This window comes from Sorghum bicolor, chromosome 6 (genome assembly GCF_000003195.3).
Source record: "Sorghum bicolor cultivar BTx623 chromosome 6, Sorghum_bicolor_NCBIv3, whole genome shotgun sequence".
NCBI lineage: Eukaryota > Viridiplantae > Streptophyta > Magnoliopsida > Poales > Poaceae > Sorghum > Sorghum bicolor.
In genome coordinates, this window is record NC_012875.2 from 60,006,381 (window position 1) to 60,144,276 (window position 137,896).

Consider the following 137,896-nt stretch of genomic DNA (forward strand, 5'->3'; position numbering starts at 1 on the left):
GCATTCGTCATAGATTCAGTTGTCGCCGTAGCTCAGTAGCTGAGAAGCCTCCTTCCTTCATCGTCGTGACCACTTCCAAGCAGTCTGCCTGAATCTCCACGCGAGAGCAGCCAATTTGTTGGGACATGGGCTTGGTTTACTCAATTTTCATTGGTTGCACGCTTGGTTTATTGTTCATAATCACTACGGTATGGTTGTGGCGATGATCTCATAACGGTTGGGACATATGGTTCGTTTTTTTTCAAACATATAAGAGCATCTCCAACAGTTTGGGATTTTTCCTTTGGTAAATCATGGCATTTGCCAACTCCCAAAATAATATGTGAAAGCAAAAAAGAGATCATCTCCAATAGTTTTACAATTTTGACTTCCCAAATACCTGAACCGTGGACCCCTATATTTGCTACATGGTATTTTTCATTTAATTGTTAGGATTAATTTATGCTTCCACTCAGTTGTAATAAACACTTTTTTGAAAAAATGGCAAGGAGTAGAAAAATATTCATGTTTCCCACCATTCACACGAGCATACACTGGTAGTCGTCACATTATGGAGTAGTCGTCACATCAGCAAGCAGACAGGCAGCAAGAGCAAGTTGCCATGATGCTTCTCTAAACCACAGACACAACGACTACGAGTAGGACATCTTGATGCGCGCCGGGGAATCGCACGCATATATGCGCACAGTTGAGAGATTTTTGCCAACTTAGCAAAGATGCCAAAGTCGAATAACAAACTATTAGGCCCACTTTGGCAGCAGGGGATCCCGGAGGGTTCCCGGTCATTTCCCCGTGGAGGGAGCCCACGAGGATGGTTTCCACGCGCCGCTACTCGGACTCGTTTGGAAGCACGCGACACAGGGCTCTCCGCCGCGAAGGAGCAGGGTTTTGACGGGGAAACCTGTCCGACCTCGTCACGCCGGGCGGCATTCCCCGCCGACTCGACTCACCTCGACTCCTCCTCCGTCGCCGCCCCTCCGCACTCGCCTCGACTCTCCGCCGTGGCCCCTCCGCCTTCGCCTTGACTCTCATCTTGCCATCCCCGTCACCTCCCAGCCACCATCCCCCTTCTGAACCATCGTCGTCCTCGCCTCCACATCGGCTTCGTCCCCACACACTGGAGAGATGTGACCACTGCAGCTACTGAGAGGACGGCTCCAAGATCCACTTCAGTTCTTCTCAGATTTGTCTTCCCTCTGAACAAAGTAAGATGGTCTCGATTTGGTATGCACCCGCTTGATTCGTCCCCCTTCTCTATGTTTTGTTGTATAGTGTCGAATTCAAGTGAGCATCTGCCTAGATTGTTTTCATCATCTGTGACATGCTTGTTTCATGGTTGATCCACTTTGCTTGCCCCAACCCGATTGACTAGGGTTTACTAAATTGTTGATTCACAGGTGCCCAAATATAGCCGATCTAGGGTTTCAGTAGATTATTGGTTCTTAGGTTTACTGGTTCTAGTAGTGTGTTCTTGAATTTTTTGTTTCTAGCACTAGCTGGTTTTGGTAGATCCAGTTTACTGGTTCGTGAATGCACTTGTTGATACAAATTGGGAGCATGAACTGGTTTTGGTAGATCCAGTTTGACTCCCACAGTTGATATGAATTGGTGAGATTCTTACTGATACACTAGATTTTGATAAAAGGATACATTTTAATTGCTATATGCTTTGCTTCGGCCGTTTGGAGCAACTTCATCTCCCATGTTCTATAATCCATCCTAGCATGCTAGAAGTTTTTCTGCACAATTGCACACGGAAGCATTAGCCATAGGTTGATAGTTTTCTGACAGGTCAAGTCTGCTGTGTCAGGTTCCATTTTTTTTTTGCAGCAACTAGTAGGACTAGAACCATGGTATTCCTTTATTTTTGAAGCAACTACTGCTATCTTAGCTAATATTACGATCATACGGATTTGTGTTTTCATTTCAAGGTGATCAACCTTTTGTTTCGAATAAAGAGTTGTAGTTCAGTGTTCGACCTTTAGAAAATTCAGTTCACTGAGCTGTTGTTTTTTCTTCAGAAATGATTAAGCTTCTTTCCTCTAAACTGTACTGCTTGCTGCCATCTTGCAATTAGCTGCATGGGTTGTAGGTCCTTTTCTTCTTCATGTTTGCAAACAGAACCGATCTTGCTATTAAGCTTGTCACATTTGCAGTTTAGTTACAATTCTTGCTGAGAATATAGATTCTGAAATGACCTACATGACCTGGGCACTTTAGATTCTGAAATGGCTGCATCCAAGGCATAAGTATGGTTAAGACAGTTTGTTTTTTTTTCCACATTATATGGGGCTGTTTGTAATCTGCCTTAACCATTGTTACTCTTGAAACTTGTAAGTAGGTCAATCTGCTATTTAGAGTTCACGCCAGATCTTTTATCCTGTTCTTTCAGTCTCTTAGTAATGGTAACTCTGGTAGTCCTTGTTATGTTGCTATGTTTCTTTCTTGTGCTATCATACAGCTGATCTCAGTGTAGAATAGTGATTAGTCTCATACGGTTGTCCTTTGCTCAGTATTCAGGTAGTAGTAATTTTTTCCCTTTTTCTTTTTAAGTTTTCATTCAGTTTTTCACAATAGTGTTTCAGGTTTTTATAACTTGGTGGCCATCAGGGTTGCTAGTAAAGCACCATCTAACTTATGTTTGTGCGGTGCTAGTTGTGTATTTCATTTATCTTAGTCTGAATTGATAGATAGTCTTGGACATCATGAGAACAGTCTTCTCCTACCTATGTTATATGAATTTGATTTCTTGAGTTTAGGGGGGGGGGGGGGGTTGATTGTGCACTACTCGTATCGGAGTGATTCATCTAGCTAGCTTTACCAATGGACAACCATGTTCTAAGTGCAAGGAACCGTAGATGGAAACATGTTTATTTCATTTATACAATACAAGTATCTAACGTGTTTCCCTGGTGTTACTTGTAGAGCTCTTGGTGGAAGCAATACATGATTTGAGGAGCCCTTGAGCTATATAATCTCTCTACTTGGGTACTGAACATGCGGTGGCAATGCCTATGTCATATGTGACAAGCTTCTGGAAAGGGTTTTAAGTCATAGATTTATTTTTATTTTTTTTTGCAAAACTTAAAGTCATAGTTTTTTAGTGTTCAAGTTTTTAGTGAAGAGACTCATTCCATTTTTTTATATATATCTGTCAACAATTTGTGGATGGAGATGAATTCGTGATGCATGTGTTAGCTTGTTTTGATTTGGATATTATTAGGTTCCTGAATCAAACTTTGCACATGAATGTGCATCTTGGGGATTTTTTTCGAAACAACTGTAGGCACAGGGCAAAGATTCGCAGGCACAGGGCAAAGGCCGAGCTGGTTGAACTGACTAGCCTGGTCGACGTACGTGTATGTCCTTACCTGCCAGAAACTTTGTTCGTGCTAGAGCTCCACTGCACGCATCTTATCATCCATGGGAAAAATGTTTCCAAACAGCAGCAGAGAAATAACTCCGTCCGTGAAATCTCCCCCTCGGGTGGGCAGGGGATTAGCATGTCTAAAAAAATCCCTCCCCCTCTGTTTTCTTCCCTGGGTTTGTTACCCTGAGTTGCCAAAGTAGGCCTTAGAGAATGTTTTTTCACAGTTTGCTAAAAAATTAAGGATGTCAAAGTCAAATAACAAAATGTTGGAGATGCTCTAACTAATGATTTTATCTATAGATTTGTACTCAACTAGTCATTGGTTCTTCTATTTGTTGATTGGTCATATACTCATATGCTTGCAGTTAACCAAAGTTCTTTTCAAGATTTCATACCATTTTGATGTAATATGTTTGGAATTAAATAAAAATTATGTTCAAAAAAACTTTAACCACTATTTTTTCTAGAACATTTTTAAACTCTTCACATTCACGTGTGTTATGCAAAAGTTTTTTAAAAAAATCGACTAACTTGTTCGGTCATCTTTATTTTCAGAATTATTCAAATTTATGAGATTTAAGTGCTTTTTCAATATAATCCTACACATATAGCTTGTTTGTTTTTAACAAAATAATTTAAAACTTACTCCCTTTGTCCCAAATTACAAGACATTCCAAAAATTTTAGAGAATCAATTCATCTCAAGTTTAACCAAATTCATATAACAAAATAATAACATTTATGATGTCAACTAAGTTGTAATTTATAAGCCGTACTTTTTCTACCGGCAAATAGTACTTTGAGCCATGACTTTTCGGACCGGCGAACAGGCCCATGTCTTTATTTTTGCTGATGTGTTCATTTAAATAGAAATAAAACTTCCACTTAAGTCTCATGTCACATCACTATTCTTGCTGATATATCACCTCATTTAAATAGAAATCAAACTCACAATGTCCCTGACCTTACCCACCGTCCACCAAAGCAAGGCTACCGACGTCGGAAATCAAGGCACTGAACCCGACTAATGTGATAGTGGCACTGTACCTATCCAGTGGTTGTGGAAAATACTGAACCCGAGTATATAAATAATTATACATTTATTATATAACTAACAATACTTAACTAGTCCCACAGTTCGGTAAAATGGATATCAGAAACAGGCGGTGTATCTTACTCTTGTTGCAGCTGGTATACAGCTACAAATCATAGATGAAGCACAAGCTCCATCTAGCCTGAAACACTGCCACACCGAGAAACTTGGCAGCACCAGTCCTGAAACACTTGGTTTTGGAGCAGGTGTACATGAAAAAGTTTGCATGCAACACAAAGTACATAATCTGCAATGTCCTCAATGCAACATGTAATAACAGTTTGTAATGTACAAGGGTTTATTGGTATTGCTTTATTGAGACATGGCAGCACACCCGCTAAACGCTGACACAGGAGATTATGGGTGTCGTTTCTTTAGACGCCACACAGCATTTGAAATGTGTCCCTCACCCATGAGATGATGGGGGTGGCATTGGATAGGGCATCGGAGCAATGTTTACTGGAGCACCAGGTACTACGGCTCCTGGAACCGGGGCATGCATGCCATAGGCCAGATGAGGTGGAGCAGAAACAGGTAGTGTAACAGGAGTTCCAACAGCTGAGACAAGAGGGCCACCAACTGGCTGTCCAATTGTTGTGCCATAAGCATCGACGCCTGGAGGTGTATTCGCTGGCTGTGGGGATTGCTTAGATGGTTTCCCAGGATTTGCAGCCTGACCATTTGTTTGACCTGTGATTGGACCCTGTGCCGTTGATGCATCTCCATTGTTCACACTGGTGATGTCATGTATACTTGATCGCCGCCTCTCTCTGTTCATTGAGTTCAGACGGATAAAGTACTTCTGTGCATGACTAGCTACTTGAGTTGGAGTCCTTGAGATCACAAAGTTACGTGAGATGCTCCGCCAGTCACCTTTGCCATACTTTTCAAGTCCAAGGAGGAACAATCTGCAAAATCAAAATCAAGTTAAAGAGTATTTCAATAGCAATACAAACTCTGGGTGGATGAAGCATTTGAGAATAAGTTATACTGTATGTCCAGTCCCCAGAAGAAAGAAGCAATGGTTAAAATAAATTATTCAACTCTTGTATACAAGTTACTTATGTTAAATATAGTCGCCTAGAACATTGAGATTTCAGGAGGAAAAAGAAAGTTGAATGTGTCATCTATGATATGTCGCCACTTGAATTGTTCTAAAAACATAATACTTGAGGGTGTGCCCATGTCAGTGATAAAAACATCTCTTTAACTTTACGCATGATATCAGATACTTGGGAAATAGCTGCATTCTCAAGCCATTTCTAACTACTACCCCGTATTTACTACTACTACTTCCAACCAACGCTTCTGCTTAAAAATTAGCAGTATGTATTTTCACCTTATGCCATTGGCTCAACAAGCTAATTACATTCACATACAATTTCAGTCATTTAACCACCAAAATCACAAGTGCAGAACCGATCTTTTTAGTTTGAGAAAAAAAAGGAACCCATCTTTTTTGTTTGAGAAAAAAGGAACCCAACTTTTACTCTTTTTTTCTGTCACCCTTGCTCACACAAATTTCATCTTTATCACTCACACAACACGGTGTATATTGAATTGAATTTATCACCTACCTAAACAGAAATACTATCAACAAGCCGACAACATTTGGGTTGTACATAAAAACAGGACTACTTGTAAAAGGTGCCTATAGCACCTACACCACTACACGCACGTATGAATGCACGATAACTTCAAACTTAGCAAGTTAATACTGAATAGAGCATTCTCTAAACGGTGCCACATAACAAATATCAGAAGGTGGTAAGAATAGCAAACAAAAACAGAGTGAAGAAAAGAGGAGTATATACCAATAAGCATGAAATCATGCATATAACAGAAACACCTAATTACAGGGAGCTGGAGATTCAATTTTTTTTAAAAGCAAGTTATGCAGAAGGAAAATAAGAGCTATATTGTACTTGACTTTTCCTTCCATTGGCCATCTAGTACAATAATTTATATCATGGGCGACTAGTTTATTAAGGTTCATTTAGCAAATGTAGAAGGACAGTTTGCTCCCCAAAAGAAAATAGTACGCTGGAACAAGACAGATGTATCTAATATGCTTTTGTTACCGAAAAGTTTGATGCTTATGTAAATCACAACCATTGTTTGAAAACACTATTCGTGGAGAAGTAAAAAAAAACATTAAAACATCCAAGTGCCGCTAGTATCATCCATCACCTATACAATTAAAACCAGACACACAGAGGATGTAATTCCAATATAATACAGTACACTTATTCAGAAAACTATCAATGTATAGATTACAATAATTGCAAGCACTGAGTCAGGCAAACAGAGCTCACAGTATATTATCTGATCCACCCATAGGCGAATGCCAGCTGAAAAGAATCATGCAACATACCAAAACTGCCAAAATGCCCAAAACGACACTAGTCCCTGAAACGAGCTTACATGTTGAACTTAACAGATTTCAAAATCTCCAGGCTACGTAAATCTAAGAAAGCATGCAGCAGTCTAACTAATCCACCAATACATGATGGCACCCAACAGAGCATAACAGCTGAAAGAATCATGACACACATACCAGAACCGCCAAATCGCACAAACCGACAGACACTCCTTGGGGCACCCAGCCATTTTGCAGCAACGGCTATCTATCTAAGTAACATATACCCAAACCTCCAACGGAATACGACAAGGGCACAAATAAATGAACATAAACCCCAAATAAGGTTGTAGGATCCTAGCTCCTAAGGCATGGAATCCACCTGCTGAAATGTAATTGGACCCTACCCATGCGCGTCACCAGCCCAACCAATAAACATTCATGCAGGAGGAAACAGCCTAAGCCTAGTTGCCGACATACAAGGTGCGGAGTCCGTGTACCCAGCGCCCCACACAGTAGGCAGTACACACACCCAGTTTTCCTGGCAAGAGCATCAGGTAAACTACCTAAACAAATAATTTAAAAACTATGACAGCTACGCAGAATAATAAATTAGCATATGCCCGATAAAACAGTTCAACATAGAAACAGCTGCTTTCCCCTAAGCGGCACGGGCAATTCAGCAACCAATTATCAAGCATCACTGCAATTCTGGGCGCAAGAATCAAAAGCTGGAACTTGAAGTCAACCTGTGCTCGTCCTCTGTCCAGGCGATGCCCTTCCTGCGCTCCTGCTCGGCCGACTTCGCCGACCCCTTGTCCCCGTGGGTCCCTCCTCCCCCACCTCCCTTCTTCCCGCCGCCGCCGCCGCCACCCCCTTCCTCGGCGGCGCCGTCAGCCGCGTACGTCGGAAGCGGCACGCGGCCCGACTCGATGCCGTCGACGTCCTCCACCAGCAGCTCGTAGTGCCGCCTGACCTCCTCCGGCGTCTTCCCCTCGACGGCCTCCGCTAGCTTCTCCCACCTCGCGTCCCCGTCCTCCTCGCCGCCCATCGTCGTCGCCACCGCGTTCTCGAACGCCTTCTCCTGCTCGCGGGTCCACGCCCCGCACCCCTCCTCGCCGCCACCGCCGCTGCTGCTCGCCTCCTCCACGGCCATGGATGCGGACCCGGAGCTGACGCCGCGGGGTGGATGAACCCTAAGCAAGCGGCGGCCCCGCGGAATCCCGCGAGTAGGGTTTCGAGGTTTTGGGGGAGAGCGGAAATGGAGCGGTGGCGGCGCGGCGAGATAAGAGGAGTGCCAATTTGGCTTCGGCAAGGATGCGTGCGGGATTACGGGGAAGGGAATAAATTGGGGGCTTCGAGAAAGGAAGGCGTCGCAGGAGCAGGAGGAGGAGGGGGAGATCTACCGGCGAGGTGAGCTGTTAACCGCGGGGGATATTTTTGGTTTCACCGCGCGGCCGCGTCTGCGAGAGAGAGACGGGGGGCTGTCGGCCTCGGCCTCGGCCTCCCTCCCCTCCTTGTGTTGTGTGTGGAAGAAGGGAGGAGGCATGGCAGCGTGCTGGCCGTGGGCGCCGCGGCCGCCCGTGTCCTGGCTCCGGACACGGACCGCTGGCGTCCGGTGGATGGTAGGAGCCGGTTAACTGGTCTCCATCGACTAATCATTGAGCTTTCCCAACAAATTCCTCTACGTTTTCTTACCTTTTTTTATGACATGATTTGATTTTCCATCGTATCTACAGCCGTGATCCGTTGTCCTCAGCTAATCTGATTGCGGCAAGGCTAGCTTAGCGAGGCATGTTGGCAAACTCTCTAAATTCTTACTTATAATTTGAGATAGAGAAAGTATAAAACATGTAATAATTTAAAAGAAAAATAAGCAATCGATATTGCTCTAATAGTCATTGTTTAACATATCTACTCTCCGTATAGTATTTAGAAATCATTTAGGACAGCGACATAGTCAAGCTCCAGGCAGTCAAAAAGGATTCCCAATCTGGCGACCATGAACCCACTCCGCCCGCCATCGTCAAGCTCCAGGCAAGTTAGGGCAGGCAATGGACGGGTAGGGAAGGGTACAGCAGGGCAAGGCAGGGGTGCTCCCGCAGCCGCCGTGGCTGGCCGATTTGGTGCGGTTGCAGGTGCTGCCGCAACTCCTACTGTTGATGGATCCAGCGAGGCAGCAGCTGCATCTCCAACTCTTCCAAGTTTTGAAGCTGGTTATTTACCTGCATGGTGGACAAGTTCCTCTCCGATGGGCTCAAGTGAAGGGTATGGCCTGATTTATTCTAGGCATCCTTGATGGATTTGTGTTGTCTAATTGTACCCACATTTCGATTTCTAGTTGCTGAAATTAAAACTGATATATTCAGACTAGGAGTACATGTTTCCTTTCATTTATTCAGACTAGGAGTATGCTAGCAGTGCTTCTCTAATATGATCTTTAGCGCCTCCACTTGCAGCAACAAAAACAAGAGAAGAACTGTCAGAAACATGTTCTGCTATAGGAGTAGGAGTACTGTACTTTGGTACAGGTACCCAGTGATTTTCTAATGAAAATTTCATTAGCTCCTTTTATATGTCTCAGTCTTATATATGTTTCTCATTTGACATGTTAACAAATATGATTTTGTAAGCTACAGAGCAAGTATGTTTCTCAGATATATATATATAATATAATATAATATAATATAATATAATATAATATAATATAATATAATATAATATAATATAATATAATATAATATAATATAATATAATATAATATAATATAATATAATATAATATAATATAATATAATATAATATAATATATCGTTTGGAATGTGATGAGTGATCACATCATACAGGCTATATGGATGCTTGGCACAATTGATCTATTGCTTTTTTGTGTTGCATTTAAAGTTATCTCTAGTATAGAAATTATTGCAGAAACCATGGATTGGGAAGGGTAGTTTCTAAAGCACATTTATTTCTCTGTTTATCTCTTGGATAATGCATCAAGAAACTACCCATTGGGACTGCCCTTATTTTTATAAACATATTTAGAAAAAAAATATATGTATACTCTTATAAACATATGTATATTTTTCATATTTACAAACTCCACAATTTAAAAGTTAATGATGATTTATATTGTTTAATGTTTGACTTAAACTTTGTCCAAAACGACTTCTAAATTCTATATAGAGGGAGTATATCTAATAATATAAATGCAAAATTTTTCAATCTCTGATTTTGGTCCGGTCCATTCTTTTGGCCTAACTAACTGTCTCACATTTGCTCATTTCACACTTTGCTCTCCCCAGTCCACTACTCTTTGTCATTTTTTCGGCCCATCGGCCCAAATCATAAACAGTCTAATCTAGTTTGATGACAAGAAATCGAGAAAAAAAATCAGCCACAACTGGATTCAAACTGTGACCTTCAGGGGACTAACAACACTTGGTAACCATCACACCATGTTAATTCATGTGATATGATACATTTTTTTTCTTTATTTATCCTAGCTCTGCGGCACAACTATTAAATTACGGTTTCTTTGAAAACCTCGATTGTAAAGTCTAACTTCTGAGTGATGGACTAATAAAGAAAAAACTATATGACTAACTCAAGCCAAGAATAGAAATAATAATATAATTAGAAAATGATACAGATCATGATATTTAGGCTTTTCCAAACAAATAAAGCCAAAACACAGATTGGACTGTGACTTCCCTAACCTGGTGATGTCCATGATTGCCACTTCCATGATTTATTTTTGGGAGCGTATGGTATGCAAACTGGCTACCTATACAAACTATACAAACTATAATCAGGATCATAAGACTCTAATCCAATGGTTAGAGAGAAAGGTGGGTTAATTTAGCACTTAAACCCCCCACTCATCCTATCTAATCCATCTAATCCCAGGTCGCGGCCGTACGTCGTTACTTCCTCGTGGTGCCGTTTTGTTCCTGTCCGTCGTTTTTTGTTGCTGCGTGAGGTCGGCGCCGTGACCCGCGATCCAGCGCCGCCGACCGCTCGCCGGGTACCACGGCCAAGGACGTACGTGCGTACGAACGGACCGAGGCAGGTCACCGCACGGCACGACACCCTACTATAGCACGGCACGATCACTCATCAGCTACACACGATTGGCCGCCCGCCCAGCACACGATCCCTCGCTGCCATGGATCATGGAGATGCAGGAGAAGGAGCGTCTGGCAGCCATGAACAGGACCATGCAATGTACAGGATGCAACGTACTGCAGGATGCAGTGTACAGGATGCCTCTGCACCTCCGCGCATGGAGACGCTGGAGAAGGAGCAGTGCAACGCTGGAGACCGATTAGGGCTCCCTGTCCCCCATGCACCCTTGGAGACAGCTGCCGCCATGGAGACCGACGCTAAAGTCATGGTGATCGGCACTGCCACCATGGAGACCCCCGCTGTTCCTGTCCTCGCCGATGATCACACTGTCATCACGATCGACGCGGTCGATGCCGGAGTTGGAGCCCACCTTGAACAACCAAGCACACCTAAACCGACACCTTCTCCGAGTTTAGTAGTAAGTTGCACAAATAATTTTTTTTTTGCACAGAACTAGTTATGTCTGGTTCGTTGCTCATATAATTTTACACTTGTATAGGACACAAATTGCAAAGAACTTTTGAAACCTATGGTTGGAATGATCTTTGATAGTCTCACAGATGTGGAAAAATTTTACAAATCATATGCACATGAAGTTGGTTTCTCTGTTCGTGTGAATCAGCAAAAGAAGGACAATGCTGAAATATTATTCAAGCGGTATTGTTGTTCAAGAGAAGGGTATAGACAGGAGAGCATAAAAAAAGTTAGTGACAAATCCGGGAAAAAAAGGAAGTCACCAAATGTGATGGAAACCAGATGTGGCTGTGAGGCACATATTGTTGTCAGGCTTGGCAGTGATAAGAAGTATCGAATATATTCAGTGGTTGAGGAGCACAGCCATGGTTTTGTGTCGCCAGATAAGAGGCATTTGCTAAGATCCAACCGTAATGTCAGTGAGAGAGCAAAGAGTACTTTGTTCAACTGTCATAAGGCTAGCATTGGCACCTCACAGGCGTATCGACTTCTCCATGTCAGTGAGGGTGGTTTTGAGAATGTTGGGTGCACAAAGAGGGATTTGCAAAACTATTTCAGTAACCTCAGAACAAAAATTAAGGATGCAGATGCACAAATGTTTGTGGCACAACTTGAGCGAAAGAAGGAAGTAAATCCTGCCTTTTTTATGAATTTATGGTGGATGAACAAGGACGACTTGTTCGTGTATTTTGGGCAGATGCTATATGCAGAAAAAACTATAGTATTTTTGGTGATGTCATTTCAGTAGATGCAACATATACCACCAACCAGTATAACATGAAATTTGTGCCGTTTACTGGAGTCAATCATCACTTGCAAAGTGTTTTCCTTGGGGCAGCATTCTTGGCAAATGAAAAGATCGATTCATATGTATGGTTGTTTCAAACCTTTCTTAAGGCCATGGGTGGAGTAGCACCTCAGCTAATCACAACAGATGAAGATGCGAGCATGACGGCTGCTATTGCACATATTCTACCAGATACAGCTCATAGATTTTGTATGTGGCATATCATGGAAAAGGTACCTGAGAAGGTCGGGCCATCTATAAGAAATGATGAAAATTTTTGGGAAAGACTAAATAAATGTGTTTGGGGGACTGAGAATTCAGAGGACTTTGTGTCACAGTGGAGATCTATCATGACTGATTATGAACTCGTGGAAAATGAGTGGTTTTCCACTAGGTATGCCATTCGCGAATCTTGGATTCCGGTATACTTTCTGGACATACCTCTAGCAGGAATGCTTAGGACTACATCGCGATCAGAGAGTGCAAATTCTTTTTTTAACCGTTTCATTCATAGAAAATTGACCTTTGTTGAGTTCTGGTTAAGGTTTGACACAGCTTTGGAGTGCCAGCGCCAAGAGGAGTTGAAAGCCGATAATGCAAGTCTTCATAGCACTCCTAAATTGATGACACCATGGGCCATGGAGAAGCAATGTAGAGGGATATATACACATGAAGTTTTTAGTAAATTTCAGGAACAACTCATAGCTGCAAGAGACCATTGCATTTTTCAAGGTACTTCAGAGTGTGAAGATATAAGATCTTTCACCATCAGCAGCCTAACTGGAAAAGATCGAGTTGTTCATATGAACAAGTCAAATATGTTTGGTATGTGCTCGTGTAAATTTTATGAGTCATATGGTATCCCGTGTCGTCATATCATACAAGTGCTTCGAGTCGAGAAGCAAAATGAGATACCATCACTTTATATTATGAAGAGATGGAAGACAAGATGCAAAAGGTACATACTGTCCTTTTTTTCTATGGCTATTTTGTTTGGGAGCGTATAGGCTAACAATCCTTTTGTTTCGTTTTATAGGGAACTATTCTTTGATGAGGAAGGGAACCTACTAGATGAAAAGCCTAAGGATCCTATGGAGGTGGCAATGCGAAAAAAGATTTCAGAATCACGCAACAAGTTTGAAGATCTTATTCAAATGGCCAAGACCTCAGAACAAGGGATGGATTTTTTATATTCTAGTTTATCCAACCTCGTAGAACCTCTCCAACAAATCACGCCTGCAATGAGAATTGATAAAAAGGAGGAGTATGAAACTTTTCTGGGTAATAAAATTCCAAATGAGGTCGATATACATCCACCAACTGATATCACATCAAAAGGGAGAAGCAAAAGAATTAAAAAGGGAAAGGAGAAGAACGCTGGAAGTGGAGGTCAGGGTAAAAATAACCGAAAATGTCGAAAATGTAACCAAGTTGCGAATCATGATGCGCGCAATTGTCCAAACAATGTTGTTGGCTGATATGTTGTTGGCTGTCCGACAACACAGAGTTTGTTACGTTTGGTTTGTTTTTTTATTCAGAATAACATATACTGACTTTATTGTCATGATCTGTGTATTCCTGGAAGTAGAAGATTAAAAAAATAGACTCTTGCTTAATGTTTTTGTTCGATTTGTTTTTGTTCGATTTGTGATAAGTCTTCGCAAGAAGAGGTCAAGATAGATACTGCACTGCTTTAGGTTCTGCTAATTTGTTGTGCCAAACCCATACCATGCAGTTTTTTTATTCAGAATAATCTCTTGTGTTGGGCGTACATTGCATCCTGTATATTGCATGGTCTAGTTCATGGCTGCCAGATGGTCCTAGTATTGAGCTGCCTACCTGACGTTCGTTCGCCTCCATAATCCATGGCAGTGGGGAATCGTGTGCTGGGCGAGCAGCCAATTTTGTGCAGGCAAGATCTGGACAGAGCTCTGATGAGTGATCGTGCCGTGCTAGTAGGGTGTCGTGCCGTGCGGCGACCGGCCTCGGGCCGTTCGTACGCGCGTACATCCTCGGCCGTGGTACCCGGCGAGCGGTCGGCGGCGCTGGATCGCGGGTCACGGCGCCGACCTCACGCAGGAACAAAAACGACGGACGGGAACAAAACGGCACCGCAAGGAAGTAACGACGTACAGCCACGACCTGGGATTAGATGGATTAGATAGGATGAGTGGGGGGCTTAAGTGCTAAATTAACCCACCTTTCTCTCTAACCATTGGATTAGAGTCTTATGGTCCTGATTATAGTTTGTATAGTTTGTATAGGTAGCCAGTTTGCATACCATACGCTCCCTTTATTTTTTTATTTATAATAAAGTATTATGCTTTTCTCATATAAAGATAAAGGTAAAAATAAATATAGTATTACGTTTGAAATTCCAACCCCTAATAAATACTCTCTCTGTCCCTGCTTCAAATCCTAAAATTCGTACCAGTCAAACTTTTTTAAGTTTGACCAACTTTATAAAAAATAACATCAATATCTATCAGACTATGACATAAAATAAGTATCTTATGGAAATATATTCTATGATAAATCTTACAATATTAATTTAGTATTATAAATCTTAGCATTTTTTTTCTAAAAAATCGGTTAAAGTTTTAAAAGTTTGACTTAGAACAATTCTATAAGTTGAAGCTTTCAGAGACACAAGGAGCAAATACTTCTATTATTAAATTACTAATTTTAATTAAATATATAAATTATTACTATAATATGAATCAGTCAATGGTCTAACCAATTCAATCTAGTCAAAATAATTTTTCCCCAAGTCATCTACATATATCAATGCAAATCTTTCAAATATCCGATATACCAGCACAACTCTCGATAAGTGCTATCTGCTAACACATGAAAAATTAAACATGTTGATGATTAACCCATGCCAAATTTAATAAAATATTAAAGTTATATATTTTTATGGATTATTAAAATAAATCATTGAACTTTGATATCTAACTTAACCAACAAATGATAGTATGAAAATTAAAGTTAGGATATTTGTCATAACATATTTTAGTGTGCCATGACCGGAAAATTTCTATCTAGGTTGTAATTTAGTTTAATGTATAATTAATACAACATTGACACATTGATATCTTATTTCTATTCGTTCGTTTGTAATTGATGCAACAATTATTTACAATATCAAGTCATCTATTAAGATTAAGCTATGGAGGGCACTGCTGCTGCGTAACAAGCTAAAGTAAAACAAGTTGAATTTTTATTTGGCTTTGGCTTTGTTTAGTTCTCAAAAAATTTTGCAATTTTTTTTTCAGATTCTCCGTCATATCGAATCTTTAGACACATGCATGTAGTATTAAATATAGACGAAAATAAAAACTAATTGCATTGTTTGGTCAGAATTTTCAAAATAAATCTTTTGAAACTAGTTAGTTCATGACTGAATAATATTTGTCAAATACAAACGAAAGTGCTACAGTATCGATTTCCTAATTTTTTTTAGAAACAAGGTGTAACCCACGAGCAGTTTAGTAGTAAAAAATAATTGGGTGCCTGGGGGACGTGGATTTCGATTTCTCAGCCAAAAAGCTGCTTACCTGTTTAGTTGCCGAAGGAAAAAATTTGTGATACTGTAGCATTTTTGTTTGTTTGTGATAATTATTGTCTAACTACAGACTAACTAGACTCAAAAGATTCGTCTCGTCAATTCCGATCAAACTGTGCAATTATTTTTTATTTTCGTCTATATTTAATACTCCATGCAAGTGTCTAAAGATTCGATGTGACGGGAATCTTAAAAAATTTTGCAAAATTTTTTTGGAACTAAACAAGGCTGGAAGTAAACAAGGCCCTACATGACCTTGTTTAGTTCAAAAAAATTTTGTAAAATTTTTTAGATTCTTCGTCACATCAAATTTTTAGACGCATGCATAGAGTATTAAATATAGACAAAAATAAAAAACTAATTACACAGTTTGATCGGAATTGATGAGACGAATCTTTTAAACCTAGTTAATCCTTAATTGAACAATATTTGTCAAATACAAACGAAAGTGCCGTCTCGATTTTAAAAAAAAATTTGCAACTAAACAAGACAACAACGAATCAAGTTCGGACTTCGGCGCAGGGAGCCGAACGCCCGGAGCCTCGGACCGTTGAGGAGAGCAGAGCCGATAGCACGTTCCGATTCCGCTCAGAAGTCAGAAATCTCCAACTCCAATCTCCCTCGCCTCTCCGGCCTCACCATTTCGCTATGCTGCCGTCGCACCTCAACGGGCACTCCGCCCTCGGTCGCGGCCGCCCGCGCCTCTCCGCCGCCGCCGCCTCCGGGGATTTCGCGGCAGCGGGGATAGGGGCGGCGGCTCCGCTGGAGGAGCACGACCGCATCTACTTCCAGTCTTACTCCCACCTCGGCATCCACGAGGCTATGATCAAGGTAAGTCGCTGCGCCTGTGCTCACATCCGCAGGCCGCAGCTGCGTACCCTAAACCCCTCCTAAACCCTAACTACCGCAGCCTGTTTTATTCAAAAAAAACTACCGCAGCCTGTCGACTTCGTGGGCGCCGCGTTTTGAATCCGAGCTGTGATTCGGTGAAATGGCGTCTGTTGACGTTTTCCTTTTGGCAGGATCGCGTCAGGACTGATGCTTACCACACAGCTATCATGCGCCACCAGAAATTTGTCGAGGGGAAGGTAAAAAACTGCTAGCCAAATCGAGGATGTACCAAGTGGTTCACATTTATTTTTTGAGAGAGATCTGTATTTACTGTTGGGTTCTGACACCTTGCAGGTTGTGCTGGATGTGGGGTGTGGGACTGGAATACTCTCTGTGTTCTGTGCTCGTGCTGGTGCAAAGCGAGTAAGCTATGAGAATGTTTTGTGGCAACGGCTGCTCATTTTGGAAGCATAGTGTTTTTCTTGGAGCACTTTGGTAGTTCTGGACTTTGGTCCCTTAGATAATGTAAAATGAATTTGACATTGCACTCTGTATCAGTTGAAGGAACATAGCAGTCAACATTCCAAATTCCATTGTACAGCCTACAATGTGCTAGGATCCAAATGTAGTTTACACTTAGTTTTGCTTGCAAATTAGCAGCTTAATAATTCAATTGTATGTTCTAACTGAAAACACTAAGAGTTGTAAAATGCGGCTTATATTTTGTTTGTGCTATTGGAATGGTAGAAACAGTTTTAAGTGTATGTGTTCTGTTCCTTTTTAGCGCACTAGTTCTGTGTTTTCTGTTTGTCCTGATTATAGTGCCAGGAATCTGGGGTAACTGAAAATATTATTAAGAGTTACGGGAGTTGTATCTAGCAATGATTTGTTTTCACTAACCTATTAATTCTGCACATTAGCATTAATTTTGCCCCCTCCCTCTTTGTATACTCTTTCAGGTGTATGCTATTGAAGCTAGTGAAATTGCTGTCCAGGTAATATGTCACCTCTGAATATATGCTCTAATGTCAACTTGTATGCTTTATTTCTTTTTCTCTATTGTGGATTGTGGATGTCTATAATTTATGTTTATACTGTTCCAATATCCAATTTGGTTAGTTGTCCAATCTGTTAACATAGTTTCAGTTGACAAATATATGTTTGCAAAGTTACATCAAGAGGTCCTTGAATGATCATACCAGTTCATACAATCTGGCATGTATATGGGAGTTGAGAGCATGAGTATGAATAACATATTGATCAATACATATAGTATGACACCTTTTGGAGGTAGTTTTCTGCATCTGATATTGTATCTGCTTGGTGTTAAGTTGTTTGTTGTTAATATGTCTTAAAATGGCCCAATTGTAAGGTGGTTGTTCTAGATATGTAATTTTATTTCCATATTAAAAATTGATTAAATTGTTATGCAGGCTCGTGAAATCGTAAAAGCAAACAACCTAACTGATCAGGTTGTAGTCATCCATGGACGTGTCGAGGTGAGGTTACCATTTTATGTTTATTCTCAACTAATGCTGATTGCATTCTTCAATATGTGATGTCGTGTTAGTAACTTGGCATTGTTGTTTTTTCATGTTTAGAACAAGTTTTTCTATTATGTTTAATTGTTGTTGTCTGCATTTGGAGTGAGCATATTGCTTTTTCATGCTTCGAACAAGTTTTTCTATTATGTATATTGGTATGGCATAATCTTCTTCATTAATACCACTATTGCATAAATGCATTTAGTTTTTTTTATTCCAAACACTTTTGCTCTTCTTCATTAATACCACTATTGTATAAGCATTTATTCTTTATTTCATACACTTTTGCTTTTGATCTGCATTATATTTTCGTTGCTGTTGAACTGGCAGTGTAGGATGTTGACCTTGAGGAGAAGGTTGATGTGATAATATCAGAATGGATGGGCTATATGCTTCTCTATGAGGTTTATATTTCAATGGTGTTTCTTTTCATTGCATTTCAATGTTCTCTTACTTTTATCAGTTCTAAATTCTTCTGTTTTTTTCCTGTAGAGTATGCTGCCAAGCGTCCTATTTGCAAGAGATAAATGGCTTAAGCCTGGGGGTCTTATTCTTCCTTCTCATGCTACGGTATAATTAGCACACAAAAATATTACACTGCTTTTACAGGGTGTACCTCATCTATTTGCTTGTACAAGTCATTTACTAATTTTTAGTTTGCATAGGCAGAAGTAATATCTCTGATAACTCTAAATACTAAATGTTTTAAATATTATTAAGTATCATGTGATGCGACCCATTAATGGTTTTCTGGCTCAAAATCTTGATTTACCATTTTATGGAATGAGACACCAATGATTTATGATATATCATTGTCCAAAGCTGAATACTTGTCCATGATCCTTTCCCGTAGCTCTTCATGGCTCCCATAACAAATCCCGAGAGATATGAAAGCAGTGTTGATTTCTGGCGTGATGTCTATGGCATAAACAGTAAGCTACTGCCCGGTCTACATTAGAGTTTCAGTATGCATTGTCGGTGCTGTCAGATACTCGGATCTTGTATGGTAGTTTCTGATGCTATATTTTTATCATAAACCCTTTTCTGATGCAGTGTCTGCTCTTGTGCCACTTGCCAAAAAGTTTACATCTGAGGAACCTTCCATTGAAACAATTGGTGGAGAGAATGTTATAAGTTGGCCAGCTGTGGTGAGTCTTGGGAAAGCTTTTCTGAATAAAAAATGTCGAGCGATAATCATATTTACCTATTACAGCCTTTTGTGATTGAACTCTAATTGCATTTGCTCCATTCTTTATGTCCTGGGGTCACTGTGTACAGTTCAAGCACATCGATTGCTATAATTTTACAGCTGAGGAATTCAAATCTATTACCACAAAATACAAAGTTTCATCAATGATGTTAGGTGAATTCTGTGACTTCAATCATAATCTCTATCCTGTGTTCTGAATTTGCTATGTTAATTTCTCTGTATTATAGTATGATACTATCTGTTTTTCTGTCGTTGCTATGTAAGGACTGTGATACGTTACCTGATGCTGAATGTGAATGACATGAATCCTTGTAATACACGGCATCTTTTCTATTTTTGAAACTGATATATCGACATTCATGTGTGCTCCTTTCTATCATGGGATTTTAGGAGCAATATTGGCCAATTTGGCAAAATCATTAAAGAGAATTAAGATGGTTCACTTAGTGGCCAGTGCAGGATTATTTCACTAATGTAGTTTTTCAACTATTATATATAGGGAACTAAGCTGGCTTGTCAACTACTCAGCTGTATGATGCTTTTAGATTAAACTGCTCTTCTGTAAATATCAAGTTCAACCATAGGTAAAACTCATACAATATCAACTGTTTGGTAATGGTAATGATAATGATATTTGTTATCACTTTTCACTTTAGCTGCAAATAAAAAGACGTGGGTTGATCTTTAACCATACTACGATAGGTGATAGTTTTCCGATGCCCCACTCTTAGTTTGTTCTGTGTTGGCAATGGTATTTTGCCATTACTTGAGTTAACACCTATTACAAACACTGTTTGCTCATTAATTATACTAAATTATTTAGTCTCTATGCATTATATATTATATGTTGTCAACTCATTTAAGCCTAATTTCTCACCAGTATTCTGTCCTACAATGACAGCAGTTGTTAAAGACTTAAAGTTGAATAGATTGATTTCCATACCATTTTGTAGACCGTTTATTTGCATCCTCCTCCATCTAAGACTTAAACTATAGGAGACATCAGCAACCTTCTGTTATGCCTTTATTTACATAGCATTCTTAAAAGCCTGTGCCAAGTAGATGCAGAATTTCTTAATCTATCTTTGAAGTAAAATAATACTTAAATTTGTACCAACTGATGTCTGATTGTTGACCATAGACAAAAGAATTTGTGATGGCACCATTTCTCCTTTTTGGTTATGATTATTAATTATTTCTTTCAGTTCAATCTAAAGTTTGCAGTTGTACTTGTTTACTCTACTTGCAAAAATATGCTGAGTCTAGGATTATTATTTTCTACTAATTCACATGATAAATGTCTTGTATAAGTTCCTTAATAAGAAGTCTGAAATTTCTGTTTTGCCTGTGTGAAGCTCCTATTCATGGCTTTGGTTTCTGGTTTGAGGTGGAGTTCAATGGGCCTGCAGAGTCCTCTCATAATTTTCCTTCCAATTTGGATCCACTTGAGATTATTCAGAAGAAAAGGAGACGATCATCAGAAGATGCAGTTTTGTCCACAGCCCCCGAGGATGAGCCAACTCATTGGCAACAGGTTTGATCTGTAATAATGGCCTTTTCCATGACAAAAGAACTTATTTCAGTTTTCTTGCTCTTTTAGAGTAATAATAATGATCTTGGGTCATCTTCTGCAGACTATTTTGTATTTCCCAGATCCTATAGAGGTGAAGCAGGACCAAATTATAGAAGGTTCTGTAACAGTGTCCCAGAGCGAGGAGAACCCACGTTTTCTGAATATTCATCTAGAGTGCACGTAAGTTCCTCTGTCATACTTTGGTAGTTCCATCCAATCTATGCCGCTGCTTGAATGCTGTTTATTATAGCAATAGTTGCTCAGTAAAACTGTTGCTATCTGATTTTTTTTCATGGATACAGTTTGGGTGTGGATTATCACAATGATTAGCATGTAATCCTGTTCTGAAGTTGTCTAGTGCCAGTCTAGCATTCCATATAGCCATAGAGTTGCAAGAATGAAAACTGACATAGCTGCCTAATTTTTATCATAAATAGTCATCCATGGAGCATTCATGCATGTTTAGGAAGTTCGAATATTTTGGACATAGGAAAAGTCAATCAGTAAGTCCTTCCAGTTATTGTTCACGCCACATGTATGGTTTAATTTGGGAACAGGATAGGTTGAAGTCTCAGAATGAACCATGATTTGATCCAAATCTGGCAATTTGCTAGCTGTCATGTGTTAAGAGGATGTGAAGTTTGCTACAAGTTTCAAGATTGCATTAACACTTGTGCTGCACTGTATATTGATATCACACTTTTTAACACTAGTTTTGCATTAAGATATGAATAATGTGCACTGTGCACATAACCTTTGTATCTTGGTTATAAATCAATTAGAACTCTTGCTTCAATCCCTTATGCTCTTGTCTTGGTACAACAGCACAGGAGGACAGACATTGGTAAAGGACTGCGCCATGCGATGAACTGTTTTTTTTTTTTATACTTTTATAGTGGCTGGAGTCCCCTGACAAAGATCATACAACTTGCAAAAGGGCATTGGCATTTAGCAGTGAGGAGCTGAAGACATGATTTTAGATTTCTTTAATGGAACCAGAGAGTTTGTACTACTTATGCAAAATTTTCATCTAATATGAAGGGAGGATTCAGTAATTGTACTGTCTTATTCTATAGAGTATAGACTGGTAGTTGATTTAGTTGACTTTGCATCCGCACGCTGTGATCATGCCCCATTCTCGCTGTCTGAGTTTGGGACGAGATGAGAGAAGGATAAAATAGAAAGGGATAAACTGAGATAACCAGTTTCTCCTCTTCTACCAAAAAGGATACTTGCTGACCTTTACCTGTCGAGAGATTGATGATTGAGCCTTTCTTTGTTGAGAGGATTGTACTTTAGTCATGGTGGAAAAGCCTGCAGAAAGGCGAGACTTTGTTGATGGTGTTCTCCAATCGCGAGTCAAGTTTGTCAAGTGAATCCTACCGCTCCTTGTTGCTGCAGTAAAACACAGATTAGGTGTGCATGATGTTAGCAGAAAATAGCAGGCGTACCTGTCCCTTGTGCAGTGCCAGTTCCAGATTGCTTTGAAAAATGGAATCCTGCGTGTGGCTGAAACTGGCCTTACTTTATGATGTTTTCCAATATGTTTTGGTTGAAACATTCATATATAATGCGAAGGGAGAAATGTGGGGTCATACATATCCTGAAGCTGCATTATTGGTCCCTGGCACTGGTGCATAAGCCAAGTGAAACATGTTCATCGCCTCGCAGCCTTGGCCCCTTTCATCAGCCAAGTGAACATGTTCCTTTATATTAAAAAAAGATTAAAAAAAAACATGTTCATCCCATCTCATCGCAGCTTGCACAAAGTGAACGTATTTCCTCTCTATGCAGAGACCATCACCCACAGTTTCAGTGCAGGCGCACAACACCGATCATGGTGCTGGACTGGCATCTCAGTTGGATGGCTACACACACTGCCTTGGGAAGGTGAGCCGGTGCGTGCAGGTGACAAATGCTGAACTCAACGTCTCAACATATATGATACGGAGTATATGTATATGTTTGTTCTTGCCAAACTTCAGGACCTTTCCTAACACAAAGGAAAGACATTTTTCTTCTTGACACACTCTCTGTTACCTCTATTTACGTACTACTAGGGGTACTTCCGTACTTGTGTATATACACTGCCCAATACATTCTCATCCTGTATGCCGCCTACGGTTAAAACGCAACGCATGCATGTGTACCCGCCACTAGGCAAAGTAAAAGCAAAGTAAGCTTGCTTTTAGCTAGACAGATTGATCTAGCAGGTAGCGGGTCCAAAACCAATGTATCCGTTGGCCGAGTCCACGGTGATCTGGATCCCTTCCTGCTGTATATTCCCCAAGATGGACAGGCCCGACGACGACGGCGCGAACGCGAGGCAATATATGCCGCCGTCCACCTCCAGCAGCAGGTTCCTCGCCGGAAGCGTCAGCGTGGCGGCGCCGTCGAAGTAGAAGGACACGGTGGGCACGCGCACGCTGGTGTAACCGCTCAGGTCGTAGCACGTGTCCAGCAGCGACACGCCCGGCGCGCGCGGGAGCGCGCCCACGGCGCCCACGAACGCGTCCCGCAGCGCCGCGTACGCCTCCTGCGGCAGCCGCGTCACGGCCGTGCCCGTGTCCATCACCACGCCGCCGCCGCCGTCCTCGGTCAGCTGGAACAGCCCGTCCTGCAGCGGCAGCCTCTCGTCGCCGACGCCGATCCCCGACACGCCGACGTAGTAGAAGCTCGGCGCCTGCGGGTTACGCACGAGCGGCACCCACACGGCGCCCTCCGGCACCGCCTCGCTCCGCCCGAGCACCAGCGACCCGGCGGCGTCGGCGGCGCCAGAGCCGGAGCCGCCGCGGCTCGCGAGGCAGTAGCTGAACGCGCCGCCGGCCGCGCCGCCGAGCTGCCCGACCAGCGACATGGGGCCCCAGCCGAGGCCCAGCAGCCCCGCCGCGCCGACGAAGAGGCCGCGGTTGCGGTGGCCGCAGCCGATCGCGACGCCCTCCACCGCCGTGCCGCCCAGCGTGAGCGTCTCCAGCGCGAGCGTGCCCTTGGTGTAGGACCCGTCCCCGTAGGACACCTCGTACTCGCAGCCGCCCGAGTCGCCGCACCCGGAGGTGCGCAGCGTCCGGCAGATGGCCGACCCGCACGACACGGCGGAGAAGGTCGCCGACGAGGCGGGGTCGAAGAGCGGGTCGGCCTGCGCGTAGCACTCCAGGCACGGCTTGCACTGCACCCAGATGACGTCGCTGCCGGAGTCCACCACGAGGTACTGCTCCGTGGGCGGCGAGCCGATGCCAACGCGGACGAAGTACTCGCCGCTGCCCTCGTCGAGGCCCGACACCACCTTCGACTCCGAGCCGAAGAAGTCCGTCGGCTGGTACGCCGGGGACAGGCGGCTCGCGAGGTACTCGGCGCGCGCATTGTCGCGGGACACCAGGTCGAGCACCGCGTGGCGGGGCGAGGGGTACGTCGCGCCGGTGACTGCGTCGCGGCGCACTAACGCGAACGAAGGGCGGCGGTCGCGGCTGCGGTGAGCAGAGGTGGACGATGAGGTGGTGCTCGTCTTGGTGGTGAGGTTGTGATGGTTGATGTAGTGGAAGCGTAGGGATGATGCATGGGGGATGATCACCATGGATGTGAAGACGAACACGAGGAGAAGCTTGGTGGCCGCGGCGGCGTGCATGGCTCTTTTTCTTTGGCTGCTTCGCGCTTGCGCTTCCACTGCGAAGTGAGGTTGGATGAGTGAGGGGGTGGATTTATCTGTGGCTGCTCATGCCATGCGTGTCACACACAGGTAGCTTCTATGCTACTCTTGTCCACAGACCACAAGTTGTTATTTGCACCTGCTCTCGATCTAGTGCAGCTGCAGTGTACCTGCAGTAGTGGCAGAAGCAAATGGTGTGGTTGGTGCACAAGAAGTGCAGCAGCATAGGTGTATTCCTACATGCTTGCCCACTTACTACCTTTCTTCTCCTCACAAGATACTGATTTAAAATTGAAAAAAAGAATTCACACCATAGCAGACTTTAGTTGAGATTTCACCATATAAGCTGTTTATTGTAAAGGTACACCCCATGCCAAAGTTTTGTTGCAAAAACCACCCCCACAATACATGCACTAAGCATGTTTTAGCCGTCCTAGATCGCTTGTCGTGTTCTTTATATCAAAGTCAGATAAATATAAAATATCTTATAAATGGAACGTCCAAGTCCAGGTGACATATGAGCTGGCTTCTACAATCTTTCGTTTAAACTTCGATTTTGAAGTGGGAAACCTTTTCTCTGCAATTCTACCTTTAAATATAGTATATCTGAAGAACATGTTTTGTTGAACAGTTGTCATGCATGCATAATTCACGACTGAAGCCAAGATGGAGTTTATTAACATGCATGTGCGTGCTTGCAGAAGTGAAGTTGGATCAGACTATCAGAGTCAGTTGGATAGCGAGGCAACATGATTCAGATTTGTCAGTTTTTGGCATTTTGAGTCCTTTATTAAGGTGCTCACTTTCCCTCCTTAGCTTTTCCTTGAAAAAAAATGCCTTTTGCTAATAGATTCGATATTGTCCTTTACTATCTTTCATGCTACTACTTCTTTAATTTTCTCGGAGCCAGTTAATTAATTAGTTGAAAAAAATGCCTCTTGCTATGATCGAGCAGTACTGAACAAATAATGGCGATCAGTTTGTTAATTATATTTCCACTTTTTATGCAACTATGCAAGCATATTTTACGTACTGTTAACACACAAGTACGTATATATCTGCAAGCAACACTGTACGTACAGTGAATTGAATCTAGACTCCAAAGAAGTACTATCTCAGTATTGTTAAGGAATCTACAAGATCTTGCCAATCGGTACCTGTGGTGACGAGGATCGTACCATGCCGGCCATATGTTTTTGATGTGCAGTAGCTATCAAATATTCAAATGTATTGCTAGCCTTGTTACCAAAGGTATGCAGGGACCACATAAATAAATTAAAGCTCCAATCCTTACACGCACGATCAGTTTGGCCAAGTTGATCACTGCACATCTCTCTCTCTCTCTCTCTCTACGTGTAAAGACTCGGGTCCTTGATCGATGCTGATGAAACTCCAACTTGACCAGAATGCATAGAGATCAACACATAAATTCATTCTTTATTTAATTTGGAACCTCAGCTCAAGTAAGAACTGCGCTTTATTTCACGGTTTCACCGTACCATAGTACAAGATATATTTTTGGTGAAAAAGAAATACATTACCCAACAACCCACACAATGCACTTGCTTGTGAACAACATGAGCATATTACCAGAAAAATAACATAAACATAGCCTCAACTATATAGCCCCTTCCATGCTATATGCACTACTCTACATAATCTAATGCCGTTATTACAGCATGATGATGTCCCTATATATGCATGCAAAAACTTTCAAGTAGTACTAACAGATCCATCTATCTATCTATCTATCATCTAGAAACAAAGCGCATGTGCAGTGCAAAGATCATCTTGATTACACGAAGAAAGTTACAATCATTGTAATCTTTTACAGACTAATTATTATTTGACACTGAGTGGGATGAGTTAGAAAGCCAAGCTTCTTTTGGTTAGAGAAATGGGCATGCTAATGCAGCCTCAACTTGCAGGGAGAGGGACCCCGGCCACGCCCGCAGTGCAAACACATGTCATTGGGTGAAACATGACATCTGAGTCGGCTGTCCTTTCGTCCTTTCCATCCCCTTTAATTTGCGGCCAATTCAAAATGGCGTGCTCACCAGTCACCACCGGCCACTGAACGAAAAAAACAAAAAAGATAAAATAAAGGGTAGCTAGCTAGCTCGAGTTAGTTCAAGTGTTGAACGCTAGGTTGGCAGTTCATTCCTGAAAGATTAGCGTATGATTTGCTCCCTCTTGTCACTAGTGCTGCATAATACTTTAGTAATGTTTGCAATCACCTGCATGCGTGCATGCCCGGCTACCAAAAGCTAGCCTACATATACTATCAGAAAGTAGTAGAAACTTATATTGCTAACTTGTACGGAAGAAAATGACAGTCTACTACTCATGTAATCTGTAACAAGATCACAATGTTTTTATTAACCCAAAGGCATGCAGGGGGCATGCAGGAATGAACTGTGTATGAAACTACAAATCTGATCTATTCGTTTTGCTGAAAAATTACAGCTGAAAGTACTATTTGTTGTGAGAGAAAAACAATATTCGTTTGCTGAAACAGTATGACTCATAAATACTGTTTTTTGATGTGCAGTATGAATTAACCTACTAGGTAGGAGTAATTTATATGCAAATATCCTCCAGGGTTAATGATAAATGCATGACTTATTTTTCTAGAATTGCCATTAATTACCACATGAACTGCTACTTGCATTGGCTGCAGGCTTATATATAAGATAGCAATTAATGTGATCATATCATTTGCATCCAGACGCAGCCAATAGAGATTACTAGTGTACATGCATGATAACAACGTTTGAACCGGCACACAATTAGGAGCGCAAAGCTTTACGACAAAATGCGACAAAATGTGGTTAGGAGGAGATAAAAGGATTGCTTAAACAAATGAAAAAGAGGAAGGCATGCTTACAAGGGATGCCAAGGTATGCATGCGGCAGAGCATGCTACAGGCGAGTGCTGAAATAATAGAAGGCGGCAACGTCGCAACGCGACACTGAACTATAGCTCTGATGGCGCCGCGCGCTGTAGTGGAGATGTCACCACTCACCATCAGCAGTGCCAACGGCTTTGCGATTTGCGTACGTACGTGTTCATGCCCTGGTGGGAGGCGCACACGCAGACGATGCCACGCACTTTTTTTGGATCGGAATTATTGGGGCTATATATATACTGATAGGCATAGTAGTGTCAGGCAACACCAAATCAGCAAGAAACCGTGAAAGCAAGATTGGTACGTACAGTAGAAAACAAGGATCAACAACCTGATTTTGATTGTGAACTGTGACTTGAGTAACCTCCGGCCGGGCCGGGCTCTCCAGTCCGGCCGGCATCGATCCGGTGACATGGGACTAGAGACGTGATAATCGAGTCGGGTTCGTCCGTTCGGGTCAGGTAAGAAAAAAGGAACACTGGTACATTTTTTTCACCCGGCCACTAAAACACGTACATTTTTTCGGCTATTTCTCGTATTTGTTTTGGGTTTCCTTGAGTTGAAATTATTTTTTGTTAGTTAGGTCAAACTCGAAGTTATGGACAAGCCCACTCAATACATTGGTTTTGGGTTTCTCTCTTACATATATTTGTTTACGGGAAAATATATGTGGTTTGTACCCATGTTTCATTATTTCTTTCATATACAAACAAGACAATACAAACCAACGGCTGCACTGGTCGTCTAGCTGTGTATAAATGTAAAAAGTCTATTTTACCTCCTTAAGCCATCTCGTCTTATTTCTCTCATCTAAATCTAAAAGTAGACATCCTATCCCCCCTGCTCAAGACCATTCAAAAGTACCTCCCTGTCCTAAAAATCTATATAAATAATAAATACCTGATAAATCAACCATAAAATTGCCTAAAAGCTTCTTAAAAACCTGAGAGAGATTGTAAAGATACATTGCTAAAGAAATCATTTTTTAGATATGCCTCTTTTTTGTAGAGATAACTCTATCAAAATTTATCTTTAAAAATAGATTTTGAGATGGCCCATCTACGGAAATCCTCTAGAAATAATCTCTATTTTTAGAGGCAATCGACATGACCACCACTAAAAATCTCAATTCTAGAGACGGCTAGTAGATTCCTCTAGAAATGGAGGCATTTCTTAAGGTGGTTGGCAATTTGGTTCACCTCTAAAATAGGTGAACAACAATAAAATTTATAACATATTTAAATTAAGTCAGATAAAGACAAACTTTATATCAAACTTATAGTTCTCAAAGGGATCTACTACTTTATAGTTGATGAATTCTACATTTGAAATCATTTAATACCCAACAAGTGTTTGTTTAAAGCCATTGTTAGGGGTTTCCTAGTGGGCCTCTACTAGATTAAAACACTTCGTTGCCTTTTTTGTCCCAATTTTAAAATTTAGTAATTTCTAGAGGCGGTAGGATTTGGCATCGATTATAATGTTTTGGTATTTTTAAGATTTTTTTGTATATTGTTTCCATTTTCTTAGAGCTAAATCTATTTTTAATAGCTTCTAAAGATAGGTTTCATGTGCTCTAAATATTTTATTTGGTTTTTTTTATCTCAATGTGTCTCTAGGATTTTTATTAAAAAAATTTAGAAGCTTAGAGACAGTTTACATGGTTTAAAAGACTTGTTGAGTATTTACTAGATCTAAACTTAAAAAAGGACGAAATACCCTTCAAAACGACTTCAAATCAGGCTAGAAAAGATAATTTGAATGATTTTGAGAGTTCAAAGTGTACGACGAAAGAGGTATCTCCTGGAGGCTTGGGCTCCTTCTAACGCGAAAGTCGTGGTTCTCTCATTTCCGCCAAACCAACATGCAGCCGCGGTCCAGGCCTGCCTAGTGGGGTGGGCTGAGGATGCATACATACTACACGACCATGTAAGTTTCGGCCCATATATCCTACGTTTATGTGCCAAAAACCAGAGCGTGATTTTCAATTCAAAAGAACCTCGTACAGTCAAGCAAGTGCAAAGCCAGAAAAAAAAGTTTGTTCCCGGATTAGCACAACACAGTGGTGGAGCGCATGAGTGCGTATCAGCGCATGCTAGCTTGGTCATAGTTGAGGCTATACCAACACGATGCTTACGTAGTCGTGTCTGGCACTTGGCATAAAACGGCAACATAATCCTGCAAAAGTTGTAACAACGAGGCGTGATGATGATTCAAGGACCTAGAGCTGCCAGTAAAGCCTATGAAACTGCACGTCGTTCGACTCCATCACCATCCACCGTCACTCGTGTAGTCCCTCCAATCCTAAAAAGAGTGCAATTTGTAGATTGATTGATTGAACCAAAAGTTTTTTTTTTGAAATTAAACCAAAATAACAAAAAATAGTACTACTATTTATGGTTCCAAATTTTCGTTCAAAAAGTTTTATGTTTCCAAATATATTTATATGAAAACATATGTCATAATTAATCTAATGATATTTATTCGGTCTGATGGTATGTTTTACATAGATTTATTAATTGACTCATTTTGTGAGATGGGGAGAATATATTATACACTACTGCTTCTGTCTACACATACTGTATTACATTTCGAGGAGTCAAAATTCTAAAATTTTACTAAATATATTCTTTAGTAAAAAAATACTCATATTTATGATAATAATAAATTATTATTATTATTGGATAGTAAACCTATTTAGTTAGAATACGATATTTTTTCTATAAATCTAATCATATTTGAAAATAATTGAGTACGTAAAATAAGACGTGTACTTATTTTGAGGATGGAGTACCAGCTTGTGCCCCGGCCACACTCGTCGATTGAAAGGCAGCAACGGCTAACCGACGGCACATCGAGTGCCCCCTCCTCTTCGTGGCGACCATCGAGTGCCTTTCGCTGCCCACACCTATCACGCACCCCGTGTTGCGCGGCGCGGCGCATAACCACCGGCCGGCCCGTTGCCCCCCGGCGACGTCGGCGAATTCGAAAGCGGAGCCCCATACCATACCATACCCTCCTGAAGTCCTGAGCTCATGCGCCGGCCGCGCGCCGCGGTAACTGTGACTGACTTGTCTCGCTAGGCTCCCCGCGAGGTGCCCCGGGCCCCGGCACATGAGCACAGTGAATGCACGCCACGCGCGAGGCTCCCGTCCCCGTTCGTCCTCCGCGCCACGACGTCGCGCGCTATAAATACTCAGGCGCCGACCACGTACCGCACTCGCAGCTCCCCACGGCCACGCACGCACCATCATACACACACACACTCGTGCTCGCTACGTCAAGCCACCGTCGTCTTCCCTACCTCCTGGTGCTTTTCGTTCTGATCCATGATCACACGTCGATCACATCATCACCGGCGCTAGTGCAGTAGTGTTCTACCGCGCCGTCAGCTACGAGAACAATGCAGATCTCCGCCAGGCTCCTGCGCGTCGTCGCCATCCTCCTTGCTGCCCTGCTGCCGCGCTGCGCGGGCCACCACGCGGACTCGTCCGGCGTCATTGGCTCGGCCCGTGGCGGCGACGACAGGCCGTCCCCGCCGTGCTCGCCCGCGGACCGGGCGGCGCTGCTGGGCTTCAAGGCGGGCGTGGCCGTGGACACGACGGGCATCCTGGCCACGTGGGCCGGCGGCGACTGCTGCGGCGCGTGGGAGGGCGTGACCTGCGACGCCGCCACGGGGCGGGTCGTGGCGCTGCGGCTGGAAGCGCCGCCGCCCAACGGAGGCGCGCGGCGCTACATGCAGGGCGCGCTGTCGCCGTCCCTCGGTGGGCTTGAGTTCTTGGAGTCCCTGGTGGTCCGCGACATGGCCAGGATCGGGGGCGCCATCCCGCCGGCGCTGGCGCGGCTGGCGCGGCTCAGGCAGCTCTACCTCGAGGGCAACATGCTGTCCGGGCCCGTCCCGGGGAGCCTCGGCGGGCTGCGGTCGCTACAGTACCTCTCGCTCGCGGGCAACCGGCTGGACGGGCAGCTGCCACCGGAGCTCGGGGCACTCTCCGGCCTGGAGCAGATCAACTTCGCCCGGAACCGCCTCTCCGGCGCGGTGCCTCCGAGCTACGTGAACCTGTCGAGGCTGGCGTACCTTGATCTCGGCAGCAACCTCTTCTCCGGCGCCATGCCCGGGTTTCTTGGCCAGTTCAGGAACCTGGCCTTGCTGGACCTCAGCAACAACAGCTTCTCCGGCGAGATACCGGCGTCGCTCTACACCCTGCGTAGCCTGACGGACCTGTCACTGAGCCATAACAAGATCGTTGGCCAGATTCCGCCCCAGATGGGCATCCTCCGGTCTCTGAACTCTCTGGCCATGGATGGCAACATGCTTGTAGGCTCCATTCCAGCATCACTCCTCGGCCTGCAGAAGCTGTGGTACCTGAACCTGTCAGGAAACGGGCTCTCCGGTCCACTCCCCACCGGCGCCGGCACTGGCAACGCCTTGCCTTCCTTGGTATCCATGGACCTCTCCCGCAACCGTCTCACCGGCGACATTGCCCAGCTGTTCAGAAGCTTGTCGACGGCGGCCAGCCATTCCAACAGAACTACTAGTCCACAGGTTGTTCTTGCCCAGAAACTAGAGCACCTGGACGTGTCGGAGAACAGGATCACCGGTGCGCTGCCCGACTTCGCCCGCGGCGCGGGGCTCAGGTGGCTTGACATCTCGGGCAACGCCATCGGCGGCCAGATCCCGAGCTCGGTCTCCAAGCTGAGCGGCCTGGAGAGGCTGGACATGTCCAGGAACCGCGTCAGGGGCACCATCCCTGCGTCCATGGCGGAGATGGTGCGCCTGCGGTGGCTGGACGTGTCGAGGAACGAGCTCGTCGGGAGGATACCGGACAACTTCACGAGACTGACGGGCGTGCGGCACGCGAGCTTTAGGGGCAACAGGCTGTGCGGGCAGATACCGCAGGCCAAGCCGTTCAACCTGTTCCGTGCGGCCGCGTACGCGCACAACCTGTGTCTGTGCGGCAAGCCATTGCCGCCGTGCAGGAAGATAGGGTGACACGGGATGGCCAATGTTGGTGCAGCCCTGCGAAGGGTGTGGATGGAAATGTTCGGTTGTTAAATTAGTTTAGATTAGAGTACCTCTGTGTATTTTTCTTTCAATGCAAAGTCCAGTTCATCAGAGCACTTCTGTGTGAGTCTGAATGCAAAGTTGTGTAATCGTGTTAGAAAAGAAGTGCAAATGAAGACAAGCTTTGATATGTAGTGTATTTGAGTTTGAGGGTCATATTTGTTGCAATTCTAGTCATTTTTTGCTATAATTTAATTCAGAAAACAAACACAACGCGGGGTATAACATGGTTCTTCCTAACCCACCGACCATTTCAAATTTGTATGCTTATAATCATGTCCCCGTAGCTCCCGGTACCGATTTTAATGACACTTTGAATCGGTTTAAAGATAAATTGTCTAAATCCATTGAGGAGAGCTTGGGTGTACAAATTAAGCCTAATAGGACCACATATCATAAGCCATACGCTTTAAATTTTGATTTCATGAAAGCACCAGATGGTTGGAGGGTACCGAAAATTCAGTGGTGACGACAATAGATCATCTATGGAGCATATTAGCATGTTTCTGCTCAAATGGGCAAAGTTAGTACTTTAGATTTCATGAAAGTTCACCATTTTCCTTTATCTCTTACCGGTACAACTTTTGCATGGTTTACTTCATTACTGCATTGTTCTACTGGTTCATGGGCTGAATTAGAAGAGAAATTCCATGCTCACTTTTATAATAGAGTCCATAAAACTAGATTATCCCACCTTACATCGGTTCATCAAGGGCATGATAAGTCCGATCTTGATTTTATTAAATGTTTTAGAGACATTAAGAATCGATGTTTCCATGTGATGATTTCTAAAAGAGACCTCACTGATTTGTGTTTTACTTGTTTACCTTCTAGTATTAGAGAAAAAAATTTGAGCATTACGAGTTCCTTAATGTTAATCAATTACTGCAAAAAGCCAATGCGATCGAATCTCATTTAAAAGAATCTCGTGATACTCGTAGGTCTCATCGTTCAACTATGCATGTTGTAGAAAGTTATTCTAATAACTCGGACAATGAAATTAAAGAATGATATGCTGTTGAATTTGTGTGGCCAACGCAAAACAAACTAGTTGCTTGTCCTTCTCTCAAGCTGATTCACAAAATCGGAATAATATGGCTGGATTTTTGAAGAATTGCTTAAATTCGATCATCTTAGAATTAATTATACATTGTCGTCAGCTAAAGAGTTAAAGAGAGAAGGCTCGTGTCACCTTCGTCCCACCACTAGATCTACCCTTTTGACACAGCGAAGGCCCTCATCATCACTCCTTGGACGGTGCAATTCTGACAGAACACTAACGACACACTAGGGTCCTAGGGGTTCCTCGTAGGGGTTACTACTCAGATGGGCCCTAGCCTGGTCCATGATCTACTGAAGGACACGAGACAAGGTGGCGTACTTCAAGCGATTGAAGATCAACTTAGTGGCTTGCTAAGAAAACTAGGTTCTGTAATAGGACTAGGACTCTTCTATTGTAACCGATTAGTACTAGATATGTGTCATTACCCTCTCCTCTATATAAAGAGAGGTACAATGCATCCCCTTGTATACATAATCATATCAAGCAATCCAATGCAAAGTCTCACGCAGACTAGGCGTAAAGGCTTTTATCGATTCTCGAGGGCCCGAACTAGTATAAATCGTCGTTTCCTTGTGTTACCATCAAGTTCTTCGTACATCGAAGCCCTCTGAACATCGTCCCGGGTACCCCCATGACGAGTTGTCGGTCATCAAACACCAACAAATGGTGTGCTAGGTAGGGGCTTCTGGCGACTTCACGATTGAGAGCTCGGTGAACCTCAACGACATGATTTTCTTGTCGTGTACCACCTTCATCTTTGGCTCCTGGATCTGCGAGGCGGATAACAGTGGCAAGCTTCAAAAGCTGCTTCATGGACATTGCGGTGCCTCAAGCATCACCAAGCATCTCAATGACCACGCTAGATCATCTCGTTGAGAAGTTTTCACACCTCTCAATCTCCGATTCAACTCAGACATGGGATCCCTGTATCAACCACGACTCCCACTTAGACACGTCAAACCTGTCCGAGTTGGAGGTCCCATCCGAAGCCCAAATCGAAGATCCAGTTCGTTTTCCACTCGGACTCAAAAATTCAGCTACAATCTATCAAGATACAATGAGCTATCTCATGTAGCTAGAGGAGGAGATTCCCTTGATGGGTGCTCAAAAGGGACTGGTCCTGTCTATCACATTCGAGGAAGGCATTGTTCGTTGGTCGGGTGCTCGGCCTGATACTTCTTCAACAAATCCATCTTGTCTAATCGGTATGGTGGATCACCTACCCTATCAAGATGGCAGTACTCTTCCAACCGGCGACGACCACAACTCTACAGAGATCATGGACAGCGCGACGACTATAGAATCTAGGACTCAATCGGCCACAAGACACTCCCGTGAAGTCTTTATGGCCGGTCAACCACCCAGATCCCTATGCCTAATCCACCAAACATCTAGGAAAGAAAAGAAACTTTATCTAATATCTGCGCAGATGCCCCGACACACAATAGAGAAATGGAAGAACAGAAGATGACAAATTCGACGCAACCACGCCTAACACCACAAGGAAGAGTGGGAACGGTATGAAGCAGCCTGCTAAGACGTCGAGCAACGACGCTTGGCTATGGAGGTAGCATACGAACAACGCCTACGAGATAAAGAAGCAGAACGACAACACTGAGATCGTGATGCCCATCGAGCTTCTGCATCACGTAATCTCGAGCCCGAATTCTTGGAAGTAGTTGTCCACATGGTTTTCACTACACCCTACGCCAACGTCTACACCCTGGTAAATGAGATGGCAACCATAGAAAAAGTGGGAGGAAAAGGAGAAGGAGGCACCTCGCTGGCGATAGTGGCCTAGGAACGCTGTTAGCTGCTAGAGAGAGAGAGAGAGAGAGAGAGAGAGAGAGAGAGAGAGAGAGAGAGAGGTGCAGTGACCTAATTCAAGCATAGCCACCGCGGTAGAGGAGGGAGGGACGCGGTGGACATGTGGCGCAAACAAACCCGCACAGCTAGAAAAAAAGTAGTTTTTATCATAGCTTTTAGGTCTTATTGTGTTTTTCGTGGAAATGGATTTGAGTCAAATTTTTATATAATTTTTGCGAAGTTTGTGTATTCCAAAGGGAACTAGGGAATTTATAGAAAGATCCATAGTTTACTTGACTTAGTTGAAAAGGGAGTGTTTGTCTATAACATGACCTGTTTTTCCTTAAGAATTTTCTTTTACAAAGTGCTTTTCCCTCTAATAACCCGGCCATAACTCATACTTGCATCCTTTTAAGTTAAATCCATTTAAACAACACAGTAAAATTTATATGAAATTCGATGGGTACAATAATCAAATATAAATATATTTCAAATAACAACGATGCTTTATTGACACGTATAAATAATTTCATACCAAGTTTTTTAAAATATGTAAATGCATACCGAATAATATTACACTCAAGCTATGAATACACATGCCGAGAAGAATGGAGCGAAATTGTACACCTCTACCACCCATGTTGAAGCAGAGCTCAACCGGTGGATTCATCGTCATATACAAGGAGATGTAATCTTATTGATATAACTAACTAATGCACTGTAGAAACATGACAAACAATTTGAACAAAATATGGCCAAATTCATAAAATTAAGGTATTTATCTATCTAGATCTTAAGCTTAAAACTGCAAGTATTGGATCGGATGTTCAGCTGCGTGCCTGCCTGGATATTGTCGACCACCAGGTTGCAGTTGGCCTTGCCCGTCATCTTCCACAGCCTGATGGCGCCGAACTTGATGCGTATCGGCACGCGGGCGCGCACGGTGAGCGGCACGAACCCGGCCTGCCGCTGCTGCAGCAGCTGCGCCGCGACGTCGCTATCGAGCCGCGTCTCCCCGGCGAGCGAGATGTTCGGGTGCACGGTGGTCCGGTGGCCCTGGTACAGCGCCGGGAAGGCGCCGCGGCACAGCACGGTGCCGTTGAAGGACGCCGTGACGTCGCCGCCGTCGTAGTAGATCCCGATGCGGCGGTTCGGGTTGGTGGCGGTCACGTCGACGTCGAACGCGTCGGTGACCGTGGCCGTGGTGGTGTTCACGTCAAACCGGGTGACGGTGAGCCGGTCCACATTGAAGGTCGGGATCTTGGGCCGGAAAACGAGGTACAGAATCCCCGCGGTAACGCCGAGCGCGACGACGAGCAGGACGAGGGCCAGGAAGGTGTAGCACACGCACCGGCAGCACCGGCTGTGCCTCCGCTGGCGCCGCGGCGGGGGCAGCGGCGCTGGTGCGTACGGCGGCGGGGCGGTCACCGGTAGTAGCTGGTCGTGGCTGGGTTTCTTGGCATGCTCCGGCGGCGCGGACGGCGGCGGCGAGCCCACGCTCACAGGGTGGATCCTGTGGTAGTCTGTCATGCTTGGTCGTGTGCTGCGCTCAAACCTGCTGCACGGCCCTGTACTTCTCTCCGGTGACCGGCCGGTGTGGCGGCGTTGCCTGTACGAAATGCACGAACGCCGCGGCTGCAGGACTGGATAGTTAAAGGCTTAAAGCTATTGTCGTCTCGGTGCTCAGTCGTGTATATATGTCGTCGCCATGTCTTGTTGGTCTGGCTTGGCTCTTCTAGACGGCTGCCCTTGACTCGGCTCGCCATGGACCATGGCGGCATGAGTATTGACTTCCGCGTTTTCCCCTCTCTCTCCCCTGTGTGTTTCGTGGAAGAAGAAATCACATGCCTGCCTTTGTGTTCTCACTCCTGTGATGCTCGTGACATTTCCAGGATATACATATATATATAAGTTTTTGACTCCTCGCCGCCGCGTCCGGGTGCACCTACGCGTTCTAGTGAGCATGCTGCTGTTGGGGGCAGGTGAGTCGTGGTGAGCGTAGCCGCCAGTGTCGTGTTGCAGTTCGACACGCATCGCACGCTCTGCGCCTGCGCGGCGTTTGCACTGCACGTACGTGGATGGTTGCGGGCTTGCATAAAGGTGGGCCTTTCTCATGCTTCGTGTCGAGCTTACGCGTACTGTCACACTGGTCTACGCGTACGTATCCTAATATACAGATCGTGTCATGCCACATGACCTATCGTTTGTCAAAATTCTAGATACGGTGTGATTCAGAATTTATCGTGCGGTACTCAGGCTGTAGCAAAAGGTCGTGCACGAAAGTCTCATCTCAGGCTTGCGATGGCCGGTTCGCCACGGGGCATGATGGAAGAGTCACCGTCGGCACGAGACCACCAGGAGCATGTACAGACGTATACCGTCGGCCTGAATGAACGGACGGTCGGTGCGGCAACAGCGATCCCTGGCCGTGTCGTCGTCATGCCGACCTCACCCCTGTCGTGTCACGGCAGAGAAGGCGAATATAACTAATTGTCTAATTGCACGGAAGATGCCTAATCCCTGCAGGCACGCATGCTTCATTTGACCACTGGCCGGTTGTTGTTGTTAATGCGTTGAACGTTCTGATAGCCGGGGGCTGCATCCGGGAGCCGAAAGCTGTTTTCGTCCGTCATGACGTGATCAACGGTTGCCTGCAAACTTCCGCCATTTCATATTTGCACGGCAAGGTACGCGCGTTCCTTCCTTGCTGCATTCACCCAACTAATTACGTGTTACCACTACTAGTATAAACTGAGCCGGCCTGCCTCGTCCCAGCTTCGCTTCGTAGGCAGTTTGTGGGTGAAAAGTTTTTTTTTTAATATTTTAAAAACCGAGAGACGAATTTATTAAATCAATTAATTTGTCATTAACATATATATGTTACTGTAGCAATTATAGCTAATCGTGGACTAATTAGACCAACTCCAACAGCTTTTATTTTTATTGTGGAGACTATTTTAGAATTTGCACAACAAAAAGTAAGCTCCAACAGATGTGTTATCTAGTTTTATAAAATAAAAAGTTAGCTATACCTTAATTTTTAGTGGTCATATATATAGTCAACCACTGACACTAGCTATCTAGTTTTATAAAATAGAAAGTTAGCTATACCTTGATTTTTAGTGGCCATACGTAGTCAATCACTGACACTAGCTATCTGATTTTGTAAAGTAGCAAAACTGTTGTGGACTTCTTCTTTTTTAAGAAGTTTTCTATTTTATAAAATGGCTAAATAATAGAATTTGGCTACTAATTTTATCCAAGCTCTTGGAGTTGCTCTTAGGCTTAAAAGATTCGTCTCGCGGTTTTCATGTAAACTGTGCAATTAGTTATTTAATTTATATTTAATGCTTAATGCATGTGTCCAAATATTTGATGGGATGGAGTGAAAAAATTTTAGATGGAAACTAAACAGGTCCTCAGCATCCGGAGGCAGAAAAGCTATAGGAGTTCCGTCTCCCAGTTTTCAAGACTTAGTATAGATGAGTTTTATCTCATGAAAATCATTTTATCCCATGAAACTTTTTTCATCCCATGAAATTTTTATGACTTTTAGTATTTATCTGTTGATAGATTTTTCGGTACTAAATCTGTCATATTTCTATATGTTTGATTGTGTTTTAAGATTTATGCAACGATTGTCTACTGGTTTGCATTTATAAAAATTCTGACAGAGTTGACCACATAAAAGCTGTCAATAGATAACTAGACACTCATAATTTTATCATCTCTCTTCATCTATTATGCCATGTCAACTCATTTAATGTCATGAAACTCTAATTAAGAATGGCTTTAAAGACATGTGTGATGTGGGACCCACCGTGCACACAGCATGGGCGGGCCCAGTTTGGTTCCGTGTGGTAAAGTTTAACTCCTATCATATGTAATGTTTGGACACATGCACAGAGACTAAATATAGACTATTTATGAAACTAAAAACACAATTAGAAAATAATTTGTGAGATAAACCTTTTAAGCCTAATTTATCTATAATTAGACATTAATTGCCAAATAAAATAAAAATACTACAGTAACTGTTAAACTTTAACACCTCCAGCTAAACACCCTCTAAGTGGGGCTCAACGTGCAGAGAGAGGTGGTCACTTGGGCTGCACACGTGGCAGGCAGTTGACAGGTCATTGGCAATGTCCTGCTCTAGGTATATCTTACTCCTTTCAGCCACAAAAACATGCAATTCTCATATTTCGATAAGTCAAACAGTTTCAACTTTGACAAAGTTATATACAAATATATTAACACTCATGAGGTAAAATAAGTATCATTAGATTAGTTATAGAATATATTTTTTATATAAATTTATTTTGAGATATAAATGCCAATACTACTTACTATAAATTTGGTTAAAGTTGGGCAAATTTGGTTAAAATCAGGCTAGTTTGATTGACATGTTTCCTATAATTACATTCTTTTTTTTTTTTTTGACAAAGGGAATACATCGGATTGCAGTCGGGGCAGGGCATCGTGTGCTCCCTTTTGACTTCAAATTTAGGTCGTTTGTTAGGGCAAATGAAAATTATATATTATAGTATATTTTGCAATCAATCTGTTATAGTTTGACCGATTGAATCGGCCATATTAAACTGATGTTGTTTTAAAAGTGTAGTCAATGAATATATAAAATAAAGTAGATGTGATGTCAACATCCCCAATTCTAATTCTAACTAAAGTAAAATGGTTTGGTATGGAGATGTTAATATATCACAGCTTCACTAATCAGTAGCAACTTGCAATGGATAAACAGGTCATGACATAAGATTTAATTCTTTCATCTATTCTTTTTCCGTCATATCAGGAAAAGCCATATATGTTTGCTACAATGAACAAGACACCATTTCTTCATCTATTTCCACTTGTTAAAATCAGGCCTAGCTTAAACTAAGGGTTTTTTTTTCATCTGAACACTCATTTTGACGGCATGATACCAATATCTCTACCGCTCAAAAGAATGTCCATGGAGCATGGCGTAAAGCAATCAAACCAACATTTTTTTTACTTGCTTATCTTATCTCAATCTCGATCTCCATCTCCTAGTGTCCCGAGGCTTTAGAAGTTGTACAGGCGCAGCCGGAATCCGGAGCCACCACTCCCTTAACCTTCTCACCAACTTTTCGCTGCTCTTTTTCCTCAATGGCATCTGTCTTGTGTATTCTTCTAGAAGAATCAGTAGAACAATGGTTCTCAATGGCATGAATGTGAATAACATGGCCACAACGACAAGTGCAGCTGCAACTCTGTTGGTGCTCTGAATTCAAGCAACAAATTTCACTGGTCAGGATGGCAATGTTTCAAACAATATGGCTACATAACAGAAGAGATCAAGAGACACCTGAGGAAATGCTGCAAGCATGAGGGACCGGAGCTTGAGGAGAAAAATGTTCCCTGCTTGCACATGTGCTTCCAGCTGCGAGATGGCCTGTTGCAAAGCTAGGAGCTGTTCCACAGTTCTTCTTCGAGGAGGAGTTATGATCTCAAATGCTTCTACCGAGCGCCCATTCCCATAATGTTTGTTCCATAGCATGAAGAGAGTAGAACCAAGCAAAAATCCAGGAAACATGAACCAGATCCAACCACTGCAGTAAAGGACAACGACTTACTAAAACATAGGCAACTTTTGCTACTTGCACAAATACCTTTTTTCTAACCCAAATTTGTCAAAAATAACTTGATGATATTATAGGTGATATCACTACATATCAGAAAACAATACCTGTATGCCATGTAGAGGAAACATAACAAGAAGACAAAAGATTTAAAGGGCTCTTCCCACCCGGCCAAAGCGAGCAGCCTTTTGCCTATTTCAATCAAAGGAAATAGTAGTTCCTGGAGGGAGTTAAATAGTGTTAGTGCATTAACAATCCTTAAACAAACCCTGATCATGAGCTCCCTTGATGACATATGTTGACAGCCTGAAACATGCCCTGCTATTTAGTACAGTGATTCAATGAAAGTTTAGGTTCTGCCACGCGCCATAATTTTAGTTTCAGATTTACCTAAGTTAAATTCTATGCAAGATAATGAACTATTTTCGAGCAAAATCAATACCTTTAGGACAGCTACATTAGTGTCTATGTCTTCCACTTTGACCTGATCAAGCGTAGCCCTTGCTGCTTCCACTCTACCTGAATACCCAACCGATCGCTCTAGAGCCATCTGAACTGAGCTAGTTCCTCCAATCTGCACGTCTCGCACAGTGAAATCTCTCTCCTCAGCATTGTCCTCCTCTTTCAGTTTCAGCAAACCCATTGTCACCATGGTATACGCAGAAAGTGGGAAGGGGTCAGCAAGCATCAATTCATCAGAACTGCTCTGACCAAAATCCTGGCTTCCTCTGAATCTTGGGCAATGCTGCTTGAGCTGGCCATACAATGCCTCCAGAATCTTGTCCCCTTTCGGCAGTTTCTCTGCCAAGTTGAATGCAAGGATGGTCTTGAAATGTGCTGGTAGTATGTGGAATCCCTGTTTAACAGTGCGGTACCGCAAAATCCCTAATGTTGCGACGGAGAGAGCCTCTGCCTTCTGGAAACTGGCAAGCCTGTACTTCCTGATGAACTTGTGTGCGTGCAGCACCTCTTTGATGGCTGCAAACCAGTAGTCTCGGCGAGTGTGGCCTTTGAATTGTGGGAATTCAAAGAAGACAGGTTCACTGCTGTCGCAGTACACATATGTTAGTTAGTCTAGTATGTGCAAATTGCAATTATGATAAAAATATTGACTTTTTTGTATATAACATAATGTACTGTTATGTAGCTACTCACGTCAAGCTGGACTTGTACATGACAGCTTTGTCAAAGAGATGAGCACCCCATGGCCCAGTGGACTCACGTTTTACCGATTGTTTCAAGTCCCTTGCCAGATCATACACAGCAGCCTCGCAGTATGAGAAATCAACACCAATAGCCTCAAAGTAGAGTGCGTGATTCGTCAGTGTGAGCCTCCCTACAGAATGTGCAGTTCCATACACATTAAGAACCTCGTGAAAAAGCACAGGTCAGCAGCGCTGATCAAAATTACCATAAGGAGGGTGCTTAACCAGGCCACGTGGACGTCCCGATGTGCTGAAGAACTGGCTTGGTTGTCGCAGCCCCGTGGATGTCAAGGATCACTTCGTCCTCAGATAGTTGCAGGGCAGGGGCTTTGTGCCCCCCTAACATACGTTTTGCAGAGAAGAACGCCCTAGCGTCAGAGATGATACAGACATACAGTGAGCGATGCTCGTAATTCAGAAGAAGAATGTGATAGCTTGTGACAATGTGAACATGGTGAGGATGGATCGATGCGTATATATACGTACTCGTCTAAGCTTCTGAGATACTTGTGGTAGATAAGGAAATGCAGCCGTCCTCCGGTGGAGTTGGTGAGCGCGTCAAATAGGTTACGGACGGTGATGGGATGTGCCATGGCAGGGCAGGCAGGAGCAATCTTGGCAAATGCCTCGGGTCCAACTGTCCTTCTGCCATCGACCTAGCCATTGCATCACGCAAGATCAAGCTCAGGTAACACGAAGGAATCAACTGATGGAAGGGCTTGATCAAGAGCACAATCATATACAGGGGGAAGCAACCGAGAGACCTGAATTGCCATCTGCGTTGGGCTTGAATAGAAAATGGATGCACCGTCGTCGTCATCAGCATCGTCGCGGAGAACGCTGAATGCCGTTTTCTGCATCGTGAGAAAACCAATGACGAATCCTGATTCAGTATCTACATGCCGTTTTCAGTATCTAACAGGGAGAAGACAAGGGCCGATCTGACCTGGAACACGGCGTCGGTCTCCTCGTCGGGCGCCTCCCAGGCGAGCATCATGTCGTAAGTGAGCGTGTGGAACTCCCTGTCGCCGAGGTGGTCCGGGCGCCTGGCCTCCACGCGCAGGGCGACGTGGGAGCAGTACTCCACGACGCTCCTGGCGTACTCCAGCGGCCCGCCGGCCTGCTCCTCCGCGTCCAGCCGCCGGAGCAGCTGATCCACCGGCACGCCCGCGATCCTGCCATGGTTCACGCACAATGCAATGCGATGAGATCCTACCATGTCACGGTGAACGAAAAAAGAAAGAAAGAACAGAGCCATGGCGCGCGCGCAACGTCGATCGGGATGGACGGACCCAGCGCATCGGCGGACGACGGAGGAGGCGGCGGCCGAGAGGGGAGGGATGGCCGACGGCGGCGGCACTTCTGACCCCATGGCGGCCGTCTCGGCGCCGCCACCGCGCTCCTGGTCCTCGTTCCCCCTGCTGAGATCGCCGCCGCCGAGGAGGAGGCGATCAAAGAGACCCATCCGTGGTGGCGGCCGGACACGGATGCATCTCTTTCCCTTTCCGTGGACGGAGATGGCTACGCTTACGCGTGCATTCCCGCCGGTGTCGGACGTCCAGGGAAGTGAGGAGCCGCGCACACGCCGCGAACCTATGCCTATCCGTCCACGGTCACTTGCCAGCAAAGTAACTTCCACATTCCTGTCCCTTCAAGCCATCGGTGAAATGGATTTCTCGCAAAAGCAACTAATATTTCTTTTTAAATAAAAAGCGTGTTACTATCTCCGTCCAAAGATGCAATTTAGCTCCAGTCCAAAGCAAACTATCTTTATGTTTGACTATAATTATCAACATGCATGACTCGACATAGATATACTATAAAATTATTTCATACAAATTTAAGTAGATATAATTATATAAATATTTCATAAGAAATCTAATGATACGTATTTAATATAACAAAATAAATATTAGTATCTTTTTATCAAAATTTAATCAAACTTCTAATCATTTGACTTAGAACTGCATGTTTTTGACGGACTGGAGAAGTTCACAGTTTGTATCTCAAATACGTATGTTTGCAAGATTTGCTATCCTTCGGAACAATTATAAAGAACTGACATACAGCGCGTTCCACCATTTTCATGAAAAAGCCTTTAACTTAACTCCGTAGATACAAATCTTATTACCACTACCATCAATGGAGTCCTCTCCCTCCTCATTTACCAGCTCAAAGACTATGTGAACAAAAAACATCCTGCAACTGCAAAGAACAGACGCAGGCTTACAACATAATTATCTGTCCCCGAAAAATGAAGTAAAAAGGAGGCAGAAACATGGATCCCAGCGGTGAGAACCACCCCGGGGACTTTGGAGTCAAGTCATGGTGATCACTTCACGATGCAGATCTTGATGACAGAGGCGACGCCAATACGGTGAAGAGCCACGATGGAATCACCAGGCTTGCAAAGCTGCTTCTGCACAGCCGACTTCAGCGCAGCCTCCAAGATCACCTCTGTCGACTCTGAATCTGTAGCCTTTGCAGAGCCCTCAGCAAGGAGGGGAATGAGACCTCTGTAGATCAGGCTGTGCCTAGCTGGGCCCTCGGAGCTGATGGTCCAGTCGAAAGAATCCGTCGTTAGCACAGGTACGACAACAGAGAGGATGGGAACCCTGGGGCGGTACTTGGCGACCAGCTTGGCCGTGGTGCCACCGCGAGTCAAGACGACAATCAGGGCGGCCTTGGCCTTGTTGGCAGTTCGCACAGCAGATGATGCAAGAGACTCCAGAGGACTCATTGGAAGAGGCGCGGACCTGATCATCGCCTTGAAAACTGCCTCGTGGTCCAGGGAAGATTCTGCTTCAATGCAGATACGAGCCATGATCTTCACAGCCACCTCAGGGTAGGCTCCAGCAGCACTCTCACCACTGAGCATGACACAGTCAGTTCCATCAAGAACGGCATTTGCAACATCAGTGGCCTCAGCACGTGTTGGCCTAGGAGATTTGATCATTGACTCGAGCATCTGGGTAGCAGTAACAACAGGTTTGCCAGCAATGTTGCACTTGTAGATCATCATCTTCTGTGCAAGGAAAATCTTCTCAACTGGAATCTCCATTCCCAGATCACCTCTAGCAACCATAAAAGCATCAGTCTCCCTCAAGATCTCATCAAAGTTTACAACACCCTCTTGGTTTTCAACCTGCATAGCAGAACCATAGCATGAAAAAAATCAGATCCATGACAGCATAACTAACATGATCATAAGTTCTATATGTCCATTATCATCATGTAATATGAACAACACTATAGCAGGAAACCGATTCCAGATATTGCAGTGAAGAAGCAATACATGACATGAACTAGTCTGAACCATAAAAGAATTATCCAGTATTTCGGAGAATTCGGCCAGGAGTAAAACAGCATAACAGGTGGAAACGTAAAGTAACAGAATTGCATTTCGCTAGCCAACTGTCAAGTAAAAATACTTGTGAAGTCATAGCCTGGGCAAGCACTATATCCTAGTTGGTAAAAGAGTACTCAACATACTACTTTCATATGTTACTGATAAATAACATAACATGGCAAAAACTGGCCATCAAGTTGTTTACAGTAAAACTAAGACGAGAAGGTTTCATATGAGAGATGCAAGCAAATCATGTTGTGCAAAATTATAGACAGAGAAATAGCTGATATAACCCTTTGAAGTACAACAGTGATAGTATATACAAACCTTTGACATCAACTTAATGCGCTTGGCATGCTGCCCAAGAACCTGTCTGACAGTCACCAGATCTGATCCTTTACGGACAAAGGATAGAGCAATCATGTCAATATCATTTGGAACACCCCAGCCCAAAATGTCTTCTTTATCTTTCTCAGTTAATGTAGGAAGATCCACAACAATTCCTGGCAAATTGCAGTTCTTTCTCTCACCAAGCATTGCAGTGTTCTCACACCTACACCTCACAGTTCCAGCATCAGGATCGCAAGACAGAACGGCCAGAGAGATAGTACCATCTGCGCAGAGTATGACATTTCCAGGCTTCACGTCAACAGGCAGTTTCTTGTAACTCATAGCAATCATATTTTCATCACCCTTGATATCATAATCAGTGGTGACAGTGATTTCTTGACCCTTGGTTAGCTTAATTGGTTTACCATCCTTCAAAAACCCTGTACGAATCTCAGGACCCTGCAGCAACAAAAGGTTAGTTAAGAACACTTCATGTAACCACCTTAAATGCCATACAAAGAAGAATACAGTCAGAAGTTCTGCAAAATATCATGGAGTCACACATAACTACATGAGCAGCAAAGAGCAGGCAATTTTAATGATGAAGCCAAACCAACAAATATGACCATGTGAACCATGAATTAAAACATGCGAAAATGAAGAGGTAGCAATTTAGTGGCAACTGACAAGAAATTAAGGAATAAAGATCCCTAGAAGTTTCGTTATTGATCAGCTCTTGTGTGAAGAAAATGAAACATCAATTTGAAATTGACTACCCTGAATATCTGGGGAGGCTGAATGCTTTGGCATTGCAACCTCTCAGTTGCAACCTCTCAGACTTAGAGACAACCAAACCATTCCAAATCCGAAACCAGAAGTAATACATTAATCCCTGGACCATTGCAGAACCATAACCAGAAGTGGCAAAAGTAATCTGAACAAAACATAACAAATTTGGAACTGAATCCAACCATTCACATGGAGAATTGTTGACACAAGAGTGAGCAATGGCAACAAGGCAAATCTAATCCTTGGCACTAATGTGTCACACGTCACAAATGTAACCTAATCACAGATTCATGACACTGAAACCACTGAGCTCAAAACGGTGATGTCCAAGAAAAATATTTTGGCTTGCAATTTGCCAATCTTCAAGTCTAGTGAAGGAATTGACTTTTTAAAACCTAACTTCCACATCAGCTAAAGTAGGAGTACTCAACATCCACCAACTTTGCAATACACTCTGGGTAGTTAAAGCTAAACACACAACTGAAAGTGCTAATGTACAAAATCTGAAACTAACTTTAACCAACATGGAGTACCGTTTCCTTTTCACAAACACGATAACCAACAGCATATATATTGACTAAAGTAGCAGCAACTGTCAATAAATCAAGGAATAAAGACCTTGGAAGCTCGATGCAGATGAACTCCATAGCAGTCAATCAAACCATTTAAGTCCAAACAAATTCCAGACTTGCAGTGACGTGAACAACAAGCAGACAAAATCTGAAACTAGCTTCAACCAACAAGACGTGCAGCTTGTATTCTATATGGAGTATTCAAGGCACAAACATCAGCTCTTTGCAAGAGGGCCCGTATAGAGCCGCATGCAAATCCATTGGCACGATTATGTCAAACTGCCAAAAGTCAGCACATGTTATTCAAGGAAAAAGCTACTTGCACGCATTAGTTTTGGTACTATTACACGCGTTAATCATATACTGTGTATATGTAGCATGCTAAGTTAAGATCTAAACCTTCTACCAAAAAACCATTGAGATCAAAATACTAAGCTCCCTGAGTGGAAACCATATTGAGATAATACCAAGCTCCCCGAGTGCCGTGAGTGGAAACCATATATTGAGATAAAAACAGTCCCCGTCAGCCCCGAACAGATCACTCTAGCTCGTCCCACTGAACAGATCACTAGATCCCTCCAGTGGCAAACAAAAACAGTCCCCGTCAGCCCCGATCCAACCAATCGGCAAGCGTAGCCAACCCAAACATGCAGCAAAAGCAGGTAACCGCAGCAGAGCAAGCAAATCCATGACACATAAGACATAGAGAGAGAGGAAGGGACCTTGGTGTCGAGCATGACGGCGCAGAGGATGCCGGTGTTGTGCATGGCCTGTCGGAGGTTGTCGAGCGTCTCCTGGTGGTACTCGTGGGTGCCGTGGGAGAAGTTGAAGCGCGCGACGTTCATGCCGGCGCGAAGCAGCTTCTCGAGCATAGGCACGGTGCGGGAGGCCGGGCCGAGCGTGCAGACGAGCTTGGTCTTGGGCACCCGCGCGTCGCCGGCGCCGCGGTCCAGGTCCGCCAGGATCTTCGCCATGTCGATGTTCGCCATCGCGCGCCGCTCCGGATCTCTCTCCCTCTCTGCTCCGCGGTCCGGGACGGGGGAATGGGGGGAAGCGGTGGTGGCGTCTGCGTCGGCGTCGGCGTCGGCGTCGAGCGGCGGAAAGCAGCGAGATGGGATTCGAGATTTGGTAGCGGAGTTTTATAGAAAGGGGAGGAGTGTGGGGAATTGCGATTCCGTGGGCGACGAGGACGACGGAGATGGAAGGCGCAGGCAGTAGGCAGTAGGCACCGGGCACAGGGACGAGTCGCCGGACACGTGGTGCCCACTGAATTTGGTGTTTTTTTTTTCTCTTCCCCTTCCATTTTTTCCTTCGAGTGCGAACGATGGTCCCACCGGCATGTTACAATATTATTATCACAGCAGCGCACTGCACGTCATGAAGATGCAAAGAGCATGGCGGGCCTACCAGTCAGTGACTCCTTCGTCCACTGGCTATGTGATGGTGCGTCCACTTGTTTGCGGTTTCCCTTAAAATGGTGAAAAATAGAAAGGTGGAGAAGAAGTTGCCATTGAAATGGAAGTTAACATGAGATTATTCGTCGAATATTGAGCAGTATTTTTCTTTCATGAATAATATTTTTATTTATGGTTTTTCAGTCAAATAAACAGACCGTTTGTTGTTATATTATAGTACTACAAATCAAACCATCTATTTTTTTCCAAACAACACCAACAAATATCGTATATGTATTATGAAATACATTTTTTATAATTATTTAAAATTTTAGTCGCCAGTACTCTTTTTACATGAATTTAATTACATCTGGACGAGGTTAGTTTTGCTGAGCAGTGACTGAGCTGTAGTGGGCAGTGGCCAGTGGGATTTCGCCCGCCTTTTTCGATGCGAGGTGTGGATGATGGTGGGGTCTGGGGTGGAAATGTGGGATGATTCCTGGCGAAAGCAGGATATGCCGCGGCACGGCGGCAGCTGGCACAGCAGTCAAGAGCGCGCGCCACCGGCGAGTCGCCGACCGTGGGCGTGGGCGGCGCCGAACGGACGGACCGGACGACAAAACCGGCGACGCCAGAAACCGGGACCTGGGCCTCTGTTTTGAATGCTTTCGCGTTCCCCTTCGTTTTCCTCGACACGACAGCGTTCGTTGCCGGCGTCGCTGCCCGTTTCTTTCGTCACGGTCGTTTTCTTCTCTTGTTTTTCTGACATGAGTTGAGAGGAATATATAATTCAATTATTCATGCGAATATGTTGTCTTTTCTGATGAGATAAGAGGAATAATTCAATTATTCAATCGCATGCGAATATGTTGTCAAAAAAAAAGTGCATGCGAGTATATACCGAGACTGACGTTTTAGCCTGCATGGTCAACTTTATTGCACCAGTGGTCGCTGTCCAGTCTTCCATTCCACAAAGGCATATGGACGAGTAGAACAAGAACCTTCTTTTCTTTTCTTTTTCTCTCTGCATTTAGGCCTTATTTACATAAAAAAAGTTTTTAAATTTTGACACTGTAGCACTTTCGTTTTTAGATCTTGTTTAGTTCTCAAAATTTTTTGTTTCGGGGTACTGTAACATTTTCGTTTTTATTTGACAATTATTGTCTAATCATGGACTAACTAGGTTTAAAAGATTCGTCTCGCGATTTTTTCAGGCAAACTATATAATTAGTTTTTGTTTTCGTCTATATTTAATGCTTCATGCGTATACCACAAGATTCAATGTGACGGAGAATCTTGAAAAAATTTTGGTTTTTTGCGTGAACTAAACAAGGCCTTATTTGACAAACATTGTTCAATCATGGAATAAATAGGCTTAAAAGATTTGTCTCGCAATTTACAGACAAATTGTGCAATTGGTTTTTGTTTTATCTATATTTAATGTTCTATGTATGTGCCTTAAGATTCGATGTGACGGTGAATCTTAAAAACTTTTTGGTTTTAGGGTGAACTAAACAAGGCCTATGTAGGCATTCTTTCGATCTATAATCTTTTTGGATTTTGACACTGTACCACTTTCGTTTGTATTTGACAAACATTATCTAATCATAGACTAACTAGGCTTAAAAAATTCGTCTCACAATTTACAAGTAAACTATGTAATTTTCTATTTATATTTAATGCTTCATACATGTGTCGTAAGATTCGATGTGGCGAAAAATCTTGTAAACTTTTAAGTTTTTAAGTGCATCTAAACAAGCCCTAACAAGCCTAGAATTAGAAGGTTCCCTGTTCAGAACCTCCTGGTCCTGTTGACAAACGGGCAGAACCATGGGATCTAAAGACCGAGGAAAGAAAAGAATGGTTCTAGATTATTTTGAACCTGATGAACCAAAAGAACATCTGAGTCGTTGCTCGTGATTCGTGAACTCGTCACATGCTAGTACTTGGATTCATCCACAGCACGCAGCATAAAAAGAGACATGATAGCTGAGATCTCCATGCCTGAACACATCTAGAAGGTGGACAGATGGAGCTATGAAAATACTATGCCATATTGCCATATCCGTCTTAAAATAGATGATATTATATAACTTAATTATTCTAAAATTCTTAACATTCTCATTTTTAATGTACCTTTTTTTTCTCAATGTACATTTTTCGTAATATATCTCTATCTATATTTCTTTCAATACACATTTTTTCTCTATTCTAATACATCTATATCTCTATCCCTATTTCTCTCTATATCCTTCCTTCTTGTTTTTTGTGCACCATGGTCTTTGACTCTTCATAAATTTTTGCATCCAAATCTAAGAGTATGTCCAAAAGATTAGCCAAAAAGACTAGCCAAACTTACTGATTTAGCTACTTTCTAAAATAGATTTGATAAAAAAAATATTAGAGTCATCCAATAGACTCTGTAAAGGATGGCTAGTGAGGTAGGCTATCCAAAATAGAGAGAGAATAATGTGGATAGAGAGCTACTAAATTTAGAGAGTTGTTTACATAGTCTGTTGGAGACGTTTTTCCTTCAACAATAACTAAATTTACCTAAAAATGATTTAGCTAATCTATTGACGATACTCTAAAACGTAAGATATTTTATGGATGAAGTTTTTCAATATATCTCTATTTTTTCTATCTTTTTCCTTTTTGGTTTCTGTGCGACACGATTTTCATTCTTCAGAAATTCTAGTGTATAAATCTAGAATATTAAATATTTTGGATGAAGGGAGCACTCTTCCTGATACGTGTGTCAAGCAAACATTACTTGTACTTAAACTTGGACGTGAAGCTTGTTCGGTTCTCAAAATTTGAGCAAGCCGCGATATTTTTATAATCACTTGCTATCAGAGTTTACCAATATCTCATAATTGACATGTCAAATTTATGACAAATATTTCATTTTGATTTAAATTTTGGTTTGCCAACTAAGCAGGTCAGTAATTTATTGTAACGTAGGTGTACACGATGAATGTACTACGTGTGCGTGTTCTGGAATCTAGGTAACACAAGTTCGTGCAACGGAGGTTGTTGTGAAAGCAAATGAAAATGGTTTAAAAACCCTTTTTTTATTACAGTAATTATTTGTCGCTGATACTTTTTTTTTTCTTCTACTTACAAAGACGCCATGAGGTGTACTGCGTGTCCACGTCTTCACAAAAGCTGTGAATTGGACTACTCGAGTCAGCGAGTCACCAATGAATCAAAAGTAGGTCAAAAACAGGTAGTTGCTCGTGCTTTTTATATTTGATGACGATGCCAACTAGAGGAGCATTTCAGCTGCTCGTGGAATTGTTTTATGTGGACCAGAAGATTCATGAGTTTCTGCGTAATAAACTACTACGTACAAAGCTTTGGTGACTAGTTTGCCTACACATCCAGAAAGGAGACAGGTGGTGCTCTGCTTTGTTTTATTAGGAAAAACCAAAAACCTTGTGGAATGAGGAAGGGATCGTGGCAGCATGCCAGCATGGGTGCATGGACTGCACGCCATGTATCACAAAATTTAATTGTATCACACTCGTCTCTGATGTAAGTTGTAACCCTTCAAGTCACAAACTGATCGAGAGTTTAATCAATTTTTGAGAAAGTTTGATTTAGGTTAACGGGAAAGAGGCGATAATAATATGATGATTGATGGACCGGGCCAGCACTGCATACAAAAGCGTAAGCCATGTTGTACCAATTTCATGGAGCTTTTTTAAGCTAGACTAGATGTTAGAAAAATTTAGCTGTCTAGAGAAACTATTGTCAGAAGAATTGCTCAGAGTCCTAGGCACGTTCCGAGACCACTCATACAACCTCATCCGTGTTTCTGCATGTGGTCAACACAAGAACCTATTCGAGTTATTATATCAATAGTTTGAGCGCGCGATCAATACCGGTGTTCATTCAAGTTCTTATACAATATATGCGAGATAGTATATTTTTTACGACATATATGCGGGTGCTATTAGACTCTCTCCAACAATAAGAAGGCAAACACGAGACCTATTTAGACAAAAAAAAAAGGGCCACACACTCAAAAGACTTCATTCTCCAACTGCCCAAACGCAAAAGGAGAGCACCCAAACTGCAGCCGGTGGCCGCGTCCCACAACTAGCAAACGCCTCATTCCCTCCTTTCCTCTAGCGACTCTGCCCTGTGGCTGCTCCCTCTCTTGCACACCCGGCGAGCTTCCTCCCCTGCGCGGCCAGTGAGTGCCTCATTCCCTTCCTTCCTCCGGCGACCTGTCATGCGTCTGCTCCCTCATAGCCGGTGAGCTTCCTCCCTTGCATGGCCGACGATCGCCGGAGTTTCATCCCTCCCTCCGGTGGCCCCGCCCTATGGGTGTTCCCTCCCCTGTGAGATCCGGCGAGCGCTGGGCAAGCACCTTCCCCCCACATGGTGGGGGAGCGGGTCCAGATCCGCGCGCGGCAGCCAAGGCCGGTGACTCTAGAAGTGCCCTCACGGCGACCTCTCTTGGCAGTACCGGCCGCTCCACCTCGACTCTTTTCCTACATGCCCACCACCACGGCGCCATAGATTTTGCGTCGTGGAGAAAGACAATGCAAATAAGCGCCGTGGTTCGTCTCCTACTTAAAATACGTGCTCCATTTACGTCGTATGTTAGATGGCTGTTTTTATTGTACATACCCTATTTTGCGTTTGTCTTTCGATTTGTATGAGCTATTAGAGACAGTCTTAGCACTTAAAAAAATGCTCCTTCAGCTATTGCACGGCTCTCTTCCATGGACTCTGTACTGTTCTCCCAGTTTTATCTAAAAAAAGTTCATGAATCATGAATGATCACGAGATTAGCAACAACATCTTATTATCATGGGCTGTATCACACGAGTCCAGTTATTCAGTTAGAACAGTCACGAGATTTGGAGATCTCCGAGATTAGCGTCCCCTCGGCCAAACAGTCCCGGACTGGCCTGGGTCGCGGCCGCCGTTCACACCCCGCGTGCTCCACTACTCCCTATCTCTCGGGGAGCACTAGGCTACAGCCGCCGCCGCCGCCGCCTACGCCAGGTGACCAGACCTTCGTCGTGTCTATTTCGCCGGCGACGAGCACCCACCAGGTTTGCCCGTCCCTCCTCTTCCCTCTCTGCTGTACGAAACCGAGCACCCAAAACCTAGCTTAAGAATCGGATCTGATCCAGGAGTAATTGCAAGTGTATGCATGTGTTATTTTGTCTACTAGGTGTGGCGAGAGGGAGATGGATCACCACCACCCGCAGCAGCAGCAGTACGGCGACCCTTATCGTGGGCTCGTGCCGTCCCCGCAGCCCGACCACCACCTCCACGCCCTCCAGTACCACCAGCCGCAGCCGCAGCTGCAGCAACAGCCGGCGCTGATGTCTCCACCACAGCCACAGCCGGCACTGATGTCTCCACAGCCGCAGCAGGCACTGATGTCTCCACCGCAGCCGCAGCAGCATCACCACGCCTCGCTTGCCTCCCACTTCCACCTCCTTCATGTAAGTAAAGCGACGGTTTGGAATTGTGAGGAGTTTTTGTGTTTGGGGGGCCTTTGCTCTTATAGTATTAGATAGCATAGATGATAGATATCCTCAAATAGGCCTGCTATTTTTTTTTACAGCAATGTCATTGATGCTATTGCAGTGTGCCTTCTGTGCATGTATAATTTCAAAATTGGGTAATTCGGATTTTGCTAACCATTAAAGGTAGTAATTAATTTGTTGTGTTTTTGTTTCTCAACCATTGCAATTTCTTCACACAATGATTTGTCAGTTTGGCTTTGGCCGGTGGTGGAGATTGCCACATTAGGTGTACATGAGCGATATACAGGGGTGTAACAAATTAACGATGGTAATGGCTAGAGAAAAATGTTGAGGTTAATCAGGAGAATTGGTTTGACAAGATGGATAAAAATAAAATTTATGTGAGGGCACTTTACGTAATGTAGTTTTTCTTAAGCTGGTAATCACATGCTTGTATTGGCATCTAACATTTAGCCTTATTTACAATGGCATTTTTGTGTAGCAAATCTTTGTATTCACTTGTATGATAACTCTTCTTTTCCTTTTATTCTTTGAGAAAATACTAGAACATATCATGAAATACTGATAGTTTTCTTCTTTACATATTTTTTTGTTCTCTGTTAGTTGGTTACAAGATTAGCTGATGCGATTGGTACAGGAACAAGGGACCAAAATTCTGACGCACTGGTAAGAACCCCCATTTTCTAATTTTCAATTGTTTTATGGATCGGTTATACAGGTTTGAATGTGCAATGTAATTCTTAAATCACCTCCCAGTGGAGAGACAGATATTGAATAGTGCTCTAGTGTTGGTGCGCACATGAATCTTGAGGCCAGCCTAGGGTCTGTGTGGTTCAGTTTTCCTTAGCCAGAGCCATCACGTGCGATTTATAGATCATGACTTCCCAAGCCTGTGGAAGTCATAGCCTTAGCCATGCAACTGCAGGACGATAGGATTATTACTGTGTATTGTTTACTAGCATGCTATTTCTTACAGAAAGATTTGTGGGGTCCCATCCTGTGGATTTTCTGTGTTGAAGAATTTTGTTCCTTTTGCTTATACAATCTCTAAATGTTTTCTTATGTTGAACATAGACCAGCTAAGCACCATACTTTTCCCCGTGTTCCCGTGTTTTGCGGGATCCTAATTCCATAAGTTATTATATTAAGAGAAGCTTTTTTTTTTATGTAGGTTGAAGAGTTGACCAGCCAGTTTGCTAGGTGCCAACAACTGTTGAACTCCATATCAGGAACAATAAGCTCAAAGTCTACTGTAAGTTCTGTTACTTCTTTTTCTTGACTCATTTGCTTAATTCTTAGTGGTCTTCTGAATTCGATAGCAAGTATTAAGTTAAAATGAACTATCGTGGCTAATGAATCTTAATTTGTTTGTTTTGGCATCCAATAAAATTTTCAATTGCACAAGAATTAAGATTGCTTTTTCCAGAAAAGAATGATAAGACGAGGGTATATTAAATCTGTTGCAAGTTTTTGTGTTGCCTCAGAAAATGTTTATAATATTCGTGTTTCTAGAAAATTCCTTCTAAAATGTTTATTCAAATTTATTTAAACATCGACAGGAGCACTGGCTTTATGGCATATCATATAAGAACTCAAATGGGCACTCGTGCTGACTGTATGCTCAAACACGGATGAGGCTGTCCAAGCGGTCTCGGAACACGCCTACTGAGCAACTCACACACACGCTCAGTCCCCTCTGGTGAAAATCTCCTGTGCGACACCTGAGTCGTCTCAGCCAGGGATCGAACTCGGGTGGACGCTCCCACCGAGCCATTGGCTCTTTCGCTAATTCACAATTATTAATTGTCAAGACTGTCTAAAGTCTGGCTAGTTTTGCAGTTTTTATTGCCGGGCTACTAATAAGTAATAACTGATGTTATGAGCCAGTAGTGATTGACGGCATTTAGTGGAGACCCGCATGAGCTGACTTCCTTAACAAGCCTTAATTTTCCAGTTGACACCAGTTGCAGTGCAGTCATTACGATCTACAATATTTTGAACTATTTTGACAATGTAAATAATGCTAATTTTATATGCTGTATGCTGCTGGTTGTTTTGTGAATTTTCAAAGAAATTAGTGGAATATTGCTAGGTCAGCACCATTGCTGATTGCCTCGTTAGTCGTTACCATTACCAGCTGTGATACATTTGATATTGGAAACATGTTTTTTCTAGCATTATTGCTGTTGATAACCATTTGAAATAAGTTAGTAAAATGTGTTGACCCTTTCTTTGTAATTTGTTTTGGATTAATGCGTTATATGTAGCAAGTGTACATATATGCCTTATGAATTTCACCAATAACTAGGTGTATGCTGAGTTGCAACATATTCTAGGCCTCTCTTGAAAAGCTAAGAAACAGTTATTCATGTTCGAAGTTTCAGTACTCATGGTAATTGCTCTATTTGTTGCTGACAGACGGTTGAGGGACAAAGGCAGAGTTTGGATGAAACACGGCAGCTGCTTGATCAAAGAAAGTAAGTTCTGCTGTCTGATTATATATTTTAGAAAACTATGCTTGCGTTGCCGTAACTTCAAAAAGATTTTTTTGGTTTGATAGCTTGTGGCCCATATAACCCAGGTTGTATGGCTTTAGAAAGACTCACCTTTAGAAATCCCAACCTAAGCTGACACGTTGGTCCTACTAGAAGTGACTGATTCCCAACAGTTTAATAGTAAGGGGCCAGCATGACTGCTTCAGTTTGGGAATTCATAGTGGTGGGAATGCGGGATTTTTTAAATCACGACTGACAAACATGGGGATTTATACAAGTCATATGATTTACTGTCTTAGTACCAATATCTTTCTTTCAGGGAGTTGATTACAAAGTACAGAAGCTCCGTTGAAGACCTCCTTAAGGGAGATAAAAGATAAAGAAAATATCATAAGGCTTAATATTTACTTGAAATCTACATAAATTCTGTGGTATGCTAGAGCTGGAAGACGGTCTGGAGTAGGGACCTGACATTGTGATATGGGAATTGAAGTGCTGTGTATTGGAAGTCTGCAATACCTGACATCTGAATAGATACTCTCTGTCGTAACAAAAATGTTGTCACATTTGACTTTGCTGTGGCTTCGATGTATATGTATACCTGACATCTGAATTGATATCTGGTTGGTTAATCAGACGGTGCTGCTGCCTGAGATTTGTTGGCTTCGATCACTGGCTGATGACCCTTAAGTGGCTGCTATTTTTTTTTTCTAAGGCATGGTTATGGTACACATTGGATTTATTATTGCGATGGTGGATGGATCAAATTAATCCACTAAAAAAATGTTGATGCATCCGTTGGAAGCAACAGGTTCACTGCATTAATCTCTCAATTCTCGACCAGTGGGCCTGTTTGGATCGCTCCTTTAAACTTTAGAGCTCGAGCTCTAAAACTGGGTTATTTCTAAACTCTAGCTCATCTCATATTAGAGTTTTAGACATCGAAGGTAAGCTAAATTACTATGATGGGCATATGATGAGTTTGTTCGTTGGGTTTTGCCACCACCAAACCCTCCGAAAATGACAGGATGAAAAGCTTGATGCTCTTTGAAATTTATAGCGAACCCCTCCTCTTTGCCACGTGAAACGGAAGTGATACTGACTAAGCCTAGCCAAGGTGGTGCCTTTACTCCCTTCTTCCGATGTGGATTGCCATCTAGTGTAAGTTCTCATGCAATGAATCCATTTAGAAGGTCATATATATGTTTTGAGGACATAGAACATTATAGTTTGAACATTTGATATGTAGGGAGGCTAGCCATCTTATGATTTTGAGTACATTTATGGCCCCAAGTCGCACTGGTAGTCATAGTACGAAGTTATGGAGTTTCACGGTCTACTCCAATCGCCCACGCGACAATGGTGCTTGTGTTACGGGCATGAACTCTATAAGTATATATTGTGCAAAACAAGGTGCAAAACTTTTGTCGCACCTAGGTCAGTGGTGCGACTAGGTGGGCCCTACCATGGGCCACATAGGAACGGGCCTTCGGTCCACACCATTGTGGCGCCCTCTGTCACGTCAATTGTCAATATATGTGGTGCGACAGAGCGTTGTCGTCGCACCCGCCTCATTGGCGTGACGAAAAGAGTCAAATCTACATTTTGTTTCTAAGAGTAGTTATTATTAAAAATATTGATTGAAATGATTAAAAACAAAAAATCCTAATTGATGAGCACTTTCTGACGTCCGGTTCATCCTCTACCCTTCATCTTTAACCCCCATGTCTATAACAAAGGTGTACTCACCTTCAGCCTCGCGTACGAGACAAAAGCATTGCACTCTCTTCTTTCTGTTGAATTGCTCCCAAGTTTCTGTATTTTGATATTCTATGTGTATGAAGGATTGGAAGAGCAGGCCTCTAGATCCAGCCCGCGTCTGCAACACTTGCTCAGGTGTATTGGGTGATCAGTTTTTTAAGGAGCATCTAAGGCAACCGCTTGCTGCCAATTTACATCTTGTTCCTAGTGACATTCATAAAACTGCACTGCAAACATTTTTCTGCATCGATTATAGTCTTCAAGCAACGTACTATATCGATTACTACGCATGAAGCCACCAGAGCCTTCGGCTTTAATCCCTCTGTGGGGTATATTTCTGATCTTACTATAACTACATACTTGCAGGGGCGGAGCCAGGATTTGAACATAGGAGGGCTGTGCAACCAAGAACAATCATGTGTGTCAAAATATTACATGACAAAGATGTACATAGCACCAAAATAAACGTTTGCGTTGCGATGCAAAAAAAGCAGAAAAACTAACAAAAATAAAAGAGAAATTTAACTAGTCTCAGGCCTCTAACCTTCACTTGATCATTCTATTTCTTTGTCCAGAAAAAGAATCACAATAAAAACAAGTAGTTAAACGGGGGCAAAATTAATTAGTACTAGATCCTAACATCAAATGACAAACATTCAGTTACATATCGTTTAGTCTTAGACAAAACGATCACTTAAACAGGTAAAATGGTCATTTAAATAGAAGGTTAAACAGAAACACCATATCACTGTTAGTGTTTAAAAGTTGAGTACAACGGGCTAAATGACCGTTTAGAGTTTAGACCAATAATGATACAAACATAGGAGATAAAAAAGATAATAGGAAGACTAATGCTAAATAATATAGATCCCATTGTTGGAGATCAATTCAGAAGGATTAAACAAGAAAAATGTTGTTTTTCAATTAACTAGCTAATTAGAGTGTGTGGTAGGGGACAAACTGATATTTGATAGGCAATAATAAAAATAAAAGATATGAAGAAAATATTAGAAAGATCTATATTCTATTTGTATAAGAAACTATTAGAGATTAATATGAAATAAGAATAAAAATCTTAGTACAGATAATATCGTTAACTAGCTAATTAGATAATTAAACATCTAATCTATGAGGTGTATTAAGGGAGTTATGGGAAGGTTGGGGGGTGCCAGGCCCCCCTCAGCCCCCCCTTCCCTCCGCCACTGCATACTTGCGTGCACATATACATTGTCACGGATGTATTGCTATTTTTCTAGATTAAATTAAACATGAAAATGCCTAAATTTCTAGCAGCATTGTAAAATGCCTAAAATTGTAGCGGTAGCTCATATTTGTGATTTCAATTTATCTGATATACCCCGTTCGGGTCTCTTGGATGAAAATGGTGCGAGAAACATGTAGCTCGCTCGTTTACGAGCACGCAGTTGGTGCCTCTCACCCAACCAGTAGTTGAGGCACGCCCTGGTTGCTTGCTGCTCTGCTCTCGAACGTACTATAAAACACGCAGGAACTGAAGCGAATGTCACAGCAGGCAAATTAAAACGCAGAAACACAATCCATCGAGCTTCTCGCGATCGCTGCAGTTGCTTCTCGCGATGTCTCGTTCTTGCTGCCTCGCCGTGTCAGTGCTTCTCGCGATCGCCGCGACATCCAGCGCCACCTTGCCGGCATTGCTGCACGAGGAGCACCTCGAGGAGGCCACGGCCACGGGCCTGCTGGTCGCGGAGGGGGCGTCCACCTGGGTGGCCAACAAGGTCTCGCCGGCGCAGCCGTTGGAGGCGAGGCCAAGCGGCGGCATAGCCACGCAAGGCGACGACCAGAGCTCGTCGGGTGGCAGTAGCAGCAGCGGCGGCGGCGAGCACGGCAAGGAGGAGGGGGGCAGCAAGGAGGGCGAGAAGCAGGGCAAGAGCTGCCTCACCAAGGAGGAGTGCCACAAGAAGAAGATGCTCTGCGGCAAGGGCTGCACGCTCTCGGCGCACAGCAAGTGCGCCGCCAAGTGCACCAAGTCCTGTGTCCCCACCTGCTAGGGAGCCGTGGCCGAGCAGCCGGAGCCGGCGGCGAGACCTCGATCGATCGAGTGCTTCAGTTCTCTGGTATAGTTCTTGTGTGTTGAGTAGACGAAGGAAATAAGGGTACTTCTTGGATATAACAGATTTCTGTGTAAGCGTGTTGTCATTTGATCCAGCGATGAATAGATCATACTCGCAATTTTAATCTTAATAATGTTAGTTCAATTTGTCTGCATGATGTTGGCACTACCAAGTCTACAAGATATCTGAATCTCTGAATTACAGTAAGATCCTCGTAACTAGAGAAACATAGTACAGATTCAAACTGAAATTCTTGTTTAGGCCTTGTTTAGTTCCAAAAAAAATTTACAAAGTTTTTCAAATTCCCCATCACATCGAATCTTTAGACGTATGCATGGAGTACTAAATATAGGCGGAAATAAAAACTAATTACACAGCTTGGTCGGAATTGACGAGACCAATCTTTTGAGCCTAATTAGACTATGATGGGACAACATTTGTCAAATACAAACGAAAGTGCAACAGTGTCGATTTCTCAAAAATTTTGGAACTAAACAAGGCCTTAGCATGCCTTCCAAGTTCCAAATAACAGTACAAATACCCAGATATTTTCCAGATCAAGGGAAATGGAATCTCAATGAAAGCTGTTAATGAAACACCACAAGATATCATTTTCACTAAGTATAACAAAGGGAGTTATCGAGGAAAAAAGATATCGAATCTTCAAAAATGATGTACATAGCTCGCTTCACTCGTCAATGATCACTAAAACGACAACACAACACAACCCAACCATAAACTACCAAATGCAACCACTTCACTGGTGCACATGCACATGCTAACGGTACATGCGAAAGATGTTACAGACAGCAAACTGTGCCAGAGAAGCAATCCCAAGTCACATCTGCTCATCATCATTGATTGGGGCCTATAACATCTCCGGCAGTCGCTGAAACGACATCCACATAATAGTGTGGCTGAAGTCATTGTCCATGGCAGCTTCTCTTCACAAATGACATGGATTATGTGTCAGCATGTGTACAAAAGGCGCGATCAGCAGCAACAAAGTGCCTTTGTCCCTGCTGTGGCCTTGGAGCTTGATGACGGTGCTAAGACTGAATAGCTAGCTAGCGCTCCATGGCAGCTAATATCCAATCTTGTTGCCATCAGGGGGAAGCATGTCCCATCTAATTGTGTATATCTAGTGTGTCGTCAGTCAACTCATGATTTCCTGGAAGACAAGAGCAAGCTCTTGTGCAGCATTTGCAACCGCCCCTTTTCTTCTGTTGAGGTTAAGCAGAAATACCAAGATATGAGTATTGCAAAAATTTAAATTATAAAGAACTGAAACCAAAGCCACACATTAAGTTCAGAGAAGTATGACCTCAAAGTGCCAATGAATAATTCACTCAACTAAACCATGTATGATATAACATGTTAAGTAGACTGCTAATACGGGTCAAAGGTAAAAATTTCTCTAGGCCTTGTTTGGATGTTGTCGGATTCACCTCAATCCACATGTGTTGAAATGGAATTTGAACCAAGTTCCACCCCAACACATGTGGATTAAAGCAAATCCGACTACATCCAAACAAGACCTAAATATAGATTGTCAAATACCTTGTTAGAGACGGAAGCTTATTTTTGGCCTTCTCCAATTCAATGAAGCATAAGTTGCAGCGCTCCCTCCTACAATAAATAAATCATCAAGTAGTCTAGTAATGCCTTTTCACAGAAGCAGCTATGTGAAACCATACCTTTGCTCTGCTTCAAGGTCTACGCCAACACAAGGACCTGATGATACTGTTGAATGTATCATTGGACCAAAAGTCCTTACAAGCTTCACCAACAATTCCAATGTGACGGACAAGTGTCTGCATACATTCAGCACAAAATGTATATAAATCAATCAAAAGTTATTGCCAATAATGATTGTTGGATATGGCCCCCCAAAACCATCATAATCACTCACAAACGTTGCAGCAAGTACCTGTCAATTTTACTCTCCAGAAGATCAGTGACAGCAGGCAGGATAGAGGTACATAAATCAAGTGTTATTATTTCACTTTTCTCCATCAGAACACTAGCCATATCAGCACAGACCTGAAATTACCAGAAATCACATAATCATTAACATGCTGATTATTGCATACAAAGAAAGAGCTGCAAAGTACTGACAGCATGATCACCCATCCTCTCCATCGCGGAGAGCACACCCCTGATGTCATTTCTTTCCCACATTTGATGAATAATCTGCATGTCAACAAAAAGGAGCAGCCTTTGAGCAACTGTAGTTTAAAATCCTATCTTCTATCCAAACAGGTGCTTTACTCCACTGAGCAAAACAGTGATTTACAAAGTCTATGATAACTGGAGCAAAACGGTTTAAAAGCCTATCTTCTATCCGAATTATAAGCTTAGAAACCACAACATAAGGTACATATAGACACTCCTTTCTTTCATTAACCTGGAGCATTTATACCATCTGATTAATTGGTGGAGAGAACAGAAATTAAAAAATTGCTATTTCTTCAGCAGTATTACACGACCAATACAACCAAATTGTCAAGCACTGCACTGACCTGCAATTTTGTCAGCCGAGACTTTGTTGAGCTTAGAAATAAGTCATGTTGTTCCATGAGAAGTGATAGAACATCTTCATCACTAACTATGATTGGAGTTTCAGAAGCTTGTTTGCTTCCTCTCTGCAGAAGAGGAAAGGTTTCATATAAATCTCAGTGTAAAAAGCATATATGGGCAGACATGCAATTCCAGGTATAAACTAAAGTTTAAGGGCTGCAAGTCTTCAGTATAGTAAGCACAAGCTAGTGAAGCATAAGTGCCACGATAATTTCACAGGAATTGTTGGAATTCAACTGTGTTTCAAATGGGACCTAGCGATAGGTCTAGGCTGAGCCTGGGGCAAGAGTATGATTGAAGGAATGGTTGAGTCATACTTTATCTTAGTTCCATGATGCATGCACATGAATCAATGGGACAGCAGCAGCCACCAAGATAAGTGGATCAGATAATAAAGCAAGCACAAATATCTTCAAACTTAACTACCCCACATCTTTACAACCTTCAAGAATTAAAAGAAAAAAATGAAGTAACAGAATGTATAAAAGGTTTATGGCTTATCTCAGACATACAGATGAATATGGACGGCCTGTAGGAGCCAGCGAAGAACTGCTTGTTGTCGGTTCTTCGTGACTAGGGGACTGATCCCTCCCTTCCCAATTAGAGACATTTGACCTTGCTCTCCCTACATGATAATTTATTCAGATTCATGAACAGATTACTGGAATAACAACATAGTAGCATTGTCCATAAAAAGATACACGTAGTAGCATAAACCATACCTGCTCTTGAAACTTCAATATAGCAGTTATCTCTTGGTTTGCGCATTCTAGAAACATCTGTAAAACAGGACCAAATGGAGTGATTACCCAAAAAGTAAATTTTGTCAAAAAAACACAAGGATAGCTAATAACTCAACAAAAGAACAGACATGTTTGGTGTTTCTCACACGATTCAGAATGTAAACTTTGAGAAACAATGCTTCATCCAGATAATGCTGAGTAAACAACATATTAGTAAATCAAATTCATATGAAAACTATGAGATACCTACAAAGTATTGAGCACCTTAAACAAATGTGCTAATTCTTTTCTTTACTAAGTAAATTGTTTGCTCATTAATGCTTGATTCAATGAAAGAAACTGGAAATTTGACTAGATAGTGCAAGAATAACTGCTCTTGGATTCAAATCCACAATTCCAAAGCATTTAGAACTTACTATGGTGAGTACCTTAACACATAACTGTATGATATGTATATTTTTGGTGGAGATATAATTAATATAAAAGCATTACAACTATGTGCATATGAATGCACAACCAAATCACTACAAACATGTAGGAACATAGACATGCAATGCAAACATGGATAGCACATTATGAGCACAACATAAATAGCAAGCAATAGTAGTAGTTGGATTTGTTAGTACATTAAACACATTATAAAGGAAATCGATCACCACTAACAATTGTGAAACAATATGTGAATCAAAGTGGTAGCAGCACATGAAAATAAATGAGTACAGATCATACAATTCTCACTGCGGACACTTGCATTTGGTTCTGACGAATTTGAAAATCCCATCCTGTCAGCTGGACCACACTTTACATCTTCGCGGGATTCTTCAGAACTTATTTGAAAAACACCATTTCTACGGGGAAGAAATATTTGGCAATTGAAGTCATCTGTTTCAGTAATTTTACTTCCACTGTCAACTTTGTTTGCATCAATTTTGGCATGGGTTAGCTTCCGTAGCTCAGCATATCTTGACTGGATTCTGAATGGTGATACTCTTCCAGCAGAGGGTTCTCTCCTAGAATCAGAATTCATTTCCATTCTAGAATTTGCTCTGGGTACAATGGCAGGTACTGCATCAACACTTTCTTTCTTTGAATCAGTACCAGAATCTAGCTTTCTGTTTGCCTTTGAAAGAGCAGGCGCAGAATCAGAGGCCATCTCCATTCTTGCATTTGCCCTAGGATTGGGAACAACAGGTGTTGTATCAGCACTTTCTTTTTTTGAATCAGGGGCAGCCTCCAACCTTCTGCCTGACTTGAAAGTAGAAACGGGTGCTGAATCAGAGGCTATTTCCACTCTTGAGCTTGCTTTAGGAATAACAAGATCCACATCATTACTTTCTTTTCTAGAATCAGTAGCAGGATCAACCCTTCTGGTTACCTTAGGAAGAACAGGTGCCACATCAGCAGCATCACTTCTAGAATCAGTAGCCAACTCCCCTCCTGAGCTAGTTCTGGGAACAATGACTGGCACTACATCAGCTTTACTGAAATTGTGGACATTAGATGCACTGTTACTCCGCAATGAACTTCTCTTTAAGGTGGTACCACCAGATTGAAAAGCTGAATTTCCAACAGATCTATTATTGGAGCTAACTCCAGCCCTTTGTGGTGTGCTTGGGACCAACCCGCTTGCTTCAGTATATTAAGAACAGATAGAAGACAGATAAGGCATATGAAATGCTTCAACCATTAAATGTAGAAATGAGTAGATAGAGATGAGCAGGAACATACAGGGTGCCAATTTAGTCTCTTTGGGTGCAGAATCTGAGTTTTGTGCCGACAATCTTCCTGAAGAAGCTTTTAGGTTATTCTCTGAAGTTTGCAAGGTTGATGATCGCCCTATGTTAGCCCTTGAGCCACTATCATTTTGTAAAGGCAAAGTGCCGCTAGACACAGTCTTCAATTCAGAATGACCATTTAGTTTTGTTGAAGTACCCGTTGCATATGGCTCAAGACGCTGCCAATTGATTACTTTGTTAGCAAATGAAAAAACAAAAAGGAAGACTCCAATTGACCAAATGGATCAGTGTTACAAATGTAGCTGAAGCCAGCATACCGTCAGATCAACAACCCATATTCCTACACAACTTTGATTGAAAGAACAACCAAGAAGTTTTCCCTCGTGGACATTCAAATCAGCAAGTTTAGACCATCCCACATCCACAGTATCATGGCATCTTATTGGCTCCCAGGAGAAAACCTGCATAAATTTGAGAAAAGTTTATCTCTAGAAGTCATAGGGAACAAGAAGCAATCTTGACATGATCACTTGAGGAAATAATAGCACTACCTTTAAGCTTTCATGCAACCCACATAACAAAGATCTTCCGTCAGGATTGAATGTCATGGATCGAACACCTGTTGTCTGGTATTTTGATGGAAACAAAGGAAGTAATTCAAACAAATTAAATGTTCATGGAAACACAAGAAGTAATTCAAATGAATTAAATAGGTGCCCAAATCGAACTGAATTATGCTGCAAAACATTTGCATATGGCTCTTTGTTGTATAATAAAGTAGCACCAAACAAGGAGATCTAAGTTTATGTTCTTTCTCCATTTCTTTTTTTGATGGAACATAGAGTTGAGATCCCCAGTCCCCACCCAAGTTACTTTTTAAGGAAATAATGCTAAAATTACGAAAATTACAAACATAAAGAAAATAAACAATTATCAGCTCAAAATACCAATTTACCTCAGGTCCAGTAGAACCAATCAACTCAAAAGTCTCCAAATCCCAGAACTTGACAGTTTTATCAGCTGAACCTGAGTGAAGCAATAAGTTTTACGTAAGAGGAATATACTCTTCTAAACTCCCACATAAACGTATGAATACACTCTTCACTGCCTGACAGGAAACAATATGCGCCTCCACAAGAACAAAAATGGAATTTATTAATTGATGCCACTGAAAGAAAGTTTCTATAGAACATGTTGTACACAGTTTCAATGCATCTCCTGACAGATGTCACCAACGAAAAAAAGCATGATACCTCACAAACAAAAAAAAAATTAACACAATACGTGTATAGAGATTTACTCAAAGAAAGCTAAGCTAAGCCAAGACATGAGTATATGGAATTTTTGGGGGAAAATAATCGAAAAGTAATTATGGGGTGTGGTGGGGTAGATAACAAGTACAATCATAGTATGACCCATTACACTTTACCACTTAAAACATCAAAGGAACAGTCATTACACTTTTCCAAGGACAAACCTTATTTTTAGTTAGGATGTCATGTTTAAACAATTTTTCCACTCAATGGACAAATGCCAGGCCTTGTTTTTTGATCACATGTAAATACTTAAATTGATTTACTGGCTCAATGCACAGATGAGTCTTTTCTACAACAAAATGTCAAGACAGAGGTCTGAGAGTTAACCATAAACAAGTAAATAGTACAACCAAAAGGGACAAAGAAAAGTTAACAATTAAGAAAGTAAGAAACAGATAGGCATTGTAACTAAAATCTGAACCTAACCTGTTGCCAGAAGGAACTCGTGGGGGTGGAAATCTATGCACTGGATCTGACCCTCATGACACTTGAATTCATGTAATAACTTTCCAGCAGTCAGATCCCAGAGCTGCCAAGGCAAAATATATTGTAATGAATTCCAAAAAAAAGGATTTTTCATTAGAAAGATTAAGGCAATAGGAAAAAACAAATTCCAGCGGAAGATCTATCAATTGAAACACACAGCACTTACCTTTACTATATTATCTTCACCACCAGACACAACCCACCGACCATCGGGTGTGAATCTAATAGCATTCACCCCTCGTGTGTGACCTTTGTATGTATGGATGCAATTCTTCCTTCTTATATCCCATATCTTCAGATTAGTGTCCAACGACCCAGAGGCAAAGAATTCCCCAAACGGATGGAAATCAACTGACATACAGTTTGATCTATGCCCAGTAAGAGTGCGGACAACTGCATAGGAAATGAGCCAAGAGATACAGTTACTGAATGATTCACACATATATATCTTATAAATTATAACAGTAAGTTAAATATTCATATTTGCATACTCTTTGCCTCCTCCAAATCCCATAGTTTTATTGTTCCACTGGCTGCTCCTGCAGCCACAAACACTTCCGTGGAATCAAAACCAACCGACTCCACAGCACTTGTGTGCCCTGATAAACTCTGTACAGCCACCAAAAAGTTAAAGGAGGTGGATTAAATGAAGCACTCCGTCTCTAAAAACACTACCTATGACACCTATGTTAACTAAACAAACCATCCTCAAAACACATTGCTGTGCGGTAGGTTCATATAACTAACATAAAAGTATCTTTGTATTAATGGAATACCAGCATAAAGAGAGCTGTGCTACATAGGCTGTCAGTGGTTGAAAAGGTGAAGTTTTCATCTCGTAACCACTACTTAGGTCAGCTTGCCAGTGAGTTAAGAGTTTTGTTTTCCTACTCAACTGTGGAGCTACAGTTTACAATCAGTCCATGCGTAGAAACAGCACTAGACAAATCAGTCTTACCAATATTGAATTGGGCTTCCCAATAGCCCAAAGATTGACCTTATGATCCTCTCCTCCTGTGACAAGAACCCGCGAGGTCTTCCTCCCAATCTTGAGGCAGTTAACATTGGAAGAGTGCGCCACAAACTCCTCTACACCAAATGCAAGTCAAGGCATTCCAATGTAGCAAATTTCGCAGCCCAATCTCCCCCGCTAACTCACGTCAATGTACCACTTCAGACATTTTTCACACACAGTATGCCAGCAATGGCACATCTCAAATAATAAAACAATAAATCAGTAACGACTAGTCGACAATCACCAGGAGCTAAATGTGACCCATCCAATCTCACAACCACCAAACACCTATTTCTCATCTCAAAAGAAGCAGAAAATTGAGAGCCATGAGCTCCCTCTGGAACTTGCTGACCCAAATCTCCCCCCAACTGGTTGAACGACCGCAGCAGCAGCGATGGATCGGCCATATAAAAAATTCACTATGCAGCACCCCCGACAAGGAATTAAAAAAAAAAAGGCAAGCGAAATAGCCCAAACGAATCGAAGGATACGGAGCTTGTAGGCGCGCTTGGTGTTGGTCGTCATGGCCGTCTACCTCCGCAGCGAATACCGCGCCGTCGGGTCCAATCTCATTTCAGATCACGCCGACGCCACGGCGCCACCAACGCGACCCCTCCACCCTTCCAGCCCGGATCTCGCGCCCCGCCTGTCCTCAGCACGAGGCGGCCGTACACACTCCGGCCAGAGCCTGCCTCCCTCTTCCGGGGAAGACTCGTCCGCCGCCGCAACTGCCCGGTAGGGGCGGGCGCCGCCGTATCCGCCGCCGCCGCCGCCGCTCGGAGCGGAGGGGCGCGAGAGCGGGGATGGGCTGGCTGGAGGAGGGAATGTGGCTGCGGGTTTGGTGCGCGGTCGAGGTGGAGGCAGGACGGGGGAGGGGAAACGGAGCTGTCTGGTCTCTGGTTGGGGCCGGGCCGGGCGCTGTGCGGTGGGGGTGGGGAAGGCAGGAGGTGGAAGACGAGAGAGATGGGCTTGGTTCGAAAATTTTCGAATTAAAAACAGCTGGGGGTTGGAGCTGAGGAGGGCTCGCCGATGATTAAAAATGGCGCTGCGGCGTTGGGCAGTGTGGGGGTGGAGGTGGATCTTGTCTTCTCACCTCCCATTTTGTTATGCCCTCGACGCAAATCATTTTTCAAATCTGTATTATCTACTTAGACCTTTTTCAACGTACTTTCTCCATCTAATAATCCTAAAGTATAAGGATCGAAATATGTCCTAAGTTTAGCTGAATTTTAGAACAGAACAATAGTACGTACGATACCAAAACAGCATAGCTAGATTCATTATATGAAATAACGATTCATAGCTAGAAGTCTTTGATATAGTAGAGTAATTTTCTTTATATAACTTAATCAAATTCAAAACAGGTCATTTAGGATAAATTTTGATCTCTTATATTTTGATGATGATACTGAGTAAAATTTTTCACATGAAATAGTTTCATTAATTCGCTAAGCATGTGACAGATGAGTTGTTTGTCGGGTCATTTACACGCTTCTAAGATAAGATTTCTACGCTATCATCTGCAATTAGGCAATCACATCTGAACGTTTGGTCTAACCAAATAAGGTAAGGAGTAATCAATGGGGGTGACAAATGTCCTGCACTTACTTGAACGCAGCGTGCTGGGAGGGATTCACAATGTTTCACGAGTGCTATGCAATGGGTCTGCGCTTTTCTTTTCTTTTTGTGCTCAGCAAGAGCAGGTAGGGTTATACGTGAACAGGATCCTTTCTGTTGAAGCGGAGTGCACGTTTGCGCAATAATACACGTAATGGTGTTTGGATCTTCTAATCTTTAAAGCTCTAAAAACGTTAGAACACTTTAGCTCATTTTTTACTCTAAAATTCTAATTTAAGGTGGGATAAAGTTTACAACTAACTTTAAACTAATTAGTTGGAGCTTTAGCTCTAAAGTTTAGAGGAGAAAATCCAAACGAGTCCCAGTCTAAATTTAAAGTTTAACCTTTTTTAGCATGGTTTTGACTCCTTACTAAAATGTGCGGAGTTAAAACCAATAATATTTTGGAAATAAATAAAAACAACTTCTACCAAGCGGAGGCCGAGCTATTCTCAATATATAGTTTTATTGTGTTGTTTCAAAAACATAGAATACAATGAAATATGTATAAAACCATTCATCTCAATATTTCATTCCTTGTTTCATAGACATTTAAATATATGGCTCATATTGAGTCTGATACTGAGTTTCATGCTCATGAAACTTACTTTTCTCTTTTTTTCAATACACTACCATATCATCCAAAACGTTTATGTGACAGACATTAAATACAAATGAAACTTTCATTGAGAATGATCTTAGTTGCATATGTAATTAATTTCAAGTAGTACACTGACAAGGGGAGGATGTTTTTAGCACAAGATGTGATGACTAATAATAATTAAAGAAGGCCAGCTCCCACTCCCAGCTCGGTGGTGGCTTCATGATTAGCAGTAGTTCAGTTGGCTTGTCGAGGGAAATTGGGATGACATTGGTGGAACCGCGAAATGGAAGATCCCATAAATTTGTCTGTTGGCACGTCTCCTCTCCTTTTTCATATTTTTTTCTGAAAATTAACCGAAATCACTTCCCATTTGCTTGCATATATGTATGTTCATAATAAGGCCTTGTTTAGATACACTCAAAAACCCAAAACTTTTACAACATTCCCTATCACATCGAATCTTGCGGCACATGCATGGAACACTAAATATAGATAAAAAAGATAACTAATTGCACAGTTTAACTGTAAATCACGAGACGAATCTTTTAAGCCTAGTTGCTTCATGATTGGATAATATTTGTCAAATAAAAACGAAAATGCTACAGTGTCAAAATCTAAAAAAGTTTTGCATCTAAACAAGGCCTAACACAAGTGGCACGTTTACATGTCCTCCTCCATTTCAAGTTTGACTAACAGCATGAAACGAGCCGTTTGGTTCTAAAATTTGTAACGCAAATATAAATAATTTTAAGCTGTAGACGTTACCGGTTGGAGATACAATTAAATTAAATTTATTTAAATTTACGTTACTGTTGAACCAACCAAACAACACACAAAGTCTTTTTAAAAACACTCTTGATATATGTCTTGGTAATGGAAGATCCTATGGAACTTCGTCGAGAAAAAAAACAGGACATACAAATTTTAATATAGCTTTTCAGTCAAGGTGAAAAAAGAGTTAATAGTTTAAAAAACAAAGTTACCTCTATTTTGAAACAGGGTGACGTACCCGATTCTCTTAGTTCGGGCCATGAAAACGAATGGCACGTATTATAGAGAAACACATGTGCTCGGTACAAAAAGTACTATAATGCATTGCTCACTGTGTAGACTAGAAGACCGACTGTAGGTAGGCGGGTGCTTTAAATGGATATTCACGGTTCTTTACTCATTTTTTTCATTTAGTTTATTTAATTACACTAGAGAAAACTACGGATATCTATTTAGGCCTTGTGTTGGATGTTGTTGGATTCACTTCAATCCATGTGTGTTGGTGTGAAATTTAGTTCAAGTTCCACCTCAACACATGTGGATTGATGTAAATCTGACTACATCCAAACAAGGTCTTAGAGGGTCATTTTCATCCTTAGTAGTCACCCTGTGCGCATACACACACGGGACGCGTACCAGAACTGTTGCAATGTACGTATACTACTAGTCAAGGACGAATGTACGAAGAAGACACGAGACCGTGTGCTGAGACGGCTCCGTCCGGGCATGCTGAGCTCAGGCCTGCCTACTACGGTTGGTCGTTGCCACTCCATCCATCCATCCATCCATTTCGACACGGCACCCGCTCCTCCAGGCCGGGTTCAATAATCCAAAGCCGTTTCGAAGGGGTCGCACTCGCACGCAGGGGCCAGAGAAGGGGAGGGAGGAGAGGAAACCGACAACGGCAAAACCCCCGCTATGCTCTGCTCCTTTTCCGGCGCCCACGCGCCGAACCCACACGTGCTATGCCGCACCGGCCCGTGCCAGGAATGGGGTACAGGTACAGCCGTACAGGTAGAATCTCAGCAGTGCGGCACTTGCTTACCTCGGTCAGCAATGGCGAGCTGCATGTGCAGCACTAAAAGGTCTTCACTGTTAAATTATCTATTTATCCATTCATGGCTATAGAGATAATTAAGACGTAACTAACCTTGCTTGCTGAATGCTCGCGGGTGTGCAACGTGCTGTATAGGTGCGGCACACGGACACGGGTCTATTTAATTCCATGTCCGCATGTGTGAGCCTGGTACGATACGATACCCACGTTTGGTGGCCTAGGCGCTTTCATTTCACCGACCGACTGCGCGGAGTCGCTGACATAGCAAGTAGCAGTACAGTACGGGGACAAAAAGGCCGTCTCCGTCCCAACGCACACTACGCCGCATCTACTACTGCACTTTTCCAAGCGCCATTCGCTCCAGATGGAGCAGAGGCGGGGGCAGGCAGCTGAGCGCTGTTGTGGTGACGCATAAAAGCGACCGGCAAGTACAACGACCTCAACGAAACTGCCGCTGCACCAGCCAGCAGCCGCCGTCCCGAGCTCGAAAACGAGAAACTTTCTACTAACCGGGACATGACATGGTACACGAATAGCAGGAGGGGAGGGGATGTCGTCGACGGACCAGGTTCCCGGGAGGGCGGTTGCACGGGACGAGACCAAGGGCAAGGGGCCCGTCAGCGTCAGGACGAATGATGCGTGTTGCATGCTCCTCACCCTTTTGACACATGGACGAGCCGAGCAGCTGCATAATGCACGCAGGCAGGCAGGCAGGCAGGCGCCACCCACATGGCCGGCAGCCCGCGGCGGCGACGGTGGCCGATGATTGTGCATGCCGGCCCGCGCGCGCGCTCCCGTCCCAGCTCAACTCCCATGTGATGTGGATGAGCTTCTGCTTCCGTTCCACCAAACGAAAGACAAGAGAGCAAACGAGTCGCTGGCCAAGGGTATAGATAGGCTAATCCGGCAGAAATCACAGCTCACGCAACACATGCCACCCTTCCACTCCACAGATGCGGTGCGTGCCGTACGCTTCTGCATGCGCTCTGCGGCGTACGTGGACGTGTGGTGTGGAGTCTTACAAAATATTATTATCACAGCAGCGCACTGCACGTCGCAGTGTGCGTGGCGTGGCGTGTTGGACGACGGACGGCCCAAGACCCGAACCCGACCGACCCAGGTCCGGTCCGGTCGATCGAGCAGTAGCAGTAGCAGTAGCACGCCTGCGTCTGTCGGTGCGCCCTTGGAAAAATATGAGTAGCGTGGAGCTGGTAGCGACGGACACGGACGCGGGGACGGATTGCAACAAGCGAACGGCCGGCCGGCCCGGGGCGTACAGGCACAAGCAAACGACCCGAGGCCCGGACGGCGACGCGCCCCGGTCGCGGCGCATCGGATTCCTTGAATTGACGCGCCACCAGCAGCAGCCTCCGGTTGCGGTCGCGTGAGCGGCCAAAGGGAGAAACTAGCCGCTAGCGACGAGGGCGAGGATTCTATTGGCGTCGCCTTTGACCGCTCCTGTGCGCCGGGCGGATCCTCTCCTCCGGCCTCCCCGCGGCCTACCAACCGCTCGCTTTGCTTTGATTTGCTTTGCTTTTGCCTGAACCATGGGTGCTCGCACAACGTACGCGCTGCGGTGGACGAAACTGAGAGATCGTGTGCTCCGGACAGAAATCCCGCCCAGCCGGCGCCTGATTTGGCGGTGTTTTACAAGGGAAACGGGCCGAGGACGTGCCGGAGGGTTCGTTGGGCACCGAAAGGCGAATTGGCACTTTGGCGCACCGGGCGCGCGCGGTCCCGGGTGCCATTGCTCATTGGCCACCAGGAGACCACCTGGGTCCTGGGACTGGGAGGATCACACACATCCACCCCGCGCGGGCGCCTCACCTGCTGCCTCCCCGCTCGTGACGTTCATAAATTCCCCGCGCGCGGGCCGCGGGGCGACGATTCATCACGCCATGTCTGTCTGTCTGCCTGGCTGCTGCCGGCCAGCACTTGAACGCAGAAGACTAGCGTTCGGGAAGCTGAACACAAGTTGAGTGAGCATGTGATAAAATTAGGAAAGGGATATATACAACATAGAAAGGTGACCACCCATGGCTCAGCCAGATTTGTTAAAATGACCCGTCACAGGTATTAGTCTGACGTCACGATTGTTTTTAAAAAGTAAAATAAAATTCAAGTTAGTGCCGTCTGTTAATGCAGGCATTGCAGCCGCGTGTAGCTGCTGCACGACAAAACAACCCTTAGCCCAAGCTACATAAACATATATACACATCTACTGACTAGCTCAGCAACATAACAGACACATCGTGTACATGAGACGTCTGGTTAATCGAGGTTCAAATCCTGATCCAGAATTCGAGTCACAATGCCCACTGCAACGGTGTTACCCTGAGACCGCAGGAACACCCGCCCAAGGGCCTTCAGCGTCGAGAATTCTTCCACGCACACTTCTTTGTCCAGCTTCACCTGAAGACAGATAATAAATAAACATTGCCGTCGATTATATTAGAGAATAAAATCCTCAAACTGAATAGTGAACACTATACGCTAGATTTCATGTGACTTCATCTTACTTCAACCACGGCGGCCTGCCTCGCGGTGAGCAAACGTGGCATTTTCTTTAAGGCCTTGCCAGTCTTCTGGTCCAACGACGACAGTATTTTAACCAACCTCGCTGACACCCTCGCGTGATGTATGTGTAGCTCAAACTAGAATAATGTGATGGAAACAACAGATGAGAAGATAGTATCACACTTAGTAACCTTGACATGCTATTCGTTGGGCTGCGCCACTAACCTGAAGACCAACCAGTATTGGCATGGTGATTTCTAGAACCAAAACTTTCAGCTCCAAGTGAGAAGCGACGCGCACGGGGAAATCTGGATGGCAAAGAACTCCACCTGACACAATATGGCCAGGGTCGATCCCATGCAGACCAATGGCAACATTGTCCCCGGCTCTAGCCAAGCTGCAAGTAGAGGAATCCCGCTCAATGGTTCTTACTGTAGCTATATCTCCAGAAGGCATGACAAGTACCTGATAGCAGAGTATTCATGATCAAAATAACATCTTCAGCAGGTTGTATAAATATAGAACAAGAACAATGCAGATATTATAGCTAGCTTGACCATGCAAACATATAAAGAAAATATGTGGTTTAGCAGGTAATTAGACAGGGCAGGGAAGCAATTAAACTGATAGCTACTGTAGTGTGATGCACAATCGTAAGCAAATCTTCTGTGCAACAAGAGGCAACTATACAAATCAACACTTCATACATTGCCAAACATAATATCAGAATGATACCTTAGAGCCAGTTCGGATCCCTCCAGACTCTACTTTACCACAAACAGCCACCTGACCCAGCGTGTGAGATGCAATAACATCACATATTGGAAGGCGCAGTGGCCTTGAAACGTCACGATGGGGAGGAGGTAATGAGTCAATGGCTTTCAGCAGACAATCTCCATTGTACCTGACATCAGGCATCAATAAATTGATGGTCAACAGCCAAGTCTGGGGGAAAAAGTGATGTGTTTGCCATCATTAGAACTATCTTACCATGATAGAAGACGAGAATCTGAAGAAGCTGTGACTAAATTTTCATTTGCCATTGCACTCAAAGGAACCCAGGTGACTGAAGAGTCTTTGTACCCACATGAACGAAGAAAGATACCAAGTTGTGATTTAATGGACTGAAACCGCTCCTTCGAATATTCCACCACATCCATCTTATTAACAGCAACTATCAAGTTCTCAACACCAAAGCTCCTAATAAGTTGTGAGTGTTCCTTTGTCTGACCAATTCCATTAACACCCATGCCAGCTTCAAATGAGCCTATAGATGCATCGACAACTAGGATGGCTGCATCAGCTTGTGTAGCACCAGATATCATATTAGGAACAAAATCCTTGTGACCAGGGGAGTCAAGCAAAACCACACGGTATTTTTCACTATTAAAGTATGCTACAGCCACAGTCATTGTAATGCCACGCTCCCTCTCGTCACTGCTCTCATCCATAGCCCAAGCATATGCAAATGACCCTTTCCCCTGTCAGAACAAGCATCGCAAAAACATAAACAGCTACAGATGCATAGAAGTACAGGCTGAGATGTGCTAGCAGTCTGAATAACAGAACTGACCTTTTCTTTAGCTTCTTTCTCATATTTATGCATTTGTTTTTTTGAAATCAATCCCAGAGCATGTCGTAATCGACCACATAAAGTTGATTTCCCAGAATCCACATGACCAACCTAGCAAATCATTTTGGTCAAACTTGAGCAGAACACATCAATTATCTACATGTAAACAATTGAAAAAGATATATGCAATTGTTGCTTACAATGGCAAGACTTAGCTGTTTACAGATTTCTTGATCTTCACTCTCGAGCATCCATGGTTCTGGCTTGTAGTGTGAAACGGAAGTTGCTTTCTTAATATTGGGTTTACTGTTCTTTGGTTTGCTCTCCAAACTCAAATGTTGTAGCTTATGGTCCAAAACAAGAGTTGTATTTTGACTACTGGAAGGAACATTGCTACTAGATCCACCAACTTCATCCAATTGTACTGATGCACTTGGGTCCATACTTGTACTCTTTTCAGTTAGAAGAATATTATTATCTATCATCTTCTTTCCGGTCACGTCAACAGAATCTTTAACTAGAACCTTTGTGTCAACTAGTACACATTTAAGTCAATATGGAACTATGGAAAGATATACATAACCAAAAACTGGAAGCTCAAACATAACATTTAGCACCATTTGAGCAATTTCTCAAGGGGTCAAAAAACAAAGAGCCAAGAGATATCTATGCCACTAGATTTGTCCATGGTTCACAATCATACCGACAAATTTTGTCTTCTGTTTGATCAGACTCATTCTTCACTATAAACATGTAATTTATCAAATTTGGGTTCATTTGGACGAAATTTATATGGCTTCAGAAAATAATGAAAATTTTGATAAAGAAAGGATCCACACATAAAATGTTGCATGCATTTTAAGTAGTCTGATATTCAACAGTAAATAGAAGGGGAGAGCATTGCAAAGAGTACCTTTTCTAAAGTTTCTGGATGATTTTAAGCCTGTAACGACCATGTCATCTGGAGATGGTGTATCAAACTTGAAAGGCACTGTCAATATCAGCATAATGCAGTCATGTTCCAGTTCATTTTACTGTGAAAATAATAAGCAAATGAAACAAAATATCAAGTGGATAGTAAGAAAAGGTACGAGGAGTGCCTGAACACAACCTACAAAACTACTCCCTCCATACCTTAATTAGTTGTCGTTGTGGGAGGGAGTCACGTTTTCATAAAGAGTGTCGCTGAGGGTGAGAGATAGAGCATTTGGACGCGACTGCCCCTGGAGACGCTTCGGCTGCTGCCCCGCATTAATCGCATGAGCAGCAACGCAGCGAGCGCCATGCAGCACAAAAAATGCCTTACAGCAATAAAAAAAGAGCACTTGTGGGGACTTGAACCATTGACCAGCAGCCTCAGGCCAAGAGAACTAGCCACTCGAGCTACACAAGGTCGTTGTAAAAATGACACCCGCAGTGGTGTTTAATAAGGGCAAAGAAGAGAAAATACCCTCTAATTAATTACTCCTTGGTTACCACAATTCTGTCCTAAACGTCAACTAATTCAGGTACGGAGGGAGTACAATATATCCCCCCACCCCTCAAAGAGAGAGAGAGATTTATCCAAATTACAAGGGAACAGAACACGAGTTAGGCCTAGATAAAGCACATTCCATGAGTTGACATATATAAGCTCATCTTGCAAATTTCTGTAGAGAAATGTTATTACCAGAATTCAAATCCAAACCCTCATAATAAAATTCTAAGACCCATTAGTCAGATAGACCACTCACATGCTTCCAATTTCCGTATAAGATGCAGAGAGCTGGCTTAAGGTTATTTTTAACAGAACATAAATCAGCAAGTTGATTGACATATTTACTACCATACTGGCTTTACTCAACAAAGTCTGCTACTGCTAGTGCATGCAATGACTCTGTACAGTTAGCTAAACAAACATCTTATTAATGCTAACAACTAAAATAGGATAGTACACTTAGAGCAATACGAGCTTGGATTATGTCGTTCAACAAAAAAATCAGACAAGGTAAAGAAGGCCTCAATTTACTATGTAGCATACCTATGTTAATGTGGCGCTTTTTGCGAGTCATGTATGTCTTATGTAGAGCATCCATGGTAGCTTGCTTATTCCCTGTTGTATTTCTACTGTCTTTGAAACCATCAGAAAAAACAATAGCCTTTGACTTTGTACTAGATGGTGTAAAAAGAGATCTTGCGAGTATGGATACCCCAGAATACTTGTGTCTGCATTTAGCTAGATTTCAAAAGGGAGAAGTAACTAAATTAAGATGCTAGATCGAACTAATTATATTGCATCACTGTAGTAGAATATAATATAAAACAATTGCTATATACCTCCATCTTTGGCTTCACTGATATTATTGAAATACAGTGAGAGATCACGAAGTACACCACATAGCTCACAAGATAAATTATCTGTAGAATTTTCATGCGTGCAGATGGAGCATTGCCACATCCCAGAAATTTTAAAGGGCTCCTCAAAATCAGACCTGTTATCTAGCACAGGAACAAACTAAAGAGTAGTTAGTGAATAGTTGTTGTGGTTCTAGAAAAACTTGGATCCATCATGTTCATTTACCAAGTGAAAACTAATAACTTACCATCTCTTACACCCAGTTGGCCAGCTTTACTATCTATGTGATTGACACACATGTATCTTCCAGATTATCTGTTCATATCAATCAATCATGAGACTTGAGGAAAAAGCATAAAACAAAAACCCTACCACAGTTGCTAAATGTGTAACAAAAATGATGGGTGGAAACAGATAATCAGTAGACTGACAGTTCCCTCCAAAGCTAAATCAGCATTATATATTACATAGAAAGGGAAATTTGATCAGATGATACACAGCCTGTCAATCTATCAGACCAAACGTAGCATTCATTAAGGACACTTAGAGTGGGCGGTGGGCACTATCCAATAAGAGTATGAAGCCGATGAGGGAAGAAACGAGCAGAGGGACACACCTAGCCAGCATCTGAACTCCCGTCCCAGGTACCAAAACACCCCCAGAGCATACAGACTCACCGGCGGAGCCAAGGCCCGGCCACCCTGGGCAGCTGGCCGGGGTCCCACGGTACAGCAGAGGCGGGAGGGGAGACGGAGGTGCGTACGCAGGGTCGACGGCCGGTGCGCGGAGGACGGAAGCGACTGGAGAGAGGCGGGAGGGGAAGCCGCCGACGCCGACGCCGCCGCCGAGCCTAGGACTGCCCCTCCGTCTCTGAGGGACCGAGCCTGAGCGTCACTGAGCGCGAGTGGGGGAAGGAGCAGAAGATCTGCGCTGAGGGACCGCCGGACCGAGCCTGAGCGGCGCTGCGAGGAAGATGGAGGGGTCGCGCAAGGGGCGTAGCCCGCGACCGGTGCGCGCAATTCCGAGTCTCGGTCGGACAAACGATGCTGCCCCAGCCACATGCCCGAGGCCCACCTACACATGTTTAGTTTCCAATAAATTTTACAAAAATTTTCATATTACTCGTCACATTAAATTTTAGTATTAAATATAAATAAAAATAACTAATTATGTAATTTATTTGTAATTTTTTTAGATAAAACTTTTGAGTTTAGTTAATCCATAATTAAATAATATTTATCAACTACAAACAAAAGTGTTACAGTGTCTATTTTATAGTTTTTTTAAAAAAAAACTAAACAAGGCCCTAGTCTGACGTAAAACAAAAAAAATCAAAACACTTTTATTTGAATGGCTAAACTTTTGAATGGGCATTCCTTTTTAATTATGTTTGCACTAGTATGTTGTACTCCCTCTATCCCAAATTAAATGTCGTTTTTCAGTTTCCGTGTCTCAAGTTTGATTCAATTTGTAAAAATTACGTATAATATTTGTATCTCCAAATAAAATTATTAAAAACTAGATTTAAAGGTGGTTCCAATGATACTAATCATATAACATAAATATTAATATTTTTTTAATATATATTTAATTAAAGTTATTTCTTGGGAAGCGAAAACGACAGTTATTTTGGGACGGAGAGAGTACGTGACAAGACGAACAAAATTAGACCCCACTTGCCTATATTTCAAAAAAAATATTTTAGTAACAATTTATGTGTAAAAATATTCTAGAAATTTTGTAAAACTAGTATAATGCCCGTGCTAACGCTACGGTTTTTCGTAGAGAATGCTTTTAAAAAAAACTAATTTGTTTCTATAGAGTTCGTCGTTTACACTATTTTTATATCTCCGGACATATTTACATCCTCCCTAACTCTTTAGCCAAATATTAGATATCCAGTTTAAAATGGAAAATAATATCCAGTTGTATGTTTGGATTAGACATCAAAATAGTAAAGGGTACATACAAATAAATTAATTAACCAATGGACCGAGGGCAGGACACAGAGATACATTAGGGCAACCTAGCTTGCAACGAACAAATGCCAGGCATGGTTCACCTATCTCTTTGTGGCGGCTATGTTGAGTTTATTATAGAAATATATAGTGATAATAAATTTATGTTCATGTTATAGATTTTTGGAAATAAAAGAAAAGCTGCTATCTAAATTCTTTGCCGAGCGAAAGAAAAATAAAAATACATCATAACTTTTTTAATAACAATAACCGGTCTAGCCATGCTACTTGGCTATTTGGGTTGTTGATTTTGCTAATTTATTCTTAGAAAACAGAAAAAATGTCATATCCATGGACGCAGAGAGGAAGCATGTTGCTTAAATTTATGGTTTCTCTACTATTTTTTTATATAAACAGCCGACAATTAATTTCATTCGTGACATAGAATAATATATGCATTGTGCTTCTTACGAAAAAAAATACTTTTATCACTGGAACACCCAAAAACATTGTAGGGAACCTCTAAAAATGTGCTAGAACAATCCAATACGTTATCGAAACAAAATAACTTGGATATTTAAAAGAAACATTAAAAAATCCAATTGGTTAGCATCGAAAGAATCCAATAAGCTATTCATCTTTTTTTTTTTTTGCGAGCAATAAGCTATTCATCGTAACATATGCACATTTTAGCACGCGATCGAGACTCGGACCGGCGACGACTCAAGTGCAGAAGTGCTGGTTCAAGAATACTCTGTACGTACTTGGCAAGACGTCAACGGGCTAGAGAAAAAAAAAAAGAGGCGAAGAAGACACGGGAGCATCCGGGCATCCTATGCACGGTGCGGTCAGCTGTCCGGACGCTATTGTGTCCCTTTCGTCCATTTCCCCCACCCTGCCGTCAATCAAGTGCGTCTTGCACGCGTTGCAAGCAAACACGTAGCACTAGTTCGTCGTCACCATCGATGGATCCATGCCCTCCATCTTCGATCGACACGTACGTTTCCCCGGTGACCTGACCTGACGGAGGCCGTGCGACGTCGCAAAGCGCACGCACACTAGCAGGCCGAGCCAAAGAAAAGAAGAAAGAAAAGGTGCGAGCACTTGGCCACGCGTGACAACGGGGCGGAAAGCAGGCGCCTGCCACTCAACTCAACTTTGGCACACAAATTCTTCGCCTAGAAGGAAGATTACCTCCGTTCCGTCCCAAAAGAGAATGTAATTATTGTAGATGTAGTCAAAATTCATAACCTATCATAAATTGGACTTGATTTATGAAAAAAGCAATATTAGGATGCATGATTCGAAACTGGTAAACTAAGAAGCCATATTTATTTTATGATATGATTGAATCTGATAATATTTATCTAGTTATTAAATATAAATATTAGTATATTTTTATTATATAAGTTTAGTTATTTTTTTCTGAGACCGTAGAAATATAATAGCACAGTACCATGCGGCAACAACGTGTGATCCCCAGCCCCGGCGGCACCGGCGCGTCGGCACGTTCCAACGTCCAGGCTCCAGCCGCCTCGGCACGTTCCAACGCCCGGGGACGGGGAGAATGCCCGATCAGATCAATCATGCGAGAAGGAGAGGAGAATCTGGGCGGGCCGGGGGCTAATCACGGCGGGACCGCGCGCGTCGACGAGAGGAGGACGGGAGGTGGTGCACCCGACCGGACCGGACCCGACCCGACCCGACCCGAGTCGCGAGCACCAAGCAAGCTGGCTAGATAGCGCGTCAACGTCAGAGCCGCATCGCCTTGGCCTTGGCCGCACCACCACCTCCACCTCCACCTCCACCTCGCTAAGCTAACCCGCTGCTTTCCAGTTTTCCATCCATCGCCCGTTGTTCTTGTTCGGCCTAATCCGAATCCCATCCTCTCTTTAGTACTTTTGTCTCTGTGCCGACGACGGTGGAAAAGGAAAGTGAGTGATCCCGGCCAGTCTCCGGCGGCGGCGAGAAATAGCTAAATCCTAGCTCCTCCGGCGAGCGAGACCATGGCGTCCATCATCATCATCGCCGTCGTGCTCGTCCTGGACGTCCTCGCCTTCGTGCTCGCCATCGGCGCCGAGCGCCGCCGGAGCTACGTACGTGACCACCAACACTCAGCTCTATTAATTCCTTCGCTCTCTTCACAACCTATATCTTTGTTTTTCTTTGGATTTCATTCGTTTCGCGACTCGATGGACCGTGCACGCACGCACGAACGCGCAGGCCTACGTGAGCGTGGACTCGAACGCGCGGGGCTACTGCGTGTACAGCTCCGACGCGTCGACGGCGTACGGCGTCAGCGCGCTGCTCCTGCTGCTGGCCGCGCAGGCCGTGGCCATGGTCGCCACCCGCTGCTTCTGCTGCGGACGCGCGCTCTCGCCGGGACGCCGCCGGGCATGGTCCGGCATCTGCTTCATCGTCTGCTGGTAACATCCCTCCTCATCAGCTAGTTAATCCAATTTCTTTAATTACCGCCGCGCTCTGGTTTAATCAGATCACCTGGTTCCGAAATGGTACATCGGTCACGATCGCTGTGCAATTAGCCCCCTCTGGAATCTGGGTTTTCGCGGTCGTACACCTTGCACTCGACCAGCTAGCTGATCTCAGCTACGTCACTCTTGGCAGTTCACCTAATCACCTGTTTGAGCTTCCAGCTTGCAGCAGTCTGCAGTAGAGTAGATTGAATGATACGGACTAGTAGTAGTACATAGTAAGCGTTTAGGTTGTACCGTGTTGTCTACTCCTGCAAGTCAGTTCATCAAGATCACTTGTCAAGACAAATACGGTTGTCCTGTGCTCAAATTAATCTTAGCAAAAGAAGGACCAGATTGACGAGAACAAGATTAGGCTTAGCTATTCACATCAGACTAGTTAGCCACTGAAGGCAAGCGCGGGGAGACCACAAATAAATTGCTTTTCAGCAGTGGAGGGTGAAAATTGCACCCTTGAGCTCTTATTAGTCGAACCCCTTATCTGGCATCCACAGTTTAGCATGAGGGCTAATTTGTTTAGAACAGACTTTGGCGCTGGTCAGAGTTGCATTGCAGCATGCTGCTGCTGCAGAGGATAGTCAACGAAGCCATAGCTGTGTCAGAGTTCAGTTCCTCCAACGATACGTGCTCGCTTGTCTGTTTCTCTGACTGACGAACCGCGACTGATGGAGTGCAGGGTGACGTTCGTGATCGCGGAGCTGTGCCTGCTGGCGGGGTCGGTCCGGAACGCCTACCACACCAAGTACACGACGCTGTTCAGCAAGGGTCCGCCCCAGTGCGCCATGCTGCGCAAGGGCGTCTTCGCCGCCGGCGCCGCCTTCACCTTCCTCACCGCACTCTTCACCGAGCTGCACTACCTCTTCTACGCCAGGGCGCGCGACGCCGCCGACGTGCCCCCGCCCATCGTTGGCGGCATCGGCATGACCCGCATGTGATTTATTTTTGTGGCTGTGGTCGTGATCGCGGCGACCGGCGGTGCAGGCAGCCGTGCCCGTTCCGCTGTGGAGCCGTGCTTGACTGCTCCCGTGTACATGTGCTCCATCGTTCCTTGCATTCCATGGGGACCTTGACTGAACTGAAAGCGTGTGATAGTACTGTGACGTGCTGCGTGCTCTGTAACTCTGTGATAGTACATTAGTCATCAGCATTCAGCAGAGAGTGGATTAGTTTTTCTGTGTTGTACAGTACATTCACAAGGAAGGAATCATCAGAGATTATTGTCTCGGTCTGAAGACGAACTTGCTGTGCGATCTGCACACAGGCAGGCAGGCAGGCAAGCTGCAGCTGCGCGGCGCCTGTCCTGCTCCCGGCGAGCAGCGGGGCTTTGTTTATCCCGCGAGCGACCGCATCTCCGGCTGTGTCCCCGTGAGGTCCGGCAGGGCTGAGCCTCGTTTCTAGCTTCGCCGGTGAGCTAGCCACCGCTGCTACCTACGTAGCTAGCATATATATGCGCGTGTCTGACGGTGACAGCGAACAAGAACATGATCGATCGATCGACCGGCGGCAGGAGGCAGGGGACGATCGACGTCGACGACCGCCGTCTCCAGCACCTGCAGCAGACAGAGCAGCGAGTATCTCTCCCCGTCCAACGTAGGTCGTCCAAAAACAAAGACAAGCAACATGCGTGAGCGTGAGTGATGCTGCCCGGCTCGCTGACCCCTATCTTTTTCTTGGGCCTTGTTTAGTTCCAAATTTTTTTTGCAAAATCGACACTGTAGCATTTTCGTTTGTATTTGACAAAAATTATCCAACCATGGACTAACTAGGCTCAAAAGATTCGTCTCGTCAATTTCGACCAAACTGTGCAATTAGTTTTTATTTTCATCTATATTTAATACTCCATGCATGCGTCTAAAGATTCGATGTGACGGGGAATCTGAAAAATTTTGCAAAATTTTTTGGGAAGTAAACAAGGCCTTGATCTCTGGCTGACCAAATGACCGAGGTAGTCTGGCCGGCGGCCTGATGAGCAGAGCCATTGAAAAATGTTGGGCTAGGGGCCTTGGCCTTCCGGCCTATCTCGTAGAGGCTCACCGGATCCATCTCGGACCATTGTGTACGGCTGCTAGGATATAGGGGCAACCTAACCCACGTGCCTTGCAGCTGCAGCCTTCTCTAGTTCCCACTCTCATGGCAGTAACACCATGTAATTAAAATGATAACTACTGTCAGCATTGCAATCCTTATATCAGTGGGGCAACTTCGTGAGCTGAGCTGAGCCAGGTGGCTCTTCCATGACCTCATAGTTATTCAAAAGAACTCAGGTCTCAGGGTGACTATGGAGCAAAGAAGTTCAGAAAGCCGCTGAAGGTGTACTTGCAGAAAGAGCCTCTCCAGATTTGGACATTGTCATTTGGCTGGCCATGAGGAACACATAGCTCATCAAACTTCTGAGGCTAATAATCTTATAAATAAATAAATAAACTTCTGAGACTTGATTCAAGAATTCAGCCCCTGGTAATGCTGGTAAGAGCCCAACAGATAAGCAAGCTAATGTGGATTCTTTAATTAATTAAACTAATACAAAGTGGCTATGGGTCCTGAAAATTTCACATTTGGGCTATGATGTTGGTCGTGCTGCGCCGCGAAGAAGTGTTCGAGTGCATGCTCGCGCGCAGCCGACTATGGGCAACAAGTCGCAGGGCATCACGCTAATTGCACGCAACGCAGGACAGAGCCCTGAGCGTTTTTTTCTTGTTCGCGGTGTCGGCAGTGGCGGAGGGAAGGGGGGGCTGAGGGGGGCCTGGCACCCCCCAACCTTCCCATAACTCCCTTAATACACCTCATAGATTAGATGTTTAATTATCTAATTAGCTAGTTAACGATATTATCTGTACTAAGATTTTTATTCTTATTTCATATTAATCTCTAATAGTTTCTTATACAAATAGAATATAGATCTTTCTAATATTTTCTTCATATCTTTTATTTTTATTATTGCCTATCAAATATCAGTTTGTCCCCTACCACACACTCTAATTAGCTAGTTAATTGAAAAACAACATTTTTTTTGTTTAATCCTTCTGAATTGATCTCCAACAATGGGATCTATATTATTTAGCATTAGTCTTCCTATTATCTTTCTTATCTCCTATGTTTGTATTATTATTGGTCTAAACTCTAAACGGTCATTTAGCCCGTTGTACTCAACTTTTAAACACTAACAGTGATATGGTGTTTCTGTTTAACCTTCTATTTAAATGACCATTTTACCTGTTTAAGTGATCGTTTTGTCTAAGACTAAACGATATGTAACTGAATGTTTGTCATTTGATGTTAGGATCTAGTACTAATTAATTTTGCCCCCGTTTAACTACTTGTTTTTATTGTGATTCTTTTTCTGGACAAAGAAATAGAATGATCAAGTGAAGGTTAGAGGCCTGAGACTAGTTAAATTTCTCTTTTATTTTTGTTAGTTTTTCTGCTTTTTTTGCATCGCAACGCAAACGTTTATTTTGGTGCTATGTACATCTTTGTCATGTAATATTTTGACACACATGATTGTTCTTGGTTGCACAGCCCCCCTATGTTCAAATCCTGGCTCCGCCCCTGGGTGTCGGGGCATCTGAAACGTGGCCGGCAGCACACCGGCACCGGTCGTCGCCGTCGCCACCAACTAGTATATGAATTTCACGCTCGCTAGCGTCCCGACCTCTGCTGACACTGCTACTTGGGCACCTAGCCGGGCAGTGTATGTGCATGCATGTCTCACGGCCCGCGACAGCGGCGGCGCCGGCTGCAGCCTGATTATCGCAACAACCACACGACAGCTGTGCTGTGCAGCCTGCGCTGGCTTTGGTCCTTGACCGTCCTCGCTCGTCGGTCAAACTCATGAGTCATGACACGTTCAAAATGAGTTTAACAACATAGGTAAACATGTGTACATGACCCTGGTCCCTCTTATCACTGACCTGTGACAGTGAGTGAGAGAATGACCAACTTTTGGGCTGATGAATGAACCATTGAGAAATGGTGGGCCTTGTTTAGTTCCAAATTTTTTTTGGAAAATGGACACTGTAGCACTTTCGTTTGTATTTGACAAATATTGTCTAATCATGGACTAATTAGACTTAAAAGATTTGTCTCGTTAATTCCGACCAAACTGTGTAATTAGTTTTTATTTTCATCTATATTTAATACTCGATGCATACGTCTAAAGATTCGATGTGACGGAGAATGTGAAAAATTTTGCAAAATTTTTCCGAAACTAAACAAGGCCGTGGTCGTAGTGCTTAGGTTGGGCCAACGCCATGGTCTACTGTCCAGCCTACTGCCTACCTCGTAGATAGAAAGCAACCTAAGTACCTAACGAACGGATCTATCTCCATCTCCATCTTGGTCCAACCCACTTTTGCGTTTCATTAGGAGAGCTTGCATAAGTGGAATGAGCAAATAACACATGAGGCTTACATGTCAGGCTAATATCTTGCTTCTTCTACCTCGAGCTTAGATCCCCTTTGCTCCCATATCAACCCCTTACCTCCATGGCCGCCTGTACCTCCCCCAGTGTCGCCCCACGGCCCTTGATGCTCTTGCGTCAATGCGGCTGCTACTTTACCTCGCATGCTCGGTCGACGCGATCCTCTGCTCTTGCGCCACTATGCGTCGTTTGCGTCGTCACGAGCTCTCTCGTGCTCGCCCATGCTGGCTCGAGTGTGGGCACCATTCGAGCTCCCCCACACCACCATTCGAGCCCCTCCGCGCCACTACCAACTGGTCCACTAGTACCCCGCTCTCACGCCGCCACCTCCATAGATGCTTGCTCGTCGTAGCGACTCCGTCTCCATGGATGCTTGCTCACCCTAGTCGCCCGCATGGCCACCTCGCGTAAGCATGCGTGACGAGCGACGAAGAAGTGGATCGACTCCGTTACTTCAATTCTAAGAAACCAATCCAACCTGTATCTAGACAATATATTTTCTGTAGAAATAAATCCAACCCACACAAATCTCCAACCAAATATAGCCGAATCTAAGTCCAACCCATCCCCAACCAAGGTGAACGTGAACCCATATATCTAGACACTAGCCTTACAGTCTTACCTAAAACAATAATAGTTAAAGATTTTCTTAAAACAATTCAGACTATTTGCTATGTAACCATGTTGATAAGTCATCCTCACATACGCCTGGTGTACATAGGTACACGCATGTCAGCACTTTATAGGTAATGAAAAAGCTGAGGCCGGGGTGTACGGGTATGTGTTGTACTAGTATCTGTTCTTCCTAGCTTTTGCGTCACTTGGACGCTATAAATATGACGGTGACGATGTGGATCATGTAAGAAACAGCTAAGATGACCTAACCCGACCATGTAACAGAGGTAGCGAGACAGGCATGCACCTTCGGATTCCTTCCTTGCAGCAACTAGCACCACCAGCTACTGCAGGTCCCCAATCCCATTTGGCTTTTTATTTGCAGACACAAGCTAGCTGATCAGTGAATCAACGATATATGATCTAGGCTGGAATCTAATCAGGTCTCCTTTGTTAGGGTATGTATATAAAACTACGTGTAACGTGTGATCCAGCCAGATGAAATCCTAGCTAGAACGTGCTCCCTGGTTTTTCTATTAGAGCCGTGTGTGTGTGGTTGGTGTGCATGCAGCTGGCCGGGCCTGTGGATCAGGATATTTTCATCCGTTCTAGATTATGATAAGTCGGCTTAACTTTTCTAAGCAAAACATCTACCATTTTTTTCTATACATCTGAAAATAATATGTGAGATATACACATAATTAAAAAAACTATATACTAAAAACGAAAGCAATATATATTTAAAATGTAGGAAGTAATATTATAGTTTAGGAAATTCAAATAAAGCTCTTAATTAGCTGGCAATGCACGGCCTATTTATTAATCCTAATATATAGGGAAATATATATATATGCCTGCAGGGATCAAGCCAACCAGAGCCATTGACTTGACGAAAAGCTAGCTTTCGCAACGTGCCGCCGAGTACGAACGTACTCCTCCTCCATTATTGCACGCCCACGCCACGCACTCCAGCAGCAGAGCGGCACAGCTCGATAGGCGCCAGCGCCATTGCCATTGCCATCGCGCCATTCGACGGTGCGGTACGGCCGCCAACAACTGTGCAACGAACGAACTATCCTTGTCATTTCACTCAGCTTTTCGCCAAAAAGGAGAATAAGGACAGATTGTCTGAATTCAGACAGAGCAAGAAAAATTGACGACTTGAAAAGAAAAGAACAAACGGAAATGAAAAGAAAAAGAAAAAAATAGTAAAAGAAAGAGAGGATTAAAAAACCTTGCAACTTTTAAGCCAGCAATGCAATTAAAAAGTTTTGTTTTGCAAGAGCTAGATCGATCGACGCGGAGGCAACGGGGGCATGGTGCGTGGTTCGTGGACGTGCACTCAGCGAGCGAGGGCGCATTCTCCTGTCCAACCCGCGCCAAGAAATCCAAGTCCAACGACGACGGAGCTGACTGCTGAAGTGCTGAGGCAGGCACCAGAGGCAGCCTTGCATTGCATTCCACGTCTGCTGCTCTTTATTTTTCTCCTTTTGTGGTAATAACGCGTAAACTAGGAACGAAGCCACTCTTCACGTCGTCGTGCCGGGTGGCCAAAGCCGCACCGGCACTGCCAATCATTGGCACGCATTTGCTGCGTTGCCTGATCCACACTTAACCCTCGCTTTAGTTTAGTATAACCCAACGGACTAACGGAGCATTAGCTTAGTACGAGTACAAGTTTAAACTTGCTCAGTTGGTTAGTGTTTTTTCTAGTTATAAACCTGCCCTCCTGAATTCAATTTCTTAACTTGGGTCTTGTTTACTTTCATTTTTTTTTTTGCAAAATAGGAATAGTAGCACTTTCGTTTGTATTTCGTTTGTGTTTGACAAATATTGTCCAATCAAGGACTAACGAGACTCAAAAGATTCATCTCGCAAGTTACAGGTAAATTGTGTAATTAGTTATTTCTTTTGTCTATATTTAGTGCTCCATGCATGTGTCGCAAGATTCGATGTGATGGAGAATGTGAAAATTTTTGCAAAATATTTTGAGAACTAAACAAGGCCTTGACATGGATGTTTGGATTTTCTCGAGTCTATTCTTTCGTTTAATAATGGTGCTATTCTTTTACTAGTGATCGATAAATCGCGTTCGTCGATAGTGAGATGCCTATGATAATTGGTTAATCTCAAGTCTTTTAGTGGCAAATGACAGTTGTCAATCTCAAGTCTTGTCACAGGAGACGTGTCCATCAAAACTAAAATATTTATGCACTTTATTAATCTCGAGATTTATCGATCTCATCTATTTTATTTCTTCAAACGTGCTCATAAGACTAAGATGTGTGTATGTCTTCGTATAAAGTTAGTGTACGTGCGTATATGTGAACATTTGCATTTGTACCGTGTTTCAAAAAACACTTAAGAGTCAGCCACCTAGCAGGGCGCAGTTGTCCTACCCCAACATTGCTGATAGTGGTTGAAGCAACGAACAACCACACAAAAAAGTACTACTCCCTCCGTTGAAAAAATGATACAACTCTAAAATGTTATGTCAAACGACCTAACGTTTAACTAAATTATGTAAACTGGTAGAAGTAGTGATATTGATTATATTCAATAGGTACAATTAAATGGAATGGATTTTTATAATATATATTTGAAGCCATACATGTTGATACTGTTTTCATTGGCCTCGGCAAACCTAAGATGGTTTGTGACTAGATCACGAATTGCATCTTTTTATGACACAAGTAATACTAAACAAAGTGATCAGCAATCTAAAAAAATTGATCAGCACTATACGTAGAGATTAACTTGATTTCTCATGTTGTAAAAAAAACTTGATTTCTCCACGATAAACACCTGCGCTGCGTCACAATTAGAAGGTAAAATAAACTGTTGTTCTATACTATGGGAGTCCAAGTCAACGTGACAGAGCTTGCATATGAGCTGAAAACACGGGGAGAAACTTACTATTCACACTGGGTTTGACTTTCTTCTGACCTCCTCGTCATTTTTACAGTACTCACCTTGACGTCAATTCTCAAATTTCCGTCTTTCTCTGACACAATCTGATAATGTAGGGGTGTTTGGTTTGAGTTGTTAAAGTTTACAGATACTGTAGCATTTTCATTTTTTTTATTTGATAATAGTATCCAATGATAGACTAATTAGGCTCAAAAGATTCGTCTCGCAAATTACTCTTTAACTGTGTTTTTAGTTTCGTAAATAGTCTATATTTAGTACTCTATGTATGTGTCTAGACATTCGATGTGACAGACGGTAAACTTTAACAATTGAAACCAAACGGGGCCTAACTGCTACATTTCTTTGAAGGTTACTTGTCTTACTGTCCAAAAAGAATACAACTCTAGAATTTTGTGTTAGTCAAACTTACTTAAGTTTAACAAAATTTAGAGCGAAAAGTTATATTTTTCAATAGGTTTGTTATGATAATATATTTTACAATTAATTAATAATATCTATTTTATATTATAAATATTATTGTTTTTAAATATAAATTTGGTCCAAATTCAAATCTTTAAACTTTTCAAGAAACGAGAATTACATTAGTTTAGAGATCGATAAGTAGAGCATAACAGTTCGGTGTGGCTTGACTATCTCTCTTATAATAAATCAACGAACAATATTTTTAGTAATAATGTTTTAAACCAGCGAACAATATTTGAACTTATCACCCCGTCTCATTTGTAGACAAGCTTCATTCGCAATGCCATCTTTTTTTTTTCCCATTGTACTACTGGCCACCGAACGTGCGCCTTCCTTGCATTGTGCCATGTACATGTGACAGGTCTCATTCCATGACTAGCCCAAATTTCATTTTTGACTCAACCCACTGGGAAATATATGGACAACTCCATTGCTGGCTCGAAAATGCACTTTGATTTTATCCCAAATCAAACATCTTTAACCAAAGTTCACATAAAAATATTTTTTAGCCCATGCTGATGTTGGAATAACATAGCACACGATCTTCTTGTGCAACACATTTTGCTTGCTGGTTCCCAAAGCTAGTTAGTGGTGCTCGTACGAGAACCACTATTCTAGCGAGATATTTGCCTCGGGCCCCACCCGTCATCGTCGGTCCCAGGTGATCCTCGGCCGGACACTAGGGATCAGCACCTGGCACGCCTCGACGTGCCGAGCAGCCCGTCCGCGAGGCGAGACGCCAGCCAAATGGCGCCGTGCGTGCTCAGCACCCACCTCCCTCCATGGCTCCTCCCCGTTCCACGTTCTACTTCCATCCACCCCGTCGCTGCTGAACTACCGTAGGTGTCGGCTCCCTCCCTTCCCTTTCGTTTCCCCAGCTGGAGTCCGAAGGAGAGTGACGACGCTCTCCCCGCGCACGCATCGGCATCGCAGTCGCAGCAGCAGTAACAAACAAGGCACAAGCCCAGCGGAAGCTGTAACAACGACACGAAACCAAAAACCTCGCGTATAAATCCGCTCGCCGTTTGGGCGCGCCCACCGCTCCGGTCCGCTCGCCGCCGACCGACCCTCACAGCCGCGGCCGGCCGCGCGAGTGGGTGGGTGCCGGTGCCGGTGCCGGAGGGACGGCAATGCCGGAGGCCGCGCGGGCGCGGGGCATGCTGGATCCGGCGGGCGAGGGGGAGGCGGAGCAGGAGGAGGAGTTCTACGAGTCGCTGGATCGGATCCTCTCCTCTTCCTGCTCCTCCACCTCCGCCTCCGCCTCCGACGACGACGCCGACCACCGACGCCGCAGCAGCAGGCGCCACCACCTCCTCCACCAGCACCACCACAACCCGCCGCCGTCCTCGCGGCCGGACGCGTCCTCCGCGTACGACGTCTGGATCTCCGAGCCCACGTCCGTCGAGGAGCGCCGCCGCCTCCTGCTCCAGCGCCTCGGCCTCGCCTCCGACCCGCCGCCGCCCTCTCCGCCTCGCCGCTCGCCGTCGCCTCCCGTGTCTGCCCCGGCCTCGCCTCCGGCGCCCGCGGAGGAGCCCAGATCCGGCGGCGGCGGGCTCGGGAGGCCTCCGCTGGCGCGGAACCCCAGCTCCAGCGGCGGGGAACAGCAATGCCGGATCCGGAACCTGGACGACGGCACGGAGTTCGAGGTCGGGGAGGTGCACGAGGAGGAGGTGGTGCGAGAGGTGGGCACCGGCCGCCACCTCACCTTCGAGGAGTTCGAGCTCTGCGTTGGCCGCTCCCCGATCGTGCACGAGCTCATGAAGCGGACAACCACCGCGGCCTCCGCGTCCGCCTCCGACCACGCTGCCCCCGCGTCCAGCAGACCCCGAAGGAAGGCCGGTGGTGGGTGGCTGCGCGGCATCAGGCAGCTTGCAGGCACCGTCGCGTACGGCCGCCGCGGCGCCGACGACAGGGACAAGGAGAAGGAGAGGGAGGCGCGGCGCCTTAGCTCTGCCACCGATGACAGCCTAGATGGCTCCGGCTCGCGCAATGTCGGGAGGGTCCGGGTGCGGCAATACGGGAAGACGTGCAAAGAGCTCACCGGGCTGTTCATGACGCAGGAATTGGCTGCCCACTCGGGCTCCGTGTGGTGCATCAACTTCAGCCTGGATGGACGATACCTTGCCACTGCAGGAGAGGATCGTGTGATCCATGTGTGGGAGGTGTGCGAGGGAGACAGAAAGGGCGAATTGCTCGGTGAAGCTTCGGTGGCAAAGGAGAATGGTGGTGGCTGCAGCCCGTTTCTTGCGGTTGTTGGGAATGATTCACCGGAGATTTCTGCATTGTCATTGTCCTGTGCCGATGGGGGCTATGTGGATAAGAAGAGAAGGCCGAGGAAACAGAGCAATCGGAAGTCGGTCGGGTCCGATCATCTAGTTGTTCCTGAGTGTGTGTTTGGTTTCAGAGATAAGCCAGTTTGCTCACTTCTGGGGCATGCCGCCGATGTTCTTGATCTGTCATGGTCCAAATCTCAGGTACGAATTCAGAATTTGTGGTCTTCATCTCAATGTCATTTTTGGGTATTTTTGGTATTAATTCTGAAACATCTCATTCAATAATTGTACAGACTACAGACCAATTTTCTTCAGACAGAAAAGAAACACTTAATGTCTGTTGTGATGAATTCTAGTATGGTTGTAAGGAATCTTGTTGTCAAAATGGCCATAAACCAAATGAATATACAATGTTGCAACCGAATCATTTTTGGCATTTTGCCACATGGGAAATTGGGCATGTCTCATCAGCATGTAACAGGAGATCTTGTTGCTGAGAACTACACTAATTATGCAACAGTACCTGGTCAATTTTCTTGCCGCATGTAATAGTTTGCCCATTACTTATCTGTGCAAATCTGATATTATTGACATGTCTGTTCGATTAAGAAAAATACAACATATTTATATTCATCACGAACTTTCCACTGTTATAAGAAGTTTACTGGCTTATTGCCCTGCTATTTTTAGGCCTGCTTCTTTTTGGCACTTTAGGTAGGAAACAGTCAGTACAATTTATTGGTCACTACTGTCAGGAAATAGTTATGATTGACACCTTCTCTTGCAGTACTTGATCTCATCCTCCATGGACAAAACTGTTAAGCTCTGGGACATCACTACCAGTACCTGTTTGAAAACATTCTCACATACGGACTATGGTGAGTTTTGTCACATTATATCTCTATCCATTTGTTACGGTGTCTTCTTTTTTTCCTTAAAAAGAAAGATGCATTCCCTTTTATTCCTCAGTACAAATTGTTTCAACTTTGGACCATCCTGACAGTTGATTTTGCTTCTTTGCAATCAAACTTTTGGCAGTGACTTGCATCCAGTTCAATCCTGTAGATGATAACTTCTTCATTAGTGGATCATTGGATGAGAAAGTTCGCATTTGGAATGTCCGAGATCGTAAGATTGAGGATTGGAATGATCTTCATGAGATGGTTACTGCTGCTTGTTATTCCCCTGATGGACAGGTTGAAGTAGTTCCTTTCTAGTACATATTTCATTTTTATACTATAAAAATGTGCTTTGATTTTAATCTATGTGGCCTTTGGCCTTTGCAGGTTGCAATGGTGGGCTCTCACAAGGGAAGCTGTCATATATTTGATACATCTGGTATGACAGCCTTGCTCTCGCACATTTCGATTCATGTGCAGTTGTGCACTTATTCTTTTTTTTATTTTTGCTAGAGATTTATACACTGATGAGTGATAACCTTGAGAGCTCCAGTTCCTCATATGATGAACTCATATTGATATTGGTTTAATCGTTGCAGAGAAGAAGCTTCAGTACAAAAGTCAGATAGACTTAAGAATTAGGAAAAAGAAGTCTGGCCAGAAGAAGATAACTGGCTTCCAGGTAATATAGCACAGAGCATCTATTTCCCGGCCATCTCTCTCTCTCTCTCTCTAAAGAAAGGCACATTCTTAATTTTGGACTCCACAAGGAAAACATCAATCTGACACCTCCAGTCTCCGGTGTGATACTGTTGTCTACCACTGAGTTAAATATCTGTGTGCCTTATGACAGTTTGCTTACTGTTGTCTACCACTGAGTTAAATCTCTGTGTGCCTTATGACAGTTTGCTCCTGGAAGCTCCTCGGAAGTTCTGATTACTTCTGCAGATTCAAGAATACGTGTTGTTAATGGTGATGAATTTGTTCACAAGTTTAAAGGTAATGCCTCATTCTCCTGCCATTGTAAACCTGAGATCAGTTGCATGCATTATTTTCATCTAACATAAAGGACATTCACTTGCCTTATGGACCTGTATGGGCTTGTGTGGTAGTTCTGGGTTTTTAAGTTTACTTGGTGTTTGACTTCAATCCTTTCACCAGGGTTTCGGAACACGAGTAGCCAAATCTCAGCTTCTGTAGCTCCAAATGGGAAATACGTCATCTGTGCCAGTGAGGATTCTCACGTCTATGTGTGGAGACATGACAACAGTTCCCCCCCTAGCAGGAGCAGGAGTACAGTTGATGTAACCAACTCATATGAACATTTCCACTGCCATGGTGTGACCGTGGCTGTCACATGGCCTGGTGCTGAAGCCCGAGGTTCGTTTGGATCTCAAAGCAGCAGGCACAGTGATTCAGATGGAGCAGTGAACTCTGGTCGAGACCTCCCAGTTGAGAACACTCAGCACAATTGTGATGCAGCTGATATCAGATACAATGAGAGCCCAGTCTGCGAAGGTGTGACAAGCAGAAGCACCAGTAGACATCAAGGTGATGGAGCGTCCACATCCTGGCCTGACGAAAAATTACCATCAGCCAAGAGCAGCCCTGGTCACTGCTCGTCCGATCTTTGCATGGGAGCTATGGATGTCCAGCGCCGGTCTGCGTGGGGTTTGGTGATTGTCACGGCTGGGCGGGCAGGCGAGATCAGGGTGTTCCAGAATTTTGGCTTCCCAGTTCAAGTGTAAAGTTAGCGTGAGATCATGCAGATAGGGGTTTGTTTGGTTCTTTACTGTATAGATATCGGTAGGTCGTCAATAGTTTTACTGAAAAGTTATCTCTGTTGCCCTGTCTCGTTGGATGCTTCAAGATTGTACTCCCAGAACCACACTATCATATGGTTAACGCTATCACTTGTTCATACAATACAAAACTGTGTAACTGTATGCTTGGTACACATTACCTTAATTTGTTCATATCTAATTTTCATACAAGTAATATATGAAACGAAAACATTTTCCAAAATTCATGAATTTACATTTTCAATTTTACAGTTCCATACATTCTGCATTTTCCTATATTTCAGATGTTTAATTTTTTTTGTTGTCCTTCAGCCAACATTGACTAAAAAAATGAATGTCTTCTGTGAGTTGCCCTTCTAACTAATTATATTGTTTTTTTTGGCTTTTGTGAGTTGTCGTTTTAATTGTATTTTTTTTTTCTTTTGTGAGTTGTCCTTTTAAGTGTGTTCGTTTGTTGTCTAAGAGTGATACCTGTTGCTAGAGGCTGAGATTTTAGATTTGAGCTCTTCTCTCAGGCGGTGTGCACGATTTAGGTTTAGAAATGATCTTGGGAACGGAGGGGGCACAAGCGTAGGGGACTAGGGGCCGAGCAGCAAGGCAGCGTGGCCACCACCAGGCAAGCTCGCGAACTCGTCGTAGCCACGCCCACGCCCACTGAAGATATGATGATGAGATATTGAAGATGACCTACCAGCCACACAATTAAGACCCAATGGCTGTGATCCGTCGCTTGAGAGAGAGAGAGAGAGAGAGAGAGAGAGAGAGAGAGGCACCGGATGTATGGTAATTCTACCATTCTTATTATGTGACCATGGCATTTTGTTGCTCTAAACAATAATGCTGTTTAGCTTTGTGTTGTCTAGCGATTAGAGTATGCTAGTACGTACTAAACGCTTTGACACAAACTTAATTTTATTGTCATGAGAAATCACTGCACAGATCTTACATCCTCGCTCCAGCTACTACAGATCAAGATTCACTGATCTAACTAGCCGCCACCATTTCATTTCGCAGTAAGGACGAGAAGAAACAGTGAAGGCATATGAGAATTCTCAGCTGCTCACATTCCTAGCTGGATAGCTCATCAAAACGGGACACACTGCATGCTAGGAACTTGGAACGAAGCACTACCTGAACCTGATGAGGCCGCACTGCTAAAACCGGAGCCCCTCAAGACGGCGACCCGCTGGCACTCAGTTCCCCGGCGGTGTCCAGCTGAGGTCGAGGCCGGCGATGTCGCCCCACGCGCCCACGAAGCCCCCCGCGGCGGTGCCAGCCGCTGCTCCGTCGTCCCACGGCGCGAGCCCGTCATAAAAGTCCGGGACCACCGACTGCCACGAGGAGGAGAAGGCCGCAGGTGCAAGTGCAACACCGCTGCCGACGTCGAACTGCGGGAAGAAGCTGCCGTCGCTGAGGAACGGGAAGGCGGACGTGAGGTCCGGCAGGCACGCGTCCGCGAGCGACGCAGCCGGCAACGGCGGCGGCGACGACGACGCCGCGGACGAGGGCTCGGCGGAGACCCTGCGCCGCTTGCCGCCCCCGCCGCTGGAGCGGCGCGATGCGCCGCCGACGGGGACGTCGCGCAGCGTGCCGCCGTGCGTCCAGTAGCGGCGGCACGCGCGGCAGAAGTGCCGCGGCTGCGCCGTGCTGTAGTTGTTGTAGTAGCAGAACTTGGTGTTGGTGGAGCGGCAGCGCGGGCACTCCAGCTGCTGCTGCTGCCTCGTCTGCCGGCCCTTGCGCACGGCCTCGTCGCCCTGCCATGCCACCCACAACCGCACGCGTCAGTGATGATGATGGGGTACTGGGTACACTGATTCGCAGACGCGGTAACTGCATGCCGTCTTCGGTGGATCGAGATCGACCGCGCTAGCTGCAACTGCAACTGACCTGCTGTTGGAGCGCGGAGGAGTCGAGCGAGAGCTCAGCGTCGGAATCGGCCGGGCGCTTGGAAGCACCAGCGGCGGCGGCGGTGGCCGAGAGGATCGAAGCTGCAGGCGCCATCTCCCGGGCGAGCAGAACCGCGCATGCCGAGGACGGACGACGGCGTCGGCGTCGGCTTAATAGACGCCCAGCAGCGATCCGGCCGAGAGCTAGCAGCTGGTCTCACTCACCACCTCGTTAGCTTCCCGGGTGACCTGGTAGGAGAGGCCGGGAATACGATCGAGGGCTGCTAGTGCTAGCGGCCTAGCCGCCGGCCAGGCTATTTGTAGCCGGTGGAGTGGAATGGAATGGAATGCCAGTGGCAGCGGCCGCGGCAGCAGCGAGAGAGACGTAAGCCGTCAGCGTCAAGTCCGACCTGGACGGCAATCAGCTCGCGCGGCGTTGGTTGGCTGGTCTCTGGTGTCTCTCGAGTCGTCGTTGGTTGCATTGCAGACATGGGGACGTACTGGGAGGCCGCCGCCGGACCAGACAGGCGGGCGGACACCGCATGCAGTGCAGTGCGGCGTGGAGCCCGCGGCTGACGCAGCAGAGATGCTCTTCTTCGGCGTGAAGCTACCTCGCGCGACCGTGCGTGCGGTCTAGCACGCACGCCGCCATGCATGGTCTACTGTGGTAGGAGCAGTCGTTGCGCTTGGCACGAGCCACGAGCACGGGGACGGCCGGAGCCGGACCGGGTCGTCGCGCCGCATCCACACGACGGGACATGGGATGGAGAACGTCTGCGGGTTTGTTTGCCGAGGAGAAGGAGAATGAAACGGCCGGCCGGGTCGAGAGAGTTCGCGCGCGTGGGGCAGCCTCTATCGCTACGTATTAGATGCGTGCGCCGAGGCACGGCGGTTTGGCGCCTTGCGCCGCCATTGGCATTGGCGGCCAGCTCCATGATCGCGCGACGCAACGGTGAGGGCGGCAAGGGATCGAGATCGACCCGGGTCACGACGTGCGCCAGCGTGGCGGCGGCGTGAATGCCCTGCCTATGGCGCCGGACCGGACGGACGGAGAGAGACGGGGGCCGTTCGCGTCGGCGTTAACAGGGACCGGCGGTGGGCCCCGCGCGCGTGGAGAGGGAGAGGGAGAGGGAGAGGGAGAGGGAGAGGGGGAGGCAGGGTTGGCGGGAGAAAAAGACACGCAGGATGGGCCCTGGTCGGTGGCTTTTCCTACGCAGGCTGGGCCCCTCGAAAGCGAAGGCGGGGGTGCTGAGGAAGCGCTGTCGCCGTCGGCTGCGGCGGGTTTCGTTTCGTCCACATGTGGGGGCCTCTGCCGCGTCGGCTGCCAGTGCCCGCCACCCCGGCCGCCGGGCCATGGCCGCCGCCCACCGCCTGCTGGCCAATGGCCAATGCCATGCCAGCCACCCTGCTGTCTGCACGGCTGCTCCTGCGCCCATGTGTCCAATAGTGGAACCAGGATCTCGACGTCTTCCCAGGTCCTGTACTCCTGTGTTACCTGCAGATTTCTAACCGTAATCGGTTACTGTATGACATCACTGGAAACCTCTTCTCGAACGAACGTACAGTACAGTACCTGCTGCGTAATAGGTTGCTTGGTTTACTCTGCGACTGCGACATTGGCGTGCGATTCTTGTCTTGTTCTTCATGTTCATGCATCGCAACGCATCGCATAGTACTCCGTACATCTCAGCATGTGGACGCGTATGGTTCCCCGGCAAGGCAACAGGCGGCGTGCTCGTGCCGGTGGCGGGCGGCCTTGATTCGTGCAAGCATGGGAGTGCGGTGATCCATCGATGCCGATGTGTGTGTGCCTGTGCCCCCTTCCGTGTCCATTCCATTCGATGGGCTCAGGCGTAGGGCAACTGGACAAGAAGAAGAAGCGAGCACTTTCGGCTGCCCAACCTAGCTGTCAAGCGTCAGCTCGCTTTGACTCGCGAGAGGCGTGGAGCCTTCCAACTCCTAACCCCGAGTCCCAATCCCAACCCACTCGCGGTCGTCGACCTCGTCTGCACCAAAGATTTGAGCGATGACCATCGCACACGTCCCGTTTGTTGTTCGCACTCGCACGCACCAAAACAGTTTGTACGCAATGCCCAGTGTGGCTGTTCCTCCGAATGAAAAATGGAGTTATTAAGCCCCAGTGAGGCTCAAAGTCAAATTCCCCGGAGTTCACAACCAGACATTTCAAAATCAATGATCCGGATTGTTACTTGACCCCTAAACTTTAGAGTACTCAACCTATAAACATGGATGTCATCGTTTATTAGTTAGGCTAGGATGATGCATGGTTATCTTATAAAAAATAAATTGATTGAACAAAACTTATGTATGATTCTTGTGTTCCAAATGGAACTTACTGAGAGGTGACACGGTGATGGGTCAATTCACTCTATTTCATCGCATAGTAAAAAGATGAGTGGTTACATACTTTTGCTTCTCTTAAGAAACACATGCTGTGAGGACATGTTCGGAAAAAAAAAGGCGGCTAGTCAAAGAAACGATGGATTACTCCATTGATCAAATCCAAACACCATCTATATGTTAGTCAATCATATTTTTTAAGATAAACCATTCTATGTCTTATGCTTCTAGTAATTTGCCCGCGCCCTTCTTAAGTGCTAACCTCTGTGTGCTTTGGCTCCAATCACCCGCGCAATATGCACCATGGTCCTCTACAAAATCTACATACCACGCCCACACGCTTGACCTCCACATTGCCCCTCCATCGGTCCGAGAGGTCCTTCTAGTTCTAGCCCTATCTTCCTAAACTTGTGGCACGGCGAAAGGTCAACGTGTCATAGTTAGCATCTGTTGGCTGAAGTATAAATGTGCGATCAATGGATGACAAAATGTTGCTACAAATTCATTGGATGGTTTAGGAACGTGGTTGTACTACTTGAGCAAATGCCATCCATTAGCTGGCAAGGGATGACGTGGAGTTGGACACGATCAGTCCGCTCTATTCCACAAACCAAAGAAGTGTGCCACCTAGCTAAATAATTACACAGTTTATCTGTAATTTGCGAGACGAATCTTTTAAGTCTATTTAGTTTATAGTTAAATAATAATAGCGAAATATAAACGAAAGCGTGTCAAAATCTAAAAAAAATTGAATCTAAACCAGGCCTAAACTAGCATCCCGAGAACTCGATCGACTGAGGTATAGAAATTAACCGTGGCCAAAGAATGAATGTTCCTACAAACAAGTACGTACATACGTCACATATACGTGACGAGGCACGTACACGTACCGCAGAGACTTGAAAACTCCGCCGGTACTTAGAGATTTGAAAACTCCGGTGCCCTACCGACCAAATAAGCTCGCCGCGACGGCGACGGCGACGGCAGCAGATCGAACAGACGGCATCGGCATGCATGCATATCCGCGGCCGCCTGACAGCGGAGTTTCGGATTGCGAAATAACAAGTGCCGCTTAAACAAGGGGGCCGCAGCAGGAGCAATCAGCATTCAGCAGCAGGCTGTCTTTGCTCGTGCACGCACGCCTCCTTACTTCTCGACATGCACGTCTCTCCCGCGCGTCCGGCCGTCAACCATGCACCACCCCCTGACCTGACCTGTCCTCCGATCCCTTTTGTGTTACAATTAATATACTAGTATTATTACGTGCTAAACATTCATCGTCACAGGGCTTGCCAATGATTATGGTGAAGGATCAGGACGGTTGCTGGTCAAATAAAGACGAGCAGGTTATAATTAAGCGTCCAGTTAAATAGCTACGAATCGTACGACGAAACGAATGCGATGCGCATGTCATGCCAAAGCCAAACGATTATGATGCCCCGCCCCCACGCAAATCTTGAATCGGAAGATTAGGATCCCAACAGGAGGTCCGCAAAACCATGCAACTTGTTCTTTGTTTGCTTCAGATTAAAATAAGATTGCTTGTGCTCATTTTTTGCTAAATTTTTTTTAGTAACGTTGGCCAAGTACCATAATATATAACACACCTAGTACGTTCTAACGTTCACAAGGTTGTTTGCATGCACGCGCGCATGTACACTGTGTTTAAAATGAACACTTGAGCAATTCCAAGAGAGTTGCTATTTCTAACTTTGAGTCAGATTTATACTTTTTGGGGTATAAAATGTGCTCCAACAGATATTCTATTTGGAATTCTAAAATACCTCCGTCAATTCCGCTAGCTAGAAAAAGCGAGCGGCGCCCGCTCGCCATCACGCTGTGTGCCGACTGCCGATATGTCCAACAATGAGCCAATGAGCGTGCAGGCTTCAGGGTCATGCATGTGTGCGTGCGGTGGAGGAAGGTGGGGTCTGTGATGACGTGGCAGGTTATACAAAATAGAGAAGGGAAAATTAGAAAGACTGTTGCTTTTTGAAGAATATTTAGACTGTTGCTTTTTGAAGAATATTTTATTTTAGATAATGGCTAAATCATTAATTTTATAATATAGTTTTAGACAATCTCTTGGAGTTGCTCTTAGGGTTTGTTTGGTTTCCTTTGCTAAATTTTAACTAGCTAAAATTATTTTAGCTACTCTTAAGTGACTACTGAAACTAAACTATTTTGACTCCTTTTAGTCAATATGTTTGAAAGTTTAGCTATGCCTTAGAAATTAATATATTTTGGTGTCGTGATTTAGCCGATTTGGTTGAGTATAAGCTCAGGTAGTCCCACAATTAATTTAAATGACATTTCATCTATTTTTTAAACGGTCCAATTTTTCCTTAGGCCCTGTTTAGATTGGAGAGAAAATTTTTTGGATGTCACATCGAATGTGTCGGAAGGATGTCGAAAGGGATTTTTAAAAACTAATAAAAAAATAAATTACATAGCTCGTCAGGAAACTGTAAGACAAATCTATTAAGCATAATTAATCTATCATTAGGACATGTGGGTTACTGTAGCACTTAAGGCTAATCATAGAGTAACTAGGTTTAAAAAATTCGTCTCGCGATTTTCAATCAAACTGTGTAATTAGTTTATTTTTTTATGTACATTTAATGTTCCATGCATGTGTTCAAAGATTCGATGGGAGGCCGAAAGACAAAACTAGCCCATCTATTTGGTAAGGCTCTGTTTAGATTGGAGATGAAAATTTTTTGGATGTCACATCGGATATGTCGGAAAGGATGTCGGGAGGGATTTGTAGAAACTAATAAAAAACAAATTACATAGCTCGTCAGAAAACTGCAAGACAAATCTATTAAGTATAATTAATCTTTCATTAGCACATGTGAGTTACTGTAGCACTTAAGGCTAATCATGGAGTAACTAGGCTTAAAAGATTCGTCTCGCGATTTTCAACCAAACGGTGTAATTAGTTTATTTTTTTTATATACATTTAATGTTCCATGTATTTGTTTAAAGATCTGATGGGATGGATGAAAAAATTTTAGGTGGGAAGGCCTAACTCGGCCAGTGTGCGTGTCTGCTCGCTCTCATCTCCCTTGAATCCGACCCAAATCCCCAGCCGCGGGTGGGCCGGCGGCGGGACACCGTACTTCCGGCGTGCGGGCGGCGTCCGGCGCCTGGCGCGTGGGGCTGCGTGCAGGCTGCTTCCGTTGGCGGCTGCGGCCTTCGGGGCGGGCGGCGTCCGGCAGGCGGCGCGCGGGCCTGCGGGGAGACAGCAGGGACTGCGTGCGGGCGGCCTACGGCGGAGGCCGCGAGCTGTGGGCTGCGGCCTTCTGGTGGCCGCCGCCGTTGCGGGCGGCGTCCGGAGGCCGATTTCTACTGTGCCTCCCGGATTAGAACTGAATCACAACTAGATTGTGCGGCTTCGCAGTCAGTACCAGTAGCAATTATAGAACATCGAGTATTGGAAATGGAAACCTCAGCTGCTGCTACCTGTTTCATTCCAGCAAATTTTTATTTGGTTCAAAGGGAAGATGATGGAGTGGCCGCCGCCATCAACGTCGCCGTCGCCGTCGCTGGTGGTGCGCAGCCCCAGACAGACGGTCAGCCTGATCCGCAACCGCCGACCCCACCGCGACTGGGCCCCCTCCTCGAGGTCCCCCTCCTTCGCCGCCCGCGACCATGGCCCCAAGCCGTCGGAGGTGTACGGCTTCGTCGGATCCATCACCACAGTCATCGCCACCGCTGTCTACCTCGCCTGGGCATACACGCCTGAGCCCGTCCTCCGGTCTCTCGGCATCACCTACTACCCTAGCAAGTATGAAACGCTTCTCTTCTCCCCCATCGCCCCCCTTACTGTGGACCTTTTCTTCTTTGGTTTTTGGTCCTCGCTCTTGCTCACTCTGAATAAAATCTATACCGAATGGTTGCAATTCAGATAAAATCAAATGAAACCTGAATTTCATTAATGTGAGGCATTCATAACACTGCTGCTTGCATATTATATTATAGCTTAGAAACTGCTCGATTTGGATGGGTGTCTCTTGCTGTGGCTGATTGCAGGCTTGCCTTCGTTCAGGTATTGGGCACTGGCGGTGCCATCGTTTGTGATTGTGGCTGTGGCGCTGTCCATGGGCATCTACATGGGTCTCAACTTCGTTGCCACGCCTCCTCCAACTTCCTTCAGTACTATCTTCGGTGAGACTGAATCCCCTTGCTCCTTCAAATGATTGCAACGTCTAGTTTTTATACATATTGTCATTTTCATCATGTTGCAACGATTGTTTCACAGATGAAAACAGTCGGGAGCGCACAACGTTTTCTCCTGCCATTGAGGAGGAGAGACCCATCGAACCCATCTCAGACATTAGCATTGATCAGATAAACAATCTTATGTTTGGTGATAGATGATTTCTCCAGGTGGAATATGAGATTATCATGGATCCCCAGATTGGAAACAGTAGCAACATGAAGAGTAGATTCCACGACAAGTGAACTTTCGTACTGCCTGCATAAGCGTATGAGAGCCTCATCAAACACATTTTCAGACATTAGTATTGATCAGATCAACAATTTTATGCTTGATGATAGGTGATGACTCTAGTTGGAGTGTGAGTTTCCAACAGAGCGCCAGATTGGAAGCAATGGAAACATGAAGAAAGAATCCACGTCGAATGAAACTTTCATATTGCCTGCAAGCATGACCTACTTGTGTTGTGCAGTAGTAATGTGATACACTGTAGTAGACTAGTAGTGCTGTTTTTTCTGTTGCTGTAGTGGAGCTTGCATTTGCATTCGCATTTTTTTTTTTTGAACTGAAAGACTTCATCCGCGCCTATGATGTCTGGCGGTATTGGTTTGAAGAATGGTAGTCTATGATCATTTTTCCACACTTTTTATTTGATTGTGAATGACTGAATGGAATAAGTTAATCGATAGATCACTTCATTTCTCATCATTTAATAATTAGTATAAGCATTAAGTCCTTCCACCAAATCTGTCGTGATGCATCACCTAGATATTTAACTCATCAGAAAGTGAGATGCTTGTTTATTTTCTTTATTTTATGATATTTAACTAGTCAGAAAATGAGATACTTTTATTTTGTTTATTTATGAGGGAGTAGTTGGAACCATACCTTGCTGAAATTCCACCCAATAAAACTTGGATGTCACAACTCACATCTGCTAGAGGAAAATTGATGTGGTCCTAGGCTCCTAGCGATGACCATGCGATACAGCACTCGCACCAGAAAAAACATACTCGAGTATTTGCCAACATGGTTCCTTGGATCTTTTTTTCACAGCAGTTGGGTTCGCCATTTGACGCTCGAGGATTTGTCACTGATTTTTATTCGGTCCACTCAAACCTAGTGGCTCGACGAACAAGGAGAAAGGAACAGCGGCAATCGATCAATTCTTGTGCTGGCATTGACAGTCCAGTGCGCGACTGCGCGCACTGCCATATGCTCAGTTTCATCGCAGGCGCATGGCCCTAAAGAAGTCGTGCAGCGCCGCCCGCGACGATCCGCCATCCTCCGCCCACGCCCTGCTCAGCACCTGTCGCGCCTCCGCCACCCGCCGCCGCAGCGTTTCCGACTCCGCCGTGCCCCCCATCACCTTCTCCATCGCCTCGACCACTCTGGACCTCTCCACGACCGAGCTCTCCATGTTCCCGCGCGCCACCTCCACGCACGCGCCCCACTCCTCCGCCAGCATCTTGACGTTGTAGAACTGCTCGGCGGCGAGCGGCCAGCCCAGCAGCGGCACGCCGTGCGTGAGGCTCTCCAGCACCGAGTTCCAGCCGCAGTGGCTCAGGAACGCGCCCGTGGCGGCGTGCGCCAGGATCCGGAGCTGCGGCGCCCACCCGCAGACCACGAGGCCCCTGCCGCTGGCGCGAGCGCGGGCCTCGAACCCGCCCGGCAGCCACTCGTCGCGGAAGGCGCCGTTGACGTCGAACCCCACCGGCGGCCGGACCACCCACACGAACGGCCGGCCGGTCGACTCTAGCGCCGCCGCAAGCTCCGCCATCTGGTTAGCTCGTATCGTGTTCTGTGACCCGAAGGAGATGTACACGACGGACGATGGCCGCTGCGTGTCGAGCCAGCTGAGAATCGTCCCGTCGCTGCCACCGTCGTCCTCATCCGACGCCGGGACGCCGCGGACCAGAGGGCCGAGGGGGTATACCGGAACGCCGCCGAGAGTGCGCCGCAGCATGGCCAGCCCCGTGGGCTCGAGCTCCTCGACGGTGTTGGAGATCACCGCGTTCGTCAGGTAGCCACGCGGCAGGTGGCGTCGGTGGTACGCGGTCCACCTCTCGTCACCGGAGCTGAAAATCGGCGATAGCTGCGAGCGGTGGAGCACAACCGTAGGGTGCTCCGGCAGCCGGAGGGTCCCATCAGGGCCGAACGGCAGCACCGGAATGTTGGCCCAGAGCGCGTGCAGGATGGCGGAGCCGAACGCGCCGCACGAGGCGAAGAAGGCGTGGGCGAGCCCGCGCCGGCGCGCCACGTCCACGGTCCACGCGACGAACACATCGGCGATGACGCAGACGTTGGCGGCGGCGGGCTCCTCTTCCTCGTCGCCTTTATGGACCTCGCCAGTTAAACTCGAGAGGAAGTCGTCGAAGGCGGGCTCGAGAGTGTCCAAGGCCTCAAAGAGCTTCATCAAGTCACCGCGGTTGGAGAGAGAGCTGGTGGACTCGCAGTCGGCGGGGAGGCCGTGGTCGGCCGGCACGAACGGCAGCGCATGGAAGCTGATGCTCGAGGACGACCCAGCGTCCGCGTCCACCACGGAGGAGCGCAGCGCGGCCACGGTGCGCGGGGTGCAGACGATCGTGATCGTGACGCCATCCTGGAACTCGCGGCGGAGGAGGCGGGCGAGGGCGAGAAAGCCGGCGAGGTGGCCCTGTGCCGGAAGGGGAAACAGCACGACGTGATGATTCCTCTAAGTGGTGGCCGCCATGGTGATCGGTGAAGGTGAATGCGTGGCGGCCGGTGGATGAAGGCGTTGTACAACACTCTATGCGAATAAATTTTATATGAAATGGGTGTCTGGTAGCTATCAACGTAGTTTTGAAAGCATTGCATTCTACATTGTTGAACTCATAGAAAGCGACATCATTGACACTTTTTGATTTTCTATCAAAAGATAGGACCTAACAATCTGACCTTCTACTAGCCAACAAATCAACAATACTTTCTACAGAAAAGTGTTCGAATACAACAAGTGGAGCGCCTTGGTTATGCTTGAAACAATCGAGGAGGAAGGGTCCACCTGGTTTTTGCATGGGTTAGACCCGTCTCAATGCAGGTTTTATGTGTCAGTTTCTAAAAACATCTATATTCCTTCCGTATCGGATTTAGAAGTCGTTTTGGACAAGGTTTGGATCAAACATTAGAAATATAAATCATCAATAACTTTTAAATTATTGAATTTGCAAATGTGAAAATTATATGAATATATTTGTCTTAAAAATACTTCATAAAAATATAAATACATCATTTTTCTCTAAATATTTTTATAAAAATAAGAGGTCAAAGTTGTATTTTGAAGATCACGTTACTGTCCTAGACGACTTCTAAATCCCTACATAGAGGGAGTATTTTGAAAACGGTGAAAAAGAATTTCATCCTCGTAAAATTTTTGTCATCTCTTTTTTCATAAATATCCATAAAATTTTGATAAAACCCTATTGAGACTGACCTTAATATCTTTGTTAGCGCGAGAGTAGATTTTGTACTCTATATTAGGGCCCCTTTAAAATGCAGGAAATTCACTGAAATTGTACATGAATAATTGATGGGCCTAAGATTTTAAATTAAATAGTGGGCTGGCGCGATTGTATGGTAAGCTGATTGATGGGCCGGATGGCTATGACTGCATGCATGTTGAGAGCATCAGAAGATAAGCCCTGGATGAGTAGGTTCTAGAATGTGTAAACCTAAATTGCTGCAGCTGCACCGTGTATGCATCCACACATGCATCGACTCCCTCGAATCTATTAAAGTATGTATTCCCTCCTAAACCGAACAAATGTTGTAATTTTTCAGACATTAATCATCAGCTTGCGTTTTCTTCCATTCCTCATTATTTCTCTAATGAACATTAAGCTACGTCGAAGGTTCAACAAAAGCACCAATTGTCTATATACAATGTTTATAAGTTGCTCCAAACATAGTTGCCTACATTAGCCTATGTCATGTGTTGTGTTTGGTTTCGAGAATGCCTCAGGACGGGAGATGACCATCCTCTTATCGCAGGTGTTTGGTATGTTGAGAATACAATAGGGATTACCCGTCTTGTTTCATAAAAAAGAACACAGTAGCGTTCGATCCTTTCTCCAAAATCTAAGGGATGAGCTCGTCCATTCCTTGCATCGTCAACAAGGGAGAGCAACAAGCAAAGTGTGCCTGTGAAATATGTGGCCGCAACATGGGAGAGGTCCTCGGGTTGGGCTCTAGGGGCTATACCTGTAAAGGGTGCGGTTCGAACCTCTCTCAAACACGAACCGCTCCTGAAATCTATCAACGGTTCGAGTCGGACCGAACCCAAATGATAGAGGGGCAGATAGGGTCGTGACTCGCTAAACCTAGGATTGAACCGAACCTTCACGTCGACCTCCGCCGCCTCCGGTTCTCAAGTTCGTGCTGCCACCACACTCGTCCAATAGCCCAAAATGTTGTATGCATACAACACCATCCTGCACGGCTTCTCCGCAGGCCAAACGCACAACAGCTCCACGGTTGCCGGCGTAGCCGTCCCAGACACCAGCCTATTCACAATTCGCCATGGGCGCAACCGTCATGCTCGGCGATGGCAAGAACTACACAGACGTCTCACTCTACTCCGGGAAGCCGCTCCCTAGCACCCTAATCCCCATCGTGTACGCGGCCAAGGCCTCCAACTCCACCGTGGGGGATCCTGTGCATGCCTGGGACCCTCACCGCCTCACGCCGGAGAAGGTGGCCGGCAAGCTCGTGCTGCCTATCTCGATGCAGTACCTGTTGCGCTCGCTCTCGGCGACGATGGCCTTGATCTCCCTGAGCGCGGCAGCCACCTGGCGGCCCCTGCCATGTCGGCCCTCATCGAGTGGCGCTGTGGCACAGTAGGAGTCAAGCGGCGGGAGCGGCGTGGGTAAGCGCTCGATCGGGTGCGTGCTCGGTACGGCGACACAACGTGTTGTTGGCATGGCGTCCATCTTGGTGGGTGCCAGCACACGGCGTGCGACTGGGCAGGTGGCGTGGCCGTTGGCGAAGATAGATACGGAAGCGTAACATCAATTGCGAACTCGAAGCACCACGGATCGTAATATCAGAAGAAAAAAGACGGGCGGGTCGATCCTAACCCTCGTTTAAACATAAGGGGAGCACAGGTTAGGATGTAGGGGCGCTCCGCTCCACCCCCCTTCCAGCTTGACTAGGGGCAAAGTAGGCAGTTAAACAGATTTAATATGATTTGTGAGCTCTCGGGTTGATGATGTAGGGAGCTCCAAGTTTGTATCATGCTACAAGTTTTTATTTGAACATTTTTGCTGCATTGGCTCGACGGCAGAGTTTATAATGTCGGAAAAAACAGGCTGTGCGCTAGACACACTCGGCGGACCACTGTGTAGGACTTGTTGGCTTGTTGCTGTTGCCGTTTGCTAACCTTATTACTTATTAGTACTAGTTTTTTTTACCGTGCTAATAACGCTGTCACTGAAACAGTGAAAAAGTGTAAAGAACATTAGCCACGTAAGACCCCACGTCATCCGGAGGCCCAATGGGTGTGTCCTACGTGTCACGCCCCGCAGCCACTCGTTTGCCGCACGCTCACGTGGGCTCATCTCCCGTGCAAAACAACAGATCCGGGCAGCTTTGGTCCCAGGCACCAGCGGCTGCTCCTCCCCATGCTGCATAATTGCACGCTCCGATCTACTGCTCCGGTCCCAAACACCGCGCACCACCCATAGCAACCAGCGCAAGTCCCGCCCCAACCTCGCCCACCAGCCAGCGGTGTCCACGTACCTAGAACTGCAACGGGGCACATACCGCTCCGGCTCATATGATCCCGCAACGTCGCCATCGCCTGTGGTGGCTGAACTGAAGCCAAAACAAAAAAAAATATCCAGCGGGAAAATATCGTCCAAGAAAATCCGGGCCACGCGCTGCGATTGGCTGCGGAGGCTCCACGCTGGCGGCCGGGCCCACCCCCTTATCCTATCTCCGTGGCGCTCCTCGCTCCTCGGCCCGGGTATAAGTACCGCCGGCGAGCTCGCCGCCACTCACCGCCTCCGAACAGAGTCACTTCGCCACAGACAGCAGCGCATCTCGATCGCTGTCGTCGCCCAGCTCAACTCGGCTCCAGCCTCCCCGCATCGGCCATGGCCCTTCAGGCGGCGCTCCTCCCTTCCACTCTCTCCGTCCCCAAGAAGGGCAGCCTCGCCGCCGCGGTGAAGGACACGGCATTCCTCAGCGTCCCCCAGAAGGTCAGTCACAGTCAGTTGCTGCATTGCTCACTTGCACTTGCACAATGTGCTTGAACACATCGTTGACAATTGACATGATTCTTGTCGTGAGCATGAATGCAGAAGCTGCAGGCGGCGTCGCTGTCGGTGAGGACGCAGGTGGCGACGGCGCCTGTGGCCACGCCGGGGTCGAGCACGGCGACCAAGGACGGGAAGAAGACGGTGCGGCAGGGCGTGGTGGTGATCACGGGCGCGTCGTCGGGTCTGGGCCTTGCGGCGGCCAAGGCGCTGGCGGAGACCGGCAAGTGGCACGTGGTGATGGCCTGCCGCGACTTCCTCAAGACGGCGAAGGCGGCCAAGGGCGCCGGCATGGCGGACGGCAGCTACACCATCATGCACCTGGACCTGGCCTCCCTCGACAGCGTGCGGCAGTTCGTCGACAACTTCCGCCGTGCCGGGATGCCGCTCGACTCGCTCGTCTGCAACGCCGCCATCTACCGGCCCACGGCGCGGACGCCGACGTTCACGGCGGACGGGTACGAGATGAGCGTCGGCGTCAACCACCTGGGCCACTTCCTCCTGGCGCGCCTGCTCCTCGACGACCTGCAGAGGTCCGACTACCCGTCCCGCCGCCTCATCATCCTCGGTTCCATCACCGGCAACACCAACACGCTGGCCGGGAACATCCCGCCCAAGGCCGGGCTGGGCGACCTCCGCGGCCTCGCGGGCGGGCTGCGCGGCCAGAACGGTTCCGCCATGATCGACGGCTCCGAGAGCTTCGACGGCGCCAAGGCGTACAAGGACAGCAAGATCTGCAACATGCTCACGATGCAGGAGCTGCACCGGCGGTACCACGAGGACACGGGCATCACGTTCGCGTCGCTCTACCCGGGCTGCATCGCCACCACGGGGCTGTTCCGCGAGCACATCCCGCTCTTCCGGCTGCTCTTCCCGCCGTTCCAGAAGTTCATCACCAAGGGGTTCGTGTCGGAGGCGGAGTCCGGCAAGAGGCTGGCGCAGGTCGTCAGCGACCCCAGCCTCACCAAGTCGGGGGTGTACTGGAGCTGGAACAAGGACTCGGCGTCGTTCGAGAACCAGCTGTCGCAGGAGGCCAGCGACCCGGAGAAGGCCAGGAAGCTCTGGGAGATCAGCGAGAAGCTCGTCGGGCTTGCCTGAGCTTGCCGGAACGGCGACGGCGACACGACGCTTGGTGGAGGTGGAGTCGCCTGCGTGCGCTGTGAACGCTCGTCGTCACGGGGTGATGTGATGACTCTCTCGAGCAGAGGAGCTTTAAATTGCTTCGTTGTTTGATGTGTACCATTAGCAACCATTTTGTTTTTTTTTTGTTAGGAGCTGGTAATGACCGTAAGAGAAGAGCCTGTAATTGTTCGATCATGCATTGTGTACAATTTTTTTTTACAAACCATGAAATAAACACAACAGGCTTAAAATATCTCTGTGTGTTTTTTTCAACAAGGCATGCTTGAGCTTTTTAGCTTGATATGCCAATTATTCAGCAATGTTTTTCTCTTACAACAAATCAGCGAACAATACTTTCTTCAATGACTTATCAGCAAAACGAATAGAGTGTTATCTAAGAGGCAAAGTACCTTAAAGAAGGCAGAGGAAGAAAAATGCAATCTTATATTTTCCAACTAGGCAATAAAATTAGAAATGGCCCATTTTTTAGATTGAATACATTAATTGTTGCTTCTGCATAAAATTAGGAATAGCAAGCGATCGCTGGGCCAGTCAATCGGGCGGTGCGCTTTGCATCCTGCCAGCTAGAGTTTGAACCCCTTCAGGGACGGATTTGTTGGCCGGAGGAAGCACACTTTATCTGCAAATCTTCTCATCTGCTCCACGCCAAAGCACAGGTCTAATGTTGTCTTAACCCTATAGTTTGAGTTTTCTTTTTATAAAATTAGGAATAAAACTATTCATTCTACATAAGCAAACAGAGTAGAAATACGTTGGTTCTCTAATCAGGCTGTGAATCCAATCAAAATGCCCTTTAGAAATAATGAACTTATTGGACAAGAGTACCTCGTGGGCAAAAAATCCTTATTTTTATTTAGGAGAAAGGTCCCAATCTAACTTTACGATTTAGACAAGAGAAAAGACAAGGGGGTTTAGATATTTTATCTAGGATTCTCGTCTTCCAATCTAACTCTATCAGGGTTTTAGAAGCTTAGAGATGTTTTTGTGATTTAAAAAGCATTATCAGATGTTTATTTATATTTTTAAATTTAAACCGACACGAGATGGTGTCCATTTCTATTGACAGATAAGGGGCACTAGGACAAAGTTAGTAAAAAAAAATTCAAACAGTACTTTTTAAAAAGATGGTATTGTGTTGAAAACCACTTCTAACTAAGACTAAAAGATAGTAACCAATTCCGAGGGTAGATAAATTGTCCAATTAGGATCTAAGGAACCTGAACTCTAGCAATAGTCTAGGATAAAAAGTGTCATTTTTATTTTTTATACTTAAAGTCAATTAAGGCCCTGCTTGAAACAAAGAAATTCAGAGGATTAGAAAACATATGAATTTTACAGTATCGTGTTTAGATAGCAAGAATATGATGAGTATAGATTTAGTTGCAAACTTAATTTCTGATAATAAACTTAGGGGGTGTTTAGTTCCATTTTTTCTCAAAAAATTTTGGGTTTTGGTCCATCATTTTGCAAAATAGAACTAAACATCATGCAAAATTTTTGATAAAAAGGTAGTTATTCTCTATTTTGGATTTTGACCTCAAGAGGCCAAAAAAACTCCAAAATGAGTCTCAAGAGGCTTCATGAGGATAATAAATTCTGCATTTTAGATGGAACTAAACATGACCATAAAATTTTTAGCATTTTGCATTTCATCACTCCAAAGTAGTTGACATTTTGTATTTTGGATTCTATGGAAACTAAACACCCCCTTAGTAGTAGATACTATTTTTCCTTTTACAAAGCTACAGATCACTTGAAGACCTGAATCTTAGAAGATGCCCCCCCCCCCCCCCCCCCAGAACACCCAACAGAGTCTAGCAGATCCCTGCTTGCGTCATCATCATGAGTTGAAGCCATTTTTTTTCTCTTGCTCACTGAAGCTCAGAAGTCTCTTATGTATTTCATGGGAACGAGAGTTTTAGCGGGAAGAGGAATGGAAGTTTAGACGACCCAACTTCTATTAACTAATTATCTAGGGGAGTGGTAATTGGGTGAGAACTGTGTTCTTAATAAAAGAAAAATACATCATGACTATCCATCATGATTTGTTATATAATTTTTCGCTCAAAATCTCACACCAAACAGTGGATATAAATTATTCAACTCTCTCTATTATTTTTCCTCTACGAAACAAGCAAGGAATTGAGACTAAAGTCAATTTGTCACCTTTACTCCCTATATATCAACTCCTACCACCGATTCATGTGCCCCTTTTATGTATTTCATCAGCTCTTGCAATCGCTAAGGAAAAGAAAACAAAGGATTGAATTGGACTATTTTTTTTCGTGTGAAATAGGTACAGTATCTGGATATGTGAATCGAAAGAAAGAAAAAATCCAAATTCTTCCATTCCAAACGTGCGCTTCAGCTCCGTGTTTCACATCCCTATGAGCTATGATCTTCCTTTGGAATTCCCCCAATCCAGACAGGCCCTTATTGGCCACGGCCCACGGCCGAACCAGGCACAGCTCCATTTCCGCCGCCGCCGTTGGCCGGCATTGCCGGGAGCTCACCGTTGTCCTCTCCACCGCATCGGGTCTCGGCTGCCATCGCCTTCCCACCCGCCCTGCGCAACCCCTCCTCGCCGCGCCGGAACGCCGCCCGTCTTCTTCTCATCTCGTAGGCGCTCGTCCTCCCTCCCAGCCTCCAGCGCTTGCTGCTTCTCCATGGCGTGGATCTGGATGGTCCTCGCGGCGGGAGCCGTGCTCCTGTGGGCGATTTCTCTGGGGCGGATTCTCTCCTACTCCTCTCCGTCCTGTGTGCCCCTGAGCCCGCAGTTCATGCCCCCTCTCCGCGGCGACAGGAGGAGCCGGAACGTGCTGCTCGTCGTCGCCCACCCCGACGACGAGTCCATGTATGTTAGTTCTCCTTGTGTTTTGGATGCTCAATTGCCATGTCTGTGGAACGTCTGCTTAATTCTAGTTTGATGTGTTGCTTGATTCTTATTGCTTTCTCATGTTTTGTGTTGCTACAGGTTTTTTGCTCCAACTATTCTTTTTCTTAAGTCAAAAGGTCACAACATTCACATTCTGTGCATGTCTCGAGGTTAGATGTTAAGCAACTGACGCTGTAGGTTTATTTCTGTTGCCTTTATACATTTGTTCATCTGAGCTCATCACAAAACAGGAATGACCATTGTAATTCTGCTCTGCTAGGATGTATAATAAAATTGTCATAGACAACCATGATGTCTTTTTACTGTAAGCTTGACAGCACAGACCAGATATTCGTCTCTGATGCAAGCATGGTGCTTAAACATGCAGTGCAGCTGTGCTGTGTAAACATGATTTGTAATGAATTAATGACAGTGATAACCAACAAGTTATAAATATCACTCCGTGCATCTCAAATGCTATGGAAGCTTTTAGCACTAGGTTTAATAGTGTTTTTCCCCTGACACGTGAACAATAAATTACCCATAACAAACTTTCTCTTTCCACAGGTAATGCTGATGGTCTTGGAAATACTCGTAAAGAAGAATTGTACCATGCATGTGAAACCCTTAAGGTACTCAGATCCTTAACTAGTTAATTTTGCTCTCAAAGAGCAAGCTTTGTACAGTTCATGAAGCAGTTTTTTTTTTTCTTGTTTTTTTCTTTTCTTCATGTCATTACAGATTCCACATGAACAAGTTAAAGTCTTGGACCACCCGAAATTGCAGGTACTTTATTTTGAGTCCATACTTGTATACTTGTACATACTGTTTGAAAATCATGTGATCTTGGCTCTATATATTTAACAGGATGGATTTCATGAGCAATGGGACCATGGACTAGTAGCAGAACTTACCATGGAGCATGTCCTGCTATGGGCCATTGACACGGTAGTGGCCACAACTCAGGGACCTTATGAACTTCAAAATACATTGCATTTTTTAGTATGCTACCTCTCACTCGTATTAAATTACCTTGAGAAGTAACACGAGTAAATGTGCTGGTCTGCATTTTGTGTAATATAAGACATGTTTACAAAGAAATTCTCGCCAAGTCGCCAGTTCTGAGTTCTCCTTTTTTTCCTTTACTTCTCCTGAATAATTTAGCAAATCACAAATATTGGGGTTATGCTTGTTCAAACGTTATCACTTCTTTTCTTAAGAAAAGACACTTGTGACTATGGTTTGCGAACTCTGCTTAAAAATCCTGAGAGTGAATTCTTGCTATCTGATACATTTTAATGATTTTCCATAATTTGCAAATATCAATATGATTTCCTTGCTAATAGTCACTACGATATTCAGTTATTTTATACCTTTAAATTCATTTATTACACTTGTAAAAAAAATACATTTTTTCCTTTGACTGCCCCTGCTTACTGATGCAATATTTGATGCCATTTTAGATTGTAACATTTGATTCATATGGAGTATCAGGCCATCCAAACCACAAAGATGTTCATCATGGCATATGGTTAGTTCAGCTTCTGGTTTAACACTGCATGATTAGCCACATGCATGAATTGCTGAAATTGCTTGTTAACATTGGGATTCCAATATGTTGGGCATCAGGTCTGTTGTTCTTTGACTGTGCACAACTTGTTCTCATTTCATTTACTTGTGCATTTTTTATACTACACATATGTCTGTCGCATTTATGAGCTAGTTTTGTATTCTTTTTATCACTGAAAGAGTCTAAAAAACTCTATTTCTATATGAACAGCAAGTTTCTCCATGCAAACAGGCAAGGAAATGTTGAAGCTTGGGAACTAGTAAGTTTCTTCCCTTAAATCTTTCGACAACCTTATTTGGATTTACTTTTCAGACTGATTTTCACTGTAGAGAGGGAGAGAATATGTGTGTTACTTTCCTGACTTTGTCAGTACTATATTTAGCTGAAGCTACGGATCTCATAATCTCTTGGAATTGGAAACACATAAACTATAATGCTACAGCCTTACATTTGCCATCTCCATTTTGTTGATGACTTTGCCACACTTTGCTAGTTTTTGAATGAACATCATTTCTGTATTGCTATGGTCACCTTATCTTTAGTTTACCTTATCCTTTTTCTTTTGGTCCTGATTGTACCTTGTTCTTCTTGCTGGAAGAACATATTAGTGTGGAGGAAAGATAATCCATGTTGGATTATTTGTAAATGCAGGCAAGCCTGAATATTCTTCGCAAGTACAGTGGTCCAGTTGACATTTGGCTTTCTTCCTTGATCTCCTTCTCAAGGTCAAAGCAGTCAATCTATACTCTAGTTAACAGTAGCCCGTCCCGAAGCTATGAGGCAATGGCTGCACACAGAAGTCAGTGGGTTTGGTAAGTATAGGAGTTCCATATCTGCATTTTCATGGACAAAGCATTCTCTTCTGCCATCTTGAATAGAGTGTTGGAGATCAATCCACGTAGCCTCTAGAAGTTCATAACGAAGTTTCTGATTGCATCATATTTATATTGTTCCTCGCAATATATCATGGCCAACATAAAAGGAATCACTGACTTGCTGGTTGCTGCCATGTGTCATCAAAGATGTCATCTGTCAATATCTTACCTGTATCAGGAAACAATAGGGACCATGTTTAACTTAGTAGTTAGGGATTGTCTTTCTTCTTCTCGAATATAAGGAGGCTCTTTTTTGAATTGAAGATAATCAAAATATTCCATGTATATTTGCAGGTTTAGAAGATTGTTTGTCATGTTCTCTAGTTATACGTACATAAATACGCTACAGAAAATTTAACATGTGATGTGACGTCATATCAGAACAAGCCGCCATTGTCATCTCCAATATCGAACTTGTGTATTGTCAATTGTACATTTGTAATGTATGTATCAATGGATTTTAGTTGTATATTCTCTATAGGCAGTGCTCATAGGGTGACTGTAGAACTTCTTATTCCCAATTATGTACTACAGTGTATTTGGAAGTTTTTGATACTGAACGACTGAAATGCAGAGTATGCTCATCGGATTAGCTTATGGGTGTGGTGAAACGATGTCTGGTTCGAGTTTGACGTCCTTGACGAGCTGACTAGTCCCTTTTGTACTACTGCTTCTGTCCCAAAGGATGCAATTCTAGCTTTGGACCGAGTCAAACTTAAAATATGTTGGCATTTGTGGCTCTAAATAGGTATACTATGAAAACATTTTCTATTTCATGATTAATCTAATATAATATTTATTCAGTATTATACATGTTAGTGAATTTTTGTTAGTTTTGATCAATCTAAAACTACCTGACTCTTTTAAAAACAAAATAAAAAAAACACGAATCACTGAGAACCAAGGGTTTTATACGAAAGACGCCCCCATTTGAAAACACAGGCCCCAACGCGATGAGTTGAACGACGACCAAACCGCGCGTCGCGAAAAGTACACGATGAACCTATTAAAATCTTTTGCCTTCGTCTTCCTCCTCCGTCCTCAGATCCACCATTGCCTAGTCCACTAATAGCACCATCCAAGAGGAACAGAAACCTCTTGCTATTTGGGACTTGGGAGCTGGGAAGAAAGCGAGGGAAGATGGAGCAGAGCATGATGCTTCCGAGCGCCGAGCTGTCGGCGTCCAACGGCGGCGGCGGCGCCAGTGGCCTGCCGACCCTGCCGGACTTCTTGGGCAGGAAGAGCAAGTACGTGCGCATGGACGACGTGCTCCCTCTGGAGCAGGAAGGCGAGGACGGCGGCGGCGTCTGTGTCCGTGAGCGCCAGAGCAGCAGGAGATATGTCTTCGCCTGCTCCGTGTTCGCCTCCCTCAACTCCGTTCTGCTCGGCTACGGTAAATTTTCTCTTCTCGACTTCGGTAGCCAGTTTTTCAGTTGAAAAGTACTAGTAGAGGAAGAAGATTTCGATCTTGATTGGTCGTGAGAGTTTCTTGGCCATCGACTGTGCGTAGGATTTGGAGATGGTTGGTACAGAATCGGGTTGACTTTCTCCCTTGTCATGACAATGGCTGCTTCTTCTTGTTTAACTGTTACTCTTAGTTGTTAGGTTGCTAATGAAGTTTCATAATTTACTCCCAAATGTCAGATGTTGGTGTGATGAGCGGTTGCATTATGTTCATTCAGAGGGATCTTCACATCAACGAGGTGCAGCAGGAGGTCCTGGTGGGTTGCCTCAGCTTCATCTCCCTCCTCGGCAGCCTTGCCGGCGGGAGGACATCGGACGCATTGGGCCGGAAGTGGACCATCGGCCTCGCCGCCGTCGTCTTCCAGGCCGGCGCGGCCGTCATGACGCTGGCCCCGTCATTCGGTGTCCTCATGGTGGGCCGCCTGCTGGCCGGCATCGGCATCGGGTTCGGCATCATGATCGCGCCGGTGTACATTGCCGAGATATCCCCCGCGGTGTCCAGGGGCTCCTTCACGTCCTTCCCGGAGATCTTCATCAACCTCGGCATCCTCCTCGGGTACATCTCCAACTACGCCTTCTCGGGCCTCCCCGACCACATCAACTGGCGCGTCATGCTCGCCGTCGGCATCCTGCCGTCCGTGTCCATCGCCTTCGCGCTGCTCGTGATCCCGGAGTCGCCGCGGTGGCTGGTCATGCAGGGCAGGGCCGACGAGGCGCGCGCCGTGCTCCTCAAGGTCACCGACACCGAGGACGAGGCTAAGGAGAGGCTCGCCGAGATCGAGGCTGCTGCGGCAGGCACCACCACGGGCGCCGCTGGCAAGTACGGTGACAGGACGGTGTGGCAGGAGCTCTCGAGGCCATCCCCGGTGATCGCCCGGATGCTCGTCACCGGAGTAGGCATCCAGTGCTTCCAGCAGATCACGGGCATCGACGCGCTGGTGTACTACAGCCCGACCATCTTCCGGGACGCCGGGATCTCCACCGAGCGCCAGCTCCTCGCCGCCACCGTCGCCGTCGGGTTCTTCAAGACGGCGTTCATCGCGCTGGCCATCGTGCTGATCGATCGCGTCGGCCGGAAGCCGCTGCTGTACGTCAGCACGGTCGGCATGACCGGCTGCCTGGCGGCGCTGTCCGCCGCGCTCTTCCTGCAGGCGCGTGGGTCGGTGTCTCGCGCCGCCGGCGTTGGCGTTGATAAAAAACAGGATCTACTAGCAGTGAATCGAGTCGGGGTACAAATAACATATAGCAGTAAACAGTGGCACATGCATATGATTAATCTACTACTAGAAACAGAGAAACAGATAGGTTAGGGTTTCGACCATCAGCGTTCCCGGCGAGAGCGGATCCGGTGGCGTCCATGTTGAGAGTGCTGACGCGGTGGCGGAGTAGATCCCGTCGTCCTTCGGGCCTCCACCGGCACTGACCGACGACGGCGGGGTAGGAGAGAGGCGCAGTGGTGCTTCCCGACGCCACTGCGCAAGCCGATCGGATGGCCTAGGGTTTGTCGAGTAGGGTTTTGTGCACGGCGAACTTCGTCACACGTGCCTGCGGCCCCCACTCCTGTTTATATAGCGCAGCGCGTCGGGGGCCCACCAACCATGGATCGGTTGGGCGCCCCCGATCAGGGCGCGATCCAGGGGGTAAGAGGCCCCAGCCGTTGGGCTGGGCCTGAGATCAACCTAACATTCTCCCCCTTGATCTCAACTGTGCTATCTCGCTTTGTCAACTCACCCCATCACAAATCAGTGTATTGAGCATGCTTCATCTTGACAGTTATCACTGCTAGATTAGACAGCCACAAACACTTTTCTATTTAGAGATGAATTCTCGCCTTGGGCCCCTTACTATCCAGGAATCACAGGCTTTCCCTTAAACCCATGCCGGCTACATGTTCTCTGAACACGTTGGGTGGTAAGCCTTTGGTAAGCGGATCCGCTAGCATCTTTTCTGTGCTTATATGTTCAAGACTTATGACGTGATCCCGGATTTTATCCTTGACAACATAATATTTTATGTCAATGTGCTTGGCTGCATTGCTTGACTTATTGTTGTGAGCATACAACACTGCTGGCTCGTTGTCACAATACAACTTTAGTGGTTTATCGATGCTGTCGACCACCTTTAAACTGGGTATAAATTTCTTAAGCCAATTCACCTGTCCTGATGCCTCATAACAAGCAATAAACTCAGCATACATTGTGGACGATGCAGTGACTATTGTTTGTTTTGAGCTCTTCCATGATATGGCTCCTTGCGCGAGAGTGAATATATACCCTGAGGTAGACTTTCTATCATCTCCCGCGTAATCAGAATCTGAATACCCTACTATTTGCAGGTCATCAGTTCTTCTATAGGTTAACATGAGCCCTTTCGTGCCTTGCAAGTACCTCAAGACTTTCTTTACTAGATTCCAGTGTTCCATACCTGGATTACTTTGATATCTACCAAGTAACCCGGTCACAAAAGCCAGGTCTGGGCGTGTGCACACTTGAGCATACTGTAAGCTTCCGACAGCTGAAGCGTATGGAACGGCTTGCATGCGATCGCGCTCGAACTTGCTCTTGGGACATTGATGTTCCCCATACTTGTCACCTTTTACAATAGGAGCAGGTGAAAGTCTACACTTATGCATATTGAATTTCTTCAATATTTTCTCTATATATGCCTCTTGGGACAATCCCAATACCCCTCGACTTCTATCTCGGTGAATCTTTATGCCCAAGACAAAAGAAGCTTCACCTAAATCTTTCATATCAAAATTTGAGGACAAAAATCTCTTGGTTTCCTGCAGTAGAGTGACATCACTACTGGCTAGTAGAATGTCATCTACATACAGTACTAGGAAAATGTATTTCCCATTCTTAAACTTTGCATATACGCAATTGTCCTCAACGTTCTCTTTAAACCCAAACTTTCTGATTGTCTTATCAAACTTTAAATACCACTGCCTGGATGCTTGCTTTAATCCATAAATGGATTTCTTCAGGCGACAGCCCATTCTTTCTTTGCCTGTCACAACAAAACCTTTCGGTTGTGCCATGTATACTCTTTCTTCTAGATCCCCATTGAGAAAAGCTGTCTTCACATCCATTTGATGCAATTCTAGATCAAAATGTGCCACTAGGGCCATTATGATTCTAAAAAAGTCCTTGCTCGAGACAGGAGAGAATGTTTCATTATAATCTATCCCTTCTCGCTGAGTGAAACCCTTGGCTACCAGTCTTGCTTTGTACCTTTCTATGTTCCCTTTGGAGTCACGTTTCACCTTGTAGACCCATTTGCAGCCTACTGTTTTGGCTCCTTCAGGAATTTCCTCTAGGTCCCAAACTTTATTGGTACTCATAGACTTTAATTCATCTTCCATGGCTTCTTGCCACTTAGACGCTTCGGTGCTCCTCATGGCTTCTTCAAATGAAGTGGGTTCATCCTCCATCTGAACTTCTTCGCATTCATAGACTATATAGTCATCTGGAATAGGAGACTTTCTCGCTCTTTGAGGTCTGCCAGAAGTTTCTGCTACTGGCATTTCTTCTTGAGGTTGCTCTTGTTGGGGCTGTTGTTCTTCGACTATGGGTTCATTCGGCTCCTGAGGGACAGGTTCCAAATTGGCCATAGGCGAAAAATCAGCAGGTGTTGTCACTACTGGTGTAGATCCAACAACAACAGGCAGCGTAAAGTAGGGTTCTTGCACCATGGGAATGGGCACGAACACCCGCTTCTCTTCAAGGTTAATTTCTCGCGCTGCCTTGCTCCCCCTGATCATCTGATCTTCTAGAAAACTAGCGTGTCTCGTTTCCACAAACTTGGTATGTCTACCAGGGCAGTAGAAACGATAACCTTTCGACTTTTCTGGATAGCCAATGAAATGACAACTTACTGTTTTGGGGTCTAGCTTTCCTATGTTTGGGTTAAACACTTTTGCTTCAGCGGGGCTCCCCCAGACACGCAGATGGTTGACTGAGGGTTTCCTGCCGGTCCACAACTCATACGGGGTTCTAAGTACTGACTTGCTTGGAACTCTGTTGAGAATATGAATGGCGGTTTTTAAGGCCTCCATCCACAAACTCAGTGGCAGAGTGGAATAGCTCATCATGCTGCGCACCATATCCATTAGAGTACGGTTACGCCTTTCTGCTACTCCATTCTGCTGTGGGTCCCCTGGCATTGAATACTGAGCTACTATGCCATTTTTCTGTAAGAACCTTGCAAAAGGTCCAGGAACTTGTCCATAAGGGGTATGTCGACCGTAGTACTCCCCCCCACGGTCAGATCTTACTACTTTGATTTTTCTGTCTAGTTGGTTTTCAACCTCAGCCTTGAATATCTTAAATTTGTCTAAAGCTTCTGAGCGTTCTTTGATTGGATAGATGTATCCAAAACGAGAGTAGTCATCTGTGAATGTGATGAAGGAATCAAAACCATCCACAGATGTCACTGGAAAAGGTCCACAGATGTCTGTGTGGATCAATTCTAGTACTCCCGTGCTTCGCTTAGCGCCTTTCTTTATGTTCTTTACTAACTTGCCTTTAATGCAATCGACGCATTGCTCTAACTCTGAGAGTTCTAGTGGTGGGAGGATTGATTCTTTGACTAAGCGTTCTATTCTCCCCCTCGAAATATGGCCTAAACGACAGTGCCATAATTTCGATGAGGAATCAATTCTCTTTCTTTTCTTGCTAGCATCTGCGGGTATTGCATTCTTAGCGTTATTACATTCAGCATTCACATTCTCAGACAAAGATAATAAATAAAGTTTGTCTTGTCGGAAGGCAAGACCCACACATTTATTATTTAACTGTAGCTTACAATCATTCTTGCTGAAATGGCAATCAAAACCATAGTCTGACAAACATGAAACTGAAATTAAATTTCTAGCTAAAGAGGGAACATAAAGAACATCATGCAACTCAAGGGTGAAGCCACTAGCTAAATCTAGAGATAAATTTCCTATAGCTTGAACTTCAGCTTCAACACCAGTGGCCACCTTTGTAACACCCTAGGTGTCAAGCATGCACTTAGCCTCAACAAAGCCATGCATAAGCATTCCATCAAGCATAAGCATCATGAGCATGACACTCTTGAGCAAAGTATGATTTTATGTGCTTCATTTCATGTGTTTTAAATATGATAAAAATATGATACTTGCTTCTAAAATTGTGAAAAATTCAAATTAGGTTGCTTTATGTGTAAGAAGAATTTAGAATATTTTTGTGCAATTTTTGGAGCTATGGAATTTGAGAAATGGAATTTATACAAAAATCTCCAAAAGGTATTTATTTAAAACCTAGAACTGAGTTTTAACTTGTGATTCAAATTCTGTTTGGAATTTGGTCTTGCTTGTTAAAACAAAGTTGTAGAGTTTTTATTTTGGAGCAACTTTGCTTTTGGGTGAAAATGGTGAAAATGATTTGAAAATAGTCAAAATGCTGTTGGAAGAGGATTTGAGAAAAGAATTTTAAAAAAAAAAAAAAGGGGAAAAGGGGGCGCTAGCAGGCCGCGGCCTCGCTTCTGGCCCACTGGCCGAAGCCGGCTCGGCCCGCCCGCGCTCTCCCCTCCCCCTTCCCCGCGCCCGCGCTCGCGTCCGCGCGCGGACAGCGCTCGCCGCGGCGCCGTGGCACGCCGGCAGGGCTCGGCCGCCGCGTGGCGGGCATGCGGCAGCGAGGACGCGCCCCGGTCGGCCACCAGGTGCCCCCGGTCGCGCTCGCCTCCGTCCCCTCTCCCATTTGCGCCCCTCAGCTCCCTCCCTCTCGCTCTCTCGCCCTCGCCCCGCACGCGCAGAGCGCCACCGTCGCCATTGGAGCCCGAGCTCCGCCTCGGCTGTTCCTCCCCCGTGCGTGCGCCATTCTTCGATTAGTTCTTCCCCGAGCTTCGCCCTCGCTCCGCCGTTGCAGAACGCGCATCTGAGCGCTCGGTAAGGCACGGTGAGCCCCGCTCGCCCTCGCTTTCTTCTCCGGCGAGAGCTCCGCCGCCGCACGCGTGGTCCGCGCGTTTCCATGCCTTCCGGTGCTGCGTAGTTGGCGCATCGTGTCCGCCTTGGCACCGCGATGCTCGCAAGCCCTTCCAGCCACGCTCTACCGAGCCGGCGTCCCGCACCGACGACGAGCAGCGCCGCCGCTCCGCCATGGCCGGTGGCGAGCCTGCTCCGGTCCGTTTTAGGCCGCGCAAATGGGTGCCCTAGGTCCGCCGTGAGCCGTAGAACGTGTAGAGCCGCTTGATTCGCCGAAAGGGGTCGCCGACGGTGAGCTCCGGCTCGCCGGAGCTCCTCCCCTCTGCGCTCTGACCAGCGGGCCCGGCTGGTAGGCGGGTCCGCTCGTCAGCGGCCGCGGGTGCACTGCACCGGGTGCACCTAGCAGGTCTCGGGATGGATTTTGTTTTGTTTTCAGAAAAATAATTTCCAGGAAATGATTTAAATGTTTAAAAATCCATATCTTGATGAATATAGCTCCAAAAATGGTGAAATAAATTTTGGTGTGTTCCTTATTTCCAGATCTACATCCTAGTATGATTGCATGTCATGTTTAAGTAACTTTTCTGTGTAAGTATAATTAATCCATGTTTTTGTTAAACTTGGAAAATGCATAATAAATAAAATATGGTTCAGAAAAATGTGAAACTTGATTTGTTGGCTTTGCATGTGTGTTTACTCACTGAGAAAATATTGTTACATATTATTTGGTGTATAAATGAATTTATGGCAATTTAAATGCTTGCATGGCAGTGCTTTATGATTTTTAATAATTAATGGAGTCATGCAATAAATCTGGAAAATTTTGTGGATGTTTCTTATGATATTAGGTAAATTGTAAAAATATGAAATCTGTTGTTTGACACTTATATCACAGTAGGGTGATTTTACTTGCCTTATCCATTAATCTTGTGATTTTTGTGACTCAAAATAAGTAACCAAAAATTATGAAAAATTTACAGTAGACTTTATGATTAGCTAGTAGTCTCCTGTAATTTTTCTGGAATTTATTGATGAACAGAGTTGCATGTGATTTTTAATGGGCTTAGGAATGAATAAAGAAAACTATAAATGGTTGTATATATAGGTGGAATGGAATGAGTTAGGTTTGGTGTATCTTTGAAGCACCATGTAGGTTGCTGATGTCATTTGAAAAATAATTATAGAAGAGAATATAATAGATGTTTGATTCAATTGTTTATTCTTGGATGATGTTGACTACCTTGTAATGAGCATGATCAAGTGCATTACCTATGCATCATAACATGACTCTTTTGGTACTCTCTCATATAAGCATCCACTCGGGCATCTCGCACTCCACTCATGAGCATATATGCATCATACAGGCTCGCAGGAGAACGAAGTGAGACCCGAGGAACCCGAGGAGCTTCAGGAGCAGGAACCTCCGGAAGTACAAGAGCCCGGAGAGGAACTGCAAGAGTGCCCGGATCACCGACCCAGCACGTTTGAGAAAGGCAAGCCCCGGAGCATTCTAAGTCTCCCTAGTCTCGCTAACCTACTAAGTATATTACACTTGTTCTACTATATTGCATATAAGTAATAGGAGTTGCTTGATACCGTTGTTGCATATGTATTCCTTGTTATCCCTACTCGTTTATCCACCTTGTCCTATGTAGATAGGCGCGGAGTCTATGCTTAGCCTGCTTAGTCCGGTAGAAGTCGGGTGATTCCCTGTCACCTGCGAGATATAGGTGGATACCCGTTTGTTTAAGCAATAGTTGCTTGGGGAAAGAAATAACCGAGTGTGGAATGTAATTGGAGACTGGGCAGGGTCTTATGGTGGGTTGCCCATAGTGCCCCTGCCTGTGTCGATTAAGGACCGATCGTTGACGGCCCTCTTGTCATGTTGAACGCATGCCCCACATTTAGCTGGAAGGATAAGTCGTTCCGACCGCGAAGCCTGAGCACTATCCGGGCCGGGAATCGGCCCGATGTACGCGCTGTATTGGTGATGGTTGAGGAGAACGACGAGGGCGCGGCGCGCAACCTTGGTATACCTTGGATACCTCGGTCGCCGGAACGGTCCTCGGGTACGGGCGGTGCCTGTCGAACCCGCGAATTGGTCCTGGATAGTGCAACACGGTGACCTGTAGCTCACTTGATCAGTGAGTGTGGTTTGTGTGGGGAATAAACTCGCCAGCTGGTCAGAAATCGATTCGAATCGCCATCGCTCCTGGATAGTGAGCACTTGACATGAGCCCTGTCCTCGTAGTAAGGACTATGGAACACTTGGGTTATAATGATGAATGGTTTAAGAAGTGCTATGATGAGGTTCTATCATAGTCTCACACTTGTTTGTAATAGCACAAGAGCAAACCTAGATAATAGGTAATCATACTGTCAACTTGAGCTAATTAAAAGAAGAAAGACTTAGGTAAGTTACGTTAGTGAAATACTGCGGTTTTGCAAAGATGTCGTCAGCTACCCCACTATATAGCCTTCATGATCCTTGATGAGTCTTTATTTTAAGTTATGACGGGTAAGTCTAGCTGAGTACCTTCTTGTACTCAGGGTTCTATTCCCATGTTGTTTTGCAGATGGTCAAATGTATTATGGTTATTGCATCCTCTGTCTGTACCCAGCTATGGGTGATGACTAGACCAAGGGCGATGGTCACTCCGTCTCTTCCTTTGCTTTTGTGGGAATGACCGAACTATGGCACTGTACCAGACTTATCGTGTGTGTTGTATTTTCGAATTATGAAGCTTCCGCTACTTGAAGAACTTGGTTTGTAATAACTTTAAGCACTCCGATGTATTTTATGAATGTTGTAATCTGGATGTACTTGTGGATGGCGACCGCTAAACTTATTACGATCTTGGCTGTTATGTGAAGTGTGGTTTGAAATCCTTCGAGATTTCACGGACTACCGGGATTATATGGGCTTAAGCGTGATAGTTCGACTACGCAAATGGTCACTATCAGGCTTAATCTCTTATAATTTGGTCGGTTCTGTTACAGCTGGCATCGGAGCAAAGTTTAGCGAGTTACTGTTCATAAGTACCTTCTAAACAAAAGCCTAGAACGGTTTAATGAAAAATTTTAGTAATTTATAAAGATCAAGGTGTTAAACTGAGTTTTGGAAAAACTATCTAGTGTGCCATGGTCATATCCTTTATGCCCAGTTAAGGACTCTAAGGTGGCTAGCTAAGTACTGACTCGGGGGTTAATGCATCATATTTTCATTTCGTCGCTCATACGGCGTGCAATAGTATGAGTGCCATTCATTTGAGTGGTAATGTATGGATCAATTCTTCCTCTACGCCATGGTAAGTGGGAGTTGTGAGAGCATGATCGGATACACTGCCGGTCTAGGGAAGTGTTGTCAGGTGCTGTGTCATGCACACATGTTGGTGTGTCTTGGGAACAGTACCGCATGCTGGGAATTCCGTCCTGAGAGACGATGCCGTCATTAGGGCGATGATGTGGATAGTGACACGTCACATGCATGGACGGGTGTCTGTGTATGTGAAGTGCATAGTTTTAAATTTTGTTCTGCACGATCACATTGTGGGTGGGCTGAAATGAGTTTTCTGCAGGTACTCTAACCACGTTCTCGCTTAGAACGCTAGTTACGTTATGAGAGAACGTTGTGTGCCACCGCATATACCGCTTAGTGTTAACCTTTGTTTTCTAAGTTTGTGAGATCGTAAGTTCGTACATGCATCATGTGCATTTCATATCATTGCTTACTTTCCCCCTTAATTTAATCTGTCTCAATTCTAAACAAAATAACTAAAGGTAATCCTCGCTCTTACCCACGGTATTCCATTTGCAGCAGATGGCACGCACTAGGCTCACGGCTCGCAAGTCCACTGGTGGGCGGGCCCCTCGCCATCCGTTGGCAGCTAGGAGCTCGCGGCATAAGAGCAAGTTCCTAGAGGAGTTTGGGATGCCCACTTTGCTTTGGAGGGTGCTCAGTTCGATGGGGTATCCCGAAGGAAGGGAGCCTCGCTACTACTGGGACAAGGAGCCGCTTGGTGACGAGACCCTGGTGGGGATCGAGGCAGTTGTCCCTACCAGCGGAGGAGACCCTGCTTGGGGCGGCTGGGTGTACGAGTCCCGAGGTGTCACGCCTTTCCACGGTGCCACCAGGGCAGCTTTTGCAGTTCTGAGGGACCTCATGGAGAGGTTTCCACAGGAGCTGGCCCACGCCTTCGCTGGGGTGTTTCCCCGGGGTGACCCTTACACTTCGGTGTGGGATCAGTCCGAGGTGAATGCTCTAGAGAGGAGTGCGGATGAGGACCAGCACAGTGACAGTGCAGCTATGAGTGCCATGTACGCGTTGATGAAGACCTATGGAGGCCTAGAGCGTTGTTTGGGTCGCTTGTCCGGGTCTCTTCTCACCGTCCAGGATGAGAAGCGTCAGTTGCAGCGTGAGTTTGACTCTGAGGTTGAGGGGCTACAGGCAGAGTTGGCTCGTGTGACCAGAGAGAGAGACCAGGCCGTCCAGCAGAGCAGTGAGCTGAGTCAGGACCTGCTCGCAGTACGGGAGCAGAAGGACAGGGTGACTACTGCTCACAGGAACTGCGAGCGCATGCTAGTCCATGTGCTTGGACAGAGGAATGAAGCCTGGCACGAGGAGGACACTTTGAGGGCCCGACAGCTAGAGCTAGAGCAGCAGCTAGCTAATGCCGAGGAGTACAATGAGAACTTGCATGAGGAGATCCACCAGCTGCATAACCAGCTCCACCCTCACCACCTTCCTGGGGCAGCGGAGCTAGACTCTGAGGACGAGATGGACGCGGATCCCGAGATAGGAGCAGCTGCTAGCGGTGACGAGGATGAGGATGGCTCTGGCATGGACAGTGACCACAGCGAGTAGATGCTAGGGCCCTAGAGCTAGTCTTCTCTCTTTTGTGATGTATGTTGCGTGGCATGTCATGTACTTTTGGATCTGGGCTGTGTAAGACTTTATGAGTTGGTACGGAAAGTCCAGTGTATGTATGCTGGCAAGTTGGATGTACGCGAACCTTGTTGCGTGAATGATAAGTAATCTGTTAGTGATGTTGTGCGTGGATAATGAGTTGTTGTGCCTTTGTTTATTGTGTGAATTTATTCCCTCAGTAAATTCAGTATGGCACGATTTTACACATTTCCTACCGGTTGATGGCAACTCCTAACGATTGCTTATCATTGGCATATGCAGATGGTACAAACACGTGGCGGGGGTAACGGCCATCCAGGTCTTGGAGCAAGTGCATCTGGAAATGGGGCTCAACGGAATGAGGATCAAGCACCAACACCACCACCACCTCCCCCGTACACTGCGGATGTGTTTTTCGCGCAGTTTCTGGGAAGCCAACGCAACATGGAACAGATGCAGCGCAATATGGAAGAAGCTTTGCGCAACATAGCTGACAACACCCGTCGTGGAGATAATCAGGGCGGTCGAGAGGTCAACCAGTACAGCTCGTTCAAGGACTTCCTGGACACCAAGCCACCAATCTTTAAGGAGGCCTTGGAACCGCTCGAAGCGGATGAGTGGATCAACACCATGGAGCAGAAGTTTCGTCTTCTCCGAATGACAGAAGAACTCAAGGCTGAGTATGCGGCACATCAGTTGCAAGGACCCGCTGGGATTTGGTGGTCCCATCACCGTACCACCTACCCAGAGGGGACACCAATCACCTGGAACCGCTTCACCACCGCTTTCCGGGGAAATTACATTCCTCCTGGTATGGTTGAAATGAAGGTTGGGGAGTTCATGAGGCTGTCCCAAGGGACGAAATCTGTAAAAGAGTATCTACATGCCTTCAATAATCTCGCTCGATATGCCCCTGAGTTTGTAAACACAGAGGCCAAGAAGATTGCTAGTTTCCAGAGAGGCTTAAATCCAAAGATGCTGAAGACCATGGGTACAGGGGCCAGGGCTACTTTCAATGCCTATATCAGTGACTGTCTGACCCAAGAGAACAATAACAACAACTACAGTGCGTCCAAGTCACGCAAAAGGGCTTTTGAAGCAGGATCATCCCAGTTCAGGGCACCAGTGGCAGGGCGACCGCAGTATCGTCCTCCTGCCCCGGGTGCTAGGTTCCGACCACCGCAGAGAAGGAACACCGGGCATCCAACACAGCAGAAGCCGTACAAGGTGGCGATAGCTCCTGCCAAGCCAAAGGCCATTCAAGCTGCAGCACCTGCCGTCAATAACGCGCCCAAGGGTCCGTGCTATAACTGCCACAAGATGGGGCACTTTGCTAAGGAATGTCCCTACCCCAAGAGGCAGCAGCCAACATATCCAGCTCGCGTGCATCATACCTCGATTGAGGAAATTCCGGAAGGAGAACCGGTAACAGCTGGTATGTTTCCTGTCAACCAACATCTTGCAGTTGTTTTGTTTGATTCTGGATCATCGCATTCTTTCATGAGTCAAGCATTTGCACAAAAGCATGATCAGCCAGTTACTGAGTTAGGTTATGGCTATCGCATCAGCTCAGCCGGGGCCGATGTGTTGACTAATAAGACGGTAACAGGGGTTACTTTGGATATCAGTGGCCGGAGGTTTCGTGTAAACCTTGTGGTCATGCCAGGACTGGTTTTGGACGTCATCATTGGTATGAACAAGATGACTGACTGGGGCACGGTTATAGATGTTGGAAACAGAACTCTTTCCCTCAGAGAGCCGCAAGGGAAGGGTGTGTTTCAGATCAAGTTACCCCGGCGGTTGGACTTCGCCAGTCTTTCGTGTGCAGTACAGGCAGTTCCCTTAGAACACATACCCGTGGTATGTGAGTTCCCGGATGTGTTTCCTGAGGAATTACCAGGACTTCCCCCAGATAGGGAGGTAGAGTTTGCGATCGAGTTGATACCAGGTACAGCACCAATATCTAGAAGGCCGTATCGGATGCCCCCAAATGAACTCGCAGAATTGAAGAAACAACTGAAGGAATTATTGGAAAAAGGGTTCATCCGGCCCAGCTCGTCGGAATGGGGTTGTCCAGCGTTGTTTGTGAAAAAGAAGGATCAGTCGTTGCGCATGTGCGTGGACTATCGTCCACTCAATGCAGTGACAATCAAGAATAAGTATCCCTTGCCAAGGATTGATATCCTGTTTGATCAGTTATCCAAGGCCAGAGTGTTTTCCAAGATAGATTTGAGATCCGGGTATCACCAAATCAAGATTCGTCCGCAAGATATCCCGAAGACTGCTTTTTCCACCAGATATGGGTTGTACGAGTATCTTGTCATGTCCTTTGGGTTGACAAATGCTCCTGCATACTTTATGTATCTGATGAATTCAGTCTTTATGCCAGAATTGGATAAGTTTGTTGTGGTGTTTATCGATGATATCTTGGTGTATTCAGAGAATGAGCAAGATCACGCCGAACATCTGAGAATCGTGCTGACCCGATTACGAGAGCATCAGTTATATGCCAAATTCAGCAAGTGTGAGTTCTGGTTGAAGAAAGTTCCGTTCCTAGGGCACATTTTGTCTGAAGAAGGAATTGCCGTGGATCCATCAAAAGTGCAGGAAGTCATGGATTGGAAGGCACCAACTTCTGTCTCGGAAGTTAGAAGTTTTCTTGGTCTGGCCGGGTATTATCGTCGTTTCATACCTGACTTCTCCAAGATTGCTAAGCCAATGACAAGTTTGCTACAAAAGGATCATAAGTTCGTCTGGACGGAAGGGTGTGAGTTAGCCTTCCGCACCTTGCGAAGGTTGCTAACCACTGCTCCCGTTCTGGCACAACCTAATATAGAGAAGCCTTTTGATGTGTTTTGTGACGCATCAAAGAGTGGCCTGGGGTGTGTGTTGATGCAAGATGGCAGGGTGATAGCTTATGCTTCCCGACAGCTAAGAAAGCATGAAGTCAACTATCCAACGCACGACCTTGAGTTAGCAGCTGTGGTGCATGCTTTGAAGATCTGGAGACATTATCTGCTAGGGAATAAGTGTCACATTTACACCGATCACAAGAGTTTGAAGTACATCTTCACGCAGTCCGAGCTGAATATGAGGCAGCGACGGTGGTTAGAGCTAATCAAGGATTATGACCTGGAAGTTCACTATCATCCAGGTAAAGCCAATGTGGTCGCAGATGCTTTGAGTCGCAAACCGCACTATCAAATGATTCAACCGTTGTTTGAAGATGGGTTCAATCTTATGCATCCTGAGGTCTTATGCCATATACAACTCAGTTGTTCACTCGAGAGTCAAGTCATTGAAGGTCAGAAAACAGACAAGGGTATTTTCCACATCAAAGAGAAGATTAAAGATGACCCAAAGACTCAGTTTCGGGTTGATGAGAAGGGAGTACTATGGTTTCAACAGCGGTTAGTGGTCCCGAAAGATCGGGAGTTGAAGAATCGCATCATGGATGAAGCCCATCTTTCTAAGCTTTCTATTCATCCGGGCAGCAGCAAAATGTATCAAGATCTAAGGCCCCACTTTTGGTGGACTAAGATGAAGAAAGAAATAGCAGCTTATGTGGCCCGTTGTGACACGTGTTGCAGGGTTAAGGCCATCCATATGAAACCTGCAGGTCTGTTGCAACCTTTATCGGTGCCGGAGTGGAAATGGGAAGAGGTCAGTATGGACTTTATCACGGGTTTACCAACCACAAGGAAGGGGAATGACTCGATTTGGGTAATCATAGATCGATTAACCAAATCGGCCCATTTCATCCCTGTGAAGACTCGTTACAGACCTCCCGAGTATGCTGATATATATATGGCTGAGATCGTCAAATTGCATGGTATTCCCAAAGCTATCATATCGGATAGAGGACCGCAGTTTACTGCTCACTTCTGGGAGCGCATGCATAAGAGCCTGGGGACCAGTCTGATAAGAAGCACGGCGTATCATCCCCAGACTTCAGGTCAAACCGAGAGGTTAAATCAAGTGTTAGAAGATATGCTGAGGGCCTGTGTGCTATCATCCAAGGGATCATGGGAATCGTGGTTACCTTTGGCTGAATTCTCCTACAATAATAGTTATCAAGAGAGCATCAAGATGGCCCCGTTCGAAGCTTTGTATGGGCGGAGATGTCGAACTCCTTTAAACTGGGTTGAACCTGGTGAAAGAAGATACTATGGTATCGACTTCGTGAATGAAGCAGAGAAAAAGGTGCAGATCATACAGCAACATATGCAAGCGGCACAGTCACGACAAAAGAGTTATGCCGATAAGAGAAGAAGGCCACTTGAATTCAACATAGGTGACTATGTGTACCTCAAGGTTACGCCAATGAAGAAAGTTCAGCGTTTCCGAATTCGAAGTAAGCTTGCACCCAGATATGTGGGACCGTACCAAGTGCTAGAGAGGAAAGGCCCAGTGGCCTATAAGATTCAGTTACCTGAGGAGATGAGCTCGATCTTTCCGGTCTTTCATGTGTCGCAGCTACGGAAATGTTTGAAGGTGCCAGAGCAAAGAATCGAACCTCGAGGAATCAAGATAAAAGCGGACTTGGAATATAAGGAGCAGCCAGTGAGAATCGTGGATACCAAGGAGCGAGTAACCCGAAACAAAGTTGTCAGAACATATAAGGTGGTGTGGAGTCATCATGACGATAGGGATGCCACCTGGGAAACAGAGGATTACTTAAAAACAGTTTATCCAAAGTTTCATAAGAAATGGTTAGTAACCCAAAATCTCGGGACGAGATTTCCCTAAGGGGGGAAGGGCTGTAACACCCTAGGTGTCAAGCATGCACTTAGCCTCAACAAAGCCATGCATAAGCATTCCATCAAGCATAAGCATCATGAGCATGACACTCTTGAGCAAAGTATGATTTTATGTGCTTCATTTCATGTGTTTTAAATATGATAAAAATATGATACTTGCTTCTAAAATTGTGAAAAATTCAAATTAGGTTGCTTTATGTGTAAGAAGAATTTAGAATATTTTTGTGCAATTTTTGGAGCTATGGAATTTGAGAAATGGAATTTATACAAAAATCTCCAAAAGGTATTTATTTAAAACCTAGAACTGAGTTTTAACTTGTGATTCAAATTCTGTTTGGAATTTGGTCTTGCTTGTTAAAACAAAGTTGTAGAGTTTTTATTTTGGAGCAACTTTGCTTTTGGGTGAAAATGGTGAAAATGATTTGAAAATAGTCAAAATGCTGTTGGAAGAGGATTTGAGAAAAGAATTTTTAAAAAAAAAAAAAAGGGGAAAAGGGGGCGCTAGCAGGCCGCGGCCTCGCTTCTGGCCCACTGGCCGAAGCCGGCTCGGCCCGCCCGCGCTCTCCCCTCCCCCTTCCCCGCGCCCGCGCTCGCGTCCGCGCGCGGACAGCGCTCGCCGCGGCGCCGTGGCACGCCGGCAGGGCTCGGCCGCCGCGTGGCGGGCATGCGGCAGCGAGGACGCGCCCCGGTCGGCCACCAGGTGCCCCCGGTCGCGCTCGCCTCCGTCCCCTCTCCCATTTGCGCCCCTCAGCTCCCTCCCTCTCGCTCTCTCGCCCTCGCCCCGCACGCGCAGAGCGCCACCGTCGCCATTGGAGCCCGAGCTCCGCCTCGGCTGTTCCTCCCCCGTGCGTGCGCCATTCTTCGATTAGTTCTTCCCCGAGCTTCGCCCTCGCTCCGCCGTTGCAGAACGCGCATCTGAGCGCTCGGTAAGGCACGGTGAGCCCCGCTCGCCCTCGCTTTCTTCTCCGGCGAGAGCTCCGCCGCCGCACGCGTGGTCCGCGCGTTTCCATGCCTTCCGGTGCTGCGTAGTTGGCGCATCGTGTCCGCCTTGGCACCGCGATGCTCGCAAGCCCTTCCAGCCACGCTCTACCGAGCCGGCGTCCCGCACCGACGACGAGCAGCGCCGCCGCTCCGCCATGGCCGGTGGCGAGCCTGCTCCGGTCCGTTTTAGGCCGCGCAAATGGGTGCCCTAGGTCCGCCGTGAGCCGTAGAACGTGTAGAGCCGCTTGATTCGCCGAAAGGGGTCGCCGACGGTGAGCTCCGGCTCGCCGGAGCTCCTCCCCTCTGCGCTCTGACCAGCGGGCCCGGCTGGTAGGCGGGTCCGCTCGTCAGCGGCCGCGGGTGCACTGCACCGGGTGCACCTAGCAGGTCTCGGGATGGATTTTGTTTTGTTTTCAGAAAAATAATTTCCAGGAAATGATTTAAATGTTTAAAAATCCATATCTTGATGAATATAGCTCCAAAAATGGTGAAATAAATTTTGGTGTGTTCCTTATTTCCAGATCTACATCCTAGTATGATTGCATGTCATGTTTAATTAACTTTTCTGTGTAAGTATAATTAATCCATGTTTTTGTTAAACTTGGAAAATGCATAATAAATAAAATATGGTTCAGAAAAATGTGAAACTTGATTTGTTGGCTTTGCATGTGTGTTTACTCACTGAGAAAATATTGTTACATATTATTTGGTGTATAAATGAATTTATGGCAATTTAAATGCTTGCATGGCAGTGCTTTATGATTTTTAATAATTAATGGAGTCATGCAATAAATCTGGAAAATTTTGTGGATGTTTCTTATGATATTAGGTAAATTGTAAAAATATGAAATCTGTTGTTTGACACTTATATCACAGTAGGGTGATTTTACTTGCCTTATCCATTAATCTTGTGATTTTTGTGACTCAAAATAAGTAACCAAAAATTATGAAAAATTTACAGTAGACTTTATGATTAGCTAGTAGTCTCCTATAATTTTTCTGGAATTTATTGATGAACAGAGTTGCATGTGATTTTTAATGGGCTTAGGAATGAATAAAGAAAACTATAAATGGTTGTATATATAGGTGGAATGGAATGAGTTAGGTTTGGTGTATCTTTGAAGCACCATGTAGGTTGCTGATGTCATTTGAAAAATAATTATAGAAGAGAATATAATAGATGTTTGATTCAATTGTTTATTCTTGGATGATGTTGACTACCTTGTAATGAGCATGATCAAGTGCATTACCTATGCATCATAACATGACTCTTTTGGTACTCTCTCATATAAGCATCCACTCGGGCATCTCGCACTCCACTCATGAGCATATATGCATCATACAGGCTCGCAGGAGAACGAAGTGAGACCCGAGGAACCCGAGGAGCTTCAGGAGCAGGAACCTCCGGAAGTACAAGAGCCCGGAGAGGAACTGCAAGAGTGCCCGGATCACCGACCCAGCACGTTTGAGAAAGGCAAGCCCCGGAGCATTCTAAGTCTCCCTAGTCTCGCTAACCTACTAAGTATATTACACTTGTTCTACTATATTGCATATAAGTAATAGGAGTTGCTTGATACCGTTGTTGCATATGTATTCCTTGTTATCCCTACTCGTTTATCCACCTTGTCCTATGTAGATAGGCGCGGAGTCTATGCTTAGCCTGCTTAGTCCGGTAGAAGTCGGGTGATTCCCTGTCACCTGCGAGATATAGGTGGATACCCGTTTGTTTAAGCAATAGTTGCTTGGGGAAAGAAATAACCGAGTGTGGAATGTAATTGGAGACTGGGCAGGGTCTTATGGTGGGTTGCCCATAGTGCCCCTGCCTGTGTCGATTAAGGACCGATCGTTGACGGCCCTCTTGTCATGTTGAACGCATGCCCCACATTT

At 45.1% G+C, this 137,896-nt stretch overlaps 19 protein-coding genes and 1 long non-coding RNA gene across 31 annotated transcripts; 11 read left to right on the plus strand and 9 right to left on the minus strand.

The window, feature by feature from the left end:
- Nucleotides 824-3,217, plus strand: LOC110436203. The gene is made up of 2 exons (XR_002453967.1): nt 824-1,205; nt 2,926-3,217. It is a non-coding gene; the product is annotated as an uncharacterized LOC110436203 (long non-coding RNA).
- Nucleotides 4,517-8,399, minus strand: LOC8085866 (transcription factor SRM1). Its single transcript, XM_002448726.2, has 2 exons — nt 7,571-8,399; nt 4,517-5,370 (listed from the first exon to the last, which is right to left on the minus strand). Exons 1-2 carry the CDS (start codon nt 7,975-7,977, stop codon nt 4,869-4,871), a joined length of 909 nt encoding a protein of 302 aa, XP_002448771.1. The 5' UTR covers nt 7,978-8,399; the 3' UTR covers nt 4,517-4,868.
- On the plus strand, nt 16,307-22,269 carry LOC8085867 (probable protein arginine N-methyltransferase 6.1). The gene is made up of 13 exons (XM_002447275.2): nt 16,307-16,608; nt 16,800-16,865; nt 16,963-17,031; nt 17,568-17,603; nt 18,042-18,107; nt 18,488-18,556; nt 18,645-18,722; nt 19,006-19,084; nt 19,206-19,300; nt 19,431-19,515; nt 20,718-20,896; nt 20,997-21,115; nt 21,761-22,269. The coding sequence occupies exons 1-13, from the start codon at nt 16,426-16,428 to the stop codon at nt 21,801-21,803; spliced, it is 1,167 nt and encodes a 388-aa protein (XP_002447320.1). The 5' UTR covers nt 16,307-16,425; the 3' UTR covers nt 21,804-22,269.
- Nucleotides 22,866-24,925, minus strand: LOC8076461 (protein ASPARTIC PROTEASE IN GUARD CELL 2). The gene has a single exon (XM_002448727.2). The coding sequence runs from the start codon at nt 24,555-24,557 to the stop codon at nt 23,142-23,144; it is 1,416 nt and encodes a 471-aa protein (XP_002448772.1). The 5' UTR covers nt 24,558-24,925; the 3' UTR covers nt 22,866-23,141.
- Nucleotides 30,890-32,699, plus strand: LOC8085868 (DNA damage-repair/toleration protein DRT100). The gene has a single exon (XM_002447276.2). The coding sequence runs from the start codon at nt 30,890-30,892 to the stop codon at nt 32,477-32,479; it is 1,590 nt and encodes a 529-aa protein (XP_002447321.1). The 3' UTR covers nt 32,480-32,699.
- Nucleotides 35,931-37,302, minus strand: LOC8076462 (NDR1/HIN1-like protein 6). Its single transcript, XM_002448728.2, has one exon. It carries the CDS (start codon nt 36,948-36,950, stop codon nt 36,207-36,209), a length of 744 nt encoding a protein of 247 aa, XP_002448773.1. The 5' UTR covers nt 36,951-37,302; the 3' UTR covers nt 35,931-36,206.
- LOC8085869 lies at nt 40,187-43,859 on the minus strand. Of its 2 annotated transcripts, none has more exons than XM_002448729.2 (10): nt 43,539-43,859; nt 43,193-43,421; nt 43,011-43,100; nt 42,733-42,902; nt 42,472-42,614; nt 42,197-42,377; nt 41,484-42,087; nt 41,149-41,261; nt 40,768-41,011; nt 40,187-40,683 (listed from the first exon to the last, which is right to left on the minus strand). In XM_002448729.2, the coding sequence occupies exons 1-10, from the start codon at nt 43,709-43,711 to the stop codon at nt 40,444-40,446; spliced, it is 2,187 nt and encodes a 728-aa protein (XP_002448774.2). In that variant the 5' UTR covers nt 43,712-43,859; the 3' UTR covers nt 40,187-40,443. The 2 variants fall into 2 exon arrangements, with proteins under 2 accessions (XP_002448774.2, XP_021318237.1); XM_021462562.1 differs by having other exon boundaries at nt 41,484-42,084; nt 43,539-43,858.
- Nucleotides 44,264-48,525, minus strand: LOC8085870 (pyruvate kinase, cytosolic isozyme). The gene is made up of 3 exons (XM_002448730.2): nt 48,009-48,525; nt 45,923-46,384; nt 44,264-45,391 (listed from the first exon to the last, which is right to left on the minus strand). The coding sequence occupies exons 1-3, from the start codon at nt 48,273-48,275 to the stop codon at nt 44,579-44,581; spliced, it is 1,542 nt and encodes a 513-aa protein (XP_002448775.1). The 5' UTR covers nt 48,276-48,525; the 3' UTR covers nt 44,264-44,578.
- Nucleotides 53,456-57,363, plus strand: LOC8085871 (mediator of RNA polymerase II transcription subunit 9). Of its 2 annotated transcripts, XM_002447277.2 has the most exons (6): nt 53,523-53,752; nt 53,875-54,151; nt 54,800-54,862; nt 55,368-55,448; nt 56,615-56,673; nt 57,011-57,363. In XM_002447277.2, the coding sequence occupies exons 2-6, from the start codon at nt 53,891-53,893 to the stop codon at nt 57,069-57,071; spliced, it is 525 nt and encodes a 174-aa protein (XP_002447322.1). In that variant the 5' UTR covers nt 53,523-53,752; nt 53,875-53,890; the 3' UTR covers nt 57,072-57,363. The 2 variants fall into 2 exon arrangements, with proteins under 2 accessions (XP_021319785.1, XP_002447322.1); XM_021464110.1 differs by lacking the exon at nt 53,875-54,151 and having other exon boundaries at nt 53,456-53,752.
- On the plus strand, nt 59,991-60,696 carry LOC8076463. Its single transcript, XM_002447278.2, has one exon. It carries the CDS (start codon nt 60,048-60,050, stop codon nt 60,477-60,479), a length of 432 nt encoding a protein of 143 aa, XP_002447323.1. The 5' UTR covers nt 59,991-60,047; the 3' UTR covers nt 60,480-60,696.
- LOC8076464 (katanin p80 WD40 repeat-containing subunit B1 homolog) lies at nt 61,091-69,439 on the minus strand. The gene is made up of 18 exons (XM_002448731.2): nt 68,910-69,439; nt 68,362-68,492; nt 67,895-68,012; nt 67,570-67,796; nt 67,344-67,446; nt 66,557-66,627; nt 66,153-66,227; nt 65,919-66,062; nt 65,594-65,819; nt 64,595-65,494; nt 63,845-63,901; nt 63,635-63,747; nt 63,065-63,187; nt 62,661-62,735; nt 62,473-62,585; nt 62,240-62,356; nt 62,103-62,171; nt 61,091-61,765 (listed from the first exon to the last, which is right to left on the minus strand). Exons 1-18 carry the CDS (start codon nt 68,941-68,943, stop codon nt 61,699-61,701), a joined length of 2,763 nt encoding a protein of 920 aa, XP_002448776.2. The 5' UTR covers nt 68,944-69,439; the 3' UTR covers nt 61,091-61,698.
- Nucleotides 74,456-79,912, minus strand: LOC8085873 (HBS1-like protein). Of its 6 annotated transcripts, none has more exons than XM_021463689.1 (12): nt 79,656-79,912; nt 79,140-79,207; nt 78,874-79,035; nt 78,578-78,772; nt 77,471-77,548; nt 76,758-77,092; nt 76,558-76,668; nt 75,975-76,465; nt 75,720-75,888; nt 75,210-75,449; nt 74,987-75,121; nt 74,456-74,879 (listed from the first exon to the last, which is right to left on the minus strand). In XM_021463689.1, exons 2-12 carry the CDS (start codon nt 79,189-79,191, stop codon nt 74,739-74,741), a joined length of 2,109 nt encoding a protein of 702 aa, XP_021319364.1. In that variant the 5' UTR covers nt 79,192-79,207; nt 79,656-79,912; the 3' UTR covers nt 74,456-74,738. The 6 variants fall into 6 exon arrangements, with proteins under 6 accessions (XP_021319364.1, XP_021319367.1, XP_021319365.1 ...); XM_021463692.1 differs by having other exon boundaries at nt 78,874-79,051; XM_021463690.1 differs by having other exon boundaries at nt 79,570-79,912.
- LOC8085874 lies at nt 82,616-84,574 on the plus strand. Its single transcript, XM_002447279.2, has 3 exons — nt 82,616-82,946; nt 83,074-83,276; nt 84,019-84,574. The coding sequence occupies exons 1-3, from the start codon at nt 82,857-82,859 to the stop codon at nt 84,275-84,277; spliced, it is 552 nt and encodes a 183-aa protein (XP_002447324.1). The 5' UTR covers nt 82,616-82,856; the 3' UTR covers nt 84,278-84,574.
- LOC8076465 (WD repeat-containing protein 44) lies at nt 92,504-96,936 on the plus strand. Its single transcript, XM_002447280.2, has 7 exons — nt 92,504-94,244; nt 94,831-94,921; nt 95,082-95,239; nt 95,330-95,381; nt 95,542-95,624; nt 95,848-95,941; nt 96,104-96,936. Exons 1-7 carry the CDS (start codon nt 92,901-92,903, stop codon nt 96,688-96,690), a joined length of 2,409 nt encoding a protein of 802 aa, XP_002447325.1. The 5' UTR covers nt 92,504-92,900; the 3' UTR covers nt 96,691-96,936.
- LOC8076466 (dof zinc finger protein DOF5.8) lies at nt 97,632-99,446 on the minus strand. Its single transcript, XM_002448734.2, has 2 exons — nt 98,632-99,446; nt 97,632-98,498 (listed from the first exon to the last, which is right to left on the minus strand). The coding sequence occupies exons 1-2, from the start codon at nt 98,743-98,745 to the stop codon at nt 97,938-97,940; spliced, it is 675 nt and encodes a 224-aa protein (XP_002448779.1). The 5' UTR covers nt 98,746-99,446; the 3' UTR covers nt 97,632-97,937.
- LOC8085875 (phosphatidylinositol N-acetylglucosaminyltransferase subunit P) lies at nt 104,028-105,906 on the plus strand. 4 transcript variants are annotated; one of them, XR_002453892.1, is made up of 4 exons: nt 104,028-104,781; nt 105,043-105,161; nt 105,256-105,481; nt 105,555-105,906. XR_002453892.1 is itself a non-coding variant. In XM_021462521.1 (4 exons), the coding sequence occupies exons 2-4, from the start codon at nt 104,498-104,500 to the stop codon at nt 105,372-105,374; spliced, it is 522 nt and encodes a 173-aa protein (XP_021318196.1). In that variant the 5' UTR covers nt 104,028-104,393; nt 104,471-104,497; the 3' UTR covers nt 105,375-105,906. The 4 variants fall into 4 exon arrangements, 3 of the variants coding, with proteins under 3 accessions (XP_021318196.1, XP_002447326.1, XP_021318197.1); XM_021462521.1 differs by having other exon boundaries at nt 104,028-104,393; nt 104,471-104,781; nt 105,256-105,906; XM_002447281.2 differs by having other exon boundaries at nt 104,028-104,393; nt 104,493-104,781; nt 105,256-105,906.
- Nucleotides 106,087-109,844, minus strand: LOC8076467 (UDP-glycosyltransferase 92A1). The gene is made up of 3 exons (XM_002448735.2): nt 109,833-109,844; nt 109,656-109,736; nt 106,087-107,908 (listed from the first exon to the last, which is right to left on the minus strand). Exons 1-3 carry the CDS (start codon nt 109,842-109,844, stop codon nt 106,439-106,441), a joined length of 1,563 nt encoding a protein of 520 aa, XP_002448780.2. The 3' UTR covers nt 106,087-106,438.
- Nucleotides 111,210-112,863, plus strand: LOC8076468 (protochlorophyllide reductase). Its single transcript, XM_002447283.2, has 2 exons — nt 111,210-111,431; nt 111,534-112,863. Exons 1-2 carry the CDS (start codon nt 111,327-111,329, stop codon nt 112,584-112,586), a joined length of 1,158 nt encoding a protein of 385 aa, XP_002447328.1. The 5' UTR covers nt 111,210-111,326; the 3' UTR covers nt 112,587-112,863.
- On the plus strand, nt 114,912-118,543 carry LOC8076469 (N-acetylglucosaminyl-phosphatidylinositol de-N-acetylase). The gene is made up of 9 exons (XM_002447284.2): nt 114,912-115,485; nt 115,606-115,676; nt 116,074-116,138; nt 116,248-116,292; nt 116,374-116,454; nt 116,970-117,037; nt 117,287-117,335; nt 117,728-117,888; nt 118,246-118,543. Exons 1-9 carry the CDS (start codon nt 115,019-115,021, stop codon nt 118,307-118,309), a joined length of 1,071 nt encoding a protein of 356 aa, XP_002447329.2. The 5' UTR covers nt 114,912-115,018; the 3' UTR covers nt 118,310-118,543.
- LOC8076470 (probable polyol transporter 4) lies at nt 118,720-120,730 on the plus strand. 2 transcript variants are annotated; one of them, XM_021463921.1, is made up of 2 exons: nt 118,720-119,344; nt 119,596-120,730. In XM_021463921.1, exons 1-2 carry the CDS (start codon nt 119,092-119,094, stop codon nt 120,723-120,725), a joined length of 1,383 nt encoding a protein of 460 aa, XP_021319596.1. In that variant the 5' UTR covers nt 118,720-119,091; the 3' UTR covers nt 120,726-120,730. The 2 variants fall into 2 exon arrangements, with proteins under 2 accessions (XP_021319596.1, XP_021319598.1); XM_021463923.1 differs by having other exon boundaries at nt 119,634-120,730.

Coding starts and splice junctions, on each gene's coding strand:
- LOC8085866 (XM_002448726.2), bottom strand. CDS start 7,977: ATGGCCGTGGAGGAGGCGAGCAGCAGCGGCGGTGGCGGCGAGGAGGGG. Junction 5,371..7,570: donor TGGACAGAGGACGAGCACAG/GTTGACTTCAAG, acceptor TTGATTTTGCAG/ATTGTTCCTCCTTGGACTTG.
- LOC8085867 (XM_002447275.2), top strand. CDS start 16,426: ATGCTGCCGTCGCACCTCAACGGGCACTCCGCCCTCGGTCGCGGCCGC. Junction 18,557..18,644: donor GCTATATGCTTCTCTATGAG/GTTTATATTTCA, acceptor TTTTTCCTGTAG/AGTATGCTGCCAAGCGTCCT. Junction 18,723..19,005: donor TTCTTCCTTCTCATGCTACG/GTATAATTAGCA, acceptor CCTTTCCCGTAG/CTCTTCATGGCTCCCATAAC.
- LOC8076461 (XM_002448727.2), bottom strand. CDS start 24,557: ATGCACGCCGCCGCGGCCACCAAGCTTCTCCTCGTGTTCGTCTTCACA.
- LOC8085868 (XM_002447276.2), top strand. CDS start 30,890: ATGCAGATCTCCGCCAGGCTCCTGCGCGTCGTCGCCATCCTCCTTGCT.
- LOC8076462 (XM_002448728.2), bottom strand. CDS start 36,950: ATGACAGACTACCACAGGATCCACCCTGTGAGCGTGGGCTCGCCGCCG.
- LOC8085869 (XM_002448729.2), bottom strand. CDS start 43,711: ATGGGTCTCTTTGATCGCCTCCTCCTCGGCGGCGGCGATCTCAGCAGG. Junction 43,101..43,192: donor AGACCGACGCCGTGTTCCAG/GTCAGATCGGCC, acceptor CTCACGATGCAG/AAAACGGCATTCAGCGTTCT. Junction 42,378..42,471: donor CGGGACGTCCACGTGGCCTG/GTTAAGCACCCT, acceptor CACATTCTGTAG/GGAGGCTCACACTGACGAAT.
- LOC8085870 (XM_002448730.2), bottom strand. CDS start 48,275: ATGGCGAACATCGACATGGCGAAGATCCTGGCGGACCTGGACCGCGGC. Junction 46,385..48,008: donor CCGTCATGCTCGACACCAAG/GTCCCTTCCTCT, acceptor TTGTTGCTGCAG/GGTCCTGAGATTCGTACAGG. Junction 45,392..45,922: donor GCATTAAGTTGATGTCAAAG/GTTTGTATATAC, acceptor TCTGCTATGCAG/GTTGAAAACCAAGAGGGTGT.
- LOC8085871 (XM_021464110.1), top strand. CDS start 53,471: ATGATCACGAGATTAGCAACAACATCTTATTATCATGGGCTGTATCAC. Junction 54,863..55,367: donor ACCAAAATTCTGACGCACTG/GTAAGAACCCCC, acceptor TTTTTTATGTAG/GTTGAAGAGTTGACCAGCCA. Junction 56,674..57,010: donor CAGCTGCTTGATCAAAGAAA/GTAAGTTCTGCT, acceptor TCTTTCTTTCAG/GGAGTTGATTACAAAGTACA.
- LOC8076463 (XM_002447278.2), top strand. CDS start 60,048: ATGTCTCGTTCTTGCTGCCTCGCCGTGTCAGTGCTTCTCGCGATCGCC.
- LOC8076464 (XM_002448731.2), bottom strand. CDS start 68,943: ATGACGACCAACACCAAGCGCGCCTACAAGCTCC. Junction 66,063..66,152: donor GGTTGCATGAAAGCTTAAAG/GTAGTGCTATTA, acceptor AAATTTATGCAG/GTTTTCTCCTGGGAGCCAAT. Junction 62,586..62,660: donor AGAGGATGGGTGATCATGCT/GTCAGTACTTTG, acceptor TGGTAATTTCAG/GTCTGTGCTGATATGGCTAG.
- LOC8085873 (XM_021463689.1), bottom strand. CDS start 79,191: ATGTGTGTCAATCACATAGATAGTAAAGCTGGCCAACTGGGTGTAAGA. Junction 75,122..75,209: donor CAATACTGGTTGGTCTTCAG/GTTAGTGGCGCA, acceptor ACATTATTCTAG/TTTGAGCTACACATACATCA. Junction 74,880..74,986: donor GGCAGGCCGCCGTGGTTGAA/GTAAGATGAAGT, acceptor ATCTGTCTTCAG/GTGAAGCTGGACAAAGAAGT.
- LOC8085874 (XM_002447279.2), top strand. CDS start 82,857: ATGGCGTCCATCATCATCATCGCCGTCGTGCTCGTCCTGGACGTCCTC. Junction 82,947..83,073: donor CCGAGCGCCGCCGGAGCTAC/GTACGTGACCAC, acceptor ACGAACGCGCAG/GCCTACGTGAGCGTGGACTC. Junction 83,277..84,018: donor ATCTGCTTCATCGTCTGCTG/GTAACATCCCTC, acceptor GATGGAGTGCAG/GGTGACGTTCGTGATCGCGG.
- LOC8076465 (XM_002447280.2), top strand. CDS start 92,901: ATGCCGGAGGCCGCGCGGGCGCGGGGCATGCTGGATCCGGCGGGCGAG. Junction 95,240..95,329: donor GTTATTCCCCTGATGGACAG/GTTGAAGTAGTT, acceptor TGGCCTTTGCAG/GTTGCAATGGTGGGCTCTCA. Junction 95,942..96,103: donor ATTTGTTCACAAGTTTAAAG/GTAATGCCTCAT, acceptor TCCTTTCACCAG/GGTTTCGGAACACGAGTAGC.
- LOC8076466 (XM_002448734.2), bottom strand. CDS start 98,745: ATGGCGCCTGCAGCTTCGATCCTCTCGGCCACCGCCGCCGCCGCTGGT. Junction 98,499..98,631: donor CCTCCGCGCTCCAACAGCAG/GTCAGTTGCAGT, acceptor GTGGCATGGCAG/GGCGACGAGGCCGTGCGCAA.
- LOC8085875 (XM_021462521.1), top strand. CDS start 104,498: ATGATGGAGTGGCCGCCGCCATCAACGTCGCCGTCGCCGTCGCTGGTG. Junction 104,782..105,042: donor ATCACCTACTACCCTAGCAA/GTATGAAACGCT, acceptor GCCTTCGTTCAG/GTATTGGGCACTGGCGGTGC. Junction 105,162..105,255: donor TTCCTTCAGTACTATCTTCG/GTGAGACTGAAT, acceptor ATTGTTTCACAG/ATGAAAACAGTCGGGAGCGC.
- LOC8076467 (XM_002448735.2), bottom strand. Junction 107,909..109,655: donor AAGCCGTGCAGGATGGTGTT/GTATGCATACAA, acceptor GCCACCACTTAG/AGGAATCATCACGTCGTGCT.
- LOC8076468 (XM_002447283.2), top strand. CDS start 111,327: ATGGCCCTTCAGGCGGCGCTCCTCCCTTCCACTCTCTCCGTCCCCAAG. Junction 111,432..111,533: donor TCCTCAGCGTCCCCCAGAAG/GTCAGTCACAGT, acceptor GCATGAATGCAG/AAGCTGCAGGCGGCGTCGCT.
- LOC8076469 (XM_002447284.2), top strand. CDS start 115,019: ATGAGCTATGATCTTCCTTTGGAATTCCCCCAATCCAGACAGGCCCTT. Junction 117,336..117,727: donor ATGTTGAAGCTTGGGAACTA/GTAAGTTTCTTC, acceptor TTGTAAATGCAG/GCAAGCCTGAATATTCTTCG. Junction 117,889..118,245: donor CACAGAAGTCAGTGGGTTTG/GTAAGTATAGGA, acceptor GTATATTTGCAG/GTTTAGAAGATTGTTTGTCA.
- LOC8076470 (XM_021463921.1), top strand. CDS start 119,092: ATGGAGCAGAGCATGATGCTTCCGAGCGCCGAGCTGTCGGCGTCCAAC. Junction 119,345..119,595: donor CTCCGTTCTGCTCGGCTACG/GTAAATTTTCTC, acceptor CCCAAATGTCAG/ATGTTGGTGTGATGAGCGGT.